This window comes from Herpailurus yagouaroundi, unplaced genomic scaffold, assembly GCF_014898765.1.
Source record: "Herpailurus yagouaroundi ecotype Mexico unplaced genomic scaffold, PumYag 253, whole genome shotgun sequence".
Classification (NCBI taxonomy): Eukaryota; Metazoa; Chordata; class Mammalia; order Carnivora; family Felidae; genus Herpailurus; species Herpailurus yagouaroundi.
The window spans coordinates 6,221,870-6,343,957 of record NW_024412470.1 but is presented as its reverse complement, the minus strand read 5'-3'; the positions used below and the strand labels follow the sequence as shown (position 1 = coordinate 6,343,957).

The following is a 122,088-nucleotide window of genomic DNA, read 5'->3' as shown; positions in this document are numbered from 1 at the left end:
GATTGAGTCCCATGTTGGGCTCCTCGATGAGCATGAAGCCTGCTTGGGATTCTCTCTCTCTCCCTCTCTCTCTCTACCCCTCCCCTGCTCATGCTCTCTCTCTCTCTCTCTCTCTCTCTCTCTCTCAAAAAAATAAAAAATAATTTTTTTTTTTAAAAAGGTCATTTTCTTCTCAGCTACTCAGAAGGACTGAAACCTCTCCTTGTTTACCAAACACAATCTATACTTGTGAAAAGATACCAGCCATGAGGAAATCAAAATAAAAGCATAGCCATCAGGATCCAGATGTCAGAATTAGAAGTCTAGGCATAGCTTCCATTGAAATGCCTACGAAATTCCATATTGCATCATCCGTTCTAAAGTAAGGATAAGTAGGGCTGGCCTTGAGGAAACAAATAATCAGGAGAAGGTTTGGGAGACTGCAGAATAAGAAACAAATTTTTTTTAAAATGTGGTGTTCAAATTTTTAAAAATTGTGTGTGGTCAGAGGATTTAACCCTGGCTACCTTGGATAAACTCCTCTGAAGACACTCCCACTTCACAAAACTACTGGAAGCTGAGATGTAGTTTGTCCATACCCATCAGGCTTCTGACTATTTCCATGGCACAGATAAAGGAATGGTTCTTAAGTCCAGAGTAGCTTTTTTTCTGAAGCTCAAGGACACTAGCAAACACTAACTTCAGAGTCAACCAGTAATGATATATTTATTAAATACTATGCACACAGGTAAGTTTACTACTCTAAAACTCTTTAAAGATATTTAAAACTAGACATCTAAATCACAGCTCTTGGACTCTTCTGATCCAATGGGGTAGATAAAAACATACTAAGGAGGTGCCTGGCTGGCTCAGTCAGTAGAATATGGGACTCTTGATCCAGGATAGTTGAGTTCAAGCCCCACACTGGCCATAATATATATATATATATATATATATTTTTATATATATATATATATATCCTTTAATCCAGATATAAAATAGACACATATTGGGGTTCCTGGGTTGCTCAGTTGGTTAAGTGCCCTACTCTTTATTTCTGCTCAGGTTATGATCTCATGGTTTGTGAGATCCAGCCCTGAGTCAGGCTCACCTTGACCGTGCAGAGCCTGCTTGGGGTTCTCTCTCTCTCTCTGCCCCTCCCATGCTTGCACACACACTCTCTCTCTCTCAAAATAAATAAATAAACTTAAAAAAAAAAAGATGCATATTTAGGAGAAACTACACAAAATTGTGAATATCTAGAACTGTGAGCATCTATTAAAGAAGGCTTTGGTGTAAGAAAATCTATCTTGGGGTTTAGCTGAAGAAATTCAGATATTGAATGAGCAGAAAGGCTTACTCATAAACAATATCTGTAGTTATTATATTTTAATTTAATGAGTATTTATTATGGTCTCAATTTGCTTATGGAATGACTGCGATGTTATAAAAAATGATCTCTTACAGGAGTCATGGCCTTTAGAGTGCTGAATAGAGAGCCCAAAACTTTAAAGCAACCAAAATATTCTCAAGAGGTTAATGGATAGGGGCACCTAGGTGGCTCCGTTGGTCAGGTATCTGACTTTGATTTCGGCTGAGGTCATGATCTCACAGTTGGTGAGTTCAATCCCCCCCGTGGCTCTGCCCTTGACAGCACAGAGCCTGCTTGGAATTCTCTCCCTCTCTTTCTGCCCCTCCCCCATGGTCTCTCTCTCTCTCTCTCTCTCTCTCTCAATAAATATAAAAAAAAAAAAAAAAAAAAAGAGGGAAAGCAAGAACGAAAAGGAAAGAAAGAAAAAGAAACGCTTTTCCGAAGTGGGATCTCTCCAACCAGGAAGCTGTGCAGTGGTCGCGGACCAGCCCGAGCTCCACAGCAAGGAGGGCCCGCCAGCCCCTCCCCGGAATGGTGGGGCCAGTACTGCGCCTGCGCCAGCCGCGCACTCAGGGAGGCCCGCCGGGAACCTGGCAGGAGCAAGTGCCTGGAGGAGAGGGGTTGCAGGAGCCGGCTGTCGCAGCCACAAAGCCTTGCCTAACTCCAAGCCCTGACCTACACAAGGGTACATAGTCCCCCTGAAGGGAAAGCTGGGGGAGTCGGGACCGACCTGCCGGGTCGGGGCCTGGTGGACTGCTCGGTATCTTCACTGAGGGCCCCCGGGAGCCTGGATTACTGGTAAGTGCAGGACCCCAACAGGCAGCCAGTCCAAAAGGGCACTAACCGTCGCTAGTTTAAAGCAATGGCTTCAGAAAGACTCATTGAGGGGGTGGAGGAGGCGGGTGCTTCCTCCGCCCTGCGTCCATGAAGGTGCTTCGGAAGCAAGTGGAGCTCCACAGGCCTAGAGGGCCCGGGTGGCCGCCAAGAGCCGATGGGGGCTGCGTAGTGCGCATGCGCGAGCCGGGAATCAGGGTAGCGGGCGACCCGGCACAGGACAAGTGTCTGGGCCAGCAGGGTCACGGGACCAGGCTGTTGGGGGTCCAAGGCATCTGCCCGATTCCAAGGGTTCACCTACACAAATGTGCATATTACCGCCGGAGGGAAGAGCTGGGGGGGGGGGGGGGGATCTGGATGGCCCTGCCAGGTGAGGCGCACCTGAGGATGATCGGGATACCCTCCACTTAGACCCCCCAGAGCCCTGATTGCTGGAGAACCCTGGGAACCAGTGGGCAGCTGGTCCAAATCTGGGCCGACTGTCGCCAGATTAAATCTGCCACCTCAGAAATATTTTCTGATCTTGGGCTCCCTCCAGCCTTCAGGTGGGCCTGAAGCTTGGGTCATTCTGGTGGTTGGAGTTCCTCTCCGAGCCGCTGGGGCCGGGAGAGCCCCATGCAGCCCAAGGTGGACCGATACGGTGCTGACTGCGCGTGCGCAGGCCACAAAGGTCATGGTAGCGGGGACTTGGAACAGAGCCGATGTAGGGATTAGTCAGGTCAAGGGGCAGGCTATTTGGGGGTGCCTGGCGTCTGCCTAATTCCAAGCCTCCTCCTACACAATATGCCTATTTCCCCTGACAGCAAACCTGGAGGACACCGGACTGCTTTGCCAGGGTGGGGCAAGCTGACTGGTGTCGTCTGATAGGAGACACCAGGGAGCACTGGCTGCTGGAGAGGCCCCTGCTCCTGGGGGGCTTGATTCAGGAGAGAGATTTGTATTTGGTATTCCTGCACAGCTCTGGAGCAAGGGGTAACAAGCGCCATCCTGTGACCTGCTACTGGGCCAGGACCCGGCTCAGAAGGGGCAGAGTCACAGCCGTGGGCTCTTGGGAGAAAGCATGGATCTGCCAGTGTCTAAGCTCTCACTACACAAAGGCTCCTGTTCCCTCTGAAGCCAGATGGGGAGATTGCTCTAAAGCCTTGTTTAGAGGGACTGAGCTGTCCAAGAACGAGACACATGGGAGCCCTTGTTTGTTGATAACTTTAGGCACCTATTAGCAGCACTTTTATTTTTTTTTTAATTATTTTTGTTTGAATTTTTTTTAACGTTTATTTATTTTTGAGACAGAGAGAGACAGAGCATGAACAGGGGAGGGGCAGAGAGGGAGACACAGAATCGGAAGCAGACTCCAGGTTCTGAGCCTTCAGCCCAGAGCCTGACGCGGGGCTTGAACTCACGGACTGCGAGATCATGACCTGAGCTGAAGTCGGACGCTTAACTGATTGAGCCACCCAGGCGCCCCATAGCAGCACTTTTAAAAGGGAATTGACTTTCACTACCTTTGCAGCCTCAGGACTATGTCATGTTGTGGTGGCATCCCAGGAGAACATCCAGGTGGTTAGACCAGCCATGGCACCAGAGGCTTGGAGGGCCTCGCTGCCCAAGGCCTGATGAAGGGGTGTGTGCTGTGTCTGTGTAGGCTATGTGGTACATGGTGGCCAGAGATCTGGAACAGTCCAGCGGTTATCCTAAGCAACAGGATCGATGGCTCGGCTCTTGGGGGACCTAAGGCACCTGAATAATCCAAGCCTTAACCTAACCAATGTGGCCATTGCCCCTGAAGGCAGATCTTGGGTGGGAACTTGCCAGGGGCAGGCCAGGCAGGGCTGGCTGGGGTTACCTCCTGTCAGAGACAGCTGGGAGCCCTGGTTGCCCAAGAGGCCTCTGCTCCTGGGGTCGTGGGTCAGGAGAGGGAGCTGTGCATGTGGATCCTGGCAGCTCTCTGAGCAAGGGGGTCCCCAGACAGTCTGTGGCCTGGTAGCCACCAGGACCTAGTTCAGAGGAATGGGGGCACTAGGATTGGCTTTTGGGAGAAACTAGGCCTGTGAAAATTCCTCTGTTCCTCATTGGCTATTTGCTGGACACCATAGTTCTTTACAAAATGGACTTTTCCATAGACTGCACGCCTGCATTCACAACATAGCCGCTAGCTCTCCCTAGCGTAAGTGATTTAAGAAAGAGACCAAAGCAGAAGCCATAGTCTCTCTTATAATTTTCTCAGAAGTGTCACACCATCACTTCTGACAAATTCTATCGGTCACATAGACAACCCTGGTTCAATTTGGGAAGGGCTGCATGGGACAAGAGTACTAGGAGGCAAAGATTATTGGGACCATTTGAGAGACTGGCCGCGCAAAGCCTGGATGTCCTGATAATTTAGCTGTCTGGAACTTAAGGCCAAGAGGAGGACAGAGATTTTCGTCTCTTTGGTTGATAGCACCTAAAACAGTAACTGGTACATAGAAAGTGCCCAATCAATATTAAAAGGATGAATTGATATTAAGGGAAATGTGAACTTATCTTGCAGCCACCTCCTGGAGCTCTGGAAGCTGGTTTCCATTTGTTTTCCTTAATATATTTAGCTCAAGATTTGATTGGTTTGCGATCACTGACCATAAGGGAAAGCAACCTCCATTCTTTCAGAGGAAAAGAAAAGTAGATTGAGAGTATAATATTTGCTGGCTAAAATTCACTCCTGCAAACATCACACTTTGGTTTGCCTAGTTCTCTAGAATCAGCACTGGGTGGATATCTTCCAGGCTATGTATGAGAAAAGTAAAAAAGAGTACATCATGGGGTCTATTTTGAAGCAACGTAGCAAATAAAGCAGAGACAAGGTTTTACTGTGATCTGACACCTGAGACACAAATGACCAATGCTTCACTGGTAGGTAGGCTTCGCCACTTTCCCTGCCACATCATAACCTCAGATTTCCTTTATCTTGAATTTGAACTAACAGGGCCTATCAGATGAAACACTAGACTCAGTCCTTGGTGAGGATAAACCACTCAGACTCCACCCCACAATTCCATCAATATTAATAGTTATAATTGGTATTATGACTTAAGTATGTAATTAGAGCCATGTGCATTTCCTCAATTTTCACATTTTATCCTTAGAACAGACATGGGGTGCATCTACCTTGTTTACTTTAATCCTCTTCTGAGATCCATGATCACCCAGAAATAGGTCCTGTATTCATGTCGCTGCTACATGACTCCACTTCCCTGGTCACAACTGATTGGAGGAAGGGATTGTCAGCTCAGCGAAAAAGGGCTAATCAGATTCTATGTCCTGTGTGTTTGGAATTGGGACCGAGGGGCAGTCACTTGAACACGCGAGTTATAAAATGTTACGGATTTGACACCAAAAGCAAAACAACAAAAGCAAAAATAAACAAGCGGGACTACATCAAATTAAAAAGCTTCTGCACAGCAAAGGAAACCATCAACAGAATGAGAAGACAACCTAGTGAAAGGGAGAAAATATTTGCAAATCATAAATCTGATAAAGGGCTAATGCCCAAAATACATAAAGAACTCATACAACTCAATAGCAAAAGATAAAAACTAAAAACAATTAAAAAAAAATTTTTTTTAACGTTTATTTATTTTTGAGACAGAGAGAGACAGAGCATGAACAGGGGAGGAGCAGAGAGAGAGAGGGAGACACAGAATCCGAAACAGGCTCCAGGCTCTGAGCTGTCAGCACAGAGCCCGACGTGGGACTCGAACTCACGGACCGTGAGATCATGACCTGAGCCGAAGTTGGACGCTTAACCGACCAAGCCACCCAGGCGCCCCTAAAAACAATTTTTTAATCCGATTAAAAAAATGGGAAGAACATCTTGTGTATAGACATTTTTCCGAAGAAGACATACAGATGACCAGCAGATATATGAAAAGGTGCTCAACATCCCTAGTCATCAGGAAAATGTGAATCACAACCCCAAGGAGGTATTCCTTCACATCTGTTAGAGTGGCTATCATCAAGCAGACAAGAAAAAGCAAGTGTGGGTGAGGATGTGGAGAAAAGGAAACATGTATGCATTCTTGGTGGCAATGTATATTGGTGCAGCTACTACGGAAAACAGTATGGAGGTTCCTCAAAAAATTAAAAGTAGAACTACCATGTGATCCAGCGATTCCATTTCTGAGCATTTTTTCAAAAAAAATGAAAACACTAACTCAAAAATATAAATGCACCATGTTTATTGCAACACTGTTTGCATTTACCAAAACAAGGAAGGAACCTAAGCAACTATCAGTGCATGAATGTTTAAAGAAAATGTGTTGTCCATGCATGTGTGTGTGCGCACGAGCACACACACACAGTGAAATATTATGTAGCCACGAAAAGAAGGAAATCTTTCTGTTTGCAACAACATGGATGGACCTGGAGGACATTATTGTGCTAAATCATATTACATCAGCTATTCTGACTTATGAAATAAGTCAGACAAAGACAAACACTGCAGGATCTCACTTATATGTGCAATCTGAAAACAAATCAACCAACCAACAAAAACAAACAGCAACAAAAATCCAAACTCCTAGTACAGTGAACCACCTCTGGTGGTTGCCAGAGGTGAGGGATGTTGGGTGGGTGAAAAGAGTGAAGGTGGTCAACAGGTACAAACTTCCAATTATAAAATAAATAAGGCATGATGACTTTAATTAATAACATTGTATATTTGAAAGTTGCTGAGGGAGTAGATCTTGAAAGTTCTCATTACAAGAAAAAAATCGGTAACTGTGTCGTGGATGTTGACTAGACTGTGGTGATGATTGCACAATATATACCAAATTAATCATTAGGTTGTACACCTATAACTAATAACATTATAGGTCAATTATATCTCAATAAAAGTAAAGATTACAAAATAAAAGAGCTATGGAGTGATCTTTCTCATGTGTAGGAAAGATGAGAAATGGAGAGAGTAGTACTTATGTATGTGTTTACCAGATTTGTTCTAGACCTACTGAAATTTATGTGCCGTTGGGGTCCATGAAATACCTTAATATCCTTCCAAAAAATATTTTTTTGTTGCATGAGCTAGTTCACATTGAATTTGCTTCCTGTATCAAATCTGTTTTACCCACAGGGACATTGGGAAACTGAATAACTTGCACAGGGCCATTGGGTTACAAAGAGGCAGCAGAGCTGAGATTTAATCAACATCATATTGACTCTTGAGCCTATCATTTATCCCATACTGCCACTATTAGGAAGAGTTTCCCCTTCTCAGCTCACTTAGGAGGCTCACACTCCTTAGTGTTAATTGTGGCCATGTGACTTGCTTTGGTGGAAGAAACATAATCAGAAGTGACATGATTCATTCTTAGTGGAGAGATTGGTTGCCAGAGCTTCCCTATCCACTCCATTTCTGCTTCAGCAGCCCTGAAAGCATCACATGTGGAGGATCCAGAAGATCAAAGATGCATCCACCACTTAGCCAACACACGGAGGACACTCTGGGAAGCCACCTCAACTGATAGTGGACTTCTTATGAGAATGAAATAAACTTGTGTTGTTTCAGGCCACTGAGATTTTAGAGTTGTCTGATTATGCAGCAAAACTTGTCTTATCATATATTCAACGGACTACACCTTACACCTTATTCTCCAGGCCTTCTCTTGATTTCATGTCAAATCAACTCCAACTTCCCCTTGTCTTAGAGCTTTTATTTCAGTTACATAGGACTGCATAACAAGCCACTCCAAAACTTAAAACAGTAATGATTTCTTACTTCTCATGATTCTGTGGGTTGACGGGGCTTAGCTGCAGGGTTCATCTACTTCACATGGGATAACAGAAGGTCACTTATGCGGCTGCATTTGGTGAGGAGCGTGGCCGGGACTGGAATGTGCGAGACAGACGTTCATCCTGGGGAACCTCTTTCCGTACGGCCTCACTATTCAGAAGTCTAGCCCAAGCCTCTTTACAATGTAGAGTTTCTAAGACCACATGTTCCCATTTGCAAGTGCTTATCAGGCCTCTGCTTTCATCACATTTGCTACTATCTCATTGGCTGAAACAAGTCACATGGCCAAGCCCAGAGTCAATGTAGATGGGACTGTACCAGGGTGTGAATTCCAGAAGTCATGGCTCTTTGGGGACTTTCAGTGTAACCATCTATAACAGCCATTAATTAAGCATTAACGTCGAGTCATCAGTTTTAAAAGTGTTTCCACATTTATTATCTCATTTTGTTTAACAACAACCCTTGAGGAATAAATATATGCCACGCCTATTTTACAAAGAAAGGGACTAGGGCTCAGAAATCTGGACACCTAAAATCACACAACTAGTAAATGGGAGAATTAAGACTTGACCTCAGGTCTTATTACTGCAAGTGCTGTGTTTTCTGTCACCTCACAGCTACCTCTGGCTAGCACGACCAGTGATAGCTAGCTATGATTTCCATGTTTGATCTTTCCAGGTTTTTATTTTATTTATTTTTTTTATTATTTTTTTTTTTAATGTTTATTTTTGAGACCGAGAGAGAGCATGAGCAGGGGAGGGGCAGAGAGAGAGGGAGACACAGAATCCGAAGCAGGCTCCAGGCTCTGAGCTGTCAGCACAGAGCCCAACGCGGGGCTTGAACTCACGAACTGTGAGATCATGACCTGAGCCGAAGTCGGACGCTTAACCAACTGAGCCACCCAGGCGCCCCTGATCTTTCCAGGTTTTTGAATTTTGCTGGCAAATAAACAAACTCATCCATTTTTCCAAATACTTTTTCCAGAGTTTAGGTTGTTGTTGTTGTTGTTTAACTATGTGGAGGGAAATGTACCCAATTGTCAAAGACTTTGATGTATTGAAACCCAGAATTGCTAGCAATGTTTGCTTATTGTAGAGCAAGCCCCAACTAAGCCAGGGTGGTTACTGGGAAGCACCCACATTACACCAAACCTTGAAAGGGGACTTATTTAGACTTCATAATGCCCAAAGTTTCTTCTGAGGAACAGAGATTCTTTTCTGCACCCTAGCCCCATGATGAAGAGTTTCAGCCCCAAACTGCCAGATCCAATTCCTTAAGTCATTTACACTTCTGTGCAAATGTCAGTACTAATAGATCACAACCAGGGAAGGGGGTTTGGGGGAGAGTTGAGTTGGAGGCTTGTAAAATTGAGAAAGCATCCATAATTATTCTCATCACTGCTTTGCAATCACTGGATGCTAGAGAATAAATCACAAGGAGATGAAAATCAGGACTGGCTCAGAAGCACTACCTATGGCTGTTGCCATGGTCGTCAGTGGTGGTGGAACAGACATCCAGAGGAACCACAGTCCTGCTGCCCATTATGAGCTGAAATCAGGTGCCAGGCCCTCCCTGGGTGAGGCGCTCTGCTGAGGAACACCCTCCACAGTGTCCTGTTGTCTGGTTCCATACTCTTGGCCCCCAGCCTCCAGATGACACTTTTCATTAGGAACCTTGGTTGGCCGGGCCTTTGGCGCATTCCCTTCACTTTCCTTGTCACTTTCCTGGTATGGAGAGAAAGAAGGAAAACTTTACCTGTAAACCAAATACCTTTGAACTCCCCCTCTTACAGAACACCCCTGAAAGAACCTTCTTTCTTTAAGCAATGTCAGGCTTCACGTTCAACCAACTTCTGCGACCCATCTCATGACACTCTAGCTTCACACAAGAAAGGCAAACACGAAGCATCATGGAGTTAAATTGTGCATGGCTACCAGGTGGGAAAATGCCTCCTACAGAGCTGAAGTGCAAGCAACCAACCTTCCCACGTCAGGGCTCTTGGTGTCTTCCATCAGGATGTCACATACCTTATTTTGTGTCCTGTAGTACTCATTTAACACGTACTGATATTTGGGTTGAGTAAGACCAAAGAAGGTAGCAAATCTTCCACCAAGAAATTCACATGCTGAAAGAAAGAACAGGCACCTTGGTAAGCTGAACTGATGACTAAAACTTAACAGTCATTTGAAGTGAAGAGTTTAAACTTGCCTGCCGGTGATCCATTACCACACTTAACTTTAAGGCTGACAAAAGATTTCAATTGCTCTGGACTCTCAGAAAGTTCCAGGACTCACAAGGAATTGTTAAATCTTCTGTCTCCCCGTGGGATTACATCTAAACAATCCTTTCCAGATGGGTATGTCAGGAGAGATTTTCAAAATACCTACTTCCAGGTACAGCGTTGGTCCTAAGCAATCAGAATAGATGCTTTGGTTGTGAAAGTTGGGGGTCAAGGTTTAGCATTAACAGTGGTTTCCTGATGGGGTCTCCTAGACACCTAGAAATGTTTTCCTTTAGAATTATAGGATTTCTGACACCCCACCCCCCACAACCCCACTTTCTGATCCCTAAGGCTTTTCCTCTTCTTGGGATGTTGCTCATATAGTACATCAAAATGGTGCTCTCCATTTTTTAAAATGTGTTTTATCTTTTCAAAAATACTCTAGCTCCTTAATCTGTTTGTTTGCCACAGTGCCTGGTACATGTATATAAGAGGAGTTTCTAAAGTATTAGAATAAATCTTAGGAGGCGTTCCTGCTTATGACCTACTAGAATTTTACCTTGAAAACACTAGTTACGGTTTCATGTGGGTGTCAGCTCTATCCAGAGTTCCTGTGTAGAGACCAGGGTGCTGACTGCTAGCATTTGTATGCCTCCCCTACAGCCTGGAAGCCCCAAGCAGATGCACTTCAACGCTACAGTCCTGCTTGGAACTTTGAAGGCAGCGTGATTCCCCACATGTCCTGTCCCTACCATCCTAAGTCACAGCCCAACATGGAAATCACTACAGTCCCTGTTCTCCTTTACATTCTCATAAGGCTGTATTGAGTTTTGCTTCTTTTACCTGACCTAATCTCCTAGGGTGTTCTCCCTCCAAAATATTTCACCTCTTTAAACAATCTTGTCCCAACTAAACACATAGAGCTCTCTAGAAGACAGCATTTTTTTCTGCCAGTGTACTATGGTCGAGGTAAGATTGGTATCTCACCTGGGTTCCCAAAGGAACTTACGAATCCCTAACCCTGTATCCTGATGTAAAAGCACTTGCTCCTCTGAGGCTCATACCATCTGACTAAATCACCCCATCATTACTTTTTACTGTAGTTTAAAGACTTCCCTCCCCTCCCCTACCCCCAGTGACTGTTGTGGTCCCTAAGCTGACCTTAGCCATACTTTCATAGCACTCTCAAGTCATATATCCGCATTACTCATTACTAAGTCTTTTCATCGGTGGTCCCTATGCTCCTTCTAGCCCGGCGGTTGTGACAACAAATTGTAATTAAAGGCATGTTTACTAGCCTATAATATCTATTGAATATGGAGTCCCTTGAAAGCAAAGCCTGTCATTTGTCTTTGTGTCCCAGGGACCCACACAGTGCCAAACACACACTGGCACTCAATAAATGTTTACTTAATGAATGAATGAAGATCAATTCCTCAGAGCTATGGCTATACTTCGTATTTTCTTGAATTTTAATTTTTGTATTTTTTTAAAGTTGTTTCCTTCCTGCTGTACATACAGGAATACGCAAATTAGAGGGGCGCCTGGGTGGCTCAGTCGGTTAAGCGTCCGACTTCAGCTCAGGTCACGATCTCGTGGTCCGTGAGTTCGAGCCCCGCGTTGGGCTCTGGGCTGATGGCTCAGAGCCTGGAGCCTGCTTCCGATTCTGTGTCTCCCTCTGTCTCTGCCCCTCCCCTGTTCATGCTCTGTCTCTCTGTGTCTCAAAAAAATAAATAAACGTTAAAAAAAAATTAAAAAAAAAAAAGAATACGCAAATTAGAAGGAAATGAGAAGGGGCGCCTGGGTGGCTCAGTCAGTTGGGCGTCTGACTTCAGCTCAGGTCATGATCTCACAGCTTGTGGGTTCGAGCCCCGTGTCACACTCTGTGCTGACAGCTCAGAGCCTGGAGCCTGTTTCAGATTCTGTGTCCCTCTCTTGTTCTGCCCCTCACCCACTCATTCTCTCTCTCTCTCTCTCTCTCTCTCTCAAGAATAAATAAAACATTTAAAAAAATTTAGAAGGAAATGAGTAATTAGATGTTGCCAATTGTGTTTTAAAGAAAATTGGTGAAAGTCGAGCAAAATAAGATTCAGTGTTTCATCTGTTATAAATAGCTGCTTAGGCCATTCACTTTGTCCCTGAGAAAGGTCCATAAAGTCCTTGTTCATAACAGAGTCATTATGATGAAGGAACTTGGAACTGTGTCATATAAAAATAGTTTTAAAAAAAACCTTGGAAGTTTATTCAGGTGAAGAGTCACCTTAGGGATGGGGGAGGCTATTGTCTTCGAATATTTGAAGCTCTGTCCTATGAAAGAGGAATCTAGACTTGTTTTATATGACCTTAAGAAAGACAACTAAGATCAATGGAAATAACTTTAAAAGAAGACAAAATATAAGGTAGAATTTACTAAAAAGAGTTGGAAAGAGATGGAAGGGTCTGCCTGAAGATGTGAGGTTCTACACCTTTGGGAATGTTCAAGCATAGATCAAGAAAGGACTAGGTTGTCCCTTATTCTGGATGCCAGGGAGTGGATTAAACTACTGGAAGGACCAACGAACACTGAGGGCCTATAAGTCTACATCTTGTATTTAGGACTAAATAAATAAATAAATAAATAACCTTGGCAGTACTTACTAGAAAATGAGGTGCTTGCTATTTGCCCTGCCCAAAACCATAGGTACGACTGCCATGAGAGTTTAGACTGAAAAAAAGAAAGAAATCAAGTTAGAGTAATTAATAACAAGAGTAGTGATACAGGTGTTTCATGTAGAGATTTCAAAATGCTTTATAGCATATTACATTTTCTTTCTCACACATGAGAAATGTAAAGTTATCAAAACTATGAGTTGACTATAAACTCCAGGAAGTAAGACAAGGGGAACAAGGAGTTAGCTTAAAACTGTATTTTCTACAAACCTTGTTTGGCTTAATCTCTTATTCATTAAGCCCCCATGTTACTAATATTGACACTCTAAGCTTACAGGATCATGTGTTGAATTTGTTTTCTGTTCCTTTTTTTCTTCCTCTTCCTCCTCCTCGGTGCTATATTCTTCCATGATGTCTCCATCAACAAAATGGATAATTCTTTTGGGAGTAGTTCTTTTGGAAGACCTACTTTTCTCTAATTCTGACTTCTGGAAACTGTCTTTTTCCATAAGGAAATAAAACAACTAGTGAATTTAAAACAGGGCACCTTCAGGCCAGTTGCCCAGGGCAGTGTTTATATAGCTGAGAGGTGTCTAGTTATTTTCAATGGATGGTAAAGCTAGAGAATTCAGATGTAAACGTAGCTGCGATCTCATCAATTCTTCAAATCCAAGGAAGGACTGTTCAGTTCTGTACCAAAATGGAAAAAAAAAAAAATGTAATTAGTAGTAAAAATGTGAACTTTGAGTCTTCAAACAAAAATTTAAACAGTTCCCTTACATCTTATTCATTACAAAACCAACAAATACTAGTAGAGAGAGGCCACTAAGGTGTGGAAGTTTCCCAATTATTTCAATAAAGAGTGAGAGGCAATGTAAGTAGTGATTAAGAGTGCAGCCTTTGCACAGAGAAGAACAAATTTGTCAAGTATATCCTGGTAAAGGACTTATTTTCAGAATATGTAAAGAGCAATTACAATTCAATAAGTAAAAGACAAGCAACTCAACTGAAATGTGGGTGAGGGGTTTGAACAGATACTTTATCAAATAAGATTTACAGGTGCCAACTAAACTTAGGAAAAGATGCTCAATGTCATTAGTCATTAGGAAAATGCAAATTGAAACCATAATGAGATATCACCCTCACTAGAAGGCTAAAATTTAAAGGACTGAGGAATAAATGGAGCAGCTAGAACTCTCACGTTGCTGGTGGGGATGCAAAATGGTACAGCCACTTTGGAAAACAGTTTGGCAGTTTCTTAAAAGTTAAACAGGTTCTTACCATATAGTTTTGTTCTGGGACCCAATTCCAAGCTGGGGGGTAGGCAGAGATTTCCCCCACCAACAAGCAATTCTCAAATTGTCAGGACACCAGCTGGATGTCCTATAATTCAACTCGATTCTGACACTACCCACCCACCTCTTCCCTTTCTTCAGAGGCCAATCACAAGCCCAGGTTGTTATTTGTACTTCTGACCTACTGGCTATAAATCAGAGATTCCCACAACCCCCACTTTGAGTTAGATTAATTTGCTAGAGCAACTCAGGAAGTCTGTTTACTCACTAGATTATCAGTTTATTATAAAAGGATAGAATTTGGGGTGCCTGGGTGGCTGAATCGGTTAGGCGTCTGACTTCAGCTCAGGTTGTGATCTCGTGGCTGGTGATTTCGAGCCCCGCTTCAGGCTTTGTGTTGACAGCTCAGAGCCTGGAACCTGCTTCAGATTCTGTCTCCCTCTCTCTGTCTGCCCCTCCCCTGGTCTCTCCGTCTCAAAAATAAATAAACAACAACAACAAAGGATATAACTTAGGAAGAGCCAGATGGAAGAGGTGCACGGGGCAGGGTATAGGGAAAGGGCACAGTGCTTCTGTGTGTCCCCCGAGCACAACACGCTCTCTGAAGTTCCACGTGTCCATCACCAAGGTCTGGCTGATTAAATCATTAGCTGTTGGGCACTGGTGATGAAGTCAACCTCTAGCCCCTGGGGGATGTCAGGAAGTGGGAAGGAAATCACCTAATCACAGGGTTGGTTCTTGCAAGTCACCTCATTAACATGATAAAAGACACTTGGTCCTCTCAACAGTTAGGAAATTCCGAAGGTTTTAGAAGCCCTGGGCTAGAAATGGGAAGACCACATATGTAGTTATTAAAAATCACAGTATCACACATCTAGATGTTTACCCAAGAGAAATGAAAACATTTCCATCTAAAGATTTGTATGTGAATATTTATAGCAGCTTTATTTGTAAGAGCCCCAAACTGAAAACAATCAAAATGTCCATTAATGAATAAACCAAATGTGATACATTTGTTCAGTGAAATACTATTTAGTGATTAAAGTATTGGACACTTATATTTTTATTTATTTGTTTATTTTGAGAGAGAGAGAGAAAAGGGGAGGGGCAGAGAGAGAGGGAGACTGAGAATCCCAAGCAGGCTCTGCACTGTCAGTGCTGGGCTCGATGCAGGATTCCATCCCACGAACCATGAGACTGTAAGGGTTAAATTGTAGTGTAGGGCTAATGCTTAGCTTGAAAAATAACAGCTTTGTGTTGACACTGAAGGTTAACAGATAACAGCCTTGCTTTGCTCTGGTAAACTACACCTCATACCCTTGTAAATTAGGCTTCACCAATTAAGGAAAGAAAAGTTCAAAGAAAAGAGCGTCAGAGGCAGGGTCAAGGAGATCCACTGGTTGCAACTTAGAGGCAGAAAGTCTAAAGTAAACACCTCATTAGGCAACTGTTTCTAACTCATCTGGAACCTGTTTCTTTGTTCTGTTCCCAGGTGATGATAAAACGATGTGATCGGTTATAAAAACTCTGTACCCCGGCTGTTCGGGGCCGCACTCTTGTCAAGAGTGTTGGTCCCGATCGGTCGGCCTTGCCTCTCATTGTAATAAACTTTGTTGTGACTGTCACTGGTGCCCGTAGCATTGTTTCAGGAGTTGTGTGGATGCAACAAGACCATGACCTGGGCCGAAACCAAGAGTCAGTTGCTTAACCAACTGAGCCATCCAAGTGCCCCTTTGGACATTAATATTTGCAACACTATGAATGAATCCCCAAAACATCACGCTAAGTGAAAGAAGCCAGACACTCTATATTAAATGATTATGTTTATATAACATTTTAGAAAAGGCAAAATTATAGTTGTAGAAAACAGATGAGTGTTTGCTGGGGTGGATGGGGGGAGAGATAACTACAAAGGGACAAAAGGGAACTTTCTCGGGCAATAGAAATGTTCTAACAGATATCATGATTGTAGCAGTGGTTACTCAACTATACATTTGTCAAATCAAATTCTACACTTAATGATGAACTTTTGGGGTGATGGGGTGGTCTGTGGGGTCTGGAGCCGATGGCCAAGAAATAATTCTTGAAGACGTCTCTGGTGCAAAAAGGTGATTTTATTAAAGTATGGGGACAGGACCATGGGCAGGAAGAGCTGCACTGGGGTCATGACGGGTAACTCATTATATACCCTCAGGTTGGGAGGGGATCAGGGATAGATTAAATCTCTAAGGAATTTTGGAAGCAAGGTTTCCAGGACCTTCAGGGGCTAGCTGTTGCTAGGGAAACACCATTTATCACTGTTTAATAAAACTTTAGTCCTGAGACCCTTCAGATACATATCAGGGGCCATAAACTTGGAGCATGATTGCCAGGATATATCTTGGGGCAGTTGACATAAAGGAAGTAGACTTATGGGGGAGGTGTAAGCCAAGGTTCTCCTTTGCAAAGTGTCATCCTTGAGGCCTCTGAGCTCCTAGAGGGAGATCACTCTGCTGGTCTCAAGGATTTATCAATGGGCTGTAGGCAGTAAGGGAATTTCATTTCTCATTTGCCTTAGTTTCCCACATCACCCTGGCAAGCAATTAAACCCCTTTCCTTTGTTCTTGGGTAGCCAGGCAGGTCAGAGGAATATCACACATATTCCAACGGAGGGTGGGGTTGGGGGGGGCAGCCTGTATTTTGTCCTCAGCCTGCCTCTTGCTCCCCCATCAGTTAACACTGGTAATATCTCAATAAATCTCACCAGTTTGGGAGCCAGCCTGCCTAGGTTTAATATCCCATTACTTACTATCTCTGGGTCTTGGTTTCCTTATCTCTAAAATAAGAATGATACAGTTTGAGCATATCTTTGAATATAGTACCAACCTTATAAAATGAGAATTAAATGAGGAAAGACACAGCAAGGAGTTAGAACAATTCTTAGCAAATATCAAGTGTCTAATAAAAGCTAGGTATTACTAAGTACCTATCACTTCCGTAACAGTGTACATGTTCTAATGTGGTAAGCACACTGTTGTCTTAATGAGTACTTAATATATTTGAAGATTATGTCAGCAAATGTGGCAGACTGAGTTGATGTGAAAGTCCTCTTCCTGTTCCAAATTCGCAGAAATGCTGGATAAAATTAAACAAAATACTAAACCAAGCTGTGAGAAGAAAAGCTAGCAAAAACGAGCATCCGTGCCCAAGGCTGGATACTCTCCTTGCATACTTTTGTCTTCCGTAATCTTGTCTGCCTCCTCCACCAACTACCTGTGTAGCATCACTGGTAAAGGCCCCCTCCCCTGTTTCTTTGATCTCTCAATCCCCTACCATCCCAGCCATGAAAGGAGTCCCATGTCAAGGTTCGGGGCTCAGCCTTTGGAGGTGACTCCGCTGGGCCGGCACCGGTGTGCAATGAACAGCCTTTTCCGATTCCCGGAGTGCACATGGCTGGTCTCTTCCTGGGCACCGAGTATTTGCTGTAACAGCTGGACTGAGGATGTAAGAGAGGCAGAGAGACTGGAAGGAAGCCTAGGTATCAGCAAAAGAAGGAAAACTGAAAATCCTAGGGGTGAGCTAAAGCTGGGATGGTTCCTGAGGGTTTCAGAACTGGATACAGACCTTGGGGCTAAAGGTTTAACACTGGTGCAGAGAGGAGAGCCCAAATCACAGACCCTGCGAATATGAGGAGCCAGCCGAAGTGAAATACCTGAGTAAAACTAAGATAAATAAATTACAATCGTAATCTGTAAATTATGGACTGGAAAAAGTGCCTACTGGCTTATCAAAGTGGAAAAACAATTTGTCATCTCCTGGCAACATGGGTAGAAACAGTCACTGAAAAATACTGGAACCCCAGGTCAGTACCAAATGCTGGGTGTGGCCAGATTCAGAGTGCTCAGGTGGGGTGAGGCCCGGCAGTGAAGCTTCGGGACCCACAGCTGCCGGAAGCAAGCACAAAGCCACCTGAGAGGGAAGCTTGAAGAAGATAAGGTCCACGGGATCTGCACCAAAAACACCCCCTGCTGAGGATGCCATGGCAAAAACTTACAAATCCCAGGAAGAAACCAACCCTCCTGAGGACGTTACCAAGTTGTCACCCAAGAGTCGGGAGTAATAGAGCAACACAGAACTTTACAATGATTATGGTTAATATATTCAAAGAGATAAAGGAAGCAAGACATAATATCCCAAAGGAACAGGGTGATTTGAAAAAAAACGGAACAGAAATTCCAGAAACAAAATGTATAGTCAACACAGGATACGTTGGATGTAGATTGAACAATGAAGCAATCTCTCATAACCCAGCATAAAGAGATCTGTTCTGTTAACATCAAGGAAAAGCTTTGAGATAGGAAGAATGGATGAGAAAGTTCAATATGTGTTGAATGGGAGTTCAGAGGAGGTGAATGCAAAGGACAGGGGAGGTAATGTGTGAAGACACAATGGCTATGAACTTTCAATATTTGGGTTTTTTTTAAGTTTATTTATTTTTGAGAAAGAGAAAGCATGAGTGGGGAAGGGGCGGAGAGAGAATCCCAAGCAGGCTCTGCACGGCTAGTGCTGGACACGGGGCTTGAACCCACGAACCATGAGATCATGACCTGAGCCGAAGTTAGGAGTCGGACTCAGCCAACTGAGCCACCCAGGCTCCCCTAAAAGTTACTGTAGAGACAAGCCTATGCAAAGAAGGACACTCAGACCCTCCCCTGGGCCCCTAAAAGCAGGAAATCTATGAGAAAGGTAGCCTCCCTGGACCAGGAGGTAAAGAGACATCCTTATCACCAGAGATGAGACGTTTAGAGCCAAGAAGGCTGTACAAACAGTCCTTTTTACTTTTTACTAATTTGCTATCCCAGCCCAAAGTCTGTTTACAATTCCTCACTAATTGAAACTCCAATGAGTTAACATTTCTCTGTCTTGTCAATTCCTCGCGGATTTATTGTCTCTCTATCTAAAAGGTGTAAAAACTGCCTGCCTTGGTCATTTCTTTGGGTCTCAATTTCATTATTGGGCCTGTGTGTACATGTAATAAAACTTTTTTTTTCCTCCTGCTAATCAGTCTCATGTAAATCTAATTCTTGTCCAACTGGAAGGCCTTGAGCATAGAGAAGAATTTTTCATTCCCTTCAGGGGATGTGAATAAATCACCGAATCTTATTGGTACAACGCTGAGTTTATGTCGTTGTCAAAGGTTAGGGTTGCAAAAGACCTGTCAAGGGTTAAATTTGTCAGCAAAGTGATATGAGGACAGAGGACCCAGCATAGGGTCCTCTAAGGAGACTTGAGCAATGAATACACAGAGTTTTGCCCACTGACTTAGTGACAGTGTATCACTAAAGAACCTCAGCAAGAAATAGTTGTTACCATTTGGTTTCTGATACCAAAAAAGCAGCAAAAAGTAACTTAATTTGGTGTTTAAGACAGTGCTATGTGAAATAAAACACATCCTACAACAGTAATCAGAAGGAAATACAAACATTTTTGAAAGCAACTCACCTACATTTATTCCTCTGCTTTTTCCTTCATTGCTTTTATTCGTTATGTCTGGCTTTGAAGGTAGTACAAAATTCGGTGCCAGAAGTTGTTCGGTAGATGATAAATCAGAGAAGCTAGGCTGAGGCCAGACAGAGCCCTGGGATATGCCAACGTGGAAGCATTCTCTGTGTGCTGTTTACAGGGCGGAACGTGTTTGAGTTGTGGGAAGGTCAGTTATATTTACACATCCGGCAGTGAACGAACCCAGTGGGCACCAAACTTGTCTGCAGATTAGAATCCTCTAAGGGTCTTTTAAAAAATTCAAATGGCAGACCACACCCCAGACCACTGAAGTCACCATCTCTATGAGTGGGACATGGCATCAGGTGTTATCGTTGTTGTTGCTGTTGTTTTGTAGTTTATTTATTTCTGAGAGAGACAGAGTACATGTGCACGCACCAGCGGGGGAGGGGCTGAGAGAGACAGAGAATCCCAAGCAGACACCTCGCTGTCCTCGAAGAACGCAACATGTCGACCCCACAGATCATGAGATCGTGACCTGAGCTGAAATCCAAAGTCTGATGCTTAACCCACAGCCACCCAGGTGCCCCTGGCATCTGTTATTTTTGAAGCTGTCCGGGTGATCCCAATGTACAGGCAAGTTTCCTAAGGAAACCAGTGCCCTAAGGATGTGGGAAAAGATACAGTGATTTGCTGCACATGAAGCTAGTACCAAGACATCTCGTCTATTTTTTTTCAAGAGGGTTTTTTTTGTTTTTTTGGTTTTTTTGCCTTCTGCCTTCTGAGCCTCCCCTTCCCCCCCACCAACCTTGCTCCAACCTTAAAAGCTTATATATCAAAAGTTTAAGAATAAGGCCTAACAGGGGCACCTGGGTGGTTCCATCAATTAAGTGTCCAACTTCGGCTCAGGTCATAATCTGATGGGTTTGTGGGTTCGAGCCTCGCATTGGGCTCTTGGCTGACAGCACGGAGCCTGCTTTGGATCCTCTGTGTGTCTCTCTCTCTGCCCCTCCCCTTCCCCCACACATACTCTCTCTCAAAAACAAACATTAAAAAGAAAAAAAATGAATACGGCCTAACAGCCCCACTGTGGTTTATTGTACTTCACTCCTCTGAAGACCATCTCCCAGTTCATACATTTCCAAACCAAATGAAGTACCCCATCCCCCATATACCTGGCTCCCCCATTACTTGAATTACAGACGAATGATATCTGCTGGCCCTCTAAAGAAAATACTGGTTTCTTTTCTTCATGATAACAGTGTTGGGAGTTAAGTAAGCATTTATAGCTTTTAATTCAGGGGGCTCTAAAGGGAAGCCATGAGGAGAGAGGAGAGAAAAAGGGGAAAAAAGATGCGAAAGAGCTCTAACTTATAATGGAGTTAGTGAGTGTTTTTCTGCCACCTACTGGACTCTTTAGGATGTGCTATGCAAAATTACAGAACAACGTGGAATCTACTTATTTGTATCTACAAAAACCTTGGGAGCACCGCCAATTTCCCACCATGTACGTAGACATGGATGTTTTGCAAGTGACCTTGCAGAAGGCTAAATATTCCCTACAGCATGCTTTTTACCTCTGTTTAATTCTTTTTTTTTTTTTTAAGGTTATTTATTTTGAGAGAGTGAGCACGAGTGGGAGAGGGGCAGAGGAAGAGACAGAGAGAATCCCAAACAGGTTCCACGCTCAGCGCAGAGCCCAAGGCAGGGCTCTATCCCACGACCCTGGCACCATGATCTGAGCCGAAATCAAGAGTCAGACACTCAACCCACTAAGCCACCCAGTCTCCCCAACCTCTATTTAATTCTTATGAACACCTCTACTTTTTGTTTCTTAAAAACCCCAAATCTAGTTTATCAAGGATTGTGCCTAAGTATATATAGTATAACTAAAAGGCCATATAATCTCCCCAACCTTTCAATATTGGAGTACCTCCCGGCTCAGTGATGGAATCACTTCTGTTTTTATGTATTCATTCATCAATGAATAGATATTCATCTCATTGAGTCCTATGGCTTTGAATGCTATCTACATGTAAATTTATATCCAATAATTTTATCTCCAGGTCAGACTTTTCCTTGAATCTCAAATTCAGAGATCCTACTGTCTACTCAACATTGCTTCTTGGGTGTCTAATAGACATCTCGGTCCTGATGTGCCTAAATCTTTGCTCACACTTCCAGTGCACCCTTCTTCCTGCACACCCCTCCCCCAGACACATACTCGTACCTCCTCTAGCAGTCTTTCCATTTCAATAAATGGCAATTCTATTCTTCCAGTTGTTCGACCCGAGTCCCTGGCGTCATTCTTGATTCTTTTCCTTTAGCCACACCCCCCATTAAATCCATCAGGAAATCCTCTTGGATATTTCTGGAATCCTCGTATGACCACTCCACCCTGGTCTAAGCCATCATCTCTCGCCTAGATTGTGGCCGTGGCCTTCCGTCTGTCCCCCTACAGTCTATACTCAAGAAGGCAGCCAGAGTTGTAGAATCAGATCATGTCACTCTGCTTAAAATCCACAAGGGATTTGGGGTCCCTGGGTGGCTCGGTCGGTTAAGCAGCCGACTTTGGCTCAGGTCATGATCTCACAGTCCCAGAGTTCAAGCCCCGCATCGGGCTCTGTGCTGACAGCTCGGAGCCTGGAACCTGCTTCAGATTCTGTGTGTGTGTCTCTCTCTGTGCGCCCCACCCCCCTCACGTTCTGTCTCTTTCCATCTCTCAAAAATAAATAAAAATGTTTAAAAATTAAAAAAAAAGAGCATTAAAAAAGAATCTGCAAGGGGTTCATATGGCACCTGTGGGAAGGCGCAGTGGGGGACGAAGGAAGCCCAAGTCCCTGCAATAGCGTGCAAGGCTGTCCATCTGGCTCTCGATACTTTTCTGATCTCATTTCGTGCCGACCGCCGCTCACCACACTCAATACACTGGCCTTCACGTTATGGTTCCCTTTCCACAGACTCTCCCCCTACAAGGACCTTGTAGCTGTGGTTCCCAGGACTAGTCCTTCCTCCCACAGACTTTGAACTCTTCTCCCTCAAGGCACCTTCCTGTCCCCTTCACCACCACCACCACTCAACATGCTACTAGTTTTTCTCCTGAGCACTTACACCTTGCACAAACTCTGATTTTGCCTATCTCCCCCCTCCCTTCCCTCCCCTGCCTGTCCTCTGGCCAGAGTGGGAGGGGCTTTACCTGTGTGTTTCCCCGCTGTGTCTCCTGACCCTACACTACCTGAGACAAGGCTGACACTCAGTATTTGCTTAATAAATGAACCATACGTTTAGATCATTTAATGGGTGAGGGAAGGTATTATGTAATAGATTGGAAAACTAAGGCTTGTAGTTGTCTCTATTTCTGATGCTAAAATGGCTGCCTTTTGTTTCACATTTTTCTCACTACATTTGCACATTATTCATTTCATTTTCATCAACTCCTTCACTGACACATGGCATTGGAATCCGTACCAGCAAAATCACACACGAGTTCTACATCTTGGCATTGAGCTTCAGAAAGATATCGTACCTAAAATTTCCTACAGTTCTTTCAGTTTTCGTTTATGAAAACAGGTTTTCAAATGAACCAGGTTAAAAGGCAGCAAAGCAGCAGCATCGGGAATTACACACACACACACACACACACACACACACACACACACCCAGCTAACTGGGCCACTGTGGGTGCTCCCAGCTTCCGCCTTCCCCTCCCCCACGAGGTGCTCTGAAGGTCAAGCAGGGATGGAGCATCCAAAGCCCCCCCTGCAGGCAGCAGTCTTCTCTACCAACTTCTCCACGCTGGTTCACCTGAGGAACCTGGCCAGGGAGCGGGCAGGGTTGAGTGAGGAATTATGTGGACTGAGGAGAGATGTGAAATATGAATAAATGAACGCACGCATTCGCAAACCTCTGCTCCCCAGGGGAACTGCTGTCAGAACATTACCTGGCAGGATTATTAGATCTTTATTTTCAGTTTTAAACCGCATGCATGCACCCAGTCACTGTGGACAAGAGTGACATCACTGGGGCACCTGGGTGGCTCAGTTGGTTAAGCGCCGCACTCTTGATTTCAGCTCAGGTCATAATCTCAGAGTCGTTAGATCGAGCCCCGTGTTTGGCTCTGCTCTGCCCTGAGCCTGAGTGTGGAGCCTGCTTGGGACTCTCTCTCTTCCTCCCTCTCTGCCCCTTCCCTGCTTGCGCTCTCTCGCTCTAAATAAATAAACATTAAGAAGAAAAAAAGAGGAACATCACTGACATGCCCCTGCCATCAAGGCATTTCTCAACTTTTTCTACATCATGGCAGGTGATGGTGGGAATTCTCTGAAATTCCCAGGTGACCAGCCTGGGAGCTCCGGCCACCTTAGGCCCTGCCCAGCTGGCCCTAGAAGCCTGAGGCAAACTACTATGAAGCTCTAGGGAATAAAACTCAAGCCACTGGTGAACATTTTCTCCGGGGCGGGTGGCGGGGGGGGGGGGGTGCACTCTGATCGACACTATGAACTTACACCCACCTCAAGCACAGCAAAGGCATTGGATACACTGAACCGCATTGAAGCAGTGTCGCTGGCCTTGTAAGTGGGTTTTCGTTCTACAATTCAGAGTAGGCTCCCCTTGTTTTAGTCCCTTTAGTTTGCTACTAAACTGTTTTTTAAAATAAAAATGTAAATGCTGAGCAAATTACTCAAGTATCACAAGTCCGTCAACACAAAATCACGGTAACCCACGTGACATTGCAAGTTTATTTTTACGCACATGTTAAAAGAGGTAGGAAATGTGTGATTTTGTAAAGCACACCCTGGAAAATGAGGCACCATTTCTGAATGGGGTTGTATTTCTCAGTACATTTATACAGTACTGGAAACCCACCTCAACTTTCCAAAGGACAGCTTTCTACAGAGCACAGCACAGCCACAACGGGCTCTCCAGCCGAGTCTCCCAGTCCACAGAACTGCATGGTGCTGGACTGTGCTGAGGAAGGGAGACACAGGCCAACTCCGATCCTACTTTGCCATTCAGTGGCGCTAAGTACCAAGAAACAGAAATAAAAGCCAAATAGATTGAGGAGCGTTGAATATTTAATGAACTCATGTAGCGTACAACAATGCAAATGTGTGTCATTTTAAAACTTTACTGTGAAGAATTAGGGTTTTTGCATTGTATTAATGGTAACTGGTTTAATAAGTGTAAAAATGTTTATCGAAAAACAAAATCCCAATGAAATTATAAGTAAAATTACTTTTATTTTCATAAATAAAAAGATAATGCATTATACAAACAACACTTTTGTTGGCGGTCATTATCCAGTTTAAACGAAGGGTGAAAATATACGCAACACTTAACACAAAGTTACACCCTCTACAACCTTCATGCAGCTGCTTGATGTGTGTCACCTTCCCAAATTTCCAACGCCACTTCAAAGAAGATATATAATGGGGTATTTTAGTCACAAAGCGTCACTTTTGCTCAGTCAACACAGTATTTCTTACTTGCTCATGTCGAAGTTGCCAATTATTGATTTAAAGTAATACCAGTATTTCCTGCATTTTACAAAAGCACTGAACATATGACATGTTTTCATTCCATATATGGTAGTATAACCCCCACGTGTCAACGTGAAAATTTAGCAACTAGGTTAATGAGTACTAGTACCCAAGATAAATAGGTCCTACGAGGCCGAGAAGAACAAGCCGGCACAAGTTTAAAGTTTTGTCCATAAATGGCAAACAGCAAATAGACGAGTGATTTTGTAGTGTCACGTAATATACAGTGAAATTTCATTAAAGTATGTTTCTGTAGACAGCAAAATAAAGGTAAAAGTCCAGTTATTACTCCACTTATTCTAGAAACTGCAGTTTCAAATATTAAATGCTATACAGTAGTTATTAGCGTTTCCGTATATTAAAAAAAACTCTCACTGATTCTTCGTAGTTTTCAAGAGTGAAAACTACGACTTAAGTAATTCTTTGCACACAATACTGATTCAGGTAGGAATAATCTCTTTATTCTTCACCATGAAATGTTTACTCCTATTTCAACACCTTATGCAGATTTCACTTGTCTGTCACAGGGCTACCACGTGGAGTCAATGGTTTACCTACGTAAGTGTTGAGCAGAGTGCCGGGCACGTAGTAAGCTCTCAATATACACTATTTCTATTAAGTGAACCAATCTGTCATTTGTAATAGGAAAATTAGCTAACGCCCCAGAAGAATAATCAAAAAAGATAATACTACAGACGTGTGACTTTTGTTAAAGCAGCATGCATCCACTATTTCCCAAGTCTGTGTACACGCTAAACTGTTTCAAATATTACAAGCTGATTTTAAGTTCATACTATATGTTTGCTCTTGTTTTTGCTATGGCCTTTGGCCTAAAGCAATACGATTCTGATAGGATGTGTAAATTAGAAGACCATATAGAAATAACGCACACTGAAATCAGTAACGAAGGCATCTTAACCATAACTTCTGTGACCAAAAAGTAGAGTTAGCAGTGTAATTCAGGACAACCTATCTCGCTTAGGGTTGATGTTTTTTCTTTACATCGTGAAATACCTGACTTCTGCAAAAATGTTTCATTGTGTTCTCTCACATGGGAACATGAAGAGCTGTCACAAAGTTCTGTCCTCGAAGTAAAAAACCCATTAGAAAAAGTACTTGTAAAAATCACTGTAGGTTTATTGAAGCTGAAATAAAGTGCAGGGCTACCAGAACAGAAGTTCTTAAATGGTCTCAAAATACCTATAAACACTGATTTTTTGGAACAAATTATAGCTTCTTACAAATGTAAGGGATGGGAAGAGAACACAACAAGTCTGTGTGACAACATAATGGAAAGAGGAAGAAAACTGTTAAAAACCAACTCCTGTCATTCTTCTGGTATCAGGTACGAGGAAGGAAAATAAAACTTTTTGTGTGTGAAGATAGAAAGACATACCTGACGCCACGTGATTCTGGCCTATATTAACCTGAAACTTACGACAACCCAGACTTTGAAGAAAAGAAAACCCAACCCCCAAATACGCCCTTCAGGGGCACAGTAAAATCTTTTACATGTTGTCCTGATTAAAAAGGGTTTGGAAACAAAGCACGAAACATCTCTACTATATTAAAAATCAAGAACAAATAAACTGAAGGCAGATTCCCTCCGAATGTACTAAATCATTCTACGGGCTTCAGAGAAAACCTTTTAAGAAATACGAACTGAAGTCCCGGGGTTTATCTTATCTACTAGTAGAGAAATTCGAAGTGCACATTTCATCAGTGTATTTTAGGAGATGGAACATCCCGTGTCCTTCTGAGGTCTGGTATCTGGTTCTCTGACAGGCTTCACTGCTTCTTCTGCTTTGGGTTTGGTCTAGGGAGAAAAAGAAATACAGTTTTAAGTACATAATAAACTAAGATCTGGAAAACAAACACTAGGTCTTTTCCACCTTAGACTTTTTATTTTTATTTATCTTTACTTTTAATTTTTTTATGTTTATTTTATTTTTGAGAGAGAGAGACAGAGACAGAGCGTGAACGGGGGAGGGGGAGACACAGAATCCAAGGCAGGCTCCAGGCTCTGAGCCAGCAGTACAGAGTCCGACACGGGGCTCGAACTCACGAACCGTGAGATCCTGACCCGAGCCACAGTCGGACGCTTGACTGACTGCGCCACCCAGGAGCCCCCACCTTAGGCTTTTTAAAGATGTTGTATTAAATTATCCAACGCTGAAATTAACAAAGCTTTTCCAAACGCTACATATCAATTCAATTTAAGAAGTAATCAGAAAGCAACGCTTCAGTGAAGATGAAAACCTAGGCAGGCAAACATCAAGCTAATGGTGCTTGCACTCTTTCTGAGGACGGAGGAACTGAGTGATGAGTCTCTGCATGTGGAACTCGTAAGTTTGAAAATATCTCAGGACAGTAACAGGCTACTTCGTATTGCATTATTTTAGAGGCTGACCAGGATAAAAAGACAGTCATTTTAAGTACTAATGGTTTCAGAATGGGTAGGAAATTATATAAAAACCCAATGTCAAGGAAGGAGCTATGGCTGCAAATTATTCCCATTCCCTATTTTTCACAGACCCCTCCTCTTCGGGCAGTCAGACCATAAATTTCCCACTTAATCTCATCTTTGATTTAGTACACCAACATGTACTTAGATATAAATGAATAAAAGCAGTCTTATTTTACCCCTGGATGATTTCATGGAACGTTGAAATAAGGTCAAATCTTCAAATACCCTGCAGCAGCTAAATCAAAAACAGAATATTGCTATAGCAATATAAACACGGATCAGCCATCCATCCTTAGACGACTTCTCCCACATGTTCCTAAAGGAGGCTCTGATAAATTGTAAAAAGGCAAGATAATGTGTTGAAAACAGCCTCAGTTATGTAAGAAATCAGAAGATAATTAAGGCCTAGAGATCGAATCTCTGACACAATTCAACAACACACATCACACCAACACTGCAGTTAGCTAACTTAACATTTAGACAAAGATACATATGTGTATATATCTCGATCTACTTAAGTAGAGAAAAATAACAAAATGCTAACTCTGAATTCTCTTTTTAAACCTCTGTGAACAAACGGAAAAAAGCCAGTCTCGTACACTGTCATCCTTGGGTCTTTTGGTGAGATCAAAAGAGGCCAGCGTTTCCGGTGTCCACTGTGCACTTGTCGGAGGGAATTCAAAAGGTACAGGCTCTACGAGACCGTAATTTGCTTTGAGTTCCAGCTGTGGGGCTTCTGTTGGAATTTTTTGAAAGTAACTGCAAAAAGCAAGTTAAACAGCAATTCATTCATTAACTACTTGAGCGGCTATTGTGTTCAAGGCCCTGTGCGAGAAAGAGACCATTTAATGATAGGACAGAGAAGATTCTCCTGCCTCATGCGGCGTGCATGAGTAGATGAGACACTCAGGAAACCTGTCCACTACAATGCAACGTAACAGAAGCTCTGACGGACATCACATGCCGTGAGAACATGCTGTCGGGGGAAGAGGGAGGTTCAGGAATGCTTTCCAAAACGGGTAAGGCAAGTTATACTAGGCATATTTGACGAAGTAAAAGGGCTGGGTATGACCAGGTGCGGCATGTTAAGGGGCAGACTGTAAAGAGAAAAAGCAGGGACAAGACAGATTCTACCCATCTACATAGGTGGTCATCTGCAGTTTGAACAATGCTGACCTCACAATGGAAAACTGCTTGACAGGACTAGGCAGGATGGACAGAAAACCCATTTCCCTGCTTTACAGGTGGCTGTGAGCAGGGTGGGATGCCTACGTGAGAGCAGCAGAGAAGCTCCATATAACTCGCAGGGAAGAAACACCAGGGAAATGAAGAAGAGAAAACTGAGACACTGTAAGTGAGCTCTTTGTTAATAACCTATGTTAAAGTTGTAACATCTGCTTTTATATGTATCAGAAGCAGGTTGAAGCGAGGTCCAACAGGAGGGAACTTTACCACCAATTTAAAGAGAAAATTCGAGTTGAGTGCAATGTGACACAAAGTGGGGCAGAGACTGGGAGCCTGTGACAACAGTATTGCTATTTAAACGCTGTGACTGTAGATACACACGCTAGCATTCGTACTGCCAAAACACCGAGCTGTACTCACATGAACCCATTCTCTCTCTGACACTTCTCTAGGGTGTTTGTCACAAGATTTCCGAGCTTCCGAAAGAACAAGTGTCCTGAGGGTCTGACCGTTGGCCCAGGTCCCTTGGTTTCTCCATATTCTTTGCACAGTACTTCTGCCTTTGCATAAACTGCAGGTGAAAGGGATATAAAATCATCTGCTTATCGTTTATACTAAGGAAGCTTTAAGTCAGAGATGATGGCAACTTTTCTGCTCCTTACCTAGTGTGACAGTGATACCAGTAATAGAGTAAGGGAAAGGGGCTGTTTTCTACAGGTTTTCTGGTTTTTGAAACGTTCTCTCTCTCCAGTTCCTCACGTGAGTTCCCATCCTCTTTCATGAACTCAGCCAAAATCTCTTTTAACTGCCTATTTCTTTCATGATAAAACTTTTGTGTTTAAGAAGGGCGTTAATATTCTGGCAGCAATACTTACATTTCTCTGCTTCTTGGAGAGACCGGATTGCTTCGCCACATTTATCACTAGCCAACAAAGTCTGACCGTGATAACAGTAAGCCTGATAAAGGAAGAAATTCTTATTCATTCTCTCCCCAAACGATGCTTTCTGCTATCATTGTTTTACAAATGCATCAGATGAAGCGGACCTTCATCCACTGTTTGAATATCAATGGCATCCCTTACATTTCTTTACTTGAATAAACTTCCCCCAATCTCTGCTAGTATAAAAAAAGTGGGATTATGTCACGCTTTGAACCAAACTAACCTTCTAACCATGGGGTGAGAGGAAAAAGGATTTTCTTTTAACATATGTATATTTTTATTTTGGAGAGAGAACGTGAGCAGGGGAGAGGAGCAGAGGGATAGAAAGAGAATTCCAATCCCAAGCAGGCTCCGTGCTCAGCGTGGAGCCCAACGCGGGGTTCGATTCCAGGATCCTGGGCTGGGATCCTGACCTGAGCCAAAATCAAGAGCTGGATGCTTAACCAAGTGAGCCACCCAGACGCCCCGCAAAATTTAATGTTTGTGCTTTTTTTTTTTTTTTAAGATTTATTTATTTTTGAGTGAGAGTGCAAGCAGGGAAGGGACAGAGAAAGAGGGGGACAGGAGACCTGAAGTGGGCTCTTCCATGACAGCAGCGAGCCCAAGGCACAGCTAGAACTCACGAACCACGAGGTCATGACCTGAGCCAACATCAGACTCTCAACCAACTGAGCCACCTGGGAGCCCCAAAAGTACTTTTCTTTTTTTTTTTTTTTTTTAATTTTTTTTTTCAACGTTTATTTATTTTTGGGACAGAGAGAGACAGAGCATGAACGGGGGAGGGGCAGAGAGAGAGGGAGACACAGAATCCCTCTGAGCCATCAGCCCAGAGCCTGACGTGGGGCTCCAACTCATGGACCGCGAGATCGTGACCTGGCTGAAGTCGGACGCTTAACCGACTGCGCCACCCAGGCGCCCCCAAAAGTACTTTTCAATAATGAAATTGGTTTTTAAGATTTGGGCACTGCAGATAAAGGAGGGAAATTACTGTGCTAATGCAGAGGGACAGGGAGGGAGGATTCTAAGGTTAATAATAACTAAACAGGTTTCAAGAGAAAGGTTATTAGCCTGAAAAAGAACATGCTCACTCTAAATGTCTGTATCAAACCCAAGCATTGCACATGGTCCAACACTGTATGCCTGAAAACAGATCCCAAGGTAGAAGAAATAAAAGTATCTACCCGGGTCTGAAAAAGGTGTTTGATTATCTCTCACATGATATTCTAACCAACAAACAAGTGAGTTTGTTTGGTGGGTGGAAGACACTGATAAGTAACTTCTAAAAGAGTGCTTATTAAGGTTTCTTCACAGACTGAGGGGATATGTTGTGTGGTATGCCTTAAGATCAGGATAAGTAAATATCTTCATGACCTCATGGTTTGGCTTGGTGCTGACACATGGAGCCTGCTTGGGATTCTCTCTCTCCCTCTCTCTCCGCCCCTCCCCCGCTTATCTTCTCCCTCTCTCTCTCAAGATGAAAAAGTAAACTTTATAAATATAGACATAAATATATATATTTATATATTAATTTTATATTTACATAAACACACATAAATACATAAATAAAATAAACTTTAAAAAGAAGTGGGTTTTAGGGGGCCTGCCTTAGTTGGTTAAGCATTCAACTTTGGTTCAGGTCATGATCTTGCAGTTTGTGAGTTCGAGCCCTGTGTTAGGCTCTGCTGACAGCTCGCAGCCTGGAGCCTGCTTCCGATTCTGTCTCCCTCTCTCTCTGCCCCACCCCTGCTCACACTCTCTCTCTCTCAAAAATAAATAAAAATTAAAGAAATAATAATAAAAAATACTAAAAAGTGGGTTTGAATCAAATAGTAATTCCATCACTATAACCCAGTGCTACAATTCTCCGTCGTCTCTTTCCACCCACCTCAGCTCACAAGAGTTGCACTGGCTGTCGGTAAACATTTGACAGCTTTCCATTATTTATGCAATGCTAATTTACAAAATGACAGACCTAGCAAGCACGGGGCTAGAAAGACAGTAAATTTACACTGGTTTTCAGGTTATCAGTACTTACATAAGCCGTGTAGAAACACATTTTCAAGTGAAGATATTTTCTCCATTTAGCAGAGTATGCAGGCTCCAAACTGGATAAAGCATGATCTAAAGTTACATTTTAAAAAGCAAAATATAATTTCACCCCGATTCACTAGAAGATTTTTAGTTCATGTGTTCATGATCATTTAGTTCAGATGCTAAAAGCAGAATGCCATTCAAGTCTAAAACTAAAGCATTTACATATTTTCTAAAAAAAACTTTGCTTTAAAGTGATTTTCCCATAACTATACTTTAACTGCGTAATAAGACTGTTTGAATACCATGTCACCTCCTTTGATAGGTAATGCAACTTAGGCTTAAAATAATGATAAAAATAGAACTTTAAGAAAAATATAAATTACACTGTTAACACTTTTTCCTTTCGTTATATAATATAGCAAACTGCATAGTGTGCTAACCCCAGTCAGCAGCAGACACTTTCCTTCCTGGTCCATCGCCCCAAGCTGAACCTTCCCTAACACGCACATTCACATCCTGCCAACTTCTCTCTCATCCATTTCTCCTCTGCTCCCTACTTCTCTGTTTTGTCAAAGCTTCTGTCCCTCCACAGACTACGATCCCTTCTTCCTTAACACTACGTGGAGTCAGCCTTCACCTCACAAGCCCATTTCTCATCCTGCAATTATAGGGATTTTTTTTAAATTTTTTTTTTTAACGTTTTTATTTATTTTTCAGACAGAGAGAGACAGAGTATGAACAGGGGAGGAGCAGAGAGAGAGGGAGACACAGAATCTGAAACGGGCTCCAGGCTCTGAGCTGTCAGCACAGAGCCTGACGCGGGGCTCGAACTCACGGACCGTGAGATCGTGGCCTGAGCCGAAGTCGGACGCTTAACCGACCAAGCCACCCAGGCACCCCTCTTTTTTTTTTAAACATTTTGTTTTTGAAAGAGTACAAGTGGGGGAGGGGCAGAGACAGGAGGACAGAGAATCCAATATGGGCTCTGTGCTGAGAGCAGTGAGCCTGATGTGGGGCTTGAACTCAGGAACTGTGAGATCATGACCTGAGCCGAAGTTGGAGGCTCAACCAACTGTGTCACCCAGGTGCCCCTATAGAGCTTTTCTAAATTCAAATCCAATCAAAACAGATTTGCTTTATACCTTTTCATGGGTCCATGATCTACCAAATAAAAGCCCAACTTCTAAGGCTACAAACCAATTCATGATCTCACACGTGCAAACTTTCCTAACCTTTTCTCCTATCACTCATCCTGTGCCTCAGCTAAGAGCATCTGTTTAAAGGTCCCAGAATGTGCCAAATTCTTCTTATCTCTGTACATACTATAGAATGTTCTACTTTTCCCATATGCTAAAGCTTCCTAGTAAACTCAAAACTTCTATTTATATTTCAAAATAAGGCCCAAACACCACCTTCTCATAGAAAGCCTCCTCTAGCATGCCTGGATCCTTGAGGTTTTCATTTCACTGCTGTAGTCACATCTTATCTTACGCTATTATAATGTGGATACACATTTGTTTCCTTCCCTAGATGTGACTCTGTCTATACACTGATCTTTGTATAGCTAGCAACTCGAGTAGTAACCATCCCATAAACAAAAATAAATGCATGTTTCCTGAATAAGTGAATGAAAAGAATAACAGGCTACTGAGAAGACCTGAGTTCTAGTCCTAACTTCCCAGCCTGCTAACAGTTAAATTATAGGTTAGTTATATTAATTCTCTGGAGTTTGGTTTCATGACAACCATAAGGTTATTATAAAGACCCAAAAAACTTCGAAACTAAAACACCTGTGTAATTATTACATATAACTGGTTAAGAACTATAACACTGGCCTCTCCATTAACAGTTATGCAGCATATTAACTGTGAACAGCTCTCATTCTTTTAACCAAGATTAATAAAATAATGTAGACATTATTCCAGTTTTGCAAATGAAGAAATAACCTAGAGAATCTTTTTGTTTTGCTTATTCCCTATTAAACCATGAGCTTAATCTGAACATCTAAAGACTAAAAATACAACAAGAGAATTATAAACTCACCAGCTTTTTGATAGAAGTTGGCCGTCTCATATGCCAGTGCAGCAATTAGGCCGGGCGCGTGTTTCAGTTCAATTGCTCGAGCGATTGTTACTGTCACCAAAGCACAGCAAAGTGAATGCATAATTAAGTTCACTTGCATTCATACTAAGTTAACTGTAATAGCAAAAGCCATCCCAACAATCTATTTGGCATTTTAACAATTTGTCAAGAATTTTAACAGGAAAAGTAAGTTACAAAAAGTGCAAACAGAAACAGAAAACACTAATAAGCTTGCTGGTTCTGACACTATTTCTTTAAATCACGAGCTAATTACTAGATCACAAAAAACTACTACTACAAAGTAGCGTGTCAGAGGAAAACGAATCCCTCCAGGGCACTGGAATTTGAAAGAAAAACAAAAAGCCTACAAAGTTTCTTTGTTGCTTTTACAGGAGTCTTCATTTACTTCCTGCCACTGAAAGGCGAAGAAAGGCAAGGCAAACAGTGGAAGAGAAAAAGAAATGAGCAAGGGAGATCGGGGAAAAGAGGAGCTACATAATTCATCTGTTGCTGTCAGAAATGGCATGAAATTAAAATCCTTAAAAGATCCATTAAACTGCAAGGCCTTTTCCTATAAACCATGCATGAAGGCAAATGCTGACAGTGAAATTATTCCTCACTAGAAATTTCTCAAGATGTGAAACTCAAATTCAGCTAATTCTGATAAAAAAAAAAAAAAAAAAAATAATTATTTCCCCGTTTAGATTTTTTTTAAAAAAAAAAAAAAAAAAAAGCATAATCTTACAATATTTAGGATACCTTCTTGAGCTTCTGCCTGACACTGGACAACATAAGCTTCCAGGAGCCGTGCCTCTAAATCCCTCCCCTTCTCTACAGGTGTAATGAGCTTTGGGATATGACTTTCCTGAGAGAGAAAGAGAAACAAAAATAAAGAAGTCAAATTTTATTTTAACCCAATTGTTACAGATAAACAAAATGGAAGTTATTAGACATTCAATTTGGGGATTTATCAGAAACTCAGGGGGTATCTGGCTGGCTCAGTCAGTAGAGCATGCAATCCCTGATCTCGGGGTTATGAGTTCAAGCCCCACAGTGTTTAGAATAAAAGTCTTGAAGGGGGAAGAAAAAAAAGAAAAGAAAAATTCCGGACAGCAAAATTGTGTAAAGAGGAGCGATATTAAGCTTATAGAGAATAAAAGTTCCTGTATACTAAAACTTAAAGCTTCTCATAAACTTCTGCAAACTTTGGGCCAAAACACATAGCTTAGATATGTGTATTTTCATCTTAGAAAATGTTTAACTGAAACAGTAACCAAAGTTCTCTTTTGCATGATGGCTAGAATTATTCACTCATTAATAATAGCAGAGTCTAAAGAAGTCTATAATTTAATAGATAACTCAGGATCACAGGTTTTTAATTACTGTAAAAACATCTTTTTTTTTAATGTTTATTTATTTTGAGAAAGAGAGCATGAGCTGGGGAGGGGGGAGGGAGACGAAGGGAGAGGGAGGGAGGGAAGGGGGCAGAGAGAGAGAGAATGAATCCCAAGCAAGCTCTGCACTGTGCAGACCCAATGCTCAATCTCACGACCAAGAGAGAAATCAACATCTGGGTCCTTAACCAACTGAGCCACCCAGGCGCCCCCTGCATCCTATTTTATCATGAGAGAGCCCATCATTGGCCTCTGGAAGGCGTTCAGTAAATATCAGTTTAATTAGAATGAAGTGGGGATAATCCTGATTACTAAATACATTAGTCTTTTCTCTAATTTCCATCACAGCTCCAGGCAATTTAATATAATGAGTGCAGGCTGACTGCCCTTCAACATTTTCACTGAGATACAGAGAATACACTCAGAAGTTCAGTTTTGCAGGACCATGACTATCCCGGCAACTGCTGCACCCAGATGGTAAGAACCATCAATGTGTGTACTTTGTTTTCTCCTGTCTTTTCCAAAGAGATAGGTGATTCCAGCTTGATTTTTCCAATCGTAAAAGTCACTGATAGGGTGTGTGACTAGCTCAGTCAAAAGAACATGTGACTCTAGCAAGAGAGAGCACAAGCGAGGGAGACAGAGAGAAAGAAAGCGGCTCATGCAGGCTCCATGCCCAACGCAAAGCTCGACGCAGGGCTCAATCCCAGTACACGGTGATCACAACCTGAACCAAAATCAAGAGTCAGACACTCCACCAACTGAAACACCCAGTTGCCCTGAGCATGTGACTCTTGACCTTGCGGTCCTGAGTTCAAGCCCCACGTTGGGTACTGAGATTACTTAAACAAAAACTTTAAAAAATAAAAATAAAAAACAAAATTAACTGATGACTCTCTGAAATGAAGACATGTGAGATTCTGTAACTGGCTGCACTCATCAACAAAGTACTTAACGTAAGAAAAACAGGACATAGAGTAGATTCTTTTTACATAGTGAAATAATTCTTTCCTCCAGCCCCCAAAGGAAGAAAATTTAATCAAGAATTAAAGCAAGAGGAATACATTTTACTGTCATATTGCTTTACCTTTAAATGTTTAAAAATCCCCGCTGCAATTTTTAGGCTTCGATGGACTTCTTTTGCTTCATCTTCTGTTATGCTTAAAGACAGTGATTACGTCAGTTAGAGGATGAATCCTGTTTCTTGTATTAAAACCAACAACTAGTGAATTATCATAAAACCAAATTAGTCATTTATTTCTCACTAGTGTCTCACTAGTGGTGAGACAATTAATTGTCTGATTTAATTGTCTGATTTGACAATTAAAAAAGTAACAAATGCACATGAGGAATATCCAGAGAAGATACTACAAATTAAAAAAAAGAAAAACTCTATCTATAGGTCTAGTTTTTCCTTCCAGATAATGTTCTGTGCATTAAACAAGTTCAAAATATTCTACACTTGGTGCATGCACACACTTAAAAAAACGCACACACACAATATTCACTATTCTGCTCATTTTAATCATATAAATTACTTTAGACATAATTTTACAACAGCACGTACAATTCAACTTTATTTTTTAAGATTTTATTTTTAATGTTTACACCCAACGTGGGATTCTAATGCACAGCCCTGAGATCAAGAGTCACGTGCTCTACTGACTAAGCCAACCTCGTGCCCTGACAATTCAACTTTATTTTGAAATAGCTGCATATTATACACATGTTCACATGTACCACAGCTCATAGTTGCCAGTTTCATATTGCTGACATCCACGTCTACTATTATAAAAACTGCATCTTATTTCATGTCACAATTCTTTAATCCTTCAAAACATTTTTCACATACTTATCTTTGTATTTCTTTTTCTAGGAGCTGCCTGTTCATGTCCTTCACTTATTTTCAATTGATTTGTTGATCTTTTCCTTTCCTCTTTATTTTCCATTACAAAAACAATTTGTCACATGCATTACGATTTTTTTGACCATCTGTCATTTGTTTTTAACTTTATTTATGGTACTTTTATGCAGTCCAATATTCAATTTTTTCCTTTTCTTGGTATAGGGTTTCATTTAGATAAGACCTCTGACAAGATTAATTTTTCTTTCCAACACTGGGCTCCATAATTCTGACACTTAAAACACTAACATTATGAGGCAACCTCACACTTAACAGAAGTGGTACTTTTTATCAGTAGCTTAGACTTTTTAATAATGAAACTCCATATACTTGAAAAAATAACATATATGCATATAACCCTCCCCTTTAGACTTACTTTTCTTTTCCAGCCAGTCTTGAAGCATATTTGGTATACCATAAGGCTACATTAAATCCCATGGAAATTAATTCAAAAACAGCATCCTGCTGGGCACTAGAATTATAAACATGTTCATTAACTTCTGTCAATTACTGACACATCTCTATATGAAGCCTATTGTACATTGAACTCAAAATTATAAAAACTATATGCTAATTGGAAAAATGAAGAAAACAGTCCTTATGATTAATGACTAAAAACAATAGCCCACTATGTACTTCATGATAGTAAACATGTGAATAGTAGGTTCTCAAAGGTTATTGTACACAGAGTAGTTTTAAAAATATAAATTTGGGGGACTTAACTCCAGAGAATCAGAAAGTCTGAGAGGGGCCCAGAATCTACACTTTCAGTAAGTAACCAGTTGACTCTGGAGTGGGTGGTTCTTATACCACATTTTTAAAAAAATGGAATTCAGAGGAGACACTGCTTCAGGCTAGAATGATTCAAGAAGGTTTCATGGTATAGACAGTCTCTGAATTGTGCCTTGAAAGATGGTGGGAAGGGAAGCAGAAGGACATCCCAGGTGAGGGAATGATGCTATTAAAGGCACAAGAAGGATCAACATTTTTCTGAGAGCAGTGACCCACCTAGCATGATGGAGCACATGGTTTGCAAAAAAAAAATCGAGGAGCAGGTCAAAAAGCCAAACAGAAGTGAAACTGGTAAAGACACTGAATACCAAGCCTATCAGTACATGCACCACAAAGAAAAAGGTCTTAAAAACAAGCATATTCCTTCAGATTCTATTACTAAATATGACACAAAGAAGATGACAAGGGCTTACTAAAGCAAATAAGGTAATGCCAATTTTTAAATCACTATTGTTCTGAAAAGACCCTGGAAATTCTTCATCTGTCTCAAATGATGAAAACAGAAGTAATACCCTTATTTTATACACATAATACTAACACACAGAAAAATGAGCCAAAAAGAAACTAGAATTGTGATTCCACTTTGTTATTTTCTATTTAACTGTTGCCACCATCATTAAAGGAATAGAGAAAGGGACGTTTTTTAGATTAAAAAAAAGGGGGGGTGTTATAAAACATTAGTCGTTCAAAAATAACTTGTGATATCCTGTTTAACGTAACATACAAAATATTGACACTTTTTTTTTAATGGAATGTTTCACAAATTCGTGTGTCATCCTTGAGCAAGGGCCATGCTGATCTCTGTACTGTTCCAAATTCAGTGTATGTGCTGAAGTGAGCACTAAACAAAATTTATAATTTTTCTTTTTTTTAAAGTAAGCTCTAGGCCTGACGTGGGGCTTGAATTCATGACCCCAAGATCAAGAGTTGCACGCTTTACCAAATGAGCCAGCCAGCTCCCCCGCTCCATGAACAAACTCTTAAAACCGTTTTACCCCACTGAAAAAAAATTTAATGCATAGTTTAAAACCTTATTCTTTTCAGCATTCAGAACATTCAAATGAATTACACCTGGTGATCTAGTAGGCATATCTAATTTATTAGTTTACCTTTAAATAATAAGAGAGGTGCACCTGGGTGGCTCAGTTGCTTAAGCATCCAACTCTTGATTTTGGCTCAGGTCATGATCTGATGTGAAGAAGCAGGCATTCACACAGTACAAGACCTGACACAGCGCCTGAGTCCACACTCCTGCCACTGCCATGGCTGCCCTGGGCCTCTCAGCAATCTCCATTTCCTTCCCTTCTGACTTTATACAGTTTTCTACAGCAAACTGAGATCAAGATAATATGGCCACTTAACACAATGGTGCTTAAAAAAAAAAAAAAAAGTTCAATAAAAATTTAGCACCATTATGATCTGGTTCCTGTTGTAACTAGATCTGTTCTGATTAGTTTCAAGCGTGTGAAGAGCAAGTTTTGAGAGAAAATTTTTTAAAAGAGAAGAAACGGTGAAGAAAAATTAGGAAAAAAATAAAACTATGACTCAAAAGGGTATGGAGCTGGGGTAGAACCCGGGACAAATAGAAAGAGATTGACCAAAGGTATCTGAAGTACCCATCAGAAAACTAGATAAAAATCAAAATTGTGCTCTGCTTAAAGGTAGGCAAAAGATTTGGATTCCAAATTCCCAAACCATTCTTTGCATGTTATTAATACAGCTAAGACTGTTGAATTCTGGGTAATATTTGTATGGATTATCTCACAGATTTGATCCAGGAGAAATAATTTAAATTTTTACTTAATTGAGTATATTAAGAGTTCAGGTCAAACGTTTTTAACCAGCTTCCCGATAGGAGAAAATGCTGATCAGATCTATGTTCTATTTCTTCAGATACAGAGGCAATGGGTTAACCACTGGCCAAATAGTTACAAAAATGGCTTCTATTTAGTACTGTCCGCACTACCTACCTTGGAACCTGTCCTTGTAATGTATCAGTCCACTTGAAATTTTGAATATATCGTAACTTGCTTTCTTGGGTAGATTCATCCAAGGAATTTATGAAACCTATAAAAAGGTACAGCCTTTTAGTTTTAGAAGGAATATCAGGTATTCTGTTTACAAACTTTTTCAGATAATGACTTTTCCAGATACCTGTAGAAAAGACCTTGCCACCCCTCCCTTTTTATATCTCACATCTCCTTCTAAGGTAACATAATATGAAATATGTACACACTGGGGCGCCTGGGTGGCTCAGTCGGTTAACTGTCCGACTTCGGCTCAGGTCATGATCTCATGGTCTGTGGGTTCGAGCCCTGCATCGGGCTCTGTGCTGACAGCTCAGAGCCTGGAGCCTGCTTCCAATTCTGTGTCTCCCTCTCTTTCTCCCCCTCCCCTGCTCATGCTCTGTCTCTCTCTGTCGCAAAAATAAATAAAAAACATTAAAAAAAAAAAAAGAAATATGTACACATTTACTTTTCAAAACATTAGAAAGACCAACACTGCCCTTACATTCTCATGTTTCTGAAACTCAAATATACCAAAGAATACAGACTAGAAGACTAGACTATTCAGATTTGTAAAGTCTAAGAATTAAATGTGAACTTCCGCATAGCTGTTTTTCAAAAACTTTGAAGTTCCTATAAATAACTAACCTTGTAAAAGTGAAAAATAGGAATCTGCTGCGTTCTTCATCATTTCTGGATTACAGCTCAAATCAGTGAAGAGTTCAAGCAGTCGTGCTCTGGACGATCTCAAGTCACTTATGAGAGACAGAGTAAATTAAGTCATGAATTACGATGAATCTATGTTAAAGTGGATTAAAAGTTTCAATGGTAAAAGCTTTAAAATACCACACACACCCCCACCCCCCCCACACACACCCACCCTCCTCTAAGGTATGACTAAGAGTACACAGGAATGAATTTAATTAGCACTAACACTGGGGGTAAGTGAAATTTCTGGTAACAACTGTTTTAAAAGTTGTACTAAAATAAACTCAGTCCAATCCAAGGGGCAAGTCATGTATACAATTATGTAATAAAAATATACATTCTATATTTTAAAAAACATCAAAAGGGGCGCCTGGGTGGCTCAGTCCATTGAGCGTCCGACTTCGGCTCAGGTCATGATCTCGCGGTCTGTGAGTTCGAGCCCCACGTCGGGCTCTGTGCTGACAGCTCAGAGCCTGGAGCCTGCTTCGGATTCTGTGTCTCCCTCTCTCTCTCTGACCCTCCCCTGCTCATGCTCTGTCTCTCTCTCTCTCTCTCAAAAATAAATAAAACATTAAAAGACATCAAAAAACACCGCCTGGGTGGCTCTGTTGGTTAAGCATCCGACTTCAGCTCAGGTCACGATCTTGTGGTTCTTGAGTTCAAGCCCCCTATCAGGCTCTGTGATGACAGCTCGGAGCCTGGAGCCTGCTTCACATCGTGTCTCCCTCTCTCTCTGCCCCTTCCCGCTCTCACTCTGTCTCTCTCTCTCTCAAAAATAAATAAACGTTAAAAAAAAATTTAAAAACATCAAATAAACACAAGCATTTAAGATGGGAGAAAGGAATCAAGAATTAGTAAATTAAATAGACCAGTTCACAATGCAAGTTTTTTGAAAAATAGAAATTTAACAATGTTTACACAATTCTAGTATCTCCTTACGTTTCAAAACTAGACATGATCTCAATATACTTTATTCAGTAGGAAACCCTGTTTTATTTCTTTTAAAGGACAATTTCTTTAAAAGTTTATTTATTTAACTTTGGGCAGGGGGAGTGGGGGGAGCAGAGAGAGGGAGAAAGAGAATCCTAAGCAAGCTTCACACTCAGCATGGCGTCCAATGCAGGGCTTGATCTCACAACTGCTAGATCATGCATGACCTGAGCTGGTATCAGAAGCCACCCAGGCGCCCCAAGTAGGAAACTCTACTTTTGAATTGCATTCTAGGGGCACCTGGGTGGTTCAGTAGGTTGAGCGCCCAACTCTTGGTTTTGGCTCAGGTCGTGATCTCACAGTTCATGGGTTCAAGCTCCACGCCATTTCCTTCTTGAAATCTCTTCTCCCTTTATTCTACTAACACAAAATATTCCAGGATTTCCTCTTATCTCTAGAAGTGCCTTCTACTTTTTTTTTTTTTACGTGTCCCCCCCGCCCTCCCCCTTTTTTTTAAAGTGCTTATTTATTTTGAAAGAGACAGAGACAGCCCAAGTGGGGAAGGGGCAGAGAAAGCGGGAGAGAGAAGCCCAGGCAGATTCTGCACAGCCAGCGCAGAGCCCAACACGGGGCTCGAACCCACAAAACCCTGAACTGAAACCAAGAGTAGGAAGCTTAACCGACTAAGCCACCCATGCGCCCCTGACATGTCCCCTTTCTATTCCCACCTTCAACAATGTTTAGTCTTTGGCTTTTTGCTTTTCTCTCTGAGGTCTTAACTTTGTATCCGATTGGAGATCTACATCCACCAGATGCAGCTTGGTCAGGTTCCAGTTCCACATCTGATTTCAGAAGGTAACTTGCTTAGTGAGGGTTCAGAAATCGTATTAAAGGGACAATGACTGAAGACATTTGTATACAAATGAGTAAGACTACACTTAAATTGTAAGCACTGAGAGACTAGGGACTGTGTATCCAGAACTTAAAAGGTGCCTAGGATAAAGCACGTACTCAAGGTTCTTTGTTGAGTGAAAGAATACTAACATTTAAAATATTTTAAGATTTACAAGAGGTATGATGTAGCAGTGATGTTTAGAGGACAGTGCAGACTTGATCTGAAATGGTCTAGATGGAATGTTTACTCTTTGGTATCAGCTCCATGAAGGCTTATTCCAAGAAAGCCAACAACTATATACAACTAACGAGAGATGGGATGGTCTACCTTACTAATGTGTCACTGTTGAGTTATTTAACTGGAAGCTAGGCAGGAGTAATTCCCAGACTAGGGGGGAAAAAGAATTCTTAAGGCCTAGACTCAAATAGTTTGCTAGCTATTTCCAAGCAGGCACTCAATCATCATTTGCAACCCAGCTGAGTAAAGTTACGTTCACTTTAAAATTATAGAATTTCAGAAAAATGTACCGTATAAACATCTAATTTAGGCTGTTCATTTTACAGATGAATAATTAGACCCAAAGAAGTTAAGAGACTCATGCTATAGGTAAAACAGGTAAGCTGGGACCAGCCTCTGGGAGTCTAGGATCAGGGGTTGGCAAACTACAGCCTCTAACTCGTTTCTGTATGGCCCACCACTTGTGTTTGCAAAAATCAACAAAGAATATGCAACAAGAGTATGCGATTCTTGATCTCGGGGTCACGAGTTTGAGCCCCACGTTGGGTGGAGAGGTTACTTAAGAAAAAAAATAAAAAACAAAAAGATTTTAAAAAGAATATGCAACAGCAGCTATACATGACCACACAAAACCTAAAATGTTTACTATTTAGCTCTTGACAGAAAAAGTTTGATGACCTCTGATCTAGATTAATAAGCCAGTTTTCCCACCTTGTGCTCCAATTACTTTCCAGAAAAAGCAGCAACACTCTCAACTTTCCATTACTGGTGCCATCAAGGTCTTGATCGTCTAGGTTCTGTGTTTCATACAGACAGAATCCTTTTCAACTTCCCAGAGCAAATCAGATACCTGGCCAGTTTACTCCTCCTTTGACGTATCTTTTGCATCTCTTTCTTTTGTTCCAAACTGCTCTACTCACTATCCCTAGAATAAGTGTTCCTGACAGAAATGCTTTTCTCTTGTCCCTTCTCACAATCTAAATCAAGTATCAGCAAACCTTTTCTATAATGTTTTGTGGGTCATAAAGTCTCTGCTGATACTCTGCTGTTGTAGAGGAAAGCAGCCAAATGCAGCCAGAGTAATATGTAAATAAATGGGGTGAGGGGACATGGCTCTGTTCCAATAAAACTTTATTTATAAAACAGGCAGTGGACAAACCTGCAGGACAGTTTGCCAACCCATGAACTGGCATCTGATTTATTTAAACCCCAACTCAAGCCCTTTCTCCTATATGAACACCCTAAAGCCCATTCTAGGTCATCAGGATCTCTCCCTGATCAGAACTCCATGAATCTACTATCTGGCTAATTAACCAGATAGCTAATTAACCAGTAGCTAATTAATCTACTACTGGCTAATTAACATCTACATACAACTTTGTGGAGTCTCTTGTACTTCTGTAACCTGTAGCTTAACTCCTTCATTGTGATTGGTTTAGCCTCTCTGGGACTCACTGATCTAAAATTACGGACTGCAGCTTAGATGACTGCCAAAGTTTAAATAATCTGTGATTTAAGTCTTCACACATCGTTTATAAGTTTAGAAGTCGTCTAAAGACAGGGACAATGTATTACATATTTCTGTATTGCCCATTCAATACAGAACCCAAAAAAGTACCTTGTATCCAAAAGTGGCTCAATCAGTAGTTATTGAGATTAAAACTAACCTGCATATTTTTGAAGCAGGAGGGCCAGCAGCTACACCATAGTAGTTAAAAGCGACAGGAGCTGTGGCTTTTAATGGGTTCCTATGAAACCAATGTGTCATTTTCTCCAGATGTTTCCTATAAACAAAAAAGGAAGTGTATAAAAATTAAACATAAAACATTTAATAACGTAAACAGTATAAAAATAAAGGTTTACTAAAAACATATATATTTTTTTTTAAGTATATATATATGAAGCATACGCATATATAAATAAAATGCTTTATTGACATGAGTGAATCTTGTTGTAATGTCTATTTATTGTACTCTATATTTTATTTTATTTATTTATTTATTTATTTATTTATTTTTAAATTTTTTTTTCAGTGTTTATTTATTTTTGGGACAGAGAGAGACAGAGCATGAACGGGGGAGGGGCAGAGAGAGAGGGAGACACAGAATCGGAAACAGGCTCCAGGCTCTGAGCCATCAGCCCAGAGCCCGACGCGGGGCTCGAACTCACGGACCGCGAGATCGTGACCTGGCTGAAGTCGGAGGCTTAACCGACTGCGCCACCCAGGCGCCCCATGTACTCTATATTTTAGAGAGAGAGAGACTGCATGCAAGTGGGGGGAGTGGGAGAGAATCTTAAGCAGGCTTCAGGCTTAGCATGGAGCCCAATGCGGGGCTCGATCCCACGACCCTGGGATCCTGAGCCAAAATCAAGAGTGGGACACTCAATCAACTGAGCCACCCAGGCGCCCCCTATTTATTGTAGTCTATGTTTAGATCAGGCCTGTAAAAACTTAGCACTTGGAAATTTGTCCACAGTTAATGACCAATGTTAAATATACTGGAGCAGTAATGTTTAAATTTTAATGTGCTTTATAAAAGTCACCTTAGCATGGGGAGAAGGTGGGTCTTGTTAAAATGTTGATTCTAATTCAACAGTCTAGGGTAGGACCTGAGATGCCAATGCTACTGGTCCCCAGACCACCCTTTTGAATAGCAAAGTACTGGAATGTGGTTGGACAGCTGCAAGTAAGGAGGTCACAGGATGAGACCGTAATTTCCAAAACAGGTATAAACAATGACCTTTATTTTTATTTAGACTGCTAAGTTTACTTAAAGTAAATAGGTTTTAAATGAACTATTTCCAACACAGTACTGCTTATGCCAATTAATTAGTTACAGCACGTCTCTATGATAAATACACTTTCCGTGAAATAGCTAATAAGCATCTGTATTTTCGTTAAAAAAAAAAAACCCACAATACTTGATCAATAACTTCCATTCTATAAAACCCAAAATATTTGAAAAACTACCTAAGTAAAATGCCAGCTTAAAAAAATGAGGTTCCAGGGCACCTGGGTGGCTCAGCCGGTTAAGCATCTGACATCAGCTTAGAGAATAAACTCGTTGTTCCTGGGTTGGAGCCCTGCATCGGGCTCTGTGCTGATGGCTCAGAGCCTGGAGCCTGCTTCAGATTCTGTGTCTCCCTCTCACTCTCTGCACCTCCCCCGCTCATGCTCTGCTCTGTCTTGTTCTCTCTCAAAAATAAAAAAAAAAACATTAAAAAAAAAATTAAGTTCCACTCCTTTTTGGTAAAAAAACAAACAAAAAAAAAAACCAACCAAGAACAAACAAACAAAAAACAGCACATCAGTGGCCTAAAAGTCCTTGGGTAGATAATGCAAATACAGAAGGCCTAACTGAACACTTAAATGTGGCGATTAGATTACCGGAACCAACAGACAAGAAATTCTGATAAGGTGTAATTAACTGAAAGACACTATACAATGTTGTTGGTTGACTTTTCTTACCAGGGAAAAATTTCCGTGGGCTGAACAGTATATGAAATACCTCCTTGAGCACCTCCCTTAATATATTTACCTATTCACGACAAAACCAGATATTCAATGCATTGTATGCTCAATGAAAAACTGAGCAAGTTCCCTTGCTCAAAACATTTAACGAGCTCCTTTAAAAATGTATATAAAACCCTCTAAATAATAACCCCGTATACCAACTTTACAAGTAAATGAATACAGCATGTACGTGCATGTAAATCAAGCTTTCTAGAGGCAAAGGCACACAATACACTTGATTTTGTGACAACAATTTGCCTAATACTCTTTTCAGGCGGCCTTCCACTGCCTGGATGAAAATGTCTGCAGTTCTGTGTATCTTTACTTCAGGAACGAAGAGAGTAAGTACTGTATTCTCGGCCCGGCCCCATCTTGCCCCTTTGGAGACCTGCCATTCCTGTTTTCAGGAACTCGGAGGGTGGATAGCACAGCGACACGCCCACCCGCAGGTGCAAGGGTACTCTCAGAGCCACCAGCACAACGGCCGGTTAGACGCTGCCACCTCCATCGTTTTTGGTCACTGAAAGGGGACCCCCACTCGCGAGGCCCGGGCCCCCAGAGGAACCTACCTGAGCACCGCCCCCGAGCTCGGAGCGCCCACTTCCTGTTTACCACCCAGCCTCTTCCTCCCCAGCCCGTCCCGTAGAGGCTAGCGGCGACCTTGCGCAGGCGCCAACCCTCGGAGTCCCTCATCGGAACAGGCATTTTTGTGGAAAGCCGATGCTCTCCACCCGGGACAGGCGGGCGGACCACAGCGGAACAAGCGCCCATTTAGTGTGTAAGGTCCTCGGTTGCCAGTGGAGACGCGGGCAAAGGGATTCGGCGATACTGTCGAATACGAATACGATTGATTCTCAGAGCCAACATTCATTTTCTCCCTTTCGGTTGTTTCAAGGCAGTAGAAGACTTTTTTAGATCCCTATCCGGGAGTCTATGGAGACTGCAAAACGCGTATAAAGGGCGGGGAGGTGACCCTATCGCTTGGGACTCCAGGTTAACGCCAGGGGTAGGGGTATTTCTGGGAAACGCCCATTCTCATGACAAACTTACTGGATTTGTCGGGAGTCTGTGCAGCAATCCTCCTGATGGAAGAATGGCAATGTCCGAGTCCGAAAACGAGACAGAGGAAGGCGGGGAGCTGAGGCTGCCGAACCAGGCCTGCGCAGAGCCGGAGTCACGTGGCCCGGGCCGCCATGAGAGCTACCGAGGCGGCAGTGCTCGCCGCTTAGGGGCGGAGGCGCCGCGTGTCGCGGCCCCCTCAGAGCTCTCCGTTCCTCAGCCCCGTCCTAGCTTCTCTTCCCCACTCTTTCCTCATGAGCTGCAGTTCTCTTCTCCCGAGAGGAAGAGAGGAGGCGGCCGGGCCTCGAAACCCGAGGAAGAAGGCCGCAATAGCAATGGCGGCCCTCGGGGGAGCGGGGCGGCTTCAACCTAACGCGGGGCGGGGCCTCGGGGGCGGAGCCTCGGCGGGGCGGCCGCTTCGGAGCCGCAAAGTTTGGCTGTGGCGGCAAATGGGCTTGGGCGGCTCCTCGGCGGGTGGCGGTGGTGGCCGTAGCGGTTCCTCCTGGCCCTGTTAATGTCGGGGCCAGGCCCGGGGAGGATGGCGCCCTAGAGCCCGGCCTCGCTGGGGTAGGGGCGGGAGGGGACGGGGTGGGCACCGGCCATGTCGGAGGTGACCCGGAGTCTGCTGCAGCGCTGGGGCGCCAGTTTTAGGAGAGGCGCCGACTTCGACTCTTGGGGCCAGCTGGTGGAGGCGATAGACGAGTATCAGATGTGAGTGACTAACCGCAGGAGCGGGCCAGCCCGGCTCCAGTCGGCCGCCTCCCCCTTTCTTCTGTCGGTGTCTCTCATCTCTGTATCTGCAGCCAAGGCTTCCCAGGGTGGGGCCCCGCAGGCACTGGGGCTGGGATCGCACTGGCCCCGGCGGGCTGCCCCGGAGCCGGCGGTCCGCTCGCTGGGCTTCCTCGCCCCTCTCCCCCTCCGCCGCCGCGGGGCCGGTTCCATTCAACAGGTAGCCCCTCTTTCCTGGGGCGCCCGCCCTAGCAGGCTACGTCTTTTAGTGCCCGTCCCCCGCCCCGCAGTCGGTTTCCTTTCCTCCTCTCCCCCGCCTCTCTCAGGTTGCTGCCCCTCAATTTCTCTTTTAGAATCGCTCAGGGAGACTTGTGTGTTCTCCGCCCACGTTCCAGGGATGAGTGGCCTTGCTCTGTGCGGTGCCTTCCTCCTCCCATGTGTAGGACAAGAGGAGGGAACTGGTGGCGATTGAGGGGAGGGGGTGCCCCCAGGAAGCAGCGAGGACAGGGGTGCCTCACCAGCCAAGGGTCCCCTTAAGCACCCCTTCTCCACCCCTCTTGCTGGTGAGCCGTGTTTTCACAATTCACCTCGATTCCGTTTCGGTTTCTGGAGCTGTTATTTGCTGGGCTGTGTGAGTCCCACCCACCCCCTCGCTCGGTCGCTTTGGGTGGAGTCCGCGCAGGATGTGAACAGAAGAGAGCAAACTGAATTAATGGACCCCGCACGGGAGCCACCGCTCCCTCTTCGGGTCCCTCCTCCTTGTCCTGTGTCTAATGTATAGCCGCTGGGTACTTTGTGAGTACCAGTCTCTTTGATCTTTGACCCGAAGTCCGATTTCTTTCTTTTTTTGCTCCCCCCCCAAAAAAACTTCAGGGGTGTTTTTTTAAACTAAAAGACAAGATTTACGTGTACATAAAATCTTGCTTATTTCTTGCACCTTTTACTGAAAATAAGAACTGCTTGCCAAAATGGTATTGTTTGCAAGCCGTTGCCATTAAATTAACTCTTTGGTCAAAAGCAAGTTATTGTTTGAGGTATAACCGAGGACGAAACCTTGTGTGAGTAAAATCCCCATCCCCACGTGTCTTCTGGAAAGGATATACAATTGAGACTGGGAAGCTTTAAATTCTTTTTCCTTTCTCTACAATACTTAACTTGTTTTTACCTGACCGTTAAGATAATTTAAATGTGCAGATGTTTTCCACGCCGTCCTACAGACTTGTAGTTTCCAAAAGCCCTGAAAACAACCTGCTCTGGGCCGTTTAGCCCTGTGCCCCCAACGCTGGCGCTTGTTTTGCATCTTCACTTGACTTCACTTGCTCTTGCAACTACTTAGTGAGAACATTACTCTCGTTTTACAAAACCAGGAAACTGAAGCTCTCAGGTTAAACAGATTAACGGGGGGTCATAAAACTATACCACTGAAAGCCGGGTTGTTTGTTTTCGGTTGTTTTGGTTTTGGGGGTTGTTTGGTGTGTTGTTGTTGTTGTTTTACTAAATCCTGGGTGCTCTATTACGTGGTGCTTAAGACACTTTAAGATGCCTTGTGTAAGTGAACTGGGTTCCCAGAGCTCATAGCTTTACCTTACTGTGGCTAGTTAGCGAGCACCTGTGCATGCTCATTCTGCGTGTTAGCGGAAATCACAAGCCCTGAAATGTAAAGCTGCCTTGGCTTGTGCGGTGCTGGGACTCAGCAGCGGCAGACTTCACAATGGGAAGTGAAGAATACCATGTCCAATTGAAATCACAAAGGAAAATTGAGTATGCAAGCTGTTAAGCTGGAATTTCTAGAAACCTCTCCATGAGAGTGATAGCCACATAGAAATCTATTGTTGGACCTCAATACTAACCTTTGAACGTAATGATTCAGAGGAGTTCTCAAGTGATAGAAACTGCTAGCGTCAAATCGGAGGAGTAATGATTGCCTTAAATTTTGTAAACATTCAGGCTACATGTAAAATGAGGTTGGATTGAAAATTAGGATATTCAAAAGTGAAGGCAAATTGTCTTTTTTATTTCAGTTATCTCTTTGGGAGGAAAGGTTGCAGAGAAGGAGACCATTTGGGGGTCACTAAATCATGTAAAAAAGAATGGACAGCATATTGAGAGTGAAGAAGGAAGAGTCTAGGATAACTGGCATTTCTAATTCGGTAGGCAGCAAGGACTTTATAGTCATGGAACACAGTGAAATTTATGGGAGGAGGGATATTTAGGGAGGGAATAAACATGTCTGTACCATCACAGTGTAAGAATACAGTAGCTTAAACAATTTCATCACTCAACAAGTGAGAGCTGGAGATACAAAAATGAATACGATTTGATTCCCACCCTCAAAGCACTGAGAGTCTAATGGAGCATTTTAGAGTGATTGGGTGTTGCTGTTACAGAAGTATGAAAAGAGTATGTGCTGCTACATACTGCTTGCTGTTTCCAGGAGCATGCTTCTGCCTTAGGGCTGTTTGTACTTTTTCTGGAACATTCTTCTTTCATTATCTGCTTGGGTTGCATGGTCACCTCCTTCAGGTCTTTGTTCAGATATTATCTTCTCAATGAGGACCTGTCTGGCTACCCTGTTTCTAACTGCAAAGCCTGTTACCTACCCCCACACCCTCCACCTCAGCCTCCCACATCATGACCGCCCCCCCACACACACACCCTGTTTACTTTTTTCCATAGTGTGTATCACCATCTAAAATACAGTGTATTTTACGTATTGATTGTTTATTATCTCTCTCCCTTCTTGAGCGTAAACTCTGGGAGGGCAGGGTTAGAGGAGTTGTCTTGTTTTCTGCTTTACACTTAGTGTCCTAGTGATGTGAGGTTATTATTAAATCACTGTTTATTTGGATATTCTATATTGTACTCTTTTAATGAATGGGTTCAGAAGTATGCTGTGGGAGCACCGAGTTGATATTAAAGTATTGTTGGAAGATTTACATGAATTATGTCAAAACTAGAATTGCTAGCCAAAATATACATGGCCAATTAAGAGTAATTCATGAAGCAGGCCAGCCAGCTCTTTCAGCAATCTGGGGATACAGTGACCCCCTCACTTATGATGGAATGATAAGGACTCTGTTGCTCAGAATCAGATATTCCACAGGATCAGTGCTGAGGTATTAATCTAGCACGTGTTGCTCAATAAATACTTGTTAAATGAATGAGTTTGAAGACTGAATAATACCTGGTGTTAATCATCTTTACTATGCCTTACATCACTGCTGCTCAAAGTGGGTCCGCAGATGGCGGTGCTGGTCTACGGTAAGGAGATCAAGGAATTGAAATTGAAGATTTGGAAACTTCAGGGATGCTTGGGTGGCTCAGTCAGTTGGTTAAGCGTCCGACTCTTGGTTTTGGCTCAGGTCGTGATCTCACGGTCTGTGAGTTTGAGCCCCACATCCGGCTTCATGCTGACAGTGTGGAGCCTGCTTGGGATTCACTCTCTCCCTGCACTCCCCGCCCGCCCCCCCTCTGTCTCTTAAAAAAGGATTTAGAAACTAGCAATTTGACATCTTCATGGTAGTTTTTATTATATTTTGTTAAAGTGTTAACTTAGAGCAAAATGGGGAAAGAAACCAGTTCTTTACTACAGATAGTTTGAGAAGCACTAATTTGTCATAGATCGTTGTGGGATTTCTTTCAGTTGCTTATGTGTTTATATTTAAGCTCCCTCTGAGAACAGTGGTTTGTTTTTTTTTTTTTCCCCTACAGTCATCCTTGTAGGATGAGATTATTCCGGAGAGAAGAATATTTGAGAGGTTTCTCACCTTTCCTAATAGAACGTCAACTGTCTTAGCTGCTCATCTGATATCTAAAGCATGTGGATTTTCCCTCAGTGGGCAACATCACATCTCACTTTGTCTTCAAATAGTGCAATCATTTATGGATTCAGAAAGTTAAATTTTTATCCAGGTCTTTAAAAAGTTTTTAAAAAGAGTATAATATTTATACCATGAAATCCATGCATTTTACACATACAGTCCAGTGAATTTTTAGCGATTTTATACCACGTTGTACAACCATCACTACAATTAAATTTCATAACTTTTCCATCACCCAACAAAGATCCTTTGTGTCCATTGACAGTCGCTCCATATTCTCGTTCCAGCCTCAGGCAACCTGTAATCTATAGTAAAGATTTGTCTTTTCTGGACACTTCATGGAAACGGAATCATACAAAGTGTGATCTTTGGTATGTGGCTTCTTTCGCTCAGCATAGCGTCTTTGAGGTTCATCCCGTTGCGGCACGTGTCAGCACTTTGTTCCTTTTACTGCCGAATAGCATCACATCGTATGGATACCACCGTTGTGTATCCGTTCACTAGTTAAAGGACATTTGAGTTGTTTCTACTTTTTGACTATTATCAGTAACGCCGTTGTGAACGTTTACAGGTAACTCTTCATGTGCACATACATTTTCATTCCAAAGAGTAGGATTTCTGGGTAATAGAAGTTTACCTGTACTTTGTGAAGGAAACTGCTGTATTGTCCAGACTGACTGTACAGTTTTACATTTCTACCCGCGGTGTATCGGAGTTACTGTTTCCCCACATTGATGGCATTTGTTATTGCCTGTCTTTTCTATGATAGCCATTCTAGTAGACGGATAGCATACTTCACTGTGGTTAGTTTGCCTTTCGTGAACCGTGAGAGAGGGACCTGAGCCAAAATCAAGAGTCAACTGACTGAGCCACCCAGGCACCCCTACCTATTGAGTTTATGACCGTTCTTTGTGTATTCTGGATATAGGTTCTTTATCAGACATATGATTTGCAAATATTTCCTCCCAGTCTGTTGCCTGATTTTGAAAAGCAAGGTTCTGTTTGAATTTAACATCCTTGTCCACTGACTATTAACATTTGAGCAGGAGTTGAGAGCTACCCCCTTTCTTTCTGATAACGACCATGCTTAGGTTAACAGTCACTATTAGCGTATTATGTGAGCACTGTTCAAATAAAGAAACTGTGCCACACTAGAACTTCCCTGAGGCAATTGACATTGTTAAATGTAGACTGTGAGTCCTGAAAGAGAACTTCATATAAGGGGTAGTCCAGCAAGAGTTAGAAACTAAGTGCAGAACAAGGACAAGGATAATGGCAATGTCTACTCCTATTTGTACCTTCTCTTGTACAGAATCCACAAAGAGTGGGTCTGTGAATGACATCATAGGAAAATATTATGGGTTTCCACCTTTGAGGTAAAATAAATAAATGGATGGAAACAGTTTGATTAAGTAAAATAGTGGAGTGATTCTTGGCAAATGTCAATAATTTTATGTAGGAGTTTCATACATTATAATAAGGAAGATGCATACCTTTTGTCGATTGGAGAGAGGCCATCAAATATAATACTTTACACCTGGTCTTTAAGGACATGTGTGATTGCATAGAATAAAACTCTCATCTAAGACTTTTTTTTGAAATTCATTGAACTGTCTTTTGCAGTTGGTTTGGTAGGAAATCAAACACTTGCTACCCTTTGCATTCCTGCTTCCACCCCCCACCTAGAACAGTATAGTATGCTTGAGAATTATGGTTTTAATTTCTTTTGCCGGTGACAGACTGTTTCACCAAGGAATCCTTTCGATGGTCATTTCCCCCCCACAGATTTTTAAAAATTGAGATAAATATCACATAACATAAAATTTCCCATTGTAGGGGCACCTGGGTAGCTCAGTCGGTTCAGCGTTCAACTTTGGCTCAGGTCATGATCTCGCAGTTCGTGCGTTCGAGCCCTGCGTTGGGCTCTGTGCTGACATCTCAGAGCCCAGAGCCTGCTTCAGATTCTGTGTCTCCCTCTCTCTCTGCCCCTCCCCTACTCACGCTCTGTCTGTCTCTCAAAATAAATAAGCATTTAAAAAAATTAAGAAATGGGGCACCTGGGTGGCTCAGTCAGTTAAGTGTCCGACTTCGGCTCAGGTCATGATCTCAGTCCGAGTTTGAGCCCTGCTGACAGCTCATAGCCTGGAGCCTGCTTCGGATTCTGTGTCTCCCTCTGTCTCTGCCCCTCCCCTGCTCATGCTGTGTCTCTGTCTCAAATATAAATAAAACATTTTTAAAATTAAAAAAAAAATTTCCCACTGTAAAGTTGTACAATTTGGTGGTTCTAGTATATTCACAGTGTTCTGCAACCATCACCACAATCTCATTTCAGAATATTTCAAACCCCATATCTGATGTCAGTCACTCCCAATTCCCTCCTTACCCAGCCCCTGTCAACCACAAATGTGCTTTCTGTCTCTATGGATTTGTCCATTCTGGACATTTTGTGTAAATGATCAGGTGATTTTTTTTGTATCTGGCATCTTTCATTTCACATGATGTTTTTTTTTTTTTTTTTCAACGTTTATTTATTTTTGGGACAGAGAGAGACAGAGCATGAACGGGGGAGGGGCAGAGAGAGAGGGAGACACAGAATCGGAAACAGGCTCCAGGCTCCGAGCCATCAGCCCAGAGCCCGACGCGGGGCTCGAACTCACGGACCGCGAGATCGTGACCTGGCTGAAGTCGGACGTTTAACCGACTGCGCCACCCAGGCGCCCCTCACATGATGTTTTTGAGGTTCATGCTGTAGCTTGTAGCAGCAGTCTTCGTTCCTCTTTGTGATCAAATCCTATTTCATTGAAAGGATGCACCACATTTTGTTTATCCATTCTGCAGTTGATGGACACCTTGGGTATTTCCAGTTTGGGCTGTCGTGCATAATGTTGTTGCTGCGAACATTCATGTACAGGTCTTTTTGTGGGAGCATGTTTTCAGTTCTTGGACTATACCTAGAATTTTGAGATTGCTGGGTTATGTATGGTAACTCTATGTTTAACTTTTGAGGGACTGCCAAACTGTTTTCCACAGTGACTGCATCATTTTACATTCCTACCAGCACTGCATGAAGGTTCCAAAATTTCCATGTCCTTGCCAACAGCGTTATTTTTTTTTCTCTTTTTAGAAACTATACCCATCCTAGTGGGTGTGAGGTGGTATCGTATTGTGCTTTTGATTTGTATTTCCCTAATGACTGATACGATATTTATTGGCTTATTGACCAGTTTTACATCTTTTTTGGGAAAATGTCCAAATCCTTTTCCCATTTTTAAATTGAACTATTTGTCTTTTTATTGTGTGGCTGTAAGAACCAGTCATTTAGCTTTTGTGGCCTCAGAAAGAGCTTGGGGTCCTTACTGGCGAATTTGGACCTAGTCACACACATCCGTCCTTGGCTCAGCTGCTGTTTTTAAGAACAATAATTGGGCAAACAGTGATTTTCATGTCTGGTGGAGGATTTTCTTTTTCGTGAAAAATGTTTTGAAAAGTATTTAATAGGCTGCTATCATTTTGTCATGGCTGTTTGACTAATCTCAGCACTACTTCATTGTTTTTAAAAAATATTTGTAAGAGAGACAGTGCAAGGGCGGGGAAGATGCAGAGAGACAGGGGGGCGGATAGAGGATCTGAAGCTGGCCCTGTGCTGAGAGCAGAGAGCAGGCTTGAACTCACAAACCACGAGGTCAGGACCTGAGCAGAAGTCAGATGCTTAACTGACTGAGCTACCCAAGCGCCCCCATTGTCTGTTTTTATTTTTTATTTTTTTAAATTTACTTTTAATGTTTATTTGTTTTTGAGACAGACGGACACACACACACACACACACACACACACACACACACACACACAGGGTGAGTGGGGGAGGGGCAGAGAGAGAGGAAGACACAGAATCTGAAGCAGGCTCCACGCTCTGAACTGTCAGCATAGAGTCCGACACAGGGCTCAAACTCATGAACCACAAGATCATGACCTTAGCTGAAGTTGGACGCTTAACCAACTGAACCACCCAGATGCCCCCTCCCCCCCCCATTGTCTGTTTTTTAAAAGATTTAAATTATTGCACCTTGTTACACTTGAGATTGTTTGCTTTCCTTCAATTCTAAAGAATATTTATTTTTCTTCTTACAGATTAGCAAGACATCTACAAAAAGAGGCCCAAGCTCAACACAATAATTCTGAATTCACAGAAGAACAAAAGGTACTGTAAAATAATCTCTACATGTATCAGATTCCAAATGGGAAGGATTCTGTCTTTCAAATCCATTAAGCAAAAACAAACAAGAGAAACTGTTACACTTAAGTACAAAGAATGACACTAATTATGCTTTGGGGAACGTGAAGGGATCACGGAGAGATAACACTTGATTTACTACTCTGTGACTTTCTCACTTGATGAATTTCTCCACTTAGCCATTTAGACTTTACCTTTAGTGGAGACCCGCTACACTCCGGTTGCAGGGGGGTAGATTCCAGAGACTCAATTTTGATTGTGAGTAATTACATCCAACTTCAATACTTAATTAACTCTGAATTTTCTTAACTCCCTCTTCCCTCCTCTCAAAACAAACACATATCCAAAAAACAAGCCTCCCCCAGAAGCCACCACTGAAAAAAATTAGTTCAAGTCAAGAATTTGGCATAAAAATACATGAGCCAAGTAACTGCATATAGTTACAAAATGTTTCAATGGTGCTCTTTCTCCTTGAATTAAAATTTTAATGTGTCAAGTTGATTCCCTGGATTGTTAGAGATTAAAAAAAAAAAAACCAACAGGATACTTTAAGAAACTTTGCTTTAAAAGAGTGAGAAGAAACGGGTTTTTCCTGGCTCAGAGTGTCTAGTGTTAAAGTCAAATTTTAATCTCGTAGATAATGAAAAAAATTACTGCGTCAGATTTTCCCTCCTATCTCAAGATGTTGTAAAAACTATAGTGACTTAATTTGTTTTTATTAATCTTTTTTTTTTTTTTAGTACAAGGGGGGTGGGAGTGGTTTTTTGCACGTGTTTTAAGTAAGCCTGAACAAATTTATCTTCGTTCTTTTGCCTGTATTCTTTTGACTCTTGTTTGTAGGAGTTTGGATGGGAAAAAACCCAAAAGATGAGGGTTAGCTATGTTTCTTGCACAAGTTTGTATATTTGCATTTTTAAAATATTTAGGAGCTACATTATCTAATGTACTCTTTCTATTTATCTAAAAAAGAAAACACAATACTACAATATACAGATGTGTTTTTTCTTTATTCCTTTACGGTTGTTAATGTACACAGTAGATGTAGGAAATTTAAGATTTGAGCCCAGAAAAATAATTACCAGGGAGGAAACGATGGGTTTGCTTGAGGAAAGGAACAAACACTATTCATAGGCTTTACCACCTCTGTAAGATTTGTGAACTCTGGGAATGATTAGGAAGTGATTGGCTGGCATGACAAAATTGAGAGGCAAAACACCTTAACTTTGAAACACAATCTCCAATGTCTGAGTGTGTGAATTAACAGCTGACCAAGTGTGTTATGAATAGGGAAACAAATGAAAGCTGAGGGAAATTTTTGGAAGTTGAATGATTCCTACACTGTAATCACCTGTTTGCCTTGAGTTACTTACATGCTTTATCTCCAACATCTGTTGCTCAGATTTAGGACCTATGAGCAACGTGACCTCAAATGTAAAGTGAGTTGACCTAAAAGCAAAAATGTTTTCAAATGCCATCAAGAAGTGAGCTTTGTTACACAACAATAATTAGACTAATGAAAAACAATAAACTTTTTCTTAATTTTCTTTAAGGCTGAAGCTGATGTGTGATTATGCTCTTTATTCTTTAATTTTAGCTGTTCCTTAGTAGCCACCAATGCTGTCTTTTTTCAGTTTACACAGACCCACAGATCTTCTGGTCCATGAGGCCTGGGAGGCAGCATGACCTTGAGGAAAAGCCTGAGGCCTTGAGTTGGAAGGCTTTGGTCTTGAATCCCAGCCCTGTCCCTGGGCCTTAACTTCCTTAAGTATGAAATGAGGGATTAGATAACCCTAAATGATCTTAAAAGATATCCCTAAATCTTCTAATGCCTTCTGCCTTTGAAGTTTTCTGTACCTCCTCCTTTTCTGGAGGCCTGATTTCTGAGGTATTTGTTATTTATAATACCTGCCTAGGAGGCATTTGTGGCTGCCAGTTGTGACTCCAGAGAGAGCTTGTTCCTGCCTGCCTGTTCCTTGGGCTTGGAGAAGGACCCCCCAAGTCACTCTGTACTACATTAGGAACATAAGGCAAGTCGTATGCATTTACAAATTTAATTTTCTTTAAAAATACAGGCGAAACACTCACAGCCAACCAAAAAAAACTCATAGTGACATATACATCATCTTATTTTTAAATGTCACAAAAGAAAAAAGTTAGAAGCTCCAAGTTAATGATTAGGAAACCAAGATTTTCCAGACGTGATCTGGGGAACACTGGCTCTAAAAAATTAATAGATGTTATTTGAACAGAGTTTGTGACTTGTTCAAGGCTTTTCATATGCTAATGTGTATGTTGAATTTTTAAAGGCTTTGGGTAGTGGAGTGTTTCTTAAATGTGTTTGCTTTTCGAAGGCCCCCTCCTCCCTTTATAGAACACTTAATTGGGTCTAGTGTTCCGAAGAACACAATATGGGAGATTTTGAAACCAACCGTTAGGTCTGCAAAAATAATTGAATGTCAGACCTGGCACTTAAGCCAAAGGAGAAGAAACTCAATTGTGTTTGCCTCAAAAGAGAAAAATGCAGAATATATACCTCAGTTACTCTAAGCAAAATTGTTCTTTGTATTTTCTATTTGGAATTATATCTTTTATGCTTAGAATCAAATCTTAGAATTATACTAACCATTCAGTAGTTTGTGGGACTTTGAAAGATTTTTTTAAAAAGCAACATTTCTTTATGAAGCTTTTTACTGTCTCACAATAAGCTTTGAAAAATATTTGATGAATAAATGCTTTGTTGGATCTTAGGTTATTGATATTTATTCGTATATAAGTAAGATCAGAGAGAAATCCTAATTTTTGAGAAAAATATCTTCATGATATTTATTTGTTTTAAGTTTATTCATTTTGAGAGAGAGAGAGAGAAAGAGAGAGAGAGAGAGAACGAGTGCAGGAGGGGCATAGAGAGAAGGGGACAGAATCCGAAGCAGGCTCCGTGCTGTCAGCACAGAGCCTGATGCGGGGCTCAAACTCACGAACCGTGAGATCATGGCCTGAGCCTATGTCAGACGTTTAACTGAGCCACCCAGGCAGGCGCCCCCACAATATTTATTTTAAATCTAAACTCTAAAGCAGAACTACTGATCTCTCTAAACTTTATTCATTGGTGATTTAAAAATTATCTTCCTATGGGGCGCCTGGGTGGCGCAGTCGGTTAAGCGTCCGACTTCAGCCAGGTCACGATCTCGCGGTCCGTGAGTTCGAGCCCCGTGTCAGGCTCTGGGCTGATGGCTCAGAGCCTGGAGCCTGTTTCTGATTCTGTGTCTCCCTCTCTCTCTGCCCCTCCCCCGTTCAAGCTCTGTCTCTCTCTGTCCCAAAAAAAAATAAATAAACGTTAAAAAAAATAATAATAATAAATAAAAAAATTATCTTCCTATGGATTTGCTATTATATTCTCATAGATTTCTGGTAGAAAATAAGGTTTATGATTCTCATTTGATCCTCCCTCGTGATTAGTTGACTTAGCTTTCATTTCAATTCTCAATAGTTTTGTCATTATAACAACTGAGTTTAGTAGCCAAAAAATAGCTGCCAAGAGCTTTCATTCCATTAAATTCCCTACTTTGGTGTAGTAGGTTTTCTCATGTAAGTTTCTGGACAGAATAGAACATCCTGTCTCATGATGCTTAGAAAGTTTTTCCCTGTTTTGAATCAAATTTGGTAGTAATGAGAATTCCAGCACTATACGCTTGTTTTATAGGTTCCCCCTTTCCACTGACTTTCCTGCTTTCCCCTATTCCCACCCCCCCCACCCCCCGCAGCCAGAGAGTAGATGACGGCTGTTTAAATTAAAAAAAGTACGTCTGGAGTGAGACTGTGTTACTTTATGTGTATTTTGTAAACTTTTTTCCTTATATAAATTATGTTTTAGCAAAATTAAAATGTAGCTCTTTGTTTTTAGTCCGTCTTTTCCTTAACTGCTCTTTTAGAGTTATTAATTTCCCTACCAATGACAAAATAAAATAGCCAATATTCTGAACATGAGAACATTTTCCATGGCTATACCGTATTAGGCATGAGCAGTTCATTTGAATGAGGTGCTAATAATTTAAATCTTTCTAAAATTAGTCTTCATTTACCTTCAGGGCTTAGTCTTAACGTACTTGAGTTGATAGTGCTTCTGCTTGGACACAAGCGACCTTGTGCCACTTAATCATTCTTCCTAACGGTTTGTTTCTAAGAAAGGTGGAACAGTTACAGTAGCGAGAACTTGATTTTGACATCAGTAAATGCTACATGTTTTAAAATTCATTGCTGCAGCTGAAAATGATAGTGTTTCGCTCCCTTTTTAATACTGATGTTGGGTGTGGTCCCTTAAAGTAGTTATGAATAATGCTCATTGGTATTTTGCCACAGTTCAGTAGGTTCTGTGTACAGAGCGGCCGGTTCTGCTTAACTTGAAGAAATGCTTAAATTTAAAATCGGTTATTAGTGGGATTGTAGTTGTTAAAGAGCATTTTACCTTAAATGTTAACCGCCTCGATTCAAATGGATTTTATAGTAGAGAAAGAAGGGGAGTTAGCCACTATTTTTAAAGACTTCCTCATTGATAGATCTCACAACAAAACCCTTTTTAAAAAGCATTTTTTAGGGGAGCCTGGGTGGCGCAGTCGGTTAAGCGTCCGACTTCAGCCAGGTCACGATCTCGCGGTCCGTGAGTTCGAGCCCCGCGTCCGGCTCTGGGCTGATGGCTCAGAGCCTGGAGCCTGTTTCCGATTCTGTGTCTCCCTCTCTCTCTGCCCCTCCCCCGTTCATGCTCTGTCTCTCTCTGTCCCAAAAATAAATAAAAACGTTGAAAAAAAAATTAAAAAAAAAAAAGCATTTTTTAAAGAACCTAAAGCATATGGCCAAATGGTATTAAAATAAGTATATTGCTTTGTTGGATATATTACTGTTGTACGTATAGAATACTTTGATGTCTAGGGCAAGTTACTGAACCTCTCTTCGGTCTTCACGTCTACAGAAGGATTGTGTCTTAACTCGGGGTTAGAGTAAGATCACATGAATTAATGCTTGTACCTCACTTAGGAGAGCCTGAGTATTTAACAGCCGTTAGCCATTACTATCTAACTACACACACCCACGCACATTTCAAGTCACCTGCTAGTTTTGTCAGAGTTGAATGGTATATTTGAACCCTTACTTGGGGATGTTATATTTTATGTAGAAAAGACTCTTGCTGTTTCATATGCAATAGCTATTTGAGAGAACGGATAAATCTATGATTTACCTCGAGTCCTTTTGCAGTTACTGTATTTACTTTGAATGTAAAATTTCAGAATAAAATTGGGTATTTTCTAAACTGAGATAGTGGGATTAAAAGGAAGTTTAAAGATCATGGAGACAGTTAAATAGCGTTTTGTTCCTTGGCCAAAGGTCCTGTCTCAGTAGCGGGTCCAGTCTGTGTACCAGCTGTTTATTATTGGTAAGATGATTGTGTAGTGCCCACTCCCCTAAGTGCCTGGGGCCAGCACAATACTCATTACACCTTTTTGCTCCTCATTTATCTTATAAAGAAAGTGGCCAAAGAGAAAACCACAAAAGCCAATTTGCTAAACTTTTGCAAGCGATCAGTACATGTAGAAGACACATCATTTTTTTCCAAGCAGTGTTTCGTTCTGAAGGCAGTGCACATGTTGTATGTAAATACTTAACTTTCATGGTCTGGGTTTATTTCTAATAAAAACAGAAGAAATGCCTTTTTTTTGCAAGGACTTAAAAATGTTGATGGGCGTACTTCAGCCGTCTACTCTTGTAGGTGTTTCTTCTGTGGGTTTCCTCATTGTCATTTCCACCCTCGTCATTCACGTTCTTGTTCTGATTACCGTTTGCCTGGACAGCTGAGGTAACCCGACTGCTCTTACCTTTGGTCTTTTCCCTTTTCTACCCCAGCCTATGGGGACTGTTCCCACAACAGTCTTCTTAAAAGGGCAAATCTGATGGTCATTCTTCTGTTCAAAAACTTCTGTGCAGTTGAAGGTCCTTCTGAATGACCACCCTAGGACACACACATTTTCAAACCTATATCCCTCTGCTTTCAGTTTCAGACTTTGGACAACTGAATTGTGACAGTTTTCTCAACTCTTCAGTTTTCAAAACCTTCCCAAGTCACTAGGGTTTGATTTCTAACACAGATTCTTGCACTATTTCTTCAGAACATACGTAATGGCTTACTTTGCTGTGCGAATAAGAGTTAAGTGTTTTTTCTTAATATTACAGTGATTTTGTAGTATCTCCTCTCACATAATAGAATTTGAGCTTATGAAAAGCAAAGGCTGTACCCTATCATTTACGTCTATCTTATAGCTCATCTAAAACAGACCTGAATGCAAAATTAGCCACCACATATCACAACTATTGATTTTGCTTGGTATTATCTATATATTAGACAAGTCAAGATTGGACTTAAGTCAAAATTAAATGATCCCATTTTGCCATTTTTCAGGTATTTCTAGTTTTAAATCTTTTCCAGACTTTCAGGCTTAATAGAGAAGAAGGAAGGAAAAGCTGGGGAGGGAAGAAGTTGGAATTCTTTTCATTCCCTTTAAATAAATCTGAAAGCTTTCCACAAAGCCAATTGGATTTTAAATTGGTCAGAGTACAATTAGGTGTGGAGAGAATATATATTCCCCTTTTTCTCTCTTGTCCTAGCCCTTTGCCTCTGGTTTCTCTTCTCTAAAATCTGCAAGACACCAAAAAGAAATAGAATTTAACTTTAAAAAAATTTAGATCGTTTACGAACAAAAATTAACTCCATGATTTTGACAACTAACAGTTACAGTGTATTTGGTATTTATAGCTTTTTCTTTCTCCTACAGAAAACCATAGGCAAAATTGCAACATGCTTGGAATTACGAAGTGCAGCTTTACAGGTAAACAGCGTTTTTTTTTCCTTTCTAATGTAAGACAAAATTATTCTGAACTGTTCTAATAAACATAAGGGTTAATGCTAAAAGCGGTATTGTGTCAGAAGAGATTTATAGCAATGGGAATTCATGGGTTAAAGTCCTATTCAAAGATTTAGTTCATATTTAATAAGTTACAGAGAAAAGATATAACTTCCACTTTTTGCAATTTTTACCCTGAATGTTCCAAAATATAAAACCCAATAAAAAACCCGTTTGGGACTTTTCATTTTCTACTTTGAAAGCAAGAAATGGATTCATTTATTTTGGCTACTTTTTGAATATTTAGTTCTTGCCACTTAAAAAACATAGGGTGTAGTGAAACTTTTGTAATAAAAAGATGTAATATGTGTGTTTTAAATTCAGTCCACACAGTCTCAAGAAGAATTTAAACTGGAGGACCTGAAGAAGCTAGAACCAAGTAAGTTTTACTTTATTTTTTTGGTGGTACTCCTTTAGAAAGATATTTAATCTCTTAGAGATACAAAGATTATTTAGCATAAGGGCATCTGGGTGGCTCAGTCAGTTGAGCATCTGACTCTTGATTTTGGCTCAGGTTGTGATCCCAGGGTCGTGGGATGGAGCTGCACATTCGGTGTGAAGTCTGCTTAAGATATTCTCTCTCTCTCTCTCTCTCTCTCTGTCCTAAAAATAAAAAATAAGGATTATTTGGCATAGATGCTTATTCATTTCTGTTAGTATCTAGTCATGTGTGACTTTTTTGTGCTTTTATACGTCCTAAAATGTTATAGAAATGCTTAAATTTAAAATAAGTTATTAGTGGGATTGTAGTTGTTAAACATTTTACCTTAAATGTTAACTGCCTCAATTCAAATGGATTTTATAGTAGAGAAAGAAAAGGAGAGAACTAATTTTTTTAAAGATTTACTCATTGATACATCCCACTTAGTTACTACAAAGTCCTTTTTAAAAAACATTTTTAGGGGCGCCTGGGTGGCGCAGTCGGTTAAGCGTCCGACTTCAGCCAGGTCACGATCTCGCGGTCCGTGAGTTCGAGCCCCGCGTCACGCTCTGGGCTGATGGCTCAGAGCCTGGAGCCTGTTTCCGATTCTGTGTCTCCCTCTCTCTGCCCCTCCCCCGTTCATGCTCTGTCTCTCTCTGTCCCAAAAATAAATAAAAAGCGTTGAAAAAAAAATTAAAAAAAAAAAAAAACATTTTTAAAAGAACCTAAAGCATATGGCCAAATGGTATTAAAATAATTATATTGGTTTGTTGGATATATGACTGTTGTATGTATAGAATATATTGATGTCTAGGGCAAGTTACTTAACCTCTCTTCAGTTTTCACATTTATAAAATGATTGTATCTAACTCGGGGTTATATTGAGGACTACCCCTAAAGATTATAGGAATTATTATTCTGTTCACCATTATAGAATATGAAAAATTATTTGATTCGAGGTTGTACCTCATCCATATGTTTTAGCCTCTGTTTTGTTTTAACCACTTCAATAAGACTATACCTACTTTGGTAAGCATTGACAGTAGAGTTTCCTGGAGAGGAAAAAGTTACAGCCATCGAGGCCCATTTATACTACCTGTCTTTGAAGACTACACTGAAATCAGTCCAGCTGTTTGCTGTGCTTTACGAAGTATTTCCTTGTTCCCATTTTCCTTTCCCTTCTTGAAAGCTTTTTTGAAGTAAACAGTTGCTTCCAATGTTTTGGTGGTTGGGATGTGCCAAATAAGGTTTTCCTATTGGTTCAAATGGATGTTCACTCAGAGCAAATGTCTGTAATGTAGGCAAAGACACAATGATTGAGAATCACCACGGTCCACCTTAGAACATTTCCATCGCCCCAGAAAGAAACCCCATCCCCGTTAGCACACATCTGCTTCCCCCGCTCCTCGATTCCTGGTCCTAGGCAACCATTAATCTACTTTCTGTTTTTGTGAATTTGCGTGTTCTGGACATTTTGCATAAATGCAATCATACCATATATGGTTATATATTAGATTATTTTAAGAAAAGCACATCGATAGCTTTTTAAAAAGATGACAGTGGGAGTGCCTGGGTGGCTCAGTCGGCTGAGTGTCCGACTTGAGCTCAGGTCATGATCTCATGGTTCATGGGTTTTAGCCCTGCATCGACCTCTCTGCTGACTATGTGGAGCCTGCTTCAGATTCTCTGTCTCCCACTCTCTCCCTCTCTGTCCCTCCTCTGTGTGTGTTCTCTCTCTCTCTCTCTCTCTCTCTCTCTCTCTCTCTCAAAAGAAACATATAAAAAATTGCAACTGCAGTTATGATGTCTGTGTTATGTAATGGTTCTAAAGAAGATTATAATGTTCAGTTTTTTTCATGACAAAAATTATTAGGATTTTGACTTTCTATGTAGTCACTGTTTTTCATTAGTTTGTTTGTTTTTCAATTTGTTTCCAAATAAAATTTCAGAATCTTACAGATTTCTCCTATTGCCTTATAGGATCTTTTGTTGGTATTAATAGTTACCGTTTTTTAGAGTATCAACTATGGACCAAACACTCAGCTCCACTCAGCTGTGTTTTGCTGACACTTGCCCATGACTTCACAGTTTGTACATGTCAGAACTGGGTTTTGACCAGGTTTCTAAGTGACCCCAGAGCCTGTGTTCCTTCCACCATATTGTGTTGTTAATATCTGTAATGGTGCAGTATTGACATCAACCCTAAATATTATGGTTTTCCAGTTCAAGCGACCCATGTGTTAGTAGAAGATTGGACTAAACCCTGCATTAATCCTCTGTTTCTTGCTTTTGTGTCTGTTTTTATTTTTTTAAGATTAGGGGTGGGAATGGGAAGCAAAGATAGTACTATTGGGATTTATTTTGCTATACTTTGAATTTATATAGTGCATTTGGACCTTCTTGGTACTTAATTATCTTTTTGGGTGATTTTAATTTGCTCTTGTATCTTCAAGGAATGTAAATGTATATGTTATATCTCGGGATATGCTCTGTAATTTTGCATTTATCAAAGCGAGGCACTGGTTATGAGTTGGTTACTTGATCAGAATGAAACATTTTCTACAAATTGGTATTTGAGTGTATTTCAGATTGAGTCAGGCAGGCTTCTGCATCTTCTAAGGCCAGAAGGAAAGAAAAATTAATACATAGAACTCAGTTTATTCTGCTAATGTATTTTTGCTTTAAAGTTTTAAAAGAGATCTCTTGATAGTCTAGTCTGAAATTCGTACTACAACTAAGATCTTGAAAGTACTATTTGTTTCATTTTCTTTTGTTAGTCCTTGGTAATATACTACTTCTTACTGAAACCTATCCCCCTGCCCCTGTCACCTGTAAAGTCCTTCCATTGATTGATCCTTCGAGGCCCCAGATTAATCCCACCTTTCTCTGAAAGATTTTTCTCCCTAATTAAGCTCTACCTCCTGTCCTTTTTTTTTTTTTTTTTAAATAAGTTTATATATTTATTTTGAGAGAGACACAGTGTGAGCGGGGAAGGGGCAGAGACAAAGAGTATCCCACATAGGCTCCGCGCTGTCAGCACAGAGCCCGACGTGGGGCTTGAACCCACAAAACCATGAGATCGTGACCTGAGCTGAAACGGAGAGTCAGACACTTCACCAGCTGAGCCACCCAGGCATCCCTACCTTCTGTCTTTCATAGGAGCATTTTTTTTTTTATCTGTTATCGTAGTCCACCCTGTATGATTCTTACTTAATTCATTTCTCCCCTCAAGGAGATTGTGAATAACCTTTGTAGTTTCCCCACAGAGTCCATTGTAGTGCTCTGCATACCATACGGATGTGGCACATTTTTAAGGGGAATAGGGTTGAATGTCTTCAGGGAATCTTATCCTGTAATTTAAAACATAACTTTTCGGATGGGAAGGTAGTGCTTGTTCATTTTGTCCCTCAGAAAAGTGAAGCGAATTAGGCACAAGCAGAACACGTTTTGATAACTGTGTCATCTTCAGAGTGTGACCTTGTGGAGGGTGGCAGGCCAGACTGTGTGACAGTGGGCTAGGGGTGCCGGATGCTTACCAGCACTGGTGCACCGTCAACTGCCAGCCTTGATGGACTCTGTGCTCACAAGAACACCTTCCAGGAAGTTACAAACTGCTTCTCTTCTCCAAATATCCTAAAATATCAGCACTGGTATTGGTGGAAGAAAAATGCTGTGTAAAGTCTAAAGACATCAGAATCTGTTATTCCATAGTTGGTGAAAATAGAAACCTATCCTACAATTACAGAAAATGAGAAAAGATTGGTTATTTTTCTTCTGAAATTACTCATACAAATTAAATATCTAATTGAACATTTCGTTTTCAAAGCAGTGGTATACCTAAGAGAAGAAATACTGTTCAGTGCTTGTATTATAGTACAAACATGAGATACTCTTAATAACTGATACCATTTTTGACTTCTTTATTGATTTTTTTACATATGTGGTAAGGATTCTTTTTCTCCCTTGTATAATTAAAATATCATTTCAGTGCTTTCATTTCCTTTATTTTATTTATTTATTTATTTATTTTTTTTTTTTTTTTGGAGAGAGCGAGTGCACGTGCGTGCGAGCAGGGGAAGAGGAGAGGGAGAGAGAGAATCTTAAGTAGGCTCCACACCCAACCATGGAACCTGATGCACGGCTCAGTCCCACAACCATGAGATCATGACCTGAGCCGAAATCAAGAGTCAGACACTTAACCGACTGAGCCACCCAGACACCCCTCAGTGCTTTCATTTCTGATATGAATGATACATGGTCTTTTTTTGGTCACCCACTTCCCTATTCTTAGTATTTAGCACAATACTGTGATATTGGAGTTAAATTAATAGTTTATTCACAATGAGCAATCATGCACAAGTTTAGAAAGGATGGTTTTTTTTTTTTTTTAATTTTTTTTTCAACATTTATTTATTTATTTGGGACAGAGAGAGACAGAGCATGAACGGGGGAGGGGCAGAGAGAGAGGGAGACACAGAATCGGAAACAGGCTCCAGGCTCTGAGCCATCAGCCCAGAGCCCGACGCGGGGCTCGAACTCACGGACCGCGAGATCGTAACCTGGCTGAAGTCGGACGCTTAACCGACTGCGCCACCCAGGCGCCCCGAAAGGATGTTTTTATAATTTTAAAAATCATGCTTTTCAGTGAGACCCGAAATATTAAATACCGTGGAGAGAATAATATAATTATTATATATATATATAAAATTATATATTCTGTATATATAGAATAATTATAGCTGTATAATAATGTGGGCTTATACTTCTATGGGACTTAAAATTTCCCATACAATTTCATATGTACTAATTCTCTCAACAGTCTGTGACAGAAGTAGTGTTCCCATTTTAGAATTGGGGAAACTGAGATTCAGAGTAGTTCCGTGAATGACACAGTGACAGTTGACATAATTACAGGGCTAAGATCTGATTCAGATCTTGTGCCTCTTCCCTCTGGCCTACCAAACTCCAGTTATGTAGCCTGTTTTCTTCCTTGAACAAGCCGAGCGAGGACCTGCCTCAGAGCCTTTGTGATTGCTCTAGCATGTTGGGTTTTTTTTTTTTTAAGATTTTATTTTATTTTATTTTATTTTTTATTTTTTTTATTTATTTTTTTTTTAATTTTTTTTTTCAACGTTTTTATTTATTTTTGGGACAGAGAGAGACAGAGCATGAACGGGGGAGGGGCAGAGAGAGAGGGAGACACAGAATCGGAAACAGGCTCCAGGCTCCGAGCCATCAGCCCAGAGCCTGACGCGGGGCTCGAACTCACGGACCGCGAGATCGTGACCTGGCTGAAGTTGGACGCTTAACCGACTGCACCACCCAGGCGCCCCAAGATTTTATTTTTAAGTAATCTCTCTACCCCTCGTGGGAATCGAACTCACGATCCCGATATCAACAGTTGCACGCTGCACCCACTGAGCCAGCCAGACGCCCCTCTAGCCTGTTTCTTAACACTTAGAAAGCCCTTGCCCCGGGGCTATTTATGGACAGTTCCTCTTTCCAGGTTATGGCTCACATGTCTTCCAACAAGTTAGTGTTGAGAGGCCTGCCCTGGTCACCTTAGCTAAAGTCCACCCTGTACTCCGCTTACACACTCGTCCTGTCCTTTCTTTTTTTAAAAAAAAATTTTTTTTAACATTTATTTATTTTTTTGGGACAGAGAGAGACAGAGCATGAACGGGGGAGGGGCAGAGAGAGAGGGAGACACAGAATCGGAAGCAGGCTCCAGGCTCCGAGCCATCAGCCCAGAGCCCGACGCGGGGCTCGAACTCACGGACCGCGAGATCGCGACCTGGCTGAAGTCGGACGCTTAACCGACTGCGCCACCCAGGCGCCCCCGTCCTGTCCTTTCTAACGCTAATCACAGTCTAACACTGTCTTGTTAATTTGTTGGTTTATTTACTGTCTGCTTCTCCCGACTAGAGTCTCAGATCCGTAGATGAGAGCAAGAACCCTCTGTCTTGATCACTGCTATTCCTTTAGCACCTAAAACAGTGAGCGGAACATTGCGGGCACTTGGTGCACATTTGTTGAGAAGAAAAAGAGAGGAAAGATGAGGGTAAGAGCTAGAGGGAGAGAGGGAATAAGAATGAATGAGAAGGTAGACACAAGCCGCAGGCCTCTCTCTCACTGAAGGACTCGGTAGGAGTGCACAGAGAAGTCCAGGAAGCACCCCGAGTGCTGTTGGAGTAAGTCAGATGATCACAGTCTGTGCCCTGGGGTCTCCTACTTTGGGATGACGATGTTTATGCCACGGCTATCGTATCCGCAGACTACAGCACTCCAGAACAAGGCCGAATAACTTGAGTACGAAATCATAGGAACGTTTTGGATTGCTCAGTTATCACCGTGACTTCACCTTCATACAATTGCAGGTAGTTACTGAAAACCCATAGCACCAGCTACGAAGCACTGAATTACACACTTAACAGTGCTTCTGTAAGGTACCCGTAGTTCTAGTGCCTTCCCAAATGCAGGCAGAATCCTAGAATCTCTTTACGTTTACCTGCCAGAGTGTAATCATCGACCACATTAGAATACAGAGGTGGTGGGTGCCATGTTACCGAGAGACTTCTTGAGGATAAATCCTTCCTTGTGTATGTGTCTGTGTATGTAAGTACACATATGTCTGCAATAAACTATTGTAAATGACGTGTGGAAATTATAACCAGTTTTATCCAGTTTTGCCAGTTTTATGGAGTTGAGGGGAAATCTAATCAGGGCAGAGAGCAGAATGAGCTCATGTACCTCTAATTGGTTATCTTTAATACCGGTCTTTTAACTGAAGAACTGCAGGGAGGGAGGTCTTCTCTTTCTCGGCTGCCCCATATCTCACTGGGACCTTGTACAAAGAACTGTTTTGGAGTTTATTTTCCATGAGGGCTCTGAGACTCTGGAACTTAACTCTCCTTGGAGATCTGACAAAGTACTGGTACCTGCCGTGTATTACATATTTTCATTTTGCTGAGACCTTCAACGGACAAGTATATTGTGGTTCTGAATGATTCTACGATTGGGAATTTTTTTTAAGTATTAACATGCATAGTAAAATTGATTAAAAACCCGTCATTTCCAGTAAAACTTTTTGTTTTGATCCATGGAAGAATTTATGTATCCTCCTCTCTGTTTTTATTCTAGTCCTAAAGAATATTCTTACCTATAATAAAGAATTTCCATTTGACGTTCAGCCTGTCCCCTTAAGGTAAAATAAATAAGCACCACTATTTGTCTTTTCATTTTATTGTCTCATACTTATTTTTCAGATATTTCTAACTTTTTATATCAACATTACCATCTTTAATATCAATACAGCAATATGTTTGTCAGCATTTTTGCATCACTGTCTTAACTGTGAAATGAGTGGCTGTGATTCTTCTCTAGTATATTTATTTAGGTAGCTCATTATTTTATCTGCTGTTCTACATGTAGAAGAATTTTAGCACCTGGTGAAGAAGAGAATCTGGAATTTGAAGATGAAGAAGAAGAGGGCGGTGCTGGAGCAGGGTCCCCAGACTCCTTTCCTGCTCGAGTGCCCGGTGAGTATCCCTTATTTCAAACTGGACATAACTGAATCCAGTGTGAGGGTGTTGAGAACTTATTTGGGTACTTGGTACTGGGAAGTAGAACCTTCCCAGAGCTCATGCCAATCTTAAAAATGAATTTTCACTGCCATGTTGTTGACTGTAGCCATTTTGTGAGTATAGTCTGGAAGTATCTCACTACCTATAACCTGACCACCCTGAGGTCCAGGGATTCGCTAGGAGGACTCACGGGACTTAACATATAGTGTCTTCACAGCTATGATTTACTGCAGTGAGCAAAGAGCAGAACAAAGTCAGCAAAGGGAAAAGGTGAAGTCTGGAGGAAACCAGGTGCAGGCCTCTGAGAGTCCTCTCCCAGTGAGTCACGTACCTCGTGCTCCACGTGAAATCTTGTCTCTGAGGGAAGTAGTTAGAGATTCCGTGCCCACAGCTGTAATGGGGGTTGATCACAAAGACACCCTCTGCTTAGCTCTGGCCGGAATTCTAGACTCCCAGAAGGAAGGCGCATATTCAGCGTACGCCATATTGTTGGCACAGTTTATGGATAGTAGCCACTCTTACTGGGGAATGGTGGGAACGTGCCCCACATCCAAGTTCCTGGATTCTAGCCAAGGGGTGCCCTTGCCAGGAGGCCTTTCTGAGAATGAGTCTCAGGCCTGCTGTGTTAACTGTTTTCTGTACACTATCATAAGCACTTTTTAATGAATCACGAGTAGTCATGAAAACTGAATCCAGGGGGAGTGGGTGCTGAGCAAATGCCCTTTTTCCCATCCTGATTTAGGAAAGCCAGTAATGTATGGCAAGCCTTCTTTATTTGCAGAAGATCTCAGTGAGGATCTGCCCTTGGTGTAAGTGACCTAGGCAGGCACCCTGGATTAGTTTCTTACTTCTCCCAAGCACTGGTTTACTCTCTTCTGGTCTTACACAGTGCGTAGTTTTCTTTGTGGTAAACTGGTCAACTTGGGAATGATAGCAATAGGCTATAAGGTTATCGTGCATTTAAAAAAATTTTTTTTCAACGTTTTTATTTATTTTTGGGACAGAGAGAGACAGAGCATGAACGGGGGAGGGGCAGAGAGAGAGGGAGACACAGAATCGGAAACAGGCTCCAGGCTCTGAGCCATCAGCCCGGAGCCCGACGCGGGGCTCGAACTCACGGACCGCGAGATCGTGACCTGGCTGAAGTGGACTGCGCCACCCAGGCGCCCCTGGGTTATCGTGCATTTTAAAATAGACTCTGGAAGCTTTACGGTAGATCTAAATACAGTCTGCGTGTCATGCAGATAACCCTCTTGGTAATGAAAGTATAGTAATATTCCGGTATTTTTGAAACTCCCTGGGGGAGGCATTCTGGGGTAGGAACAGCATAGGCTTGAACCAACAGATACGTGGGCTGGAGTTCCACTAGGCTCTGACAAGGACTACTTGAAGGACTTTGCTCTTGTTTCCTGAACCAGTCTGCACTTCAATTTCTTCATTTGTAGAATGGGATAATAGTAGGTTCTAAGATACAAGGTTACTGTGAAGGTTAAGCACGGCACTAGGTCTGAAGCTTTGAGCACAGTGTGTGTCGTATGCTGAGTATGTGGTGACCACTGTTGCTTCTCCCTTCACCACCTTTCAGTGGACGGTCGCGGTACCTATGCTCCGGGTTACTGGGGGAATCACAGGCACTGTCACGGTGGCTGTTCTTGTGAATGTTTCTTTGGTCCCGGGGCATTATTTCCAGCCTGCTTTGCTTGATGAGGAATGGGGTGTTTTTCTTACTTTTGTCATTCACGTAGGAAATTTCAAGGGGGTGAGAGAAATTATTTTGCTGTTTTACTGACTGAATGACCGTTATTCTCTTTTCAAACCACATGTTGTAATTGATGTAGCTTCCAGTGCTGTAAATTTCAGTCCCATTTGGTTGTTTGCTCACTTACTACGCTTCTGTGGCAAACGGGATCCTTAGCAGATGATGCGAACCATGGTACAGATTAAGGTCTTTGTGGGGTTCGGGTTGCTGAGTTGAAAAGAAACTAACACCATAAATTAAATCCGTTTGCTCCGTAAGATTAAACCCAAGCTAAATAAATTTTTGTATTCTGGTATTGCATTGTGATATCTCATTTTAGAGACACAGGAAGGTTACCAAACCTTTTGTTCCCTGAATTTCTTTTCCTAAAAGTAAGAGCACGTTTAGTTTAATTAACTGAATTTAGTTTGTGATATGAATGTTATTAAAAAGTAATTTGTAAGATTATATTTATTGAAATCACCACTGAAATAGGAAGGTGGCATTTAACATTTAATTGTAAAGCAGGAAAAAAATTTTTTTCCTTGTTACTTTGAGGGAATCCAACATTTCAGTGATGCCTAGGCAGTGTCCGCATTTTGGTGGCAAGAGGGTTCTAGGAATTGTGACTTTTTATTTGTCGCTTTTGTGTTTATATAATTTCTTGAATTGTAAGTTTTTTGTGGCTTTTTAAAGTCAGATTTTTTGAAGTATCATTTACGTATCTAGCTCATCATTTTTAGCGCGCAGCCTTAGGAGTTTTGACAAATGCACACAGTTATGTAACCACTACCACTGTAAGGGCTGATGAGGAATGAGGTTTCGTATGTGGTACAGTATTGACTCAGAGTAGTTTTTTCCCATTTAAAATCAAAATGACTTTCAGCCAACCTTTCTTGAAGGAAAAAAAAAAAAGCTTAAGAATCTTAACTTTCCTGACACTACTTTCTCTTTTCAAAAATTTAAAACCTCACAGGCAAACAATAAATTTCTTTTGAATAACTGGCTTAAGTGAAAATGAGATTTAATTGTTCTAAAGGTAGGCTTGGTAGATTTCATCTAAGTAAAGGTTATAAATTGACAACCTGTTATTTATGTCCAGCAAATGTATTGACAGTGTTGAATAGTAAAGCTACTAAAATCATAAGCCAAAACCATATGAATTCAAAAATAGCCCAAGGCACCATTTTCAAGATTTTAAATAACATTTTCCTATTAAGTGAGAAGCTCAAATATAGGCTTAGCTCTTTCAAAATTATTATGTTGAATGTGTTGATTTATCTCTTATGTAGGCTTAAATATATGTACGCCTTTATTTTTGAAACTAAAAGAATGAAATTTACCTCTTTAATGTGGAAACAATTTTAATATTCACTTGGGAAAAACATAGGCTTTCATAAAAGGAGACTCTACCATTGGCTTTAAAGTTGGATAAGCAGTCCCCTTTTGACTGTCAGAAAAGCCATAATCAGAGCAAAAAAGACAAATAAGGACCCAACAACCTTAATAGATAAGAAACCTTTACCTTGTGACAACAAAGGCCACAAGCATATTAGAAAATTGCGCAAAGGCCATGGACAGTTGATACACACATACAGACACACAAATACGTACAAAGAGCCCTTAAACATGGGAAAAGATATGTAACTTATAACAAGAGACATACAAATTAAAACTGCTGTTGCGGAGGCTGTGGGGCTGGTGCGAGTACAAAAAGGTACAGCCCCTTTGGAGGGGAATTCATCGATGACAACACAAGTAGACATTTTATTCTTAGGTCCAGCAATCCTGCTTCTAATAATTTATTCTGAAGTTATACCTCCAATAAAATGAAAGCAAAGAACAAAAAAAAAGGCTGGCATATACATCAGGTTATTTATTGTGCTATTACTTGTAATAGTAAAATATTAGGAACAACCTAAATACCATACATAGATTGGTGGAGTAAACTCTGATACATAGAGCACTATAGATAATAAGTAGGAAAATCTCCATGAACTAATGAGTGATTTTTGAGAATATATTGTGAAATAAACAAAGTACACCAAGGTGATACACCTTAATGGATTGAGGCAAAATCTCCATCTTCTCAGTCGGTGCAGAAAATGTTTAAATTAAATTCTAAATCTATTCTTGAGTTTAAAAAATTCTGGCAGACTGAGAACAAAACACTTCTGTAGGGACACTTAGAGCCAAAATCATACTTAGTGGTAAAAATTGAAGCTTTCCTTTTCAGATCGAGAACAAGGCCGGGAGTAAGAGTGCCGGCTATTACGTCTTTTTATTAACGTTGTTCTGGAAGTTCTAGCCAGTGTACTAGGAGAAGAAAAAGAAATAAAAGATAAACATTAGGGGCAGAAAATCCCTTTTCTTTATTTGTAGATGTGATGAAAAGAATGTAAAAGAATCAATAGATGAGTAATTAGGATTAATAAGAAAGTTTAGCATGCATGGTTCCTTGGTTAGAAAAAAACAGTCTGTACTTAAGAATTGATTCTATCTATAAACAAGCAACAATTGCTTAGAAAATGAAATAACTTTTGTTAGAGTATCATAGAATGTTAAATACCTAGTAATAAATCCAACAAAAGAAGTATAAGACCTTTTGGCACAAGAACAGACGCTCAGATCGATGGAACAGAATAGAGGACCCAGAAATGGACCCACAAACGTATGGCCAACTAATCTTTGACAAAGCAGGAAAGAATATCCAATGGAATAAAGACGGTCTCTTCAAGTGGTGCTGGGAAAACTGGACAGCGGCATGCAGAAGAATGAACCTGGACCACTGTCTTACACCAGTCACAAAAAGAAACTCAAAGTGGATGAAAGATCTCAACGTAAGACAGGAAGCCATCAAAAGCCTCAAGGAGAAAGCAGGCAAAAACCTCTTTGATCTTGGCCGCAGCAACTTCTTACTCAGCACGTCTCCGGAGGCAAGGGAGACAAAAGCAAAAATGAGCTATTGGGACCTCATCAAAATAAAAGCTTTTGCACAGCCAAGGAAACAATCAGAAAAACTAAAAGGCAACCGACAGAATGGGAGAAGATATTCGCAAATGACATATCAGATAAAGGGTTAGTATCTAAAATCTATAAAGAACTATCAAACTCAACACCCAAAAAGCAAATAATCCAGTGAAGAAATGGGCAAAAGACATGAATAGACACTTCTCCAAAAAAGACATCCAGCTGGCTAACCGACACATGAAAAAATGCTCAACATCACTCATCATCACAATGAGATACCACCTGACACCTGTCAGAATGGCTAACATGAACAACTCAGGCAACAACAGATGTTGGTGAGGATGCGGAAAAAGGGGAACTCTTTTGCACTGCTGGTGGGAATGCAAACTGGTGCAGCCACTCTGGAAAACAGTATGGAGGTTCCTCAAAAAGCTAAAAATAGAACTACCCTACGACCCAGCAATTGCACCACTAGGTATTTATCCAAGGGATACAGGTGTGCTGTTTCGAAGGGATGCATGCACCCCCATGTTTATAGCAGCACTATCAACAATAGCCAAAGTATGGACAGAGCCCAATGTCCATTGATGGATGAATGGATAAGGGAGATGAGGTGTATATATACAATGGAGTATTACTCGGCAATCAAAAAGAATGAAATCTTGCCATTTGCAACTATGTGGATGGAACTGGAGGGTGAAATTACTCTAAGTGAAATTAGAGAAAGACAAAAATCCTATGACTTCACTCATATGAGGACTTTAAGAGACAAAACATATGAACATAAGGGAAGGGAAACAAAAATAATATAAAAACGGAGGGGGACAAAACATAAGAGACTCATAAATATGGAGAACAAACAGAGGGTTACGAGAGGGTGTGTGGGAGGGGGGGTGGGCTAAATGGGGAAGGGGCACTAAGGAATCTACTCCTGAAATCATTGTTGCACTATATGCTAACTAATTTGGATGTAAATTTAAAAAATTAAAAGTATAAGATGTTTGTGAAGAAAATAATAAAACTATCAAGAGATGTTGTCTTTTTAATAAATTGAAAGGTATATTTCAGTTCATGGATTAGAAGAAGCAGTTTGTAAAGATGTGACTGTTTCTAAAATCGATCTGAACTTCGCTGAAATTCCAAAGGTTTTGGTTTTTTTTTGTTTTTTTTTTTTTTATTAAAGAACTTGAGATCTGTTTTTATAACTTACATGGGAATGCAAAGGGCCAAATATAGTTGCCCCTTGAAAAGTAATGTTGAGGGGAGAATTTGCTTTACCAAATGTCAAGGCTTCTTACAAAGTTACAGTCATTACGAAACTACATAGCCTTGCAAGTTTAAGAGATGGTCCTGTGAGGTAGAATGGAAAGCCCAGAACAGCCCATGCTTGATTTGTGATCAAGGTGCCCTGTGGATCAATGGGGGAAATGATGGGCTTTTAAATAAGTGGTGCTGGGACAGTTGGGTGTCCATGTTGGACAGAATGGGCTTGGGCTCCTTCCACACACCAAAGACAAATATGTATTCAAAGTGGATTGTAGAATTAAATGCAGATGGAAAAACAATAAGGCTCTTACAAGATAAGAAAATACCTTCGTGATCTTGGAATGGGGAAGGATTTTTGAATAGGACACAGAAAGCAGTGAGTATAAAGGAATTTAGAGTTAAGAAATTGATTATAGGGGCTCTTGGGTGGCTCAATCAGTTAGGCATCTGACTTTGGCTCAGGTCATGATCACACAGTTTGTGAGTTCGAGCCCCACATCAGGCCCTGTGCTGACAGCCTGGAGCCTGCTTCGGATTCTGTGTCTCCTTCTCTCTCTTCCCCTCCCCCACTTGTGCTCTCTCTCTCAAAAAAAATAAGTGTAAAAAAATTTTAAAAAAATTGATTGTATTAACATTGAGCATTTATTGTAATTAGAAGACACCATTAACAGAGAAACGCATTTTAAACACATAAAACTAATCTTTGGTGTTAGAAGTCAAGAATGGTTGTCATCTCTTAGGGGAGATAGTGGTTCGGTTGTGCTGGGACACAAGGAGGGCTCCTAGCGTGCTGGTAAGATCTTTCCTGGGTCTGGTGGCAGTTATGCAGGTGTGTTCACTTTGTGAAAATTCATTAAGCTGTACTTACAATTTGTACACAATTTATATACTTTTTAATATATAATCCTTCAATATAAAGTTTCTTTTTAAAGTAAGTCACTGAGAAGCTATTTACAAAACACGCATCCAACAAAAGCTTGTATGAAAACATGAGAGAACTTTTGCAAATAAGACAAAGGTGAACATTCCAATAAAAGATGTGCAAAATAATCAAACAGATAATTCAGTAAAGAGGAAATCCAAATGCTCATCCTAAATTTTTTTTTTAGGTTTATTTATCTTAGAGAGAGAGAGAGAGAGAGAGAGAGAGAGAGAGAGAGAGAGAGAATGCCAAGCAGGCTCCAGGCTGTCGGCACAGAGCCCGAGGCAGGACTCGATTCCACCCACCATGCCATCATGACCTGAGCCAAAATCAAGAGTCGGACGCTTAACCGACTGAGCCACCCAGGCACCCCCAATGCTAATTCTGAAACGAAAAGGGCCTCCACCTCAGTCAGTCATTGGAGAAGTGCCTATTAAAACTGGATCAACGTTTCTCCACACCTTAAATGGACCAAAGAGAAGGGTGTCATGGAGGGTGGGGCTGTGGGTGCAGTGCTGACGTGGGCCTCTGCACAAGCACTTTGGACACATGTTGTCTTTACGTGGTAAAAAGGGGGGTGATGCCCTGCGTGACTTGGTGGTCCCTCTCTTTTGCAAATGTGTGCTCACATACGTTAGAATATGTGCGCAGGGATGTTACAGCCGCATTGGTCCAAACAATTTCCAAAAACTTGGAGCCCCTCTTAATGCCTGCCAACAGAAGAATGAGTCCAGAGACTGTGCTACGTCGATAAACCCCACGTACCATATACACCCGTACCGTGCGGTCATACAGGCGAACAAGTTACAGCTACCGGCGGAAGCAGGCAGAACATTATTACACTGTGCTTTTCGGTAATTATTTTGAAAGCCAGGATAGTGAAGCATGGGAAGAACTTTGGGTGGTGGTAGAAGGGAGCCCCTGGGTAGTGTGTATCTTTTGACCTAAGGGACGGTTCCCCGGATGCCTGCTTTCCGGTTTCCATGAAGCCATGTCCTTGTTTCATTTGCTCTTCTGATGTTTGTCAGTTTTCGCCAGTTAACATATTTGAAGGAGACAGTGGATGCAGTAAGAGACCTCTTATCTTTAATATGAGAAAACGTTTGACTATTGAAAATGTGTTAAAATATGGCAAGATGGCCAAGATCTGTTTCATGTGAAAAGGTAATGTAATTTCACCTTTGAAGCGGTGTGGAATGCTGCTCCCAGTGTTCCGTTTTGGCCTCCTCACTTCCGACTTTTCATCAACTAGAAGTTTTCACAGGTGTCACCAGTGAAGACTCTGGGACGTTTGTAGTAATTTTCATGGCGTAAAATCCACTCATTCGAAGGGTACAGTTCCGTGGCTTTTGATCTGTAGTGTTGTACATCTTGTCGTGGTTTCATAGATCCGACTTGAGGGTGTTTTTATCACCTCCCCCCTCCCCCCAAATCCACTCAAGCCTGTTTGCAGTTAATTAAATGTACTCTTTTGAAGGCAGTAAGTGGATCGATTCACACATTTCAAATACTTCATCATTAAAAGTAGGATAACACATGGTTGGATAGAAATTGGGAGAATGTCAATGAAAGTCCTCGATAAAGTTTCTGTAGTTTGAGATGCTGTATATGTTTTAGATTCAAATCGACTTTTCCACCTCGGTTCACTGTAATGATAAATAAGTTAACTGTACAGTTGATGTCTTCCTTCAGATCACGGTCGGGAACGTGTGTGTGGGTCCAGGGCATTTTCAGTTTTAGAAAGCCTAGTGGATGCGTGCATCCAGGAGATTGCCAGCGTGCACTCCCTCTCGTGCGTGCCGTCTCAGCAGGATTAACTTCCAAGAGAACAGGTCATACAGAATAGGGTGCAGAAAGGGGTGGGAGGTCAGACTAGAAAATTATTTAATTAAATACACAAATACTACGTTGTAGGTTATTTCCTCCGTTAATAACTAAAAGATCTATTGATTGACTCTGGTGTTAAGTTTCTCAAACTTTGGGATAATATAAGAGTTTGAAAAGCTCTTTCTGTGTTTTTTCTCCTACTTCATATAGAGATACGAAATCTATGTTATGTTTGTAAGCACAGGTGACGTGTGTGTGTAGGAGTGTATTAAGTGTGTGGTAATTTGTAATTGGACTTCCTGAAGTTAGTGAGTTGAATCTTTAACAAACTGGACTTACTTACACTTTGGTGTTGAATATGAATTAAGGAAGCGTAGATGTGTCTTGCGTTACATTAAATACTTGTCCAAAAGAATAACGTTGAGTGTTTGGGAGTTTCAGAAACCCCAGTTAAGGGCTGGCTGGTTACCAAGTCAGGTGAGAGCAAGGTTCTGTCTTCTCTGGGTTGTTAAAATACTGACTCTGAACTTGCTGGTGGGGCTCACTTTCTTTGCTGTTCTGTTGTCAGGTACTTTATTGCCAAGGCTGCCGTCAGAACCGGGAATGACGTTACTCACTATCAGAATTGAGAAAATCGGTCTGAAGGATGCGGGGCAGTGCATCGACCCCTATATTACAGTTAGTGTGAAGGGTAAATAACTCTGTGTACATTTTCGCCTCTTGTGAATTTTATAATGTTGATTCTCGTTTGGGACATGAGGGGCTATGGGGGTGGGTTCTCGCCTCTGCGACAACTCATTTGAGTTCATTCTACACCGAGATAAAATCCCTGGGAAGCTGTCCTCTTTCCTTCACTGAATATTTCTGAGAGGTTTACTAAAAATACTTTGTTATTTATAACCTTCATGCACAGTTGCTTTTGAGGGTGTTTTTGTAAATCTCTTTTTTTTTTCTTTTTGGGAGAGACAGAGACAGCGTGAGCAGGGGAGGGGAGAGGGAGGGAGAGAGAGAATCCCAAGCAGGCTCCACACTGTCTGCTCAGAGCCCATCGTGGGGCTCAAACTCACGAAATGTGAGATCATGACCTGAGCCGAAACCAAGAGCCGGAGCTCAACTGACTGAGCCACCCAGCATGCCGTATGTGTCTATATTCTTAAAATTCCATCTAGACATATACACTGACTAGACATACACCCTGTCTTTAATAGCAGGTCCTTCTGCTCACCTTCTCAGGGTGTGTGGTTTTCTTTGCGAAGCCCCATGTTCTCCTGTCAACCGGCCCCCCCACCCCCTCCCCCCACCCTCCCCTCCAGGTTCTCTGCTTCCTGCTGTAATGCTTGAGGCACAGAGGAGCCCTGCCAGGGGTGGGTGAGAATCAGGCCTCCGGTGCATCGTCCCTCCTGTCCCTGGAGACAGGAAGTGGGATGCGTCTATGAACATCCATATCTGAACGTCATCCTGAGGGGCATTAAAGAGTGATGTGTTTCTTATTAAGGGTGATTGTCTTGAGGATTTGGTTTTTCTCCTGTCCAGTGGGACATACCAGTGATTCCTTGAAAACCGCTTTTTTAGTCTTTGGTTTAAGATGGACAGCACACCGATCGAAAGCATTTGCTGGTGTCACGCCTTTCATCCAGCACTTTATTGTGAAGCTGCCAGTGGTCTTCTAGAAATGATTATTGGGTGACTGCAGATGAAGTTGTCATACTTTTATTCAGATGTAACTGCACAAATAATCTCAGTCCGTCTGCACTTTGAGGCAAACCAAGGAAGCAGGGACTGACATTACACGGAAGGAACTTTTACCAGTTGTAGAAGTAAATTCAGTCCCGTGGGCTCAGTAGTATCTCATAAAAGAAACGTGAGTTCAGACACAGAGAAGACTTGACGTGGGGACCCCATGCTCCACCGACTGCTGCTCAATACTTGAACCTCTGCTGTTAGCAGCTATCAAATCCCTGGTCTACTGGAAAGTATTCATACCCACCGTTATTTGATAGGCCATTTGTAAACCTCATACCTCATGTGGGACTGCACACTGTAGAACAGAAAAGCGTAATGATGATGAGGTAGATATGACGTTCCTCTTGCATACACGTTGAACCGAAACGTGTTTTTGGGTAAACGTGTTTAGGAGCTGCAATAAGCGAATGTACGAAATTGTCTTAAGTTCCCTAAGATAGGAGTCTGTGGAATCACACAGAAACGCCAGACATTAAGTGAGTCCATGTTGAATCTGATTAAGCTGGCAGATTCCTGGCTGCAGGAAATTAAAGCCACACACCACACATAGTGTACCATCTGGTTGTTGTAAATCAGGTTACTTTATAGCAGATACAATCAGAACGTAGGTAATGCGTATAAAAAATTACCCGTTTAGGGAACAGTTTCATTGGCAGCTTCCATGTCCATTGTTTGGGCTCTGACTTGAGTACAACAGGGGAGTTCTGGTCATGTTCGATGAGAGGCCTTTCCACGCCATGCACTTGATCAGGGTTGGAAAATAGGGGTAGGGGCCCCACCGTGGAATAGGATTCACGTTCCAAATTTGTATTGCAGACAACGGGGTAGTGGCCGAAGGACGACAAGAGTTCTTTTCACCTCGTAATAAGGATCGAATTTTGTCACTTCAGACTTGCACTTGCACCCAGTCACGGCAGGGCTGCCTCGCCCTTGGCCCCGAGTCCACCCCCCCCCCGCCCCCGCCACTATCTCTGTCCCCCGCGCCCCCCTGCCCCCCCCCCCCCCACACCTCCGGACACCAGAAGCTCTGTAGGAACCCGTTCACACCAAAGGGAGTGTCTGTTATCCAAGAATCTCCTCTCTGCTTTTGCCAAGCCTCTGGAGGAAACGTAACGCTCTGTGGTTCATTTGCAGTTTTTGAGTCTCTGTATTTGAAACTCTTCTTTCCTCTCTAGATCTGAATGGCATAGATTTAACTCCTGTGCAAGATACTCCTGTGGCTTCAAGAAAAGAAGATACGTATGTTCATTTTAATGTGGACATTGAGCTCCAGAAGCATGTTGAAAAATTAACCAAAGGTTGGTTCGTGACGGTAAATCATTGCATTGGCTTCTCGTGGCCAGAGTTCTCCTCCCGTTGGTGTTTGCCCGGTGGCCTAGTGCGGTCGGCAGAAGTAAATGGCATACGATGTTCATTGACTTGAACGCAATATCGATTTTTCAGATGTGGGAATTAGGCATTGTATTAGCTAGTTGTGTCATAGATAACCGTTAGATAATAAAATGGTCTTGGGGGCGCCTGGGTGGCTTAGTCGGTTGAGCGACCGACTTCGGCTCAGGTCATGATCTTGCGGTCTGTGGGTTTGAGCCCCACGTCGGGCTCTGTGCTGACAGCTTGGGACCTGGAGCCTCCTTTGGATTCTGTGTCTCCCTCTCTCTCTGCCCCTCCCCCTCTCATGCTCTTTCTCTGTCTCTCAAAAATAAATGTAAAAAAAAAAAACAACAAAAACGGTCTTTGATAATAAACCTCATCATCGTGAACAATGAACCAAATGAAGTTTTCTGCATCCTAAGGGGCAGAGGGGGCAGCGGCTCCCTCAGGCTCCTCGGCAGTGGAGGCTGACAGTTGACAGAACAAGTTGCTTTTCCAGCTGCAGCTTTTGGGAAGGAGGACCCCGCACCTTGTGCTCGGTCAGGAGGAGGATGGGAAGGAGCAAAATCAAAGTTTGGAAAAGGTGAAGTTCCGCTTCCAAGTCAGATGGCTCCTGGGACCGAATGCTTCTCCGAGCGGCCTGCCCCGGGGGGGACCGTCGTGGTCTGTGAAAAGGCCTTGGTCCCTTTCTCACCCCAGATTCCCTGGCGGTTGTTGACGTTTTCACGCTTTGCAAGAATCTCGTACAAGATACAGAAGAGCCTCTTGAACGATCGCTCCATCCTCTAAAATAGTTGACATTTTACTTCTCGGATCCGGTGCTGCCGTGGCCTCTGCTCCACCCCGAACGACGGTCTTCCCCGGGGTCCATCGGTGCAGTGGCTCCAGGTGTGAGTGGCAGGCCCTCCTGAGTCCCGGGCCCCCCCCGGGCTGGGCCCGCGCTCTGGTTCTGGGGGTCTTCTACACGATTCCGAGGTGCGCCAAAGTTTGCGAATCGCTGTTAGAAGAATCCAGAGGTGGATGTGCTTAAGGACCCAGGTCCAAGACGGTTCAGCGTGCAGTTCTGCCTTCTGCATGAAAATATGAAAACATTTGCATTTAAGTCCCTTGCTTTGGGAAGTGTTTCTGATATGGAGAGATGGGGACCATTTCGTGGGCTCGCTTCCCTGGGTTTTTTGGTGCTGTGTTCCTGAGGACTTGACTCCCAAGATGCTGAAAGTACAACTGTATTCAGAATTTGATTCCGTTCATTTTCTTTAGCTTTGAATTTATGGTGGACAGTATTACTATAGTCGCAACTGAAATGAAAACTTTTTTCATGTTTCCAAGCATTTCCGTTAATCTCTGTACACTAGTCCCCTTTCACATTCTCTTCTTCTAAATACCACGAAGAACAAAGCTGCGCCCACCAGGGATGCCGGAAATATATTACCTACTCACGATGCACATGAATAAGTTCCTTGAGAGGATGGCATCATATTTGGACCTCAGTCCTGTTTTCAAATGTGACTTTATTTTCACATTTATTCAGACCCCAGACACAGGCGTGCGGACAAGTAGGTGGGTCCGTAGCTGCAGAGACTAAGAAATGTGATCTGCCATCTTAAAAATCTGTTTAAGGTTTTTAATCCCAAACTTGCCTCAGTTACTACCATCGGAGGGGAAAGAGAAGGGACCCTTTTGAAGACCCGGAAGGTCACGTTCCTGGGGATGGCGGGTGCCGGGGCGGTCGAGGGTTGAGTGTGCCCACCTCTGCCTCAGCCACGTCCCACTGTCTGCTGTGACGGGCGGACCCGGGTGCCAGGACTGCATACACATTTCTGTTAAACCTCTTGTCACCCGTGGGTTCTGTCACCGGTTTAGGTACCGGATGCGTGTCGTCCTTAAAAGCCAAGCAAGATCTGGCACTACTGTGGTGCAGGCAGAATGAAGTAGCCGGCTGAGAGTGAGACCCCAGCTTCCTCCCAACTAGTTTCCACGCCTTCTTTAGAAAGTAACTGTTCGTGCCCACGTTGACGAGGCAGCTTATTCTGTTTTGAGCTGCTTTCTGTGGGGAGAGCTGATCCGTTGGGCTTATCTTTGGGGAGGTCAGAACGTGTGAATTTTTCCTCCCCGCCTGCTCATTGGGGAAGGGGTGACGCAGGAATAGGCTTGCTCTCCAGACTTTGCCTTCCGATACGCCATCGGTACCCAAACATAGGGGATTCTGGGAAAAACAGGACAGTGCTTCGAACACTCTAAAAGGTCCTAGGAAATAGATGGCAGTTAAAAACTGAACCAGCACACGATCTATGTTGTTTGAACTCTGAGACACTCAAAAAAGTTGAATTTTTGAGCTTTTCTCTCAGCAGGAGAAGTGACGTAAGCTCGAATTTTTTCATGAACGCTTACAGGCCTCTGCTACTTAGTGAGTTTCTGTGGATAATGTCAGTACTTCACAAGCATCCTGTGTGTTCATTCTGTGCTATTGAAGAGGTTCTGTCCTTCAGTGGCTTACGATTCTACCCGTGTGGGAACGTGAGATCTTGAGGCCGCCCAGCTCAGGAAGTTCTGCTGTGCTTTGTAGGACTGGGAGGATGTGGACAGAGGTCACTGCGTTCAGACGGAGAAGAGCTTTGGTGACGAGGAGAGTCATAGCATCAGGGCGATTGTTTGACAAAGGTTACTTTGCAAATTATGCCGCCTGCTGCTTCTCCATGTACTTCCGGTGATCTGATCGGAGAAGATAAATGTGTGGGCACGTGTAAGTCTGCGTCTGTGGCTAATGTGGTCTGTTTTAATCCCTTAGGTGCAGCTATCTTCTTTGAATTCAAACACTACAAGCCTAAAAAAAGGTTCACCAGCACCAAGTGCTTTGCTTTCATGGAGATGGATGAAATTAAAGCGGGGCCGATTGTAATAGAACTGTAAGTGACGCACACACACAGGATTCATGCTAGTTTAATGGTGACTAGTAGTTCTTCTCGGTATGTGACCAAAGACTAGGTCAGCTATCAAAGTGTTTTAAACCATGATCTTTCTACTGTGGTTACAGATACAAGAAACCCACTGACTTTAAAAGAAAGAAATTGCAGTTATTGACCAAGAAACCACTTTATCTTCATCTACATCAGACTTTGCACAAGGAATGATCCTGACATGGGTGACCTGGAACGTCTGTGAATCCCACCACTCAGTAGAGACCATCCCAGCTCGTGTAGCACAGCCCCCTCCGCCAGGCAGGAAGCAGGCCGCGCCCACGCCGGGAGGCCAGAGCGAGTCTGCAGAATTCACAGTCCGCACGCCGCTGACACGGACGACCCCTTTGGATACAGGCTTGTTGTAGTTTTGAAACCTGTTTTTACTTTTCTAGTGTTTGTGCAATTCGTAGTCTCTCTTCTAACTTACCGCTGTTCCTGCCCTGCTTCCTGGAACAACACTGCTGTCGTAGGATGTGCTCACCTTCGAAACTAATACAGCAATAAGATTGTGCTAGAATGTACACGTCGGTTCACTTCTGCTCCAGTATGCTTTTTTGGTTTTTTGAGTTAACGCCAGACTTTGGGCTGATGTGGGTGGGATGGTGTGAAACTTTCCCAAGAGGAATTGGACCAGATTTTGCTGCCCAGGGAGGTCAGTCTGGAATTGTATAGGCGGCTCCTCAGACGTGGCCTGAATTCACCCCGATCTCTAGTTCTCCTGTTTAGAAATCGTGTGCCTTGGCCGGATCGGTGTCCCCTGTGGGAGCGTTCCAGATGACCGGATTGCTTTCGAGAGCGCAGATTTGTGGTCCAGCCGATGAGCGGGTCCGCTACGTCACACACAGCGCTGTTCTAAGGGCGATTCCAGCGTTAACGGTGGAACCGTCTCAGAACAACTGCAGGTGTTTGGACGGCTCGGTAACGTCTTCTGAGTCGTGTTAACCCGAGTCCGATGCTGACGAGACACTGCAGGAATAACTGCTGTTTTTCTGACAACTGATTGTGAAACCTTAAAGCCTGCACCCCTCTTCTTCAAGTGGGGAGCGTGCAAAACCTGGAGCTCCTCTGTGGTTTCTTTACGTAGGTAGATAGGATCGCCATTTATTTCCTAGATATACTTTCATCCCTAGGGAAATACGCAGGTCATGAGCTTATTATAATTTGACTATTTACATTACTTTTGACTTAATGGGGCGTAAATAAAACTTCCAGAGTACACCCGAGGTAGATATTTGATACACAGAACAGTAAGGCTTGGGGTGGGCTTTCTGTGGGTCAGACGTAGAACCCACATATTTAATACTATTTTAAATGCCCAGTGCTAGCATGAGGGGAATGCAGCGCCAGTCCTTGGCCTGTTTTTCAACTAGCCGAAGAATCCTGGGTGTCCCTTCAGCGTTTGCTTTTTAGAATAAGTAGCCACAATGAAGTGTTCTAGCCCTTGCACTTCTCGAGAGCTGATCTTTGCCTTCCGTTGTCTGTCAGTTCTGTTCCAAGAGGGGGGTTATAAACTGTGAGCCTGGAGGAATTCCCAAATTAATCCTCTCTCTCGTTTGGATTAGACTAATCCCAAGATGATTCAGTCCACGATAGCTCGAGGGGAAGAAATTGCCTTAATAAATTACCTTGCTGTTCACTCAACCCTCAGAGCGGGAGCTGTCGGCCCCCAGACCGTCAGCTCCTCAAGGGGCAAGAACCACATTTTCTCCAAGTCGTGTAAACGTCCTGAGGTGCTTGATGGCACGCTGTAGCCTGGAGAGCACGCAGTCCCTTCTGTTCGATGTTGCTGACGAGACCGAGAAAATAATCCCGTGAAGTACCTACTATTAAAATGTAGCAAAACTGATACATTGGTCTTTCTCTTTTCTCATAGACCGTAAGACATGTATGTCAGTGATAACTTATATGAAGGAACATCTCCTGTCATTCACATAAATGGTCTGTATGAACTACAGTTGCCTTTCACACCAGTATTAAAGAAGTTTAATGGATGCCGTGATTAGCCGAGCTTTAATTCAGACCTGAACGGAATGACAGAACAAGTGATCACCTTGAAGCAGTAGACACAGAACACGGTGCTTCCCACCAACTACTTTTCACTTTCCAATGAAAAAACTCAGCTATTGAACGGTCACTGTGGTCGAAATGCTTTCAGGCCGAAACACGGCTGCCTCAGAAACGAGATGGGTTTAGCCACTAAGCCCAGATACATGCTTAGCCGGTGACGGCTTCTGGAACGGCTGGAGCCCAGGGACCCCTCCCCCACCTCCACCCCCCAGGCGCTGGGCTCCCCTGGACCCTGCTGCGGTGGCGGTGCCGTCCGAGGCTGGGCTGGGCGCCGACTACGGCAGGCTCACAGCGGCTCGGGTGAGCCATAGGTACTCAAGTTGCTCTACAGGTCACGGACTGTGCAGAAATAGGAGATACAGGACAGACATCGGAAAAAGTTCACGGTAAAAAAGACTGGCTCTGATTTTAAAACAGATCTAATGCACCTTTCCTACTTGCTTCTCTCTCCTAGCAGGTATGACCTATGTTCTAACACTATATACAAGACATCGTATGAACTGCCTAATTTTTGTGTCCAGAGACCGACATATTCAAAAGTTGCATTTGCGGACTTAATTGTATTTTACCCAGTTAAAAACAACCTATGCTATTAAGAATGGAGGTGTTCCTCTTACGTTTCCTCTCTTGACATGAAATGGGAAGACCTACATATGAATTCTCTTCCTGCGGAACTACTTCTGTATTCCTTAAGAATTTTGAAGAGTGGTTTTCTTTCAATGGTTATCTTCCTAAAGTGGTATTTCTTAGTTTAGTACAAAGAGAAATCTTTGTATCAGTTAAGCTTTTGTTTTTATTTCATAGCGTGTTAGTACATTAAATTTACGACGACAAGTCATGGTCTAGGTTTCAGTAGTATCAGGATGTCACAGAACTTCGGAGAAGGGGAAAGCATAGCCTCAGTAGTGAATACCAGCCTTTTCTAATTTTGATTAAATCGTAAACGTTGTTTCAAAGACGTGGCATAGAAATGGGGATAGTTAGGACTTTAAATGTGGCATAATCCCAGATTCGTAGGCTTACCGATTTTCAAATTTAAGTGCCATCATTCCAGTCTTGATGTGGGAGTGGTTGGTAATCAACAGGAAGAACTGAGGTCCTAAACCACCCTTTCTCAGAGTAGTGCCCTCTTCTGATCTTTTCCCCCATATTTCTTGAAAACCAGAGGCAAAGGATGGGAGAAATATTACATTTTACTTTTTTAAAAAGAAATTTCCTTACTTCTTATGGTCACGACACATCCTGTTCAGTTTTCTGTTTTGCACCCTCAAAGCAAGAATGGTAAAGGTAACATCAGGTCAGACGACTCTTCCCCGATGGAAACTCATCCTCAGGAAAGCATTCTCACCCAGGCAACAAAAGTCACCGGAAAGCACACGGATGCCGTACAGTAAGGGCCCACAGGCCTCCCTGAAGGTCAAGGGAGACGCGCGGTTGTGGTGTTCCCAGGGGACGTTAGGCTGACCCCCCCCCTCCCCCACAGTGAGCAGCAGGGAGCTTGCTGCCAGGTCACGACTCCAGCTCTGGGAGCCCATGTTTACCTGGTTCCAAGATGGCACAGTCCTCGTGAGAAAGCAATCCAATGAATCGACAGACACTTGGGAAATACTAATAACCAAATTTTTATGAACTATTACTACAAAGAACTTCAGCAAGAAGGGAGAGTTAATGATCTTTTAGTAAACATTTTTAGCGTAACAGTCTTTGTGACCAGATATTTTAAAAAACCAAGCTTATAAACACCATTGCTCTGTATTCAACTGGTGCACACTAAAAACAGGATAATAAATGGAAATACATGTTCTAGCATTTCCACAGGAAATGTTCATATTTCTCAGGACTCTAAATCATGGAGCAGTTACGCGCTACGTTAACTAGAACACAGGTATTCTTTATTGCACATTTCAAGGTTGTCAGAAGGCTCTAGCTTATGAGGTGGTTTTTACTTAGGGGGGGAAATGATATTTTTCAATTGTTTGGCTCAAAAATGCACACTGCCAGGGCAGCTTGGTTCTAAAAACATACCTTTTAAAATAAACTTCTGGATTCTGAAGCCAATGAAATCCTTTACCGTAACCAACGTGCCCAGCCCACTTTCTCTCAGACTGAACGTCAGAGGTCAGAGTTACGGGCTCTGTTTTAAAGCCTGTGAACAGTCCGGGCTGCTGCTCTGCGAGGCAGCGGGGGGCTCGTCTCTGGAGCCAGAAGGCAGGAAGTCTCTTGCAGCAGGTGGAGGCGGATAATCCTGGGGGCCGTGGGTTGGCGGTGGTGGTCGAGTACCAGGAATAAAGTACTCTCTCGGGCCAAGAGAGCCTAGAGGTCTAAAAGGTGTGTGTCCCGGGAGAAATTCTCGAGGGTCGAGAGGCAGGTCCCGCTTCCCAGGTGGAATGCCCGGCGCGTATTCCCTCAAGCCTAGTGGTGGACGTAAGCCAGGACCTGGAAAGAAGAAGTCACGTAAAAGCATGCGAACACACGTGGGCACGTCAGTCTTTAATTTCTCACAACTCGAGAAGCCGGGTGGCAGCACCCGCACTTCAGGCAGGAGGCAAAGTGAAGTTCTAGGCCAACGGCCGGCCGGCCGGCCAGCCAGGAAACAACACAGGCAGGATCTAGACGTGCCTCAACCTAGCTTGTGTGTTTTCTGTCCCACAGTTCTGCCAGCTCTCACAAGGGCTTGGTTTGTACTTGAAAGCACCGTGTGTCATAGCAAGAAGACTGAAATAAGGGCTTTACTGCAACAAAGAAGTGTGACAGGACCATCTCACTGTCTGCTGCCGTGTCAAAACTTCAGGCGGTAGCTCAGCATCCACCCGACACGCCACCAGACCCAGGAAGTCTGCCCCACCGGGGAAAGGCCTTCCGGCCACCCCCCAAATCCTCCCTTCTCTTAGAGCTAAGCTGCCCTACCCCTAATTTCCAAGGTGGGGACTGAAGGTTCAATCTCTCTCTCCTATCGTCTATGATCCCCTGCATATCCTTCCATCGTGGTGATTACAAGCTTTGTTTCCTGACCGATGCCTGTGGTCCAGAGGACACTGTAAACTCTTGAGCTGGGAGAGGGAGTTCTATCCATCTGCAGAAGCAGTATTTCTGGCTTTCTAGAAATCTCTCTGATCTATGAGATACCTACTGCCCATCTCCGTATAGGGGGACTGTGCAGCCCCCCACGTGCCCCCAAAAAAGCGTACTCAGCTTGCTTTGCCCTTTTAGTAGATGGCCCTGTAAAAGCCACTATTAAAATTTCAACAAGGAACAGAGAGAAAAGATGAATTCCACTCTACAAGTCAATTACTACCATTCAATCACCGTACCAAATGGTGGGGGCAGCGGCCGAGGCCCGAAAGGCCCGCAGAGCGGGGGTGGCGGTCCGTATCGAGTGGGGGGTGGTAGAGGGCCTCCCACGGGCGAGCTCATGAGGGGCACCCCTGGGAAAGGAGGAGGCCCTTTTGCAGCCATAGGAACCTGCAGAGCAGAAGCAGTTAAAATTCTGGAAGACTCGGGTATAACACACACAAGCACCAACACCAATAAAAGCTGAGACCCAACGAAGCAGAGGTCAGGCACCTGTCCAAAGGACAACCAGTGTGACAAAGCTTTACCCCTCCCGTCTCTTCCCACTGGCAGCTCAGGCAGGTTAAAGGGATGACCCAGGAGCTAACACCTTCCCTGTCCTATTACTGCTGGAATACGCAAGGCGGAGAAAGCAAGAGGACTGTTGAAGGACATTACCAGAGGTGACTGCTAAGAAATCCTACCACAAACACCACAATCTATTCCTAGGGCAACCCCTTCACCCCCATGTCCTTCCCATTGCCACAACAGGGCACTATTTCCATACTAAGCACGGACAGAACAAGGGGCAATGTAAAATCCGCTTTCTACACATGTGACAATAGCCACCATTCCGAGTGCCTTCCATTTCATGTATTTAATCTGCAGGTCTCTCAATCTCCAAGTATGAACATCCTGTTTTAGACATGAAGGAACAGAGACACTAAGTGTTAATTTGCTGAAGGCCACACAGCATGTAAAAAGCCAGGCTGCCATTCAGGATCACGTCTGCCTGGCCTTCCCTGCCTACCGGCACTTCTGCTCCCCCAACCTAACAAAGGGGCCTCTACTCTCTGAAGTCTACTCCAGGGTTTCAGATCTTCTTCAAGCTGCCCATGGACAAAAAGACCTCAAGAGACGCATGTCCCTCGAGTCCTGCACGGAAACTTAGAGAAGCAATGTTCTCCATACAGGGAGGCAGGTGGAGCTCTCATATTTACCTTCATTCACCAGTAATGCTGTGCTTTCTCATTAGAGACCCTGACCTCCTTTCCTGTGGGAAACTGGGTTGGAAATTCTAAACTACCACGCATACTCTGATTTCCACACAGAGAAGCACCGTGAGGACCGGTGCGGCTCTGGTAGAGAACACGCTCGTGTGAACGTAACCGAAGGGTACTGCTGGAAACCCACACGGCAGGTAAGGACGGATCTCCACCGGTGAGGATTTCACCTGCAGCAAACATTCTTCCCTTGCCAGTCCATAATTTCAGATTACTCAAGACAGCGTCTGCCTAGCGTACAACTGGAGATATTCTTAAATGCCACACTTGGTGTGACGGTGAATTCTATATAGAGTTACTTTCCTTTGCCTCACGACACTTAACGCCGAGGCACACACAATGCAAAGCTGGAGTGGGGGCTTTCCACATTCTTTAGTTCATTACAAGAGATGTTCTGAACAGGTGAACAGCCTAACCAAAACAGGAAAAAGGAGGAAAAACCAACCAGTCAGATTTCAGCAACCCAGCAACACTTTCAAGTCAAAAACAACAAGATCAATATTGCCATGCAATTTAAAGCCAAGCAGATTAGTGTCTGCTTCCCTTCCAGGAATACACCAAGTACAAGCTCAGTTCAGTCCTCAACCTCTAAGTACTTACTACTACTGACTGCTCAGCCACAGATGGAATGCTGGGAGCTGAGGGGCCTTCGGGGTCTTGGGCAACAGTTTGCTTTTTAAAAAAATAAATGAGATACTACAGATGTAACAGGCACACAGATGGATGATGCAGAGAGAGGATGTTGCAGAAGTTCAGTGTTTGCTGAAATACCTAGTTACGACTCAGAACACCTGCAGAACTTACCTTGCCTTCATCCATCACCTTAGTAGGGGAAGAGCTTCTCGAGCTGCTGTTCGCCATGGGAGCTGCACCGGGTCCTGGATCTGCTGAAGGCCAGAGAAAGGACTTAGATTTATCCTGCCTTATCTTCGCCCTCGGATTTCAGACTCTCAACACACTCAGATCCCTTACCAGAGGCAGAGGGTTTCCCAGATGCCTCAGATGACCATCGAGGACGAGGTGGAGGCCCGTCCACTGATCCTTGAGAGAGAAAGAACAGAGCCCTTGTATGGGTTTTTCAGAAGAAACGGACCAATTGTGGACAGGTCAGGGTTCAACTCTACCTAGAAAGCAACATTAAAAACGGGTCTCCTAATACACATGAGGGGAGATCCCAAACTTACAAACAGACTGAAAGGGTTAAGGCGAGCTGTCTGACGGAAAGAACAGCAAGAAAACGTACGTTAACAGCACCGGCAGGGACTTCGGGCTACAGGCCTGCCGCAGCGGCACACACGGACGGTTTTCAGTGTGTGTAATCTGACCTCCGTACCTTGCCAAGCATTACAGACGTATTTGTAAGAAATAGGTACAGCATGGTATATTAATGGGCAATAAATTATAAAGTCTTTTATAGCTACTTTTACAATACTCCAGGGAGGAACCCCATAGAAATTTAAAGATAAAGGCTTATACTTTGCAGTGAAGAATTCAAAAGCAAAAAAATGATATTTATCGTTACACGGTCTATATTTTTATGTATTTATATGTTACGTTAATGTTAATAATAATAAACTCTTTCTGTTCTAAAGCAGATCTTACAGCAGACTATTTATTCAGCAAGACAAATTAAGAATTCTTTTTCTCTATACCGAGCAGACCCAAATTCTAAAATGTTGTTTGCGTTAGAATTCTCAAAAGATGGGGGGGAAACCTCTAGGAGCCACAGTTTACTGCGAGGTAAAATGTGAATGCTCACCGAATTCACTTCTAGGCATGTCTCTTCGATTGCGGGTAGCAGAGAGCGGTCTGGCAGGCGGGTCAGCCGTCGGGGGAGGGGAGCACTCCCCCCCACTCACAGGAGATGGACCAAAAGAGCCGTTCTGGCTCAGAGGACCTGACGATGACAGTGCCCTGTTACCACTCTGAGGCCACCTTTCTTTACTGAGTTCTTGGGGTTACCTGTAGGGCATCGTAACTAAGACACACAGAAATAAAATGGGATTTCTGTACGTTTTGACCAAAACCTCGAGAGCTGCCCTTTCAAAGTGCTGCTACCTCTCCATGGAGGGTTCTGGGCGCTGGGTCTTCCCGGCCGTGGCTTCACAATCACGGGCTCTTCCTGCAGCACTGCCATCTTCTGGGTTAATTCCAGTAACCTGGATGCGGAGGGAAAATGGACTCACACATGAAATACAAAATTCCCCCATGCGATCACCAGAAGCACAGCCTTTAATAACCCTAAAACGCACTGAAAACACAATTCAGTATCCCATACTTGTGTCTCAGGTTGGCAGCTTCCCTCTTCTCCTCAGCGATAGCTCTTTCTGCAGCACGAGCCTTGAGCTGTTGGAGAAAACAAGATCCAAATCAGTTGTGGTGGGCCACACACAAAATAAAGGAAAGGAAAAACAAGTCTTACCCAGTTATCATGAGCTTTCTTCTCGTGAGTAGCAATCTGGAAAAGACAACACATCAAAAGCTGTGTTTAGGGACTCGTTTAACAGGCACTACAACAGTCCACTAGATACCAAAGAATTCTGCAGCTCTAGGACAGTACGGTAATTACCTGGGTTTTAAACGAGCGCTCGGTTTTCTGTAATTCATCCTCCATTTCTTGAATTCTGCGCCTAAGAATCACACTTGCGTTTATCAATTAAAGTGCAACTAAAGAATAGTTTCAACAGTCTCACCATACCCCCTTGACTGTAACACCTGCACTCCTGCGGGCTCCGGGCTCCATCCACAGCCTCGTGGTCATAAGAAGAGCATAAGATGATCAAAACTAATATTCATTTCCCTACTATTTACCGGCTGGAGATTCTGAGTTGATACGCTAATCTTCCCGACTGCTCCTCGATGTTCTCAAGCAATCCTGCTAAAGATATCTTTCTCCTCCATTAAGTATAGCCACGGAAGATCTCCCAGAGCTGCCACCCCCGAGTCTATCAAATGGCACAATCGCTTTCATGATTTCTGCTACATCATTACAGCAAACGGCCTTCCGAAAACAATTACTCCAACACACAAAACCCCCCGGAACCGTTGGCACGAACCAAGTTCCCTTACGGTCTTGCCAGTATTGGGTATAAAGAAATGTCTGTTAATGTGACGTTTTTTCCTTTGTTAACCTAAACTTTTTTTTTTCCTCACATGAATTAACTGTACTTACACCCTTTGACCGTTTATTTATGTTCTGGGCTACTTTGTTCTACACACTGTAATATGGTTTTTTAAGAAGCCAACAGTAGTTTCCCCAGTCGCTGACCCCTCTTTCGAAGCTGAACTCACTTGTACGTTTTTACTTCCTCTGCAGCCAAAAGCGCCTTTTCATCCGCAGCTGACAGCCGCTGCTCTCGGTCTTGCCGCTCATACTCTTCTTGACTCAGTTTCCTAAGACAAAATCGGTCGTCAGTCGAAAGTGTTTGTCTTCCCAGCGGCCTGAATGCCCTCTAAGCACACATCACCTCCCCTCCTCTCTAAAACACACAGCAGACGTACAAAGTCAGGAGAGAGCTCAAACCTGCCATTCAAGGATAAAAAAATCAATCTCTAGCCTGTTGGCAAATCACCTACACTTTCTAATGTCTCATAATTCTTCACTCACCAGTAAAGAAATGTCAAAAACTCTACATGCCCAGGGACAAGTTCCTTGTGCTTAACACAGTGAAAGCCCACTTCCCTGTGGAAGGCCCGGGCTGCTCAACCTCACACAGGTAAGCTTCAGGTAAAGCAAGCGATCATTACTTATTTCTACCACAGGAAACCTAGTCACTTTCCTTATTGCTATCATGGAAGGACTGCTTCTCAATCCGAGACGGGTACCACGATAAGAGAGTCGGCCAAAGAAGGCCTTTTAGAACATGTCTTGTAACCTGTGCAATTAACCACAGAACATTCCCACACTTCAGATATGGAACACCTACCACCTATTTCAGCGGAATTGTGATTTGAGAACAATCTCAGAACTGGCAATGTCTAGTGAATAAAATAGATAAAGAATCCCAGATGTTGCGTTATCAGGATATTACCTACTGGAAACTGGTTTTAATCCAATTAACCTTCAAACTCAAGATGTTAATCTACCATAAAACAGACTGCAATGGCAGCAATGTTTAAAGGTTTAAAAATGCTGTTCTCAGGGAGCCTGGGTGGTTCAAGTCAGTTAAGCACAGAACTTCAGCTCAGGTCATGATCTCAGTTTATGAGTTCAAGCCGTACTTCAGGTGAGCACAAGGCCTGCATCGGGTGAGCCCCACTTCTCTCTCCCTCTCTTCCCTCATGAGAGTCTGTCTCTCTCCCTCTCACTCACTTGTGCCCTCTCTTTCTCAAAAAACATAAAAATAAAAATGCTTTTCTCGTTGCCCTTGTACATCTTTGCCCATAAGTCGAATTCAAAAAACACTTAACTTGAAACTTAAATTTCTATGAATCAGAAGCAAAATGAGAAGAGCTAAAATAACAGGAAAGAGAAGAAAGGTGTATATATTCTTTTATACTTAATACTCAGCAAAATGTCGTATGAGTGGCTATGATATATTGGTTACCTAGTAAGACGCTAAGTCAAAAGTATGAGCAAAGTACTCTCCCTGCACTAACAAAGCTCACAGTTTACCGTGTAAAAGATGCACATAACAAGAGGAAAATCCCTGTCTCTGGCTTAGGAAGAGATGTGAGAAAAGATGAGTCAATGTTTTTTCCAGTGATGAAGGAGTTGGTCTGAGAATACTGAGAACGATTAGAACACTGGACAAAAACATAAAAAATGTGCCTGGAGGCATCAGAGAGCTAATGTATTAGCTAACAAGTGAATATATGAGACCAAGTACCAGGAGGAAGAGGAATCTCAGAATTACAAGAAAGCCTGGTATCTGAAGCCACCTTTTCCCCAGGTTCATCCCACACACTGAAGACAACAGAGACCTAAGGAGACTGAGCATAGCTTTCAACGGACCCTGGGTTGTAAGAAAAATAAGTGGAGTTCAAGGTTACCAATGACAGGGACCCCCAGTAAAAGCCCTAGAGTTTGGGTTGAGACTCGAAAGAGCTATGCAGACAGGCAATACAGTGTCCTTTGAAGGGATGAGGCCATTTCCAAAGGATCTGAATTGCTGACTGTATTAAAAATCAAATGACCACGTGCTAGAAATAAACTCCCATCTTTTCTGTAGGAAAATCACATCACCCCTCTCATTTCCTCTACAATTAATACACAATTTCTGCCTCTCAATCACTGACCGGGCACCCTACAAGACATCAAGATCAAAATCTAAAAAACGAGGGATGGACCCATCAGGTATCCACACATGGGAATCATTACACACACATCAAAATAATTATGCCTTACATATTCAAGAAAGTAAAAGTCACAATTAACAGATGTTAACAGAAGAGAAACTATAAAACTGAAACACAGTCACTGACATGAACTGAATGAATGACTTCAGCAGCTGATCTGGCAAGCAAAGTGAGATTTTTAGCACACTGGGAGACAGGGCAGGTAAAAACCAATCCAGAATGAAGCAAATCCTGGTAAGAATGTAGGGGACACAGGGGAGATCATAAAAAACAGTGTAAATGGAATTTGAAAAGAAGACAGGATGAGGCAGAATACACAAGGACCCCCAAATCAAGAGGTGCCTATGACCCCAAGCAGCATAAATGCACACGAGATGGGGGAGGGCAGGGAAGCAGGGAGACCTGAGCACCTCCCGGTAAAGCTGCTGAAAGTCAGAAAGAATGACTAAGGGCAACGGGGAAGGGATGAGACGCGTGAACAAGGAAAAGAAGCCTGATCCTGGACTCCTCACAGAGACTATAAAACCGGCAAGTACCTGGTTGCTTCTACAGTGATGACATCAAGCGGCTGTGCATGCGGTGGGGGGGGGGGGGCCCCTAACGGAGACACGCTCAGACACACCGATCGAATCTGCCACTAAGGGACGTCCTTCAAGTAGAATGAACACGACCCCGAAGGAAAGACTGCAGGTGTGCAGACAACGAAGAACCACAGAACTATGAATCTGTGCATCGACAGAAGGAACACTGGCCAGAAGGCAGTGCAACAAGACAGGAGAAACATCTGTGGAGGGTAGGTGTCTAGAGAATTATTCGGACAGCATCTAAGGCAGGTGCTAAAGCCCAGAAAGAGGTAAATCCATTAATTCAGGTCAGACTTCGACAAGTTCAGGGTGTATGGTGTGGTCTTTCGGGTAATTAGCTGGAGAGGGGAATGGCAACCTGTAACTACCCAGTGTACACAGGGGAAAAGCAGAATTACTGAAAATATCCAAACACCCCAAAGACAGAAAGAAGGAAGAAACAAAAGAACACAGAACAGGCCATCAATAGAAAGCAAACAGCAACAGGCAGATTCAAATCTAAACATATATTTAGGAGTTACGTTAGAAGAAAAGATGGGCACTCCCCCAGTCTCCCCCAGTCTCTTGCTGCAACTCACGTCGGAAAAGATTTGAAGGAACATGAACTTTTCGGGAGGCAGAGGCTGCCAGGGGGAAACACTGCCAAAGGACCTTTCACTGCAGAGAAAGCGGCGCACACAGGCTCCAAGCGGCCACAGGGCAGGACGTGCCCCACGTCGCTACAAGACATGTACCCGAGAGGCAGCTCCCCGCAACTGAGGGCAGTGCCCCACGTGCCCGCGACACAGTCCGGCACCGATCCACAAGACAGTGGAGCATTTCTCATAGACTGTAAGCACAGGAGGACACGAAGACTCGCGTTTTAGAAAGCTCACTCTGGGCCGAGACAGAATTCATCGGAGCCTGGAGGAGGGGGTGCAAGAAAGGGAAAGTGGGAAGAGGTGATGAGTCAGGGACTGGCAGGGAAGAGGATACGGGGAGGAAGAGCGGGGTACAAGCCAGGCATGGTGACTCTGCGCATGTCGGACGAACGGAATAAAGTAGTGCCACGATGACGATCGTCAAGAAAACAACTGCCGTTTAGGACATTCAGATTACTTCTGGTGGCAGAGAAGTGCTCTTGACAAAAGTAACGTAACGAGAAATATTTCTCTGAAAGAGGCCAGGTATTTAGAGGGCTGGCCTGAAAGAAATTTGGAAAATCTAAACTGATTGTGTGGTGAGCCAGGAGTTAGAGAAAACATCAGTGGTATGGTTTCCATGTTTAATGGCATCAGGCAATAGCAGCTTGAGCTTAAATTTCAAAAAGAGGAAGTATGCTTAGCAGGACAAGCCTTCTCAGAAATCCCGGATATGCCGAAGAGTAAAGCAGAGGAGCAAACCCATATGGCAACTGCCACTGACAAGCTATTTTTAGAGAATGCGGGTATTTTCGTGGAGAAGAAAACGTAAAATGAACTACAAAAGTGTCTTTCACAAGACATACCTAACTCCAAATCTGAAATCTGTAGATTTCAGGAGATTAATACCTAAACCTACACACCAATCCGGTATTTCGAGATTTAAAACTCCAAACGTCCTTGCCACAATTACACTGTGTAAAGTTTAATGTGAGCATCTGACTATATGAAGTCCAAAACTTAGAACACCTTCCTATAACTAAATATTCCTTCTGGAACATTTATTCTACTAAACATCATGTCCTACAAATCACTCAGGATTCTGAAAGTCTATATATTAACAAGTAGTAGACCAAACACAGGACAGATCACAGTTCCTTAAATGCCACAAAAAAACAAAGTGAAGCTCGTGGTGGAGCCACGACAGGGAGCAGGTGGGTTTCCACACAGCAGGCACGGCGGTGACACCGGCACCGGGAAACTGCGCCGGCCACAATTTCAGACGACTGATTGGAATGGAAGAAAAATGCAAGTTATGGGAAACGAAAGAGAGACAGAGACCAATCTCTACTAACTACGATGGCAAAGCCCCACAAATAATGTTCACAAAAGACAGAATTCTGTCCAGGAGTCCCACGTTTGCTCACACAACACGACACGACAGCGAAGGGCGAGGCGTGAGCATCTTACTTCTGCAGAGCCATCTCCTTCTGCTGATACAGTTCGTTCAGAATCTCCACCTTCTGCCTCAGGGTTTTGCATTCGCCTTCCAGGCTGGCTTTGGCCGACTGCAGCGAACTGCGCTCCTCTTCCAATTTCTTTATCTGGTCTGTGAAGGATAAAACAGCTGGGCTGTGCGTGCACACGGGACTTGCAAACCGGGGGCGGAGGGATGCGAGAGGGGGTAAGAAACGCAGCACCTTCTTCTCAGGAAGCAGCCTACCTTCCAGGTTGCATTTAGTAGACATCGAGGCTCTAAGCTTAAATTGTAGAAGTTTTAGATCCTCTTCGACTACTGATATTGCAGTTTGCGTCTAAAAATTCCAAAAGAGAGACATAGTCTTACAAGGGAGGCACAGTGAGAATTCACAGGCACTCAATGGTACTCCGCAAAAAAGATCATACCCGAGAAATGTCCATCATCTGCTTAATTTGATTTTTCATCTTCTCATTCCGGTCACCTAAAATACAAAACGCTTTAATCGCTTTTTCCTCCTTTGCTTTTTAAGTAAATTTTCTTGATTTCTCCAAAAGTAAACAATTACAGTATTCAAACATTCAAAGGAAAACCAAATTAACCAATACAACTGATGAGGCTCCATGACTTTTAAGAGAATTGCAAACTTAGATTCAAAAAGTAAGTCCCTAGTTTGCACAAGAAAAATGGTATCTGTCCCATTCTCAAACAAGAAGGGATGTGTGAATGAAGGCTCTTCTCTCTCAGGTCAGGTATCTTATTTATTATTATTATTTTTTAAATCTACTTGTTTGTTTTGAGAAAGAGCATATGCGCGCACATGCACGCAGACACACACACACACACACACACACACACACACACACACACACACACACGAGTGTAGGAGGGGTGAGGGGACAGGGGAAGCACAGACAGAGAATCCCAAGCAGGCTCCCTCCTCACTGTCAGCACAGAGCCTGATGCAGGCCTCGATCCCACAAACTGTGAGATCATAACCTGAGCTGAAATCAAGAGTTGGACGCGTAACCAACTGAGCCACCAGGTGCCCCTCAGGTATCTTATTTAGAAAGACTTACTGTCCTGTTCTCCCCTTGAATCTGCTACCAGGTGTGGTTGAAAACACCCACTATGCAAGCAATATCCAACTTGAAAAAGTGTCTAGAAACATGTCCCTCATCAGTAAACACTGCTACCCTTTAGCTCCACTCTCTGGGTCTCAAGTAGTCTATGGCTCCCACCACCTCAGTGCTCCTAAAATTGGTTGTAGGCCTTAAAACTGCAAAGCTACACAGATGATGGGCACTAAATTTAAATGTCATCTCCACGGCACTGAGAAATAAATTTCTCCTGCTATTCAGTGCTCAGTACTTGGAGGGGGAGTCACGACTATGCTGCTCTAGATGGAAAAGCAGAGTCTGTGCTCACGGCACACCCACTGCTATACCACGCCCCGCCACCCACCTCTGCCCAATGCACACAAACGTGTGCACAAGTCCAGTGATTTGCGTCTACAACTCTAACACTCACGAGGAAGTTCACTCAGCCAAAAAGAGCAGTGGTGTACTTAAAGACAGGAACACAAAAAGAGGTCCAACCTCCCTGAAACCCATCTTACCTCCCACTTCTCCATTTGCTAATTCATCCATCTCATTTCCTCCTTTATTCTGACCCTCAGATTCAGATTCACAATCTAAGCGATTCAACTGTGTAATGCAATTAGTCAAAGCCTAGAAAAAAAGCAAAGGGGTATTAGAAAGAGCCTCTCAAAAAGATTTCGTGGGAGTTCATGAGAATTAGGCATGTATTCAAGAGAATAAACTTACGTTAATATTATCATCTTTGTGAGTAAGAGCTACTTCCAAATTTTTCTGAGACTTCTCAAATGATTTAATTTGTTCACTGAGCTCAGCATGTGATTTACTCCAATCTTTGATTTCTTGCTGCAACTGAAATGTTAAAACACATGAATTTCCAAAGGCTAGGGCTTTTGCACTGGACATGTCAGGACCATGTGAATGACACAGGGAAGCAGGGGGCCATGCTACTCTTCACTGTCACTATGGACAGAGGCCTGGGTGAAGGGACAGGGGGCAATGGCTCCTACCCTCAGAACTGCAGTGAGAACATGAGAGTTGTCAAGGAAGTCGATCCAGTTTACTGTACCCTTCAGAAAACTGCAGCCACTTCAAATAATTCACTTCAGTAGGAACCCAGGAGCACATCTCCCTGTCTCCCATGTCCACTGCAGGTCACGTAACCTTCCCTTGGTCAGTGAAGCAGTTAATTGCTCAAAGGAGGGTTATGAATACCAAATTCTTTGGTCAAGAAGCAAATCCATCATCCCCCTGAGGCTATTCAAGTTAGTAACTGGTTGGTATTTGACAAGGAAAAGACTAAACACTCTGATAGCTATAAGGAATTGTAGAGAACAGAAAATCCAGAACAGATGGAGGATATATACATGAACTCAATTTTGGGAGCACAATTTAAACTTTGCATATCTAAGAATAGAGTTCTGCATACATATTTCATTTCCCTAAAAAAAGATCTGAAAAAAGATACTCAAGAGGTAATGATACTCGGTCCCCTAGTTCACATAATCTAGGATGTTAAACTTTCCTTTACCTGCTCTTTCTTCTTCTTAAGCCTAGCATTTTCTTCTTGAACCCGATGGCATTCAGACTTCACCTTCTCTTCGCTAAGTTTAGCTTCATTAAGAGCAATCTGAACCTAATGCAAAACACTATTAGTGAATTAATTCCAAAGGGGAGGTGGGGTGGGGAGGTGTTACACTTTCTCAATTAGACATCATATAGTTTTCATTTATTGCATATCCTAACAAAAATCAAATGTCTGCTCCTCAACAAAACTAAGGCATGCAATCCTGCAGAAATTACAGACAGTTTTACCTCTGAAAATTCGGAGGCATTCACTGAAATAACATCCTTTAACTTCTCTATAGACTTCTTGTTTTCCAGAATCTGCCATGTGGAAAAAGAACACACAAAAAAAAATGTGGTAGAATTTTAGTAGAAGAGTGGGATATATGCTAAAAAGACGAAACATCATTCCAGGGCCATCCCCTACTTCTCAGGTAAAAGCAGGTGATTCACTTTCAGCCAAGGAGAAAAGTCAAGAAGGTAAAGAGGTAAGGAAAGAAAAAAATAATCAGAGCTCTATCACATGCCATCCACAACCTTCCCGACTGTGAGATAACGTGGTAGATGACCAGATCAAAAAGGGGAAAGAAAAAAAGAAAGAAAAAACAAACTTTCACATAATCTAATTCAAATCAATGGTTTTTCCTATTGGTAGGGGAAAAAAAATCCCCAAGGTCACTTTAAAAATTCTCTTGGGGCACCTGGGTGGCTCAGTGGGTTAAGCATCCAACTTCCACTCAGGTCATGATCTCGCAGTTCGTGAGTTTCAGCCCCACGTCAGGCTCTGTGCTGACAGCTCAGGCTGGATTCTGTGTCTCACTCTCTGCCCCTCCCCTGCTTGCGCGCTCTCTCTCAAAAATAAACTTCAAAAAAAAAATTAAAAATCCTCCTGCCTGAACTGAAAAATGGTTGGCCTTGAGGCAGAATACACAAATGAATCTCACCTATAGAATTCCAAATAATTTGTGAAGATACTGCCTCCTCAAGGAGGTGTTGCCTACTCTTCAGGATCTCGGCTGGGGGCCGCGTGCAGTCCCTTCCTTCCAAAGAGAACAGCACACCAAGAGTGGGAACTGGTGAAAGCTGGCAAATACCGGATCTACCCGGTGCACAAGCTCGACTAGGTGTGCCGTGTATAGGAACCCCCTAGACCAGCACTGCAACCTTTCTGAAATTCTAAAACTGTTCTAAAAGGCTGGTTTTAAAAAGGATCATGCAAAACAAAAAAAAAGTGCTAGAACTGTTCGACTGGGCTACAGTTTCTTAGTTGTTCCATATGTTTCAGAGGGCAGAGCCAAGCAATACGAAAATTACCCAGGGCTAAGAACACAAATACTTCTTAGAGCCATAAAAATAACAACTTGTGGTACTAGCATTTAAGATTCTATGAAGACGGATGGGTGCAGGTTCAACTTCCCTGACTCCCACTCTTCCTTTAGTTAAAGCATGGGAAAATGCAGAGTTTAATTCACCCGCCCCTACATGGCAGTTAGAAAGCAAAATCACAGTAATGCCTTGCAGCAAAACTTTACCAAGTCCTGATTCTTTGCATTCTGTTCTCTCTCGGATTCTAACATAACACGCAGATTTTTTGCTGTATCATCCAGAAGTTCATTCGTTTCTTCAAGTTTCTTGATTTTATCCTATTAACAGACATTAATAGTAATTACTCACTATTTTTCTTTTGTTTTTAGAATGTAATCTCAAAAAGAGAAAGGATTTTTACCTTAAATTTAACTGCTTCATCAGACAGAATCATATTCTGTTTCTTGGTTTCCTGAACATGTTTCTTTGATTCCTTGATCTATAGAAAATAAAGCACTCAGAATTAAGAAATGTAAATCACAGTGCTATCCAAACATACCTGAGTAGGTAACCCCTTAGAGAAGAAAACAATACTTTACACACAGGATGACTACTTCCGATTTGGAAGGTTTGCAGGAAATAATGAAATTTTAAAATAACCATAATAACTGAACTATGATACAGGAAGAAATAATCCAAGCTGGAATCATGAGGGAATATACTGAAATAAATACTGAAAGAATAATTATACCTTCTGTTCATAATTTGACAATTTTTGTACAAGTTCTGCATTTTCTTTCATGATATTCTTCAACTTCTCAGAAATCTGCTGTTCAGTGACTAGAAGGGAGGGGAAATCCATAAGATTACTATGATCACTAAATAAAACTGAATTACCCAATGTATCAGCAGTATGCTACCTAGCACTATGAACGAAAAGGACTCCCGAACATAACTATTATGCCTTTAAAAAAGCAATCTGTAGCTGACAGCAATAAGGGTATAAAGATACTACTAAAATTTAAGAAAAATATGATGAGGACCTTTATTTCAATGAGAAACTCCAATTTAAATTTATTTCAAAGATAGGAAGTAGAATAAAATACTTCAGCTTGATATCCTTCCCTTTATGAAGTACCTTTCTTCTTAGTAAATGTGATCATTTTGGATACATGTCATTTGCAAAAAGAAAGAGACAATAAACATAAGCACGTAGATTTACATCTCTAGTCCTCAAATTACCTTCCTAAGTAAATGTATAGTGTTGGTTACACCGTTAGCACAGGAATACTGTTCACATTGACACGTCTGCCCCAAATCAAACTAGTCATCTTCTTCCTACTCCCACAATTTGTCCCATCTCATCTCCTGTTTCATTTGGTGGCATCACCAACTACTGTGTCATCCAAGCTAGCAACCTGGATTAGTAAAATGTTCAGGAGTGAATAAGTGAATCAGGCATCAGAAGTCATTGTTATCTACTTCTAGCTTACATACAGAATCAACTCAGATCAAACACCAATACTGGGGGAAAAGTACAAGTAACAAAATAAGCCTAAATATTTACCTTGATATACTCTATTCTTTACCTAGAAGAAAAAAAAATTAGATGTCAAAATGTTAATAGAAATATTATAGTATTATATAATATTACAGAAATAATATATACAAGTCAAATCATAACTAAATGAAAATTTAATAACAGGTTCAAAATAATAATCTGTAAGATTAAAAGTAACAAAAGGTTAAAAAGCATTTCAAATCTAATTGGTAGAGATACCTCATAGTTTCTGATAAATAAAAGCACTAAAGTGAATACCTCGTTTTGCAACTAAAGGTATTTTTATCTATTAAAAGAGCACCAATCTTATTAAATAAGCACTTAACATCAATAGTGGAAATGGGTCTTTTCATATTAAATACACTAATGCTTCTTTTACCTGAAATCATTCATTTGACAACCCCAAACAGCCAGAATGAGGTCTAGAAACAATGATCATTCAAAGAGACTCTCAGGAAACAAGATTAAAGGCATAATCTTTGTACTAAGATAACGTCTCTTTCTCTCACCAGAAAACATCTTAAATCCTATTAAAAGTTGGCAACTGGATGGGGCACCTGGGTGGCTCAGCCAGGTGACTGTCCAACTTTGGCTCAGGTCATGATCTCACAGTTCATGACTTTGGGCCCCACGTTTGTCTCTGTGCTGTCAGCACAGAGCCCACTTCGGATCCTCTGTCCTCCTCTCTCTTGCTGCCCCTCCCCAACTTGTGTGCTCTCTCTCAAAAATCAATAAACGTTAAAAAAAAAAAAAAAAAAGTTGGCAATTGGCTGAGTTTAGAAACCTAATAAACTAGATCATCTCATTTTCCCAAATCTTTAAACACAGTGGTCCTCAACCTAAAAGGGAAAGAAGACTGCTAGAGGAAAATTCACGAACAAGAGAAATGACAACTGACCTCTACCTCATCTCTAAAGATAGCATTGAAGTATAGGGTTATAAAATCTAAGCGATACTCAATTCGTTTTAAATTGTATCACCGAACGTCTTTGTGACCCAGAATTTATGTCCACGTTCAAAAGTTACAAAATGGTAATGAGATACCCAAATCAGTCCAGAAATCATCCATGATATCTTATTATTAGAGTATCTAACACCACTTCTAATAATGTCATTATAGGAAAATGCAGTCCGAGTTCCAACATGGAAAGAAATGGCTGCTTCTCTAATGTCACAGCCTTGCTAATGAGAGACTAAGCTTCTTTTTCACCCAGATCAGCAGGCAGGAGGAGGCAGGGAAGAAGCAAGAACCAAGCAAATTAAGAGCAGGGCCCACGGTTCCAAAGTCAAACACAGAGGCTGAGAAGCAGCAGTTAGGACATAAAGCCCGCCTCACCCTGTGAAAATGTAAACAGGGTTTAGGATCTTTTAGATGGGAGAAACAAGAGTGGGAAACAAGAAACATTTTCGCCTTTTCCCCCTTCCACTCATCCTCTCGATGCTCCCTTTCTCCTCTCATCTGAGGAAAAGTCCTGTGAGGTTAAAAGACTCTTCACAGGAATCCAGGCAAAAGACCTTTCTTTTTAAGTGACTTTACCATCACTTGTGCAACGAGAGAAAGTTTATGAACAATGATATGTCTGATAAAACTAAGAAATCAGAAAAATACTCAAGTTTAGGAAGACAGGCATCCAATACTTTTGGCTACTTTAACTATTAAGCTTCAACTGAAACTGAAAGCTTGTCATCTGGAAAGCTCATTCACACAGAATGTTTTTTTTCTCCAATTACATGATAACCATGAAACAAAATGAAATATAGTCACAAGTGCAAATATGCTTAAGTGTACACACATACACACATGGATAAGCACCAAAGACCGATTCTGCACAGAGACTCCAAGGAATAAAAATTTTAATAAGTATTTCTCTGGATACTAACATAATCTGTATTTCTAAATAAAAAGATCTTCTACGGGCACAATTAACACATGACCAAATCAGAAAATCTGTGAAACAGATACAATTGGAAAAAGACTGAAAAATTACCTAGTGTCCTAGATACAAATATTTCTTTTACTATTTTGTTGTTTTGTAGCATTTTTTTGTTTGTACATGTATTTATATAATATACATTTATCTATACTTTAAGGTCTTGATTTCCGCTTTTTTCCACTTAATATTAAACTGTGAGCATTTTCTAGGCTCCAGTGTCTTTGAAATACATACAGTTAGAGTTACCTAGTATCCCATTATACGGATATACAAGAATTGAACAATTCCCCTACTATGAATCGTTTAGTTTGTACCAAGTTTTCACTCTAATAAATAGTGTTCCACTGAACACCCTTACACAAGATTTTTAATGCATGATTAGTTATTTCCTTAGAATACATTATAAGACATGGCAATATATTATAATAAAAGGATATGAAATTTTTAAGGATTCTGATATATACTATTTAAGTGCTTTTCAAGATAGCTGTAAAAGTTCCCAATTCATTAGAAATGTACAGGGGCACCTGGGTGGCTTAGTTGGTTAAGTGTCCAACTTCAGCTCAGGTCATGATCTTGCAGTTAGTGGGGTTAAGCCCTGCGTCCGGCTCTGTGCTGACAGCTCAGAGCCTGGAACCTGCTTCCAATTCTGTGTCTCCCTCTCTCTCTCCGCCCCTCCCCCCACTCACTCTCTCTCTCTCTCTCTCTCTCTCTCAAAAATAAACATTAAAAAAAAAGTTTTAAAAAAAAGGTATATAAGTGCTCAAGTAGGTATACGTACACTTAACCTTTAGATTTTTACCTAAGATTCATAAATTGAAGTTTTCCCATTAAGATTAAGTCTTTGCTAACAAAGATTACACTGAATTATTTCACAAGATTAATTTAGAATATAAGCATTTGTGTTCATGTTAGTAGCTGAAGAAAAAAGCAAAAGGGCCAGTGATTATAAAATATCCTTTGTGGGGCGCCTGGGTGGCGCAGTCGGTTAAGCGTCCGACTTCAGCCAGGTCACGATCCGTGAGTTCAAGCCCCGCGTCAGGCTCGCGTCAGGCTCTGGGCTGATGGCTCGGAGCCTGGAGCCTGTTTCTGATTCTGTGTCTCCCTCTCTCTCTGCCCCTCCCCCGTTCATGCTCTGTCTCTCTCTATCCCAAAAATAAATAAACGTTGAAAAAAATAAAATAAAATAAAATAAAATATCCTTTGTCTTGATGAGTCAAGGCATAAGTTTAATTTACTCACAACAAGGACAGTTCTCCAGAAGAAAATGGCAAATGACACGATTCCCAAGAAGGCTGTGATAAGTACAGGCTTCCATGGCAATCCATAAAAATCAGGCCCAGGCTGAACATCATCAGGCAATGTAGCAACCAACTGAAACAGATATATTAGAAATAGCAAACCATGAGGAAATTTACAATAGAGCAGTCACAACGAGTCATCCACAGAAATTCGAAATGAACCTCCATGAGAAAACTTCTCCATCAAAAATCTTCAGTCGCTTCCACTGCTTCAATAAAGCTGGGATACTGGCAGCCCATTTCTTGTTTGGCATGAAGTGTTTCTGAATATCATGAAGCTAAATGTCTTTAAGCTGAACATGTATTTCCACTTTACAATAGGTCTTACCACATCATGTTGTCTAAGACCTGTCTAGAATCTCTGGATCATACTTTCCTCTTAGCTAATTTTTATGAGTTAAAAAGCCACATGAAACAAAAAACTGAACACCCTAGAGAAATAATCACCTTTCGTGGCTGCAAATAAAACCAAAATGATAATGAATAACACAAATGATGTTTTTCCTCTAAGATTTTAAATCTTAATTCTCTTCTATTCTTATATAAAAACAAATGCTGAGTAAGCTCAGACAGCTCCTGATAACTGGTCTAGACCGCTCTGATTAACCATCTTCTACATAACCCAAAGCCTTTCATTTAAATGTTTCCTGGAATACAATTGTGTTAAACACCTGCCGGCTTCTATACTTTGACTGCCCTCTACGAATACACAAGTAACTATCACACCGGCCCCATTCCCCAACAGTGGCGGGGTCGCTGGAAAAGGACCCGAAGAAATCGTGACCGCAAACGAGAAAGTAACACAATGCCTGGTACAATTTAAGTAATCAATAACAAATGAGCAAGTGATGAAACCTCAAACACACTCCCCCTTTCCTCTCTAAACAGCACTACAACGCCTCGCCTGCCTCGGGCCTGACCCCACTCCATTTCTCCCTCCCCCGGTCAGCGCGCCCACTCCGCTCAGAACTCGTCTACCCGCCTGCCAGAGCTGGGGTCCCTCCCTGGGAGCGGGGACCGTCACCTCCAGTAGCTTGGCTATGAGGGCTGCGTAGAGCACCGACAGGGGTCCCAGAAGTTCCGGGTCCCCCGGAGAAGCGGTGACAGAAGGCACAGTGGCAGGAACTGAATCCATTGTGTGGGGAAGGCCGAGCAGAGGCGACGTTTCCCCGTGAACAGCACTGGGACCCCCTCCCCTCTTTCACCGTTTCCTCCTTCGGAAAAGAGCCGGCTGAGGAGGCGGACACTGGGAGTGAACTTCGCCTTCCCCCCGCCGCTGGCACTTTCCCCCAACGCCTCCTGGAAAACACGTCATCAGACACTGCCCCTGAGAGGCCGTAAAGGCGCCTACGGAGGCCGGCCCGCAGTGGGCGGGGCCACGGCGGCACAAACCAATGGCGGAGCGAGGCAGCGAAGAGCGAACAGACCTACGCGGAAGAAGAGGGAGGCGCGGCTCTTGGACACTCACCTGCCACAGGAACTGGGGGAGACCGCCTGATTTAAAGGGCCCCGGGGGCTATGAGGAGGAGCAGGGGCTGGGGACAGACCCGCCACTCACGCCCCTCAGCCACTCACGCCCCTCAGTGCCGGCCTTGTGTCACTGCGTGCCGGGACCGCAACCGCACGCATCTGTCCTACAGCCCACGCGGGAGAGCAGCCTCTCCCGCCCCCTAGTAAGGACCGGGGCTGCGCCTAGGTCCCCTGGGCCAGGCTTCCTTCCCCGGCATCTCCAGTGCCCCTTCCTACGCCACGAGCTGGCCGGCCCACACTCTTGCTGATGCCCCGTAATAACGCTGCTTCTAAGGAGCCACGTCATTACGCACCATGCGAAAGGGTTCAGTTCTGGGTTCCGTACTTTACAGTGATCTGCCTTGTGGGAAAGGGCGAGGATTATATATAAACTCCTTCTAAAAGTTGTAGAAAGTGGGGACATTTACCCTGGAGGGAAAATAATGTTTGCAAATCTTTAAAGGTACATCTTCAAGTTTAATATAACGTCAATTCGGAAGAATAATCAAGAAAATTCTGAAAACGAAGAGCAATGGAGGGGAGGTGGAAAGGGAGGGGAAGGCAGGCTCTGCAATTAAAATATTAAGTAAGGTACTGACCCAAGAATACAGATTATGGAACAGAATAGAAAATCCAAAAATACACCCAACTGCATTAAAAGTTTGGTATATAATACGTCAGTTGGGGGGGGGAGCCTTTTTAATAAGCGGTATTGGCATAACTAAATAAACCATACGGAAAATGATAAAATTGGTTTTCATAATAAGTTACAAATGATCAGACACCTGATTGTAAAAAAAATGAAAACAAGTACTAGGAAAAACATGGGTAAATTTCTCAATGTATTATGAACAAAACCTTTCCAATTATGTCTCAAAATCCAAAAGATTTGCAAACAACTACTTAAAAATAAAAAAAATTTGTCCAGCCCCTGCATACAAAAAATGCAGAACAAGCAGCTTGACGATGACAACCTGAGAAAACATATTGCAACATTAGAGACAAAGGGTTAATATTCCTAAAATATAAACCGTACAGATAGAGAAGAAAGCAGCCAACAAACCTACAGAAAAATGGGCTGAAAAACTGAACAAACAGTTCTCAGGAAAAGACCTAGGAATAGCTCACAAGCCTATGGAAACATGCTCACACATAATAAATGACCTACAAATTAAACCTACACTGAGATACCATTTCTTATCCTGGCAAGATCTAAACATCTGACAACATACTCTGCTGGTGAGAGAATGTAGGAGAATATTCTACACATACATTGCTCATCATTACACAAGATGATACAACCTCTGTGAAAGGGAATTGAGCAACATCTCCCCAAATTACTCATGTATTTACCTTTTGATGTAACAATCTCACTTCCAAAGATCTCAAAGATACCGTGCGTACAACAAACGGTGAAAAGATAATATGCACAAAATTATGTTATCCCAGCATTTTTACAGTAACAAAAGACTAGAAACAACCAAAACGTCCATCAATAGAAGAGTTGCTGAATACACTAAAGGAAACTGTGAAACTGGAAAAAAAAATTAATAGATTTTATATATTGCCAGAGTATGATTTCCCGAATTTTTTTTTAAAGGGGTGGAGAAAAATACATAGAATACTACTTGTATATTAGAAAGTAACAAGGGACAAATATATATATATATGTTTTGTTTGTTTTTTTTACGGCTCTGAGATAAAATTCACATGCAATAAGCTACACAAAGTGCAGTCTGGTATTCGTATGGTGACATATGAAATACGCCTGTGAAACCCCGATCACATTCAAACTGAACGTACCCTTCACCTCCACAAGTCCTCTCCTCCCTTGGTAATCCTACCTCCTGCCACTTGCTGACTGGGCCCAAGCCCACACCAAGCAGAATTTCTATAATAGTTCACATTTCCTGCAGTTTTATATATGGGATACATAATACACCATGTATTCTAATTCTCTGGCTTATCTCAGCCTAACTGGAGATTCACCCATGTTGCTCCCATACATCAATAGGTTCTCATTGCTTTTTATTGCTCAATAGCATTCCATTGTATGCATATATCACAGTTTGCTTATTTATTCAGCTGTTGATCTGCGTTTGAGGGTCCCCCCACCCCCGCCAATTTTTGGCTTTTACAAATAGAGGGGCTATGTATATTGATATACAAGTCCTTTTATGGATGTAGAATTTATCAGGGGTACATGCTTAGCAGAGGGATGACTGGATCATTTGACATCTACTTTTTTAAGAAGCCGACAAATGGTTTTCCAAGGTGATGTGCCTTTTACACACTGCCCATCAGCAGTGTGTATTTCCAGCTCCTCCACACCTTCTCCCATACTTAGTATTTTAATCACTTTTTAATTTTAGTCAACCTAATAAGCATATAGTGATAATTCATGGTGGTTTAAATTTGCATTTCCCTGAGAAGTAATGATGTGCATTTTTAAAATGTGCTTATTTCCTATGCACATATCTTCTTTGGTGAAGTGTTACTTTACTGAGTTATTTTTTATTAAGTGAGCTTTGATAGTTCTTTATATATTCCAGATAGAAGTCCTTGTTCAGGTACATGCTTTGTTCTCTCCTAGTCTGTGGCTTGTCTTTTCATTCACCTAATAGTGTATTTTGGAAAGCGTAAGTTTTTATTTTGATGAAATCCAAATTATCAAATTTTTCTTTTATGAATGAATCCTGCTGTTTGTATCAAACCTAAGAAATCTTCGGCTTAATTTTTTTTCTAGACGTTGTATAGCTTTAGGCTTTACATTCACTTCTATGAAGCATTTTGAGTTAATTTAGGTTTGACTGAGGTATGGTTCAATTTTTTGCACAGGGATATTTATAATAGTTCTAGTACTGTTTGTTGAACAGACTTCTCTTTCTCCACTCTGTCTCTCCTCCTTTGTCTGAAGCCCACTGCCCGGTGGTATGGATCTACTTCTGGGTTGTCTATTCTCTGTTCCAATACTCTTTTTGTCTCTCTTTACACTGATACCATGCTCTCCTAATTACCACAGCTTTATTCTAAGTCTTGAAATCAGGTCATGTTTATGCTGTTCTAGGCCCCTTGAATTTTCCATATGAATTGTACAATCAGCTTGTTGTTTTCTAAAAAAAAAAAAAAAAAAAAATCCTGGTGAGACTTTGATCAGGATTACGTTGACTCTGGGGATCACACAGGGGAGCTTAATATTTGATATACCGTTTGTCACAGTGACAATATGATAGCATAACAATATTTAGTCTTCTCTTGAACAATGTATATCTGTCCGTGCATTTAGGTCTTCAATTTATATCAGCAATATTTTATAGTTTTCAACTATAGGTCTCACAGTTTTACCAGATTTATCCTTAAGCAATTCATATTTTTTGATGCTATTTTGCACTGAAAGGTTTTTTTAAATTTCAATTTCCAATTGTCTGCTACAATTTTACTCCTTCCTTCCCAACCTGTATGCTTTACTTCTTTTTCTTGCTTTAATACACTGGTCATTGCCTCACTGTGCCCCACTATAATGCTAAACAGGTGTGGTGAGAGTGAACATCCTTGTTTTGTTTCTGATCATAAGGGGAAGCATTTAATTATTCACCATTAAGTATGACGTTAGTTGTGAGTTTTTCATAGAGGCTATTTTAAGCCCCTGTCTATTCCTAGTTTGCTGATTACTTCTTTTTTTTAATATCTGTAATCAACATTGGATTTGTTCAAATGCTTTTTCTGTGCCTGTAGAGCAGAACATTTGGAAGTTATTTTTAAAATGTGTTAATATGTGACTTACATTGATTGATTTTCTAATGTTAAATGAACCTTGCATTCTTGGGATAAGCCATACTTGGTCATTATGTATTATCATTTTTATAGATTATTGGGCTTGATTTACTACAATTTTATTTAGAATTTTTGTGCCTATGCTCATGAGAGATACTGGTCTGTGGTTTTCTTTTTTTGTTATATCTTGGTCTGGTTTGAACTGTGATGTATTTTCTCATCTTCAATTCTCTAGAAGAGTTTATATAGAATTAATACTATTTCTTCCTAATATGTTTAACTGAATTCACCAGTGAAGCCATCTGGACCTGGAGTTTTCTTAGCAGAAAGGTTTTTAACAAAAAATGCAATTTCTTTAATAGCCCTAAGGCTTGAGTAGGCTTTTGCAATCTGTGTCTTAGATGGAATTTCTTCACCTCATCTAAACTATCAAATAAACATAAATTATTCATAACATTCCCTTTTACTGTTTTAATTTCTGTAGAATCTGTAGTGATGTCCCTGTGTGATTGCAGATCTTGGTAGTTTGTATTTCCTCTTTTATTTCCCTGATCACTAGCTAGTGGTTAATCAATTTTATTAATCTCAAAGAACCAGCTTTTGTTTTCATTGGCTTTCCTTTTTATTTTCTATTGAGTTATGCTCTTTATTTCTTGTCTTCTGCTTCTTGAGGATCAATATGCTCTTCTTTTTCTAGTCTCTTATAGTACAAACTGAGGTCACTAATCTGAGATCTTTCTTTTTTTCTAATATATGGTGCTATAACTTTCCAAGTAATGCTTTACTGTTATTGCACAAACTTGATATGCTGTTTTCATTTTCATTCTGCTCAAAATACTGATTTCCCTCTTCTTTAACCCAGAAGTTATTCAGAAGTATGTCAGTTGGTTTCCAAATATTTGGAAATTTTCAAGAGATCTTTCTGTTACTGCTTTCTAACTCAGTTTTACCATGTCCAGAAAACATACTTTGTATGACATGAATCTTTTTTATTTTTTGAGATTCGGTTTATGACCCACAATATGATTTATCTTGGTAGATGCTCCATGTGCACTCAAAAAGCATATATATTCTGCTCTTCTGGAATGTTCTATAAATGTCCATCAGGTCAAGTTGGTTGACAATGTTGTTCACATCTTCTAGAACCTTATTCACATTGTCTATTCTATCAACTACTTAGAGAAGGATATTGAAATCTCTAATTATATACATATATCTATTTTTCCATTCACTTCTATCAACTTTTGCTTCGTGTACTTTAGAGCTCTATTATTAGGAGTCATTGTTATGACTAATGACTACTTTATCCTAGAAAGTAACTTTCTTTATCCCTGTTGTATACTTTGCTCTAGAATCTACTTTGGTATTAATACAGCCACTCTAGCTTTCACTTGACTACTATTAGCATGAGGTATCTTTTTCAATCTTTTCAGTTTTAACCTTTTTATGTCTTTTTAAAGTATGATTCCTGATGGCATCTATTTGGATCCTGCTTCTTTACCCAATCTAACCACGTCTGTCTTTGAATTGGGGTACTTAGACAACTTATATCTAATGTGATTACTTCTATGATAAAGTTTAAGCCTAGGCATCTTTTTTTCTATTTATTCCATCTGTTCTTTGTTCCCTTTTTGCTCTTATTCTGGCTTCTTTCAGATCATTGAGTCTTCTTAATGATTCTATTTTCTCTCTTCTCTTGTTATTTTAGTGTTTTAGTGGTTGCTTTAGGGTTTATAGTGTATCACTTATCACAGTCCACCTTCAAGTGATACTGTACTACTTCATGTGTATAGTAAGCACTTTATAAGAGTTATTACCACTTCTCCATCTCCTGACCTTCATGTTATTGTTGTCCTGTATTTTATTTTGCGTATTTTTGAAACCCTATGCTACAAGAAGTTACATTTTAAAAATGCTTAAATAGTAAGACGATGGTTTTATACATGTACGTATCTGGTTACCATTTCTGGCACCCTCCACTCCTTTGTGTGGCTCCACTATTTCCACCTATTATTGCCATTTTCCTTATGCCTAAAGGTCTTCCTTGAACATTTCTCAAGGCTCAAGTGTGCCAGTGAATTCATTCAGGTCTTGTACATTGGAAAAAATAATCTTCATTTAATCTTTGCTTTACAGAATTATCTTCCTTGGTATGATAAGTCAACAATACTGTTCTTCAAGTATATTAAGAGATTTTATTCTACTGTATTCTGCCATGCGTTCTGATAAGAAATCTTGATGTCAACCTTATCTTCATCCTTCTCTATGTAAAGTGTCTTTTTTTTTCTCTGCTTTTAAGATTGCTATTTATCAGGTACTTTTGAGCAATTTGATTATGATATACCTCAGTGCAGTTTCCTTCATGCTTCTTATGTTCGGGTTTCATTGAACTTCTTGAATATGTGGATCTATAGCTTTCATGAATTTTAGAAATTTTCAACCATTATGTCTTTAAATCTGTTTCTGGACACCTCTTCAATCCTGTCCTCCAGTGATTCCAGCTCCATTTACTAGGCTGCTTGAAAGTGTCCCCCAGCTCACAGGGAATCTGATGAGTTTCCTTGAGTCTTTTTTCCCTGTGTATTTCATATTGAATAGCTTCTAATGCTAGGTCTTCAAGTTCACTAATCTTATCACCTACAGTGTCTGATCTAGCACTACTTCCACCCCGTATATTTATCATCTCTGTCACTGCAGTTTTCAAATCCAGAAGTTTGATTTGGGTCTTTTTAAAAAAAATATCTTTTATGCCTCTACTTAACTTTTTTAACATCCAAAATATAGTAATAAAACCTATTTTAATATCCTTGCTTAATTCTAACATCTCTGGTAGTTCTTGGTTGGATAGGTGGATTTTTCTCCTCATCATGGTTTCTATTTTCTTGTCTCTTTGCATGACTAGTGATCTCTGACTGGATGCCACACATTATGAACAAATGTGATGGCTACTTTTATGTGGCAACTTGAGTGGTTATGGGGCACCCAAATTAAACCTTAATTTTTGTGCTTTTGAGGATGTTTCCAGATGAGATTAGCACTTGGATCGATTCACTCAGTAAAGTAGCCTGCCCTTCCCAATATAGGTAGGCATCATCCAATGCACTGAGGGCCTGAAAAGAGCAAAATGCAAAAGGAATTCACCCCTTTCTCTGGGATTGCTTGAGCTAGGACATCATTCTTCTTCTACCCTTGCTACTCCTGGTTCTCAGGCCTTCAGACCTGACTAGCATCTACACCATCAGCTCCCTTTGGGACTCAACCTGAATTACACCACTGGCTTTCCTGGGTCTCCAGTTTGTAGACAGCAGACTGTGGGACTCATCAGCCTCCATTTGTGCGTTTGTCAATTCCTTATAAAAAACCTCTTCTACCTATGTGTGTGGCTGTGTGTGGGTGTCCCCTATTGTGGCACAGAAGTGAGGAACCCAGAGTTGAGGAGACGGAGCTGAAAGTCCAGGGAAAGCAAGGCAGCTAAAACTCACAGGGCTGAGTACCAAGAGGAGGCATGGGGCGGGGTGAGAGAGCAAACACTCAGGGGATCCATGAAAGGTCCCCTTTGAGAATTCATCGGCACATGAGGTTGACAAAATTACTCAACATCAGAGAAACTATCCAATTGTTCCCAGGGAACAGTTCCTGACATAGGGCCAAGAATAGTACCTTATGATTCTAGACCTGGATGAAGTACGCAGAAGGGTCTCAACCCAGACTAAATGCTGTTCGTACCTTGCCTAAGAAACCTGAAACTCCAAGACGCCAAAGAAACCTGAAACTCCAAGACGCCTAGTTATTTACCTGAACAAACAGAACAAAGCTCAAGAATGTTGTATTAGTCAAGGTTCTCTAGAGAAACACAACCTGGGACTCTTTCAGTGCAGTAAGCAGGCACAATTGTAGAGCTAACGGCACTTGTTCCCGATCTTTTGGGAATCACTGTCCTTTGTTATCTGATGCCCAGTGATTTGAAAATGGCTTCATTAATTTTGTCTGATTTTTTTTTCTCTCCAGTTGTTTCAGTGACGGTAAAGCCAGTATCTCTAAATCTATCTTGGCTGAATGTGGAAATCATGCGATTTTTTTGGACTTTTTTTAATGTTTATTATTTTTGAGAGAGAAAGAGAGAGAGAGAGAGAGCAAGCAAGGAAGGGGCAGAGAGAGAGGGAGACATAAAATCAGAAGCAGGCTCCAGGCTCTGAACTGTCAGCACAAAGCCCGATGCAGGGCTCAAACTCACAGACTGTGAGATCATGACCTGAGCTGTAGTCGGCCACCCAACTGACTGAGCCACCCAGGCACCCCACCTTGTGCTTATTTTTTAATGATAAGACAATGAAATTAATTTTAAAAATTATCCATAGAGGAGGGTAACAACAGGTTCAGTGGACCTGGGACAAAACCTTGACTTCTCCAAAGAGCATTTGTTTTATAAATTGGCTTTGGATCTTATAAATATGTTAGATACTTGCAAAACAAAACAAACAAATACATTTAAAAGCAATCCCTAAAAAGTGAAAGCAAAAATGAAACAATTAACCTAACTGTATCAAGTTGATGGCAGGATGATAGAAAGGAATTATTTCAAGCATGCACTAGTGGGATATAGCTGAAAAACATCCTGAAAACATTTTCAATAATATATCGTGGGTGGCAGTGTTGGTATTGGTGTTTTTAATATTGTTGTGTGACTACTGTAAAATGAAGTAAATATGTTGACATCATTGAAAACTGGGATTTCTGACACTGGAGAAAGAAAATACATGTGTAAGATAGATGAGGTTAAGTACAATCCCTCTAGCATCCTGATTTTATTTTGGGAGTATCCATATGGAACCAAGATGAATACTGAAACACACAAAAAAACTCCATGTCTTTCTTAGCCTTGCCCTCTGAAAAGGCCTAGAAATCCCAACTCAAAAGCAATAAGCATCTTCGTATCCAGAATGCAGCTTTTAAATACTATTTCCCATTCAAAGAAATCAGGGGCTCCTTAAAGAAATAACTCCTTCAAGGTGCAGGCAGGAAATGTAGAGGATTAGAACACGCTGTCACACTAGAAAGCAAGGAAGGTGTCAGTGACCACTGGGTGGTGTCCAAAAGGCTCCGAAGCCAAGCTGAAGAGGCTCCCACTAGCCAAAAGTGGGAGAAATTGAGCACTGGCAAGAATAAGAACTACAGTGGATTGAAACACACCAACTATTTTCAAATTCATGACATCGTAATAATGATTAGAATAGAGTCAGAAGAAATACACCAAAAAACCCCTCTGGACATCTCTGGATAAAGCCAGGAAACCAAGTCATTATTTTGGAAACTATTTAAATAGAAAGAATCAAATATTTATACTATACAAACTAAATCTCAGTGTAAACAATACTTGGCTATGTTTCTTTTTGAAGAAATATCCCAGCCTTTAAATGAAGCAGCAACAATATAATCACCATATCACCATTTTACACTTGATCTTAGCCAAAAGGCCGAGAAGCGATCCCTTAACACCATTTTGCACCATAATATATTAACAGACTTAGTCAATGTCACCAATGACTAGTGACATCAAAAGTAGAGGGACATCCAGGGATGTTGCCTCGGTGGCTCAGTCGGTTGAGTTTCCAACTTCGGCTCAGGTCATGATCTTGCAGTCTGTGAGTTCAGGCCCCGCGTCGGGCTCTGTGCTGACAGCTCGGAGCCTGGAGCCTGCTTCAGATTCCGTGTCTCCCTCTCTCTCTGCCCCTCCCCCACTCATGCTCTGTCTCTCTCTCTCTCTCTCTCCCTCAAAAATAAACATTAAAAAAAATTAAAAAACAAAAAGTAGAGGGACATTTATACATTAGATGCCTCCTGCTGAAAGCAAACATCTCCTGTTAAGTATCCTTGCCAATCAATATTGAAACTGAATCGGACTACCAATTCCCAGCAAATACAAAGAGTCAGAGAAACATGTTCAGTTACACTGGGGAATGTAGTTAGCAAAATGCAGAACACGATATAGCCCCTAGAGGCCAAACAAACCGTTTCTTCAATGAATACATTCCAACAACAACAAACAAAAGGAGAAAATCTACAGGCAGAGGAAAGGCTATACTTGCCCTCCCACTGAAATAACTAGAAAACTGGACAAAACACATGAAAAACACAATTTTCAGGTGAAGAACAACAGGCCGCACACAACCGTGACCGCTGAAGGAAGGGAAAACAAGGAGGTGAGCCTGCTGGTCAACCAGCTTCCTGCCTGGAGACACATTCTCACCTGAGCACAGGGAGAAGCCTCTCAGAGCCCACCAATCTCCCTGAAGAGGAGAAGGCCAGAGTTCAGGGAGACAAAGGTTACTGAAATGTGCAGGGAAAGGTACCACAAAGACGGGGGCTACAAAGAAAAAGAGTTCCAAAAAACCGTGAGGGGGTTTCCTTCAGTCTTTGCTGAATTTGAAGCAGATCTGCCCAAGGTAAGAATCTCTAAGGACGGGCAAAAAAACCCCCTCAGATGAAAAGAAGAGCTGCCACCATTCTGAAAGCTGAACAAATCCCAGAGTTCTACACAGGCGTGGGAAGCAAACTGCGCTCCAGTCAGTTAGAGTGACCTGACATTGCCTGACATTCAGTAGATTCCAGAAGAATCACTCCTTAGGAGTAGGGCTATACTACCTCTAGAGTCAAAAAACTATATACACAATCTTAAAAAAGTCTTAAAGGGGCACCTGGGTGGCTCAGTCGGTTAAGCGTCCGACTTCAGCTCAGGTCACGATCTCGCGGTCCGTGAGTTCAAGCCCCGCGTCGGGCTCTGGGCTGATGGCTCAGAGCCTGGAGCCTGCTTCCGATTCTGTGTCTCCCTCTCTCTCTGCCCCTCCCCCGTTCATGCTCTGTCTCTCTCTCTGTCTCAAAAATAAATAAACGTTAAAAAAAAATTAAAAAAAAAAAAGTCTTAAAAATAGGACTAGAAAGGATCAAGCTGGTCCACAAGTAACAACTGTCTAGCAAAGCAAACCTCAACATTTAAAAAAAGTCACTAAAAACCAGGCACTCGACAATGTAACATTCACAGCACCTGGCATCCAGCAACAACAAGGAATCACTAGAATCACTATGTGTAAAAAAAGCAGGAAAGTAGGTCGACATGTAAAAAAAAAACAGAAAAACAACAACAACAAAAAAAACACAGGAATATCCCATGAGTAGGAGAGAAATCAATCTATAAAAACAGACCAAGAGGGGCGCCTGGGTGGCTCAGACAGTTAAGCATCTGACTCTTGATTTCAGCTCAGGTCAGGATCTCACAATTCATGGGATTGAACCCTGAGTCAGGCTCTGTGCTATTAGCACAGAGCCTGCTTAGGATTCTCTATCCCTCGCTCTCTGCCCCTCCCCTGCTCATGGTCTTTTTTTCTCTCTCTCTCTCTAAAGAAAAAGAAAAAGAAAAAAGAAAAAAAACAAAACAAGAAGTTGCAACAGAGATGACAATTGGCTTAAAAACATTTATTTTTTTCTGAAAAAATTTGAAAAGAATATTTTGAAGTTTACCTTGGCCATACTGACAAAAGGTGGAAGACATAAACAGAACCAAGTGGAACATTCAGAGCTGAAAATTAAACTACCAGAAATGAAAAATTCACTTGATGGGCTGAACCACAGATTACATACTATGAAAGATGAATGAGGGGGCAGCACCTGGTGGCTCAGTCGGTCGAGCGTCAGACTCTTCTTGGTTTTGGCTCAGGTCATGATCTCTCTCATGGGATCAAGTCCTGTGTCAGGTTTAATCACTGAGCCTGCTTAGGATTCTCTCTCTCTCTGTCCCTCCTTTTGTGTTTTCGCTCTCTCTCAGAATAAACTAATAAACTTTAAAAATTAAAAAA

The 122,088-nt window shown here is 42.0% G+C and overlaps 4 protein-coding genes, 2 long non-coding RNA genes and 1 pseudogene across 16 annotated transcripts in view; 3 read left to right on the top strand and 4 right to left on the bottom strand.

Annotated features, from left to right (window-relative positions):
- Nucleotides 1-1,944: 1,944 nt before the first annotated feature.
- LOC121020928 (uncharacterized) lies at nucleotides 1,945-34,391 on the top strand. Its single transcript, XR_005786366.1, has 3 exons — nucleotides 1,945-2,149; nucleotides 28,847-28,952; nucleotides 34,237-34,391. It is a non-coding gene; the product is annotated as an uncharacterized LOC121020928 (long non-coding RNA).
- Nucleotides 8,837-20,107, bottom strand: FAM177B (family with sequence similarity 177 member B). Its single transcript, XM_040461021.1, has 5 exons — nucleotides 19,599-20,107; nucleotides 13,158-13,512; nucleotides 12,811-12,877; nucleotides 9,980-10,077; nucleotides 8,837-9,676 (listed from the first exon to the last, which is right to left on the bottom strand). The coding sequence occupies exons 2-5, from the start codon at nucleotides 13,329-13,331 to the stop codon at nucleotides 9,494-9,496; spliced, it is 522 nt and encodes a 173-aa protein (XP_040316955.1). The 5' UTR covers nucleotides 13,332-13,512; nucleotides 19,599-20,107; the 3' UTR covers nucleotides 8,837-9,493.
- Nucleotides 24,811-47,375, bottom strand: BROX (BRO1 domain and CAAX motif containing). Of its 2 annotated transcripts, none has more exons than XM_040461018.1 (13): nucleotides 46,793-46,827; nucleotides 44,377-44,493; nucleotides 40,588-40,694; nucleotides 39,904-40,000; nucleotides 37,518-37,613; nucleotides 36,326-36,398; nucleotides 34,604-34,709; nucleotides 33,806-33,895; nucleotides 31,764-31,849; nucleotides 29,663-29,744; nucleotides 29,208-29,358; nucleotides 28,202-28,361; nucleotides 24,811-26,951 (listed from the first exon to the last, which is right to left on the bottom strand). In XM_040461018.1, exons 2-13 carry the CDS (start codon nucleotides 44,475-44,477, stop codon nucleotides 26,865-26,867), a joined length of 1,236 nt encoding a protein of 411 aa, XP_040316952.1. In that variant the 5' UTR covers nucleotides 44,478-44,493; nucleotides 46,793-46,827; the 3' UTR covers nucleotides 24,811-26,864. The 2 variants fall into 2 exon arrangements, with proteins under 2 accessions (XP_040316952.1, XP_040316950.1); XM_040461016.1 differs by lacking the exon at nucleotides 46,793-46,827 and adding an exon at nucleotides 47,274-47,375 and having other exon boundaries at nucleotides 24,816-26,951.
- LOC121020954 (uncharacterized) lies at nucleotides 38,675-38,775 on the bottom strand (annotated as a pseudogene).
- LOC121020929 (uncharacterized) lies at nucleotides 42,345-46,569 on the top strand. The gene is made up of 3 exons (XR_005786367.1): nucleotides 42,345-42,432; nucleotides 43,036-43,087; nucleotides 46,498-46,569. It is a non-coding gene; the product is annotated as an uncharacterized LOC121020929 (long non-coding RNA).
- A 348-nt stretch (nucleotides 47,376-47,723) lies between the features above and the next one.
- On the top strand, nucleotides 47,724-87,657 carry AIDA (axin interactor, dorsalization associated). Of its 2 annotated transcripts, XM_040461019.1 has the most exons (10): nucleotides 47,730-47,993; nucleotides 55,961-56,030; nucleotides 62,882-62,935; nucleotides 63,335-63,389; nucleotides 70,572-70,635; nucleotides 70,863-70,969; nucleotides 80,306-80,428; nucleotides 82,656-82,778; nucleotides 85,640-85,757; nucleotides 85,886-87,657. In XM_040461019.1, the coding sequence occupies exons 1-10, from the start codon at nucleotides 47,884-47,886 to the stop codon at nucleotides 85,980-85,982; spliced, it is 921 nt and encodes a 306-aa protein (XP_040316953.1). In that variant the 5' UTR covers nucleotides 47,730-47,883; the 3' UTR covers nucleotides 85,983-87,657. The 2 variants fall into 2 exon arrangements, with proteins under 2 accessions (XP_040316954.1, XP_040316953.1); XM_040461020.1 differs by lacking the exon at nucleotides 82,656-82,778 and having other exon boundaries at nucleotides 47,724-47,993.
- Nucleotides 87,658-89,484: 1,827 nt separating this feature from the next.
- MIA3 (MIA SH3 domain ER export factor 3) overlaps nucleotides 89,485-122,088 on the bottom strand; it is a 53,586-nt gene continuing 20,982 nt past the window's right edge. The window contains exons 1-24 of one of the 9 annotated variants that reach the window (XM_040461014.1): nucleotides 109,980-110,249; nucleotides 108,897-109,028; nucleotides 105,727-105,748; nucleotides 104,911-104,999; nucleotides 104,581-104,658; nucleotides 104,387-104,497; nucleotides 103,104-103,175; nucleotides 102,820-102,924; nucleotides 102,018-102,140; nucleotides 101,810-101,921; nucleotides 100,620-100,675; nucleotides 100,438-100,528; nucleotides 100,185-100,323; nucleotides 95,504-95,605; nucleotides 94,782-94,842; nucleotides 94,635-94,670; nucleotides 94,491-94,558; nucleotides 94,271-94,371; nucleotides 93,972-94,109; nucleotides 93,185-93,253; nucleotides 93,017-93,096; nucleotides 92,813-92,884; nucleotides 91,190-91,340; nucleotides 89,485-90,314 (exon numbers count right to left, since the gene is read on the bottom strand). In XM_040461014.1, coding sequence (XP_040316948.1) covers nucleotides 90,004-90,314; nucleotides 91,190-91,340; nucleotides 92,813-92,884; nucleotides 93,017-93,096; nucleotides 93,185-93,253; nucleotides 93,972-94,109; nucleotides 94,271-94,371; nucleotides 94,491-94,558; nucleotides 94,635-94,670; nucleotides 94,782-94,842; nucleotides 95,504-95,605; nucleotides 100,185-100,323; nucleotides 100,438-100,528; nucleotides 100,620-100,675; nucleotides 101,810-101,921; nucleotides 102,018-102,140; nucleotides 102,820-102,924; nucleotides 103,104-103,175; nucleotides 104,387-104,497; nucleotides 104,581-104,658; nucleotides 104,911-104,999; nucleotides 105,727-105,748; nucleotides 108,897-109,028; nucleotides 109,980-110,090 — 2,430 coding nt within the window. In that variant the 5' untranslated portion in view covers nucleotides 110,091-110,249 and the 3' untranslated portion in view covers nucleotides 89,485-90,003. Of the gene's footprint in view, nucleotides 90,315-91,189; nucleotides 91,341-92,812; nucleotides 92,885-93,016; nucleotides 93,100-93,184; nucleotides 93,254-93,971; nucleotides 94,110-94,270; nucleotides 94,372-94,490; nucleotides 94,559-94,634; nucleotides 94,671-94,781; nucleotides 94,843-95,503; nucleotides 95,606-100,184; nucleotides 100,324-100,437; nucleotides 100,529-100,619; nucleotides 100,676-101,809; nucleotides 101,922-102,017; nucleotides 102,141-102,819; nucleotides 102,925-103,103; nucleotides 103,176-104,386; nucleotides 104,498-104,580; nucleotides 104,659-104,910; nucleotides 105,000-105,726; nucleotides 105,749-108,896; nucleotides 109,029-109,979; nucleotides 110,250-122,088 lie in introns of those variants that run through there. The other 8 variants (XM_040461013.1, XM_040461007.1, XM_040461015.1 and 5 more) reach the window with 8 other exon arrangements.

Coding starts and splice junctions, on each gene's coding strand:
- FAM177B (XM_040461021.1), bottom strand. CDS start 13,331: ATGGAAAAAGACAGTTTCCAGAAGTCAGAATTAGAGAAAAGTAGGTCT. Junction 12,878..13,157: donor CAAATTCAACACATGATCCT/GTAAGCTTAGAG, acceptor TCTTTTTTTCAG/TCTAAACTCTCATGGCAGTC. Junction 10,078..12,810: donor AGCAAGCACCTCATTTTCTA/GTAAGTACTGCC, acceptor TCTTTCTTTCAG/CATGTGAATTTCTTGGTGGA.
- BROX (XM_040461016.1), bottom strand. CDS start 44,477: ATGACACATTGGTTTCATAGGAACCCATTAAAAGCCACAGCTCCTGTC. Junction 33,896..34,603: donor TCAGGCAGAAGCTCAAGAAG/GTATCCTAAATA, acceptor CTTTGGTGACAG/TAACAATCGCTCGAGCAATT. Junction 26,952..28,201: donor AAAGACCCAAGGATGACAGT/GTACGAGACTGG, acceptor TTTTCTCCCTAG/ACCAAACCCAAAGCAGAAGA.
- AIDA (XM_040461019.1), top strand. CDS start 47,884: ATGTCGGAGGTGACCCGGAGTCTGCTGCAGCGCTGGGGCGCCAGTTTT. Junction 56,031..62,881: donor AATTCACAGAAGAACAAAAG/GTACTGTAAAAT, acceptor TTTCTCCTACAG/AAAACCATAGGCAAAATTGC. Junction 62,936..63,334: donor TACGAAGTGCAGCTTTACAG/GTAAACAGCGTT, acceptor TTTTAAATTCAG/TCCACACAGTCTCAAGAAGA.